Source organism: Equus asinus, chromosome 2, assembly GCF_041296235.1.
Source record: "Equus asinus isolate D_3611 breed Donkey chromosome 2, EquAss-T2T_v2, whole genome shotgun sequence".
NCBI classification, from domain to species: domain Eukaryota; kingdom Metazoa; phylum Chordata; class Mammalia; order Perissodactyla; family Equidae; genus Equus; species Equus asinus.
This window is the reverse complement of record NC_091791.1, coordinates 151,585,374-151,711,441: the sequence shown is the minus strand read 5'-3', so window position 1 is coordinate 151,711,441 and position 126,068 is coordinate 151,585,374. Positions and strand designations below refer to the sequence as shown.

Sequence of the window (126,068 nt, the reverse complement as noted above, 5' to 3'; positions counted from 1 at the left end):
GAGTTAACGATAGGTTACAATCTTGTGAAATTTCAGTTGTATATTACTGTCTGTCAGTCGTGTTGTAGGTGCAACCCTTCACCCTTTGTGTCCACCCCGCATCCCTTTCCCCTGGTAGCCACTAATCTGTTCTCTTTGTCCACATGTTTAAATTCCTCATGTGAGTGGAGTCATACAGAGATTGTCCTTCTCTATCTGGCTTATTCACTTAACATAATTCCCTGAAGGTCCATCCATGTTGTTGCAAGTGAGGTCCTAGAGTTTTAACGATCCAATTTTAAACTGGAAGAAAATACCAAACTCTAAGTGTACCCCTTTATTTTACAGATAAGGAAATGTATCTAGAAAAGTGTCTTCCCAAGATCACAGAGCTAGGATTAGAATCTAGGTCTCTTAATTACAATTACTCAATGACTTTAGGAGGAATAATAGTCTTAATTTCTGGAATTACTGTGTGCAGAAGTGAAATAAAACATTTGAATGATACCAGAAAAAAGGAGGGGTTAGTTTTGAAAAGTAGAAAATAGCAAGAAAGAACCAGATTATGGTGAGCTAAATGAGGCATTTATACTTGATGTAACAGGCTAATAATAACTTGAACCAGTATAACTACAAAATAGCACTCTGGTCCCACCCCAATCTCCGTGATGAGACTTTTTTCTCAAGCTTTATTGAGTCAAATTGATGTATAACATTGTGTAAGTTTAAGGTGTATGATGTGATATGATGTATATATTATGAAATGTTTAGCACAATAAGGTTAGTTAACACATCCTTCATCTCACATTCATTACCATTTTTGTTATAATGAAAACATTTAAGATCTCATAACTTTCAAGTATAGGATACAGTATTGTTAATTATAATCACCATGCTGTACGTTAGATCCTTGGAACATTAGATCCTCATACAACTGGAAGTCTGTACCCTTTGAGTAACATCTCTTCATTCTCCCCCAGCCCCAGCCCCTGGCTGTGATGAAACTTTTGATTACTATTTTCCCTAAGTTCCAAAGGAGTTTAATGCCCAGACAGGTTTGAGAATCACTGCAGTAGGCCTTTAGAAAGAAATGACTGGATTTCAGGTGAACAGTTGACTTGGGAGAATGGTTAATGAAAGGAGCATAAAGTTCAGAGGCAAAAGACTGGAATTGAAGTCCTTGTTAACTCATTCACTTACTAGACAAAGCAGTTCTCTGGGCCTCAGTTTGTTCATCTGTAAAATGAACCAAAGCTTTACCTTCCAGAATTATAAAGATGAAACATGTCAAAGCATGTTATAAACTATATACAGTACAAATAACTACAGGATGGAAATGTTCAAGCAGCTAATAGTTCTCTTGAGGGTATGTTGAGAGAGAGGGTTTGGGGAGAAGTCTGAAGCTAGAGGGCAGGAATTGACAGTAGAATCAGGGTATTGTAATATCACAGATGTCAGGGAGAGTCTTTAAGAAAGATGAGCAGTAAGGTGTATTCAAATGAAGACTGGAAAAGTGATAATGGAGAGATTACCTTTGACTAAGAACATATTTGATGAAAATATGCTGAGTGTTAAGGAAGAAATGGGTGATGAAGAGTGAGTGTTGAATAGCTTGAGATGTCTGGTAAGAAATTGGGGTAGCAGGCTCATATAAAGGATTTGCCAAGTAGAAGTCTTAGTATTGGATGAACCAAATAAGTGGAGCTGTTGGCTGCCATACGATGAGCTTTAATGTTGTTTGATGTATAGCAATATTTGTTGAAGGTAGCTAAAAGTAGCCCTCTTGATGACATTGCCTTACTATGGTGTTAGTATGTCAGGCTCTGCAAATGGCAGAAGAAAGCAAATCTGACACTGCCCTCAAGCTTACAGTCTAGTGGTAGAGACTGACGTTAATTACTCTTGGGGAAAGTGTCACAATGGGGAAGAATGGCTTTGAGCATGCAAATAACACAGTCTACTCTGGAAGTCAGAATTGAGTTGGCTGAAGAATTAAGTTGAGATCTGTAGAATATTTATGGAAAGAATATAAAGCCAGGCTTAGGTGAGGGGGTGGGGGGGGGGGATGGTAAAAATCTAGCAAAGGAGTAAATGATTAAATTTATCTTAAAAAGATCACTTTGGATGCTGCATTGGGCATAGAGTTGGGGCAGCGGAAGACCAGTAAGAGAGTTATATGGAAGTTGACCTAATTCTCCACACATTGTATTCCCTTTCTCCAAGACAACAAACAGCTAATGCATTGAGCACTAGCATCATAATGGACAATCCGAGGTCAAGAGACTGGTAAAGTCCGAGGGAGTATAGCTTGTCCAGTCTACTGACAGGTGTAGAAAGGCACCTCAGGATTTTATGGCACCGTACAAAAGTAAGTATGGAAAAATGTATAGGAGTTGAGTGGAGACATGCCATTTCACATCTCGTAAGATTCTTGGGTAAGCTTTTTTTGGGGAGAGGGAGGTTAAAATGGGAAAAGTCGTTCAATTAGTTGTTTCTATATCAAATCATATAAATTAACTCTTTTTATATATGTAATGAATCAGTGATTTTGGTATTGTAAGTGAGGGTTTTTCTTTTTGTTTTTTTTGGTGTGTGTGGTGAGGGAGATTGGCCCTGAGCTAACGTCTGTTGCCAATCTTCCCCTTTTGTTGCTTGAGGAAGATTGTTGCTGAGCTAAGATCTGTGCCAATCTTCCTCTGTTTTTGTATGTGGGTCTCCCCCACAGCATGGCTTGATGAGCAGTGTTAGGTCTAGGCCCAGGATCCAAACCCCCGGCCACCAAAGCACAGCATGCAAACTTAACCACTATGCCACTGGGCCAAACTGGTGTGGAAAGAGCATTGTAGGCAGAAAGTACAGCAAGTACAAAGTCCAAAAATAGGAAAAGGCTTAGTAGGCCCTGTACAAGAGGGCTGGTAGCAGTGAAGTTAATGAAAGAGAATGGCATAAGGGGGTTGGTGGGAGGAGGCAGGAGTCAGACTATAGGGTCTTGTAGGCCATAGTAAGGAGTTGGATTTTACCCTAAAAATAACAAGAAGCCACTAAAGGGATTTCACCTGAGAGGAAGGGTGTCACGATCTGATTTACATTTTTAAATTAAAAAACTGCCTAGTGTGTAGTGAATGGATTGTGGAGAGGGAAGGGTGGAAGCAGGAAAACAAATTGGGAGGTAATAGTAGAAAAGTCTAGAGAAAACTTGGATTGAGGTGGTAGCAAGAGACATGACGGTAATTAAATGAATTCAAGATTAATATTGGTAGTAATCACAGAACTTGCTGAAGGATTGAATTTAGAGGGTGAGAGAGAGGAAGAAAGCAAGGAGAGCTCCCAGCTTTTTGACTTGAGCACCTATAGATGGCTGTCACCACCAGTCAATCTCCAAAGGCATTATCTTCTAGGTACTTCTCCCTTCCCTTCCTCCTCCATATCCAGTCAGTCACTGTAGTAGTCAGGATTATCCAGAGAAAAAGAACCAACAGGATGTGTATAGAGAGAGAGAGAGAGACTTATTTTAAGGATTTGGTTTGCAGGATTGTGGGATCTGGCAAGTCCAAAAGCTGCAGGGCAGGCCAGCAGGCTGGAGACCCAGGGAAGAGCTGATGCTGCAGAGTCCAAAGGCAGTCTGGAGGTAGAATTCCTTTTTCCTCAGTATGTTTTCTCAAGGCCTTCAACTGATTGGGTGAGACCCATCCACATTAGGGAGGGTAATCTGCTTTACTCAAAGTCTACTATTTAACTGTTAATTGCATACAACAAATACATTTGCAGCAACAACTAGACTAGTATTTGACCAAAAACTGGGTACCATGGCCTAGCCAAGTTGACACACAAAATTAACCAGCACAGTCACTAAATTCTGTAGATTTTGACCCTTAAATATTTCTCAGATTGGTTCATTCCTTTCTGTGGCCATTGCCTTACTTTTAGGCTTGTGTTCTTGTCATTTAATTCATTCATAAAATATTTACTTATGTATTAGATACTGTGCCAAATAGTGGAGATACAACTGTGAATAAAAGATAGATTGTGTGGGGCCAGCCCGGTGGTGCAGCAGTTAAGTTTGCATGTTCTGCTTCAGCGGCCTGGGGTTCGCTGGTATGGATCCTGGGTGTGGACATGGCACCGCTTGGCAAGCCATGCTGTGGCAGGCGTCCCACATATAAAGTAGAGGAAGATGGGCACAGATGTTAGCTCAGAGCCAGTCTTCCTCAGCAAAAAGAGGAGGATTGGCAGCAGATATTAGCTGACGGCTAATCTTCCTCAAAAAAAAAAAAAAAAAAAGATTGTGACTGTGTCCTAAGGACCTTACATTCCAGTCTTTCCCTGCCCTCTGTCTTGCCTCTTTCCAATCCATCATTATAAATGGATGCCTGTATATCATTGCCTCTCACACTTTAATATGCCAAGTTTCATCTGAGGATCTTGTTAAAAGGCAGATTCTGATTCAGTAGGTCTGGGACGTGGCCTGAGATTCTGTATTTCTAACAAGCTCCCAAGGTGTTGCTGCTGATGGAGAACAAACTGAGTAACTGGGCTGTAGTCTCTCTCTCTTTTTTTTTTTTGGTGAGGAAGATTGTCCCTGAGCTAACATATGTTGCCAATCTTCCTCTATTTTGTATGCGGGACTCTGCCACAGCATGGCTTGAGGAGTGGTGTGTGGGTGCGGGCCTGGATCAGAACCCCAAAGTGGGCCGCTGAAGCCGACGGCAGAACTTAACCACTACGCCATCAGCCCACCCCTAGAATATCTCTTGAAAGACCATCTTAATGAAATGTGTATTTGTAGACTCTCTGAAAAGATACACAAGAAATGGGGAACAATGGTTGCTGCTAGAAAGAACAGAATGGCTGATAATCGTCTATACCTTTTTATAACTTGAATGTTGTGCCGAGTACATATTCGTAAGTAAATTAAAATATCTGAAACTGCTCTCTTAAAACCCTGCAGCGCAGCCCAGTGGCCCAAAGGGCAGAGTGCAGCTTAGCCCATCGTAAGCCCTACATTATGGTCAGTTTACCTGCTCCGTTTATCTGGATTGGGCCACTCTCAGGTGAGGGACCATATGCGTTCTTTCCATGGGAAATGCACTAATTTCACTTGGTCTTTCAAACTCCAATTTCTGCAGCGCTTACCTCAAGAAGCTTTTCATGCATCCTCCCGCTCCTCCCGCCGTTAATATTATCTTTTTACATTTAACCTCATAATGTTTCTTTTTGTTGCAGTCATCACACTGTGTCGAAACTTGTTTACACGTCTATCTTTGTTACCTGATTATGCGCTCCTTGAGGACAAGGCTAGAGTTTATGCCTAGAGCAGACTGAGTTTCGAAATTATTCTGCTAAATAATGAATCATGTCCTGGCCTCATGGGGCTCACAGCACAGGAAAATCCTCGAGCACTAGGGTTCTCTTCGATCCCTTCGTGACTAACTCGAGGCAAACGTGCCAGAAGCCGACTCCAAGCACCCTGGCTGGGAAGACTGCCGGGAAGGCGGCCCTCTTCGCTCGCTCCTTCCCGGGCGCCCCGCGCACGCCGGCTTCCCCAGGCATCTCTCCTCCCCCAGCGCGTGACTGCGCCCTCCGGGGGTCGGGGAGGACGGTCCACCGCCCCCACAGACGGGCGTGGCGCTCAAAGCCAGCTTCTGAGCGCGGCGTGGAGAGCCTGGGGGTCTCCTTGGTATCCACAAGCGGCCACGGGCGGCAATCAAAGTGATCAGAGGAAGGGCGCACCCGAGCAGGTGGGGCTGGGGTTGGCAGGCGAGGGGTGGCGAGAACAGGCGAGGCCCAAGCGCTAGGCAAGGGACTGCGCGGCTAACTTCCCCGCACTCACGTTTCCTCCCCGGGGACCCAGGCTGGGGTGGCGATCTCCTGCCCGCTTCATCTCTCCCCGCCCCACCATCCTCCAGAACCGCTCCGCGCCGTGGTGTTGGACGCTCGGGGTCGCCCCCCGCCCTCCCCACGCTCCGCTGGCCGTGTTCCACGCCCCCTTCCCGCCCGCGCGCGCGTCGCCGCCGCCACCCGAGGGGGCGGGGCTTGGGTCCCGGCGTAGTCAGCCACGGTCCCAGCCTGCCCCGCGCCGGCCAACGAGAGCAAATCCAGTGACTCACCTCCGCCGCGCTAACTCCGCTCGCGCTCCCCTCACACACGCTCACGCCCGGCTCGAGATGGCGGCGGCGGCGGCAGCGGCGGGGGACTCGGACTCCTGGGGTGAGGAGAAGTTCCGGGGGCAGGGCCCGGGCCGGCGCTGGCCTCACGGCGAGGCAGGCACTAACGCAGCTCGCTCTCTTCCGTAGACGCGGACACGTTCTCCGTGGAAGACCCGGTGCGGAAGGTGGGGGGCGGCGGCACCGCCGGCGGGGATCGCTGGGAAGGCGAGGACGAGGACGAGGACGTCAAGGTGGGTGCGGGCCGGGGCTCCGGGCTGCGCGGGTGCGGGCTGGCGCCGTCGCGGGCGGGATTCCCCGCCGACGGGCGGACGGGCGGACTCTGGGCCCAGGGGCGCCGCCCGGGCCTGCGGGCCGTGGGTCCAGGCGCCAGCGTAGGGCCCGGCGGTGCCCTCTTCCCCTCCGCTCGCCGGCCATATAGGCAGGGGACGGGCAGCGTGGCCTCGGTCTTTCTTGGCGAGCTCGGCGGCCCGGGCCCTAGCCCTTCTTGGAGGGTCCGCGTCCCGGGCTGCATTCCACCCACCAGCTGGCGACAGGAGGTGACAGCAGCGGCCGGGCCGGTCCACGTGCAAACTTCGCGGTCCGGAGTCGCTCGCCGGGATGAGACGGGGAAGTTGGGGATTGAACCGCATGGCTCGTCCCATATGGAAAGTCTTGCAACCCACCTGCTTTTTCGAGCTGAGGTCTCCCCAGGGCCGGTAACTAATTTATGTCCCCGAAAGCCCAGTTGTAGTATTTGTTCGAGCAGTTAGGTGAGTGAAATGTTATTTAATTTCAACCTGTTTTTCACATAAGACAAATAAAAACAGCAAAGCGACATAACTTTTAGCCTTCCTTCCCCGACCCTGGGGTAAAAGGATAAACTGAGTCCTGAGATAGCCAGGGGTCAGAAACCTGAAAAATGGGGAGTTGACAGGAGTGAGTTATTCATCTAAACACGAACGATGTCCAAGAAAATATGGAAGATTTGGTGGTTGGAGTAGACGAGGGAGGCCAGTGTTTATTTTTTCCTATGCCTTGTAGGTCTGAACCAGATACGCCTTAGTCGTTTGGTTTTGAGAACTCTTGGGGGCTCATCATATGGCTTCAGATGACATCAGGACTACTGCATTCCTCGTGGGTTTTTTTTTCTTCTTTTAAGTAGCTACGAAAGTCTCAAGCCCAGAATGTTAAGACCCTTACTAACAAAATTCTCAAAATCTTTTTATGCTATATTTGTGCAGATAAAGTTTTGTATGGATTGGAAATGGTTTTTTTGTGGTTTTGATTCATTTAGTGAATGTTTTACTCTCCTAACGTCTCCCTTTCAGCATATACTGAGAACCCTACAATTTTTCTGCTTGGGTTGAAAAAATTTCTGCTAGCTAATCACTATGGACTTAATACTGCTTTTGTTTGGATTTTACCCTTTTCTTCTGAGTCTGATGAGGTGGATGTTCAGTTTATCAAACAGCCAGGTTCAAGAATGAAGGGAGCTTTGCACACATTGGGTTTAATAAAAAGAGCAGTACTGTTGTGAAGATACTCAGATGGTTCATTAACGTGTTGTGTAGATGTGGGAATGGATTGTGTTGTCAGCCTCATTGCAAGATATTAGTTATCTTCCCATGTTGTAGCGAACTTTCTGTTTTGAGCCTTTAGTTCACATTGGTCCCTTCACTTTTTCTATGCATACTGGATGCAGCAGTTAAGACATCTGTTATGAAAGTTGGGAATAAGTTAGCAAATGAGAAGAAAAGATTAGAGAAATCAGGAAAGAAGTACCAGAAAATGAAGTTTGAATGGAGTAGTCGGGACTGATTGTGAAGTAGCCTGCCTGAGATTATTGAATCTAAATGGTATCAATCTTGATAAATATAATTCTGACCACTTGGAACTAGTTTTGGAGATTTACAAGTTGTAAGGGACCAGAAAGATCATCTTGTCCAGTCACTCTTTCAGTGCAGAGTCTCTTTCTTTTATACAAATAACTTATTTCTTTTATATAGCCTTTGATGTTGATCTTGGAGAAGAAAGCTGAACTTATCCATTTTATTTCCAAGTTGAAATGTTGGTTTATTTCTGTTGAGTTTCTCCAAGATTCCCAAGGTATGGTATCTATGGAGTAGTTTGATTCCTGGGCTTTGGAATTGGGCTGACCTGGGATTTTATTGTTGCCTTGACATTTCTATATTTGTAGTCATAAATAAGTTTTTTAATCTTTCTTTCTTAGTTTCTCAATCTGTAAATTGTCATTATAGGAGCTACCTAGGGGTTGTTTTGTATTTTAAGTGAGATACTAAGTCAAGCATTCAGCAGAGTTGCCTGGTACTTGGTAGGCACTCAGTAAGTGTTAATTCTCTCTCACTTCAAGATGTAGTCTTAATTTTTCTGGCTAATGGAAAATATGCTTAAGTTGTTTAGATCTAGTATCTGGGGCTTATTTTGTGCCACGTTTCGTGATTTCCTAAGCTCAGAAGGGGTAAGTTCCCTCCACAGTGGCTATTTACTGTGAATTTTGTGTTTTGAATGGAGTGACCATGATTCTCAAGCAAGTTTTTGCTTGCTCAGGGTTACCAATGTAGAGTTGAATTTTGTCAGCTTGGATGGTAGTGGATAATACCAAATTTCTGAATTCTAATGTTTTAGTACTTAATCCTTTTGTAAGGAAAAGCAAACAAGGCTTAGTTTCCGTAAGATTGAATAATCATAGTCCTTAAATATATGTTAATTTTTAAAAAGTCTTCAAACGTAAGATATGTAGAAACAGTAAGTCTTCAGTTTATGTCAGCATCTAGTGTTTAACTTTTAAGAATATACATTTAATGTTATTTGTAATGTCCTGAGAAATGAAAGAGAAAGTGAGGTCTTTGTTACAGTAATTTACTCCCGTAGTTTACTGTCTTTCGGTAGATATTATAGCATTTTGCTGCCCATGACTTTTCAAAGAGCTTTCTGGCAGTGGCAGCAGTTGATTTAGGTGAAACTGTAGAATTGTTAATATTCATGGGAGGGAGCCTGTGCTGCTTCCCAGTTAAAAGGGTGAGAACTAGAGCATGCTTTCCTGTCGCACTGGCTTTCTTTTACCTTTCGTACTATCCTGATGTTTTGCAGAGGCAGTGGGAGGGAATTGTTCGCTTGACTTGTATCACTGGACGACTCCTCCACTGCTGGAATGATGTGTAGGCTGTGTTGACTAAGAAGGCAGTGAGTACCTACCCACTGCCAGCAGGGACAGTACAACTTTCACTCCATTTTACTCGGCTCCCAGCATTTCGGTAGAACAAATTAGAAGCTATATTTATTCAAAGGGTGTAGAGTTGTTTTGAGTTTAAAACTTCTCCTGGCTGTGTTCAAGCATCTCAGGCATTTGCTTCTATAATGTTGTTATAAAATTTGTTAAAAAGATCTTAGATAACTGACTTAGTGGAGAACTGCCTGCCTCATCTTAACCCATTCAGCCGTCTCCTAGGATCCTATCCTGGTTAATAGCTTAAATCTACCAAAGTAAAGACATTTTTCCAGCAGAAACAGCATCTATAAAGAAAGGGATCTATATTTCAGAAAAATGGGAGACTATTGGGAAATAGTCAGAAGGTGGGCATTTTGCCAGAAAATGGGTATCTTGAAGTGTGTGTGTAATTTCTATGAAAAATCCCAAACATACACAGAGGTAGAAAGAAAAGTTTAATAAACCTATAACCAATTTTGTTTCTTCTAGATCTCCACTATTGCTTTCCTCCCTCAACCAGATTATTTTGAAGAAAATCCCAATTATATCATTTCAATACCCTGACACTTTTTAAACTCTGTTTTTAGTTAGGAAGCATGTTTGTTACTGAACAGTGTTTACCTAACATATTTGTCATGCTGGACCATTGAAAATAAGCCATTTATTTAGTGTTTAGTGTCTTGATCTTGATCTTGTTTAGCCAGGAATTTAAAGTAGAATTGATTGATAACAGTTCTGAATATGAGACAAGTAGGCGTTGAGATAGAATTCAACTGAGTGCTGAGCCATACTTGGTTGGGTGTTAAAAACTTAATGAATTGAATTAAATGAAGTAGAATTTATTGAGGAAGGTACCTTGGCTTCCAGAGACTAGCATAGTTCTGAGATGATGGAAGAACGTTTAAAAGAACATCTTTTAAAAACTGAACTTTGCTGGGAAGTCCAGCCTTGCCAGGAGCTCCTTACAGAGTTCTGAGGCTTTCAGAGCAGATCAGTACAGCTTACTTTTATACCAGTAGAAGACTCTTTTCCTATAAGAGGTTATGCTTTATCTAAACCAAACTACTTAAAGAAAAAAGAGGAAGGAGCATGTGTCAGTTAATGGGCTATTGCTATGGGGCAGAAGAACTTTACTGCTCTTTTGAAGCTACTTCTATTTGATGATCTATAAATATATCTTGCTTAAGTTGGAAAGCATTTTCAGCCCTAAATGTGTTCTCTGATTGCACGTGACATTCTGCAGTTGTACGTTATAAAAATGACAGACCAGCCAACTACTGGCTACATTATTAGAAATAAAAAGAAAGCATGGCTTAAAATTTTTCTGTTTTGTTTTCAGTTCTTAGTCATGTTTGATTGGGGAGCATTGTTTAAACTTGAAAGGCATCCATCTCTTTCAGAAAAATGGCTCAAATTATGTTGGATATGTATGTGTACAACAAGAATATAGATGAGCAAGTAGTTTATAAACAGCGTCTGTTCTTAGGAAGTTGGCTGTTTTAGGAGAGCGGTGTGGATGATTCTTTTGGAGATAAGTTGGATATTATAGTTGGAGGATTTATTGGCTATCAAAAATAATTGGGTAAGGAATTTAATTAGATATTGAAAGTCTCTTGAACCAAATAAGCATTTAAGGCTTACTAAATTATAGACCTACTTCCTATTTTAAGTGTTAATTTTATGTGTTTCTCTATGTACTCTTTGTGCGTTTTATCTGAATTTATTGTCAGCGTTTACAAAGCCCTAGTGTTTACAGAAAATTGAGCAGATTTGGACATTCTACCTTACATTTACTTTTTGAGCATCTGCAAATTTGTAACTAAGGAAACAAAAACTCTTTAAGTTCCTGGGGAAAGCTACCTGGTTGTTTGCTTTGGGGATTGCATTTGAAAGTATGACCAGTCTTTTTTTTGCTGACGTCACATGCTCCCTTCTTTAGGGACTTGTCCCTAGTATGGTAGTAACTTCAGGGCAGATTTGTTTCACGTACTGACGTGTAAGGGTTACAGGCAAGGCTTGCCTTTCATGGTCCTTTGATGAACTGAGGAGCAGATATCATGGCTGTTCTAGGACTTGTTGACAGGAACCACTGCTTTTGCTACTAAAATCCATTCTGTGGTGGAATTCTGTGGTAGCCTCATTATGTCTGCATTGATAGGACAGTTTAACCTGACTGTCTGGCATGAGGTTTATGCTTTGATGGGGAAAGCAGGACTGGGATAGGGGTCAGACAGAGAGTTGGTGTGAATGAGATCCTGAGGGAGCAGTGATATGGGAGGGGTGGGGGTGAGGTTTTACTGGGAGAGGGAACTGAGAGACATCAGCACTGAAAACAAATGCTCCTCTGTTGTGTCTTTTTCTCTATGTTGGAGTTATTGAGATGGAGCTGCTTGTTTTCATCCATACTTCTCCCCTTTTGGTCTCCTAGTGCCAAAGACGGCTAGACTAGTTTCTTAAAGTTAGTAGAAAACCATCACAGGCAATTTGAGATGGGTAGCTGATATGATAGCTGGGCATATCTTCTTAGTATGTGCCATAACCCTTCTCTTTGATGAGATTCCCTGTGATTCCAAGGGAGCTCATTCCAGAGCTAATTGAAAGAATGGCTTTTGGTGGGGAGGGACCTGGTTTCCAGATAATTATGTTATACTTCAGGACTCAGGTAAGAAGTCATGTTTACTATGACACTTTAAAGGAATTTTAGTCTGTTCAGAACAGGTTCCTTCGTTATTTTTCCCTGAGATTGTGGGATAGTTATCTCTGGACCTTAGTGTCCTTATCTGTAAAATGGAGATAAATTACGTTACTTAACAGGACTTTTTTTTTTTTTTAAAGATTTTATTTTTTTTCCTTTTTCTCCCCAAAGCCCCCCAGTACATAGTTGTACATTCTTCGTTGTGGGTCCTTCTAGTTGTGCCATGTGGGACACTGCCTCAGCGTGGTTTGATGAGCAGTGCCATGTCCGCGCCCAGGATTCGAACCAACGAAACACTGGGCCGCCTGCAGCGGAGCGCGTGGACTTAACCACTTGGCCGTGGGGCCAGCCCCTTAACAGGACTTTTTTGAGGGTTAACTGTGTTATTACATGGAATGCCCTTTGCACAGTACCTGGTACAAAGTAAGCACTCAGTAAATGCTATCTATTGTTACTATTAACATTACTATTATTAGTAGAGAGTTATAAATATGCACCCCCTGGAAGTAAGCAAATGGTCATTTAAGAGAGGCTATCTGAAGCACCACCTAAGCAGCATATCACTCACAGACTCAGCTTTCCTATGTTCTGTGAAGATTGAAACAACAGAAAACTCCTGCTAGTTAACTTTTATTTTTAGCGCTCTGGTTCCTTTTGTACTATGGTGTTTTGATACAAACACGTAAGCAAACCAGGTAATACAAACATTTGTTCTCTAATTTCTAACTCTGTGTCTTAGATGTCCAAACAATGATTAGCTGGTTTGCTTTCAATCAGTTAACTGTGAACTATGAGTTAAATTGCCAAGGTAAGGTGATTATAAAAATATTTTTACTTTTCTACAAAGTTCTTCCCACTCTGCTTGCATACCCCAGGATAGCCTTAATCAGGACATTTGATTTCTTTGGTGGACTTACAGATGTTTATTAAGAATCAAGGCTTGGTTGGTTTATATACCTGGAGTGATTCAGATTTATGATCTGTCTCCTTATAAAACCAGAAGCTTCGTGTCATAGTTAGGGTACATTAGTCAGCCTCTGCATCTTCCAGTAGCGTCAGAGCCTCCTGCTTTGCATCTGCCATCCTGTGGCTCAGCTTCAAATGCTGTGTCATAGTGTGCCTGGTGGTTGCTGAGACAACGGCCAGGCTACCTATAGATTAAAGCCCTACTTAAATACAGGGCTGTGTCTATCTCTGTTAAGCTTAAACCTTCTAAATTCTGTGGACCCTTTAGAAAATTGCTTAATACTTTGTTTCTTGACTCCTCTTAAATACTGGGCTTAAATATTCTGTAGGTTTAATTCATTAACCAAGGTTATGTTGTATGGAATATCACTTGAAATATCGATTCATTGCCTAGAATGTTGGATGCTTTTCCATATGGGTAAGTCACAAGTATAAAGTTTTCTCAATTTTTTATTTAAAAAAAATTGTGCATTACTTTAAGAAAGGCTATTAGTTTTGGTTTGGTTGTCTTGTGTTTTGTTAATGGAGAAGCTTTCTTAGAGAATTAGACAAGTTGATATAAAAGTTCATGTGGAAAGACAAACGTGCAAGAATGGCCAGGAAAACACTAAAAATCCCTCAAAACCTACATGAGGGAACTAGCCCTAACCTATAGAAAAACATACCATAAAGCCGCTGTAATTAAAGCAGTATGGTACTGGTGCATGAAGAGACAATAGACTAGTGGGATAGGCTAGAAAGCAGAAATAAACCAAATGTCCATGAGAATTTAGTATATGGTAAATTAAGGGCAAAGGTGGACTTTTTAATAAATAGTGCTCTAACAACTGCATAACCATTTGGAAAAAATTAAAATTAGATTCACACTTAACACCATAAAAAGAAAAAACTCCAAATGGATCAGCAATGTAAATGATAAAACAATGAAAGCATACATGTTCTAGAAGAAAATTCATTACTGTAAGAAAAAAGTATCTAACTGACTCAAAAATACACAGGGAATAAAAAAAAAGATTGATAAATGTTACTGCGTAAATGTGGGGTGCATAGCCCTTCATGGGGAAATACAAGAGGCATTTCCATTAAGAGAAGAACAAGGCAATGATGCCTATTATCTCTGCCACTCTTCACATTATACTAGAAGTTTAGCCAGTGGTATAATTAGATAAGAGAAATTAATGGTGGAGATGTAAGAATTGGTAAAGAAGTAAAGTTATCTCATTTGTGGATGATGTGATAGTATACCCGGAAAACCCTAGAGAATCCATGATAAAACTAATTTGAGTGATAAATGAATTCTATAAAGTGTGTTGTTAGTGCTCTCAAGTTGATTCTGACTCCTAGCAACCCTGTGTACAGCAGAGTGGAACACTCTCCTCTCTTTATGCCATCCTCTCATCATCCGGTGCTATATCAGACAGTTCTCTGCTGCTATTCATAGGGTTTTCATGGCTAATTTTTTCGGAAGTGGGTGGCCAGGTCCTTCTTCCTAGACTGTCTTAGTTTGGAAGCTCCACTGAAACCTGTCCACCATGGGTGACCCTGCTGGTATTTGAAATACTGGTGGCATAGCTTTCAGCATCACAGCAACATGCAGCCTCCACAGTATGACAACCGACAGATGGGTGGTGTGGTTCCCTGACTGGAAAATGAATGTGGGCTGCAGGGGTGAGAGCACCGAATCTTAACTACTAGACCACCAGGGCACCATACAAAATTTAACGTACAAAAACAATAGCTTTTCTATACACAAATAATAACTGGTTAAAGGACATAAAAGGAAAAAAACTCAGTTTACAGTAGCAACAGAGAAGATGAAATACTTAGGAATAAACCTAAAGAGAAATGCGCAGACCTCTAAGAGAGAAACTCAGAAGTGGACTTGAACAAATGGGAAGATAGCCCTTTTTCTTGGCTAGGGCAGCTCAACGTTATAAAGACGTCTGTTCTCCCAACATTGATTTATAAATTTAATGCAATACCGAAAAAATATCAGCAGGTTTGTTTCTATGGAGTTAGACAACTTGATAATAAAGTTCTCTTGGAAAATTAAACATGCAAAAATTATTAATGGTGGTCCTTTTCTTTAGGATAACTGGGATGATGATGATGACGAAAAAAAAGAGGAAGCAGAAGTAAAACCAGGTGAGCCACAGGAGTTCCTCCATTTTTGGTTTTGTGTCTTCGTGAGCCTCTGGTGCTTATGTTAAGACAAATGACAGAATGCTCACAAAATTGAAAATTTTGTTACTTGGAAACCAAACATCTTTCCATTCTCACTTTATTCTCTTCTCCCTGCATTTCTTCTCTCCCCTCAAAATGTGATTGGATTAGATATCTGCCGTTTTTCTGTTTGAATGATATTGTTAGGAGAGAGTAGAGGGTGTGGCATCATAGTTGAGTGATCTAAGTCCTGCCTAAAGGACTGTGGGGAAATATCAAGGGAGATGTTTGGGTCTTAGGGGTCAGGTTGGAAAGGACAAAGGAAGACTCCCAGAACCTTCCCATTCTTGTTTGCCAGGAAATCACCATATGAAATTGGAGCTGGGAGAGGTTTGGTTTCGTGAAGTATACAAGTATCATGTCTGCCTCATCCGTAAACTGGAAAATATTCAACATAACTGTGATTAAAACATCTGTTTACTTTCAGAAGTAAAAATTTCAGAAAAGAAAAAAATAGCAGAGAAGATAAAAGAGAAAGAACGACAACAGAAGAAAAGGCAAGAAGAAATTAAAAAGAGGGTAGGTACTGTTCATTTTCTAAAATATAAAATTCTCACATCAGCAGTAGTACAGCGTCTTAACAGGCAGTAAGTATTATTACCTAGCTATTTGAAGGGCTTCGTAAAGACTGTAAATAGACAGTATCAGATAAGTGAGTCTCCAAACTGAATTTGTGGTTTTTGCAAAAACTAAACCTGGAAGCTTTATGTATTAGATTGCCTTTTAAGTTTTCACAAGCATTCAGGAACAGCGATGATTTTGTAGTGACCACGGTCAGTGATTTTTGCGAGTGCCTGCAGTTCTTTCTAGTTGTGATCAGTCTTTATTTGCAGTGTTCATATCGAGTGAAATAAAAATATTGTTTCTCTGCCATCTAAGTGTTTTATATAAGTGTTTTTGTTCTTGATTATTTGGAGCAAGATCAGGAATATTAATTGATTTGTTTTTTGAATAGGAAACACATTTACATGATTCAAAAATCAAAACAATATTAAGAAACACTCCCAACCCTTGACTCATTTATTCTTTTTCTCTCCCTTTATCTCTTAAGTAAATATTGATTTCTTACAGCTCCAAGTTGTCTTTATGTATTTGGATACAATTATATATTCTTACTCCTCTTTTAAGTTTGCACCTTATTTAATGTATCATGGAGATCTTTCCATATCAGATCATAGAGAACTTTCTTGTTTTTTTCTTGACTCTCTTCATTAAGAAAAATTTCAAACAAAAAAGTAGAGAAAATAATGTAGTGAATAATCATACACATCACCTAAATTTAATAGTTGTTAATATTTTGCCATATTTGCTTCATTGATTCTTTTTTTGCTAAAATATAATCAAGTAAATAACAGTGTGCATTTTACCTTTAAATACTTCAGTATGCATCTCTGAAAAAACAAGAATATTTCTCACATGATTATATACCTAATATAATGAATGATAATTTTTTTTTTAACATTCCAGTAGTAACATTTAATGAGTACTCATTCTGTGCCAGGTGCTGTTCTAAGCCTTAGACATGTATTATCTCATTTAACATTCCCAATGATTCAGCAAGGTAGGGGTATTATTATCCCACTTTACAGATGAGGCACAGGGAGGTAAAGTAACTTACCTAAAGTCACATGCTAGAAAGTGACAGAGGCAGGCTTCAAACCCAGGCAGCCTGATTGTACTCTCATGGGTACCAGAAGCTCCTACATTTTGTAGACCTATAGTAAACTTTTTTGTTGATGATGAGAGTGATTGCATTATTTAGGAGTCCTTTGGTTACAGGGGACATAAAGCACATCAAGATGGCTCCAATAATGAATGATAATTTTTAACATCATCTCATATTCAGCTGATAGGTATTTTTCTAATTGTCCCAAAATGTCTCTTACATATCGTTTGTTCAGATGAAGACCTTGCGTTGCACTTGGTTGTTAATATATCCTAAGTCTCCTAGATTGACTGTCTCTCTCTTTCTCTTTAAAATGACATTGACTTATTGAAGAGAGTGGCCAGTTGTCTTATGGAACATCCTACCTTCTAGATTTGTCTGATTGCTTCATTATAGTTGCAATTTCCTGTAACTTGGCAGTTAAGTCTAAAAGTTTGATTGGATTCAGAGTAAGCATTTTTTATTGGAATACTTTAGAAGTAATGCTGTGTGCTTCATACTGCATCACGTCACATCAGGAGTCATATAATGTCTGTCCTATTATTAGTGATGCTAAAATTGATCACTGGGTTGCTGTGGTGACAGCCTGATTATAAAATTCTATGTTACAATGTTAACTCAGGGCCAGTCTTCCTCAGCAAAAAGAAGAGGATTGGAAGCAGATGTTAGCACAGGGCTAATCCTCCTCAAAAAAAAATAAAAATAAAAATAAAATTCTATGTTACAGGATTCTATTATAAAATTACATGTTTCTTCTTGCAAGTAATCCAGTTTTATGTCCAGTTCTCACCCAGTAGTTTTAGTATCATTCATGATCATTGACTAATTATTTCATTAGGGATTGCAAAATGGTGATTTTTCTTACTCTGTGACTTCTCTTCCATTTTTTATTGGCTGGCTTTTTTTTCTCAAACATCCATTCCTCTCCTCTCCTCTCTATTCCCTATGACCTCCATAGGAAACCATTTTCATTGATTTCTGGTTTATTCTTCCTCATTCTTTTTTTTTTTTTTTTTACCTTTTTTTGTAGCTAGGTGATATTCCATTGCCTAGAGGTACCATAATTTATTCCATCAATGTTCTATTGATGGACAGTTAGATTTTTTTTTCCCAGTCCTTTCCTTAATAAACAGCGCTTCTGGGAATAATCATATATGTGTGTCATTTCTAATTGGTGTAACCATATTTGTAGGATAAATTCCCGAATGTGAGATTGCCAGGTCGAAGGGCAAATCACATTTGTAGTCTTGATAAATGTTCCCAAATTGCCTTCCATATGGGGTTGCACCAGTTTGCCAACAATATGAGAGTGCCTTTTTCCCCCAGTCAGGAACATTTTAGATGTTTTTAAATAATTTGTATATCTAAAAATATCTACATATGTATTTCTGTGATCAGAACAAGCAATGGAATCTTTAAGTCGGATAAATTGTATTGATGCGTCTTTCTTAGTCATTAAAGTTAGAATTATACTTATTTTGTTGTATCTTGATATTAGTCTCCAACATAAAGAAAGCTTAGTTTGAGTGTACTCAGTTTATCTTAGGCCAAGTATTGAGTTAAGATATATTCAGTTTTGATGCAGGAAATACTTAATGATGTCCACGTCTGCTAAGACAGTTAAGTAGAGATATGTCCCTTTTTCATTCTAGAAAGTGTTCTGAGATTTCCTAACATGGCATAATGACCTTTCTCATTTCATCTTCTCCATGAGAAGTAAATTGTGATCTATTTCAGCAGTGGACTTCTGAATCAAAATCTTCAAACTACACAGGCATGGATAACCATGAATGGCACGAATTCCCTTCAGTTTTTTCCCACTTTAAAAAAGATAGTAAAAGTAATACGTATTTGTTGTAGAAAATTATCTCACAGTATGTAGAAATGATATATGCTAAACTGTTAACTGTCATCTCAGAGGAGTGGGATTAGGAAATAATGACAGCTCCTATTGTATGTTTTTGTTACAATGATAATGTGTTACTTTTATAGTAATACAATATAAGATAAAAAAATACAGGGAAAATGTTTTTCTGAGCCTTTGAAAAAAACATGTTTTTTAATGTCTACAAGTATTGTCATATGGATGTGCCATACTTTATTTAACCATTCTGTTGTTGAACATTTTAGGTTGTCTCTGAATTTATTTGAAATAATAAATAATGCTCCATTGGACATCCTTGTGGTTAAATATTTGTATGCATCTTTGGTTTCTTAAGATAAATACCTAGAAGTGGAATCATTTGATTAAAGTGTATAAAAATATGTTATGATTTGGTACATATTACCAAGTTTCCCTAGAAAGGTTATTTCACTATATAGTCTTAGCAGCAGTATACGAGAATGCCATTTTCACCTTGTCTCTAATCTCAATTTCTTATTTTTAAAGGGCCATAGAAATAAGCTCAGTTTTCTGGATTCAAATCTCAGCTCTGTCACATTACCAGCCACGTCAGCCTTCTGTTACCATAGGCAGGTTGCTTCAAACCTTTCTGTGCCTCAGGTTTTTTCCTGTAAAGTTAGGATAAGAATATCTAAAGTGTTTAGAAGAATGTGTGAAATACAGTAAGCACTTAGTGTTTATTGTTATTTATAATTGTATGTGCTTATAAAAAAAATCATACAATACGGAAATGTACTGAGTCCAGCATAATCCCAGCCCTTTAAAATTTAATTTCTGTCTCATTTTAGTTAGAAGAACCTGAAGAACCTAAAGTGTTAACACCAGAAGAACAATTAGCAGATAAACTCCGGCTAAAGAAATTACAGGAAGAGTCAGACCTCGAATTAGCAAAAGAAACTTTTGGTAAGTGGGGGTGTGATTGCAGTGCAATATTGAAGTTCGAAGTGAATACTGTGGAAGTCTTACTAGTTATGAAAGTTCAGAAAATGCCTCCTTTTTGAAGAAACATGATACTGGCTCATTTAGCAGTTTTTTAATCTGTTTATATTTGAGATTTCATTACTTAGAGTGAGATACGTGTTCAGATTTTTGAATAATTATGTTTTGAGTATCAAATACAAGATTATTAAGATAAAAAGTCATTGGACCCAAGTAGGATATAATGCTGCTTTAAATGTATTTATCAGCTGGATGAAATGTGAGGTCTGTAGCTTTGGGATTTAACTATTGAACTGACTTGTAGGGCTGTGCTGTTGTCTTAAGTCTGGGTATGACTTAGACAGTAGCATGCTGGTCCTGATGGGGCATTCAGCTTCTGCTGTGCCTTCTTGTGCTAAGAGTCATTTCTTTTTGCAACCGTTCTTGGCCCTCACCAGGCCCTATCTGTAGAGGGCTTCCATTTTTGTGAGCCATGCCTGCACTGTCGTTAGTGCATGAGGTAACAAACATGTTCAGGATCCTGTAAAGAGAAAAGTTCGGAGTGTTTATGTGGCACAGAGGGTAGGGTAAGAAACATGACCAGAGAAATAGTATTTAAGAGCTCTCACTTCATTTAACCAAGTTTGTTGTTGTCATTACCCATTGAGTACTTTTCAGAGTAGAAGACTGTGTTGAAAAAGTTAAATAACTTTGAAATTGAGACTTAGAGCCAAGAATGATCTAGTTATCTTGATTTCCCCCCACCCTTCCTCTTCTTTAAGATGGATCAAGCAGGCTGACTGTAGTGATCATTCTCCTTTCCACGGAAGTGTGACCTTCTCTCTCAGTGGGTCTCTAGCAACCTGAAGAGTTGCTGTGCTGTGTGTTTGGCATGTTTGAGCTGTACTCATCTCATTACAGAGGGCACTCGGCCATTATCCTGTGTCTTCATTGGATAGTAAAAGCTTCTATGTGTTTATTACAGAGAAGGGTTTATGCAGTACCCGTAAATCCTAATATGGGACACCAGTTACAGATTAAAAGGCAAACACGTGCATTCATATAGTCATCGTTTGGTTAATAGGATTTTAATGTTGTGTTTCTTATGCTAAAATACTGAATCAGTGATTTTGTCTCTTAGCCTAGAATCCTTTTCAGCCAGATTAATTGTTCTGTTGGAATTTAACATATGGTTTACCCCTGCTTAGCTTCTGGAGGTAGTTAGCTGGATATTTTCACAGGAACCATTTTGTTTTATTTGCTTTTTTCCTTTTCTCCCCACTTTACCCGTGGGCTGTTCTTGGACAAACACTTTAAGAGCATCCCTTTTATGCTGGAGATTCCTTTGGCAGTCAGCTGAAGCCTCTGGGCCTCTTAATATGTTTTTAAATGCATAAAATAAAAAACACAGGATTTTACTTATAAAGGAAATCTGTTATATTGAAATAAGTATCAAAATATTAAAATACTTCTGTGATACAGTGATTATGTGTTTATTAATGCATTAAGATTTATTGGCAGGTCTAATAAGTAATGTAATTTGAAGATAATGATGACTGTGAATAATATTTCAAGATATCTGCAACAACTGTAAGGTGGTATGAAAATATCTGATCTCTATTGGTAATAGTCAAGGATTGCTGATACCACTGTGATTTGTTGCCTGTAATCAAAATGAAAGGAAATGCTAAATTAGAGGTTAGTAAAAATAAAGCTATTATTTTTATTTCTCGTCCAAATTTGCAGACCCCCTGAATTCTGTCCAAGGATTCCAGTGGACCCAGGTTAAGAATTTCTGCTTTAGAATGAAATAGCAGGGTTATCCAGATAGCTAATTGATTTATAAACTTTTAAAAATCTTTCTGATATTTTCAGTGCTCCCTTTCTCCTACAGGTGTTAATAATACAGTTTATGGAATAGATGCTATGAACCCATCTTCAAGAGATGACTTCACAGAGTTTGGAAAGTTGTTAAAAGATAAAATTACACAATATGAAAAGTCACTATATTATGCCAGTTTTTTGGAAGCCTTAGTTCGAGATGTGTGTATTTCATGTAAGTAATTCTAATCTCGAGCCCCTGTGGGCTGATTTTAGTTAATAGGGGCACATCATACTCAGGAAGATGGAGGTTAACTTTTCTTTGGATGCTATAATTTAGATTTAAGATTTGCTTTTTAGCAGTTACCTTGGGAATGTTGTTCTCAAATAACTAGTTGGAGTAGTTTTGTTTTTGCTTTTTGATGCTGCCTTCTTGATGTTTTTACAGTGGCTTCCCAAAGAAACACCTGGGCTTTGTTAATACAGCAGCTAATAAAACACTGGCTTATTTTTTTATCTAATTATATCTTGAAAGGGGCTACGAAGTTTCTTTTGGGGAAAATGGTCTCTGGGCATACAGGATTTTAGAGCTGAGTGAGACCACAGGGAGTTATCTGTTCATTTTCCAAATGTGGAAGCCTGTGACCAGGTGCAAGTTGCTCAACAGATCTGGCACCCATTCTCTGGGTCCATGGGTGTGGTGCCATGACCTGAGAGGAGTCATACATTTCAGGGGCAGGGTGTGGGACCAACAGCCAGGGGTGGTGTAGCTCTAATGTAGAAGGGACTGGTTTTGCTAGTATTTTCTGTTTTTAAGATTGAGAAAAAGGAATTCTACACAATGAATTCTAAATTGGGTTTTCTTTGAGAAATTATGACTAAGCTGGGGTTCTGAATTTGACCAGTGAGTGATATATACCCATAGTTGGTATTTTATTCTGCATGTACAGTCATATGCCGCATGATGATGTTTTGGTCATATACAGTGCTGCATATACAGCAGTGGTCCCATAAGAGTACCATATAGCCTATGTATGTAGTAGGCTATACCATCTAGGTTTGTGTATGTACACTCCGTGAATGTTCACACAATGGTGAAATCGCCTGATGCATTTCTCAGAATGTCTCTGTCATTAAGTGACATATGATTGTACTATTTTTCCTGTTTTTTTTTTTTTTTTTTTTTTTGAGGAAGATTAGCCCTGAGCTAACATCTGCTGCCAATCCTCCTCTTTTTGCTGAGGAAGACTGGCCCTGAGCTCACATCCATGCTCATCTTCCTCCAGTTTATATGTGGAACGCCCACCACACCATGGCTTGCCAAGCAGTGCCATGTTTGCACCTGGGATCCGAACCGGCGAACCCTGGGCTGCCGAAGCGGAACGTGTGAACTTAACCGCTGTGCCACTGGGCTGGCCCCTATTTTTTCTGTTTTTGAAAGTGCTCTCTAACCAAAACTGAACACTTTTTTGGTAGCTAAAAACTCGTGTCTGTTTCTAGCTTTATATTTTTATAACAATGGACGAATGTATTGTCCACTAAACAGGCTTGTCTCCTGGTAGGACGCTTGAGATTTGAGATATCTACTATTTTCATTTTAGTTCCTCTGCTAGAAAATGGAGACCCCAAGGGGTGGGGAGTTGTCATCTGTAGCTTTCAGAATTGTTCCATGTTCATTCAGCTTCTCCTCACTGAGCGTCAAGGATACGTTATGGAAGGACGTGGGTTGGGTATAACCTCTGTGTGTTGGAGACTGGGTAAGGAAGGATGGTAGGGAGCACTTGTGAGCTTTAATGATACTTCCAGTTTGTCTTTGATCAATGGTGTCGTGTTGATTACAGGTCATTATAAATTTTTGTTGTTGAGTTTCCCATTTTAAATAGTTCTAATTTGTAAGCCTAGTCATAGACTGAATGATTCTTTACCATGTTTTGTTAAACAGGGAGAAATTCCTGGCCTTTTCAAAGTTACTGAAGTTAATGATGGACAAATTAGATTTCTCATAACACTTGTGAAAGAGTGTATATTTTGCTTTTTCATATTCCTCAAAATGCTTAAAAATTAGTGGTATGCCTTTTCTTTTAGTGGAAATTGACGACTTGAAAAAGATTACCAATTCATTGACTGTGCTTTGCAGTGAAAAACAGAAGCAAGAAAAGGTAAGGAGCAAGGTGTATGGGGAGATATGTATCACATTAGGATGGGAGTGTAGGCATAATATTCTCAAGTGTAGTAGGAGCCTGACCTAATAAACTTAAAAGTCAGGCAATTCACCAGTACCATTTAAATTGGAATAGAACAGGAGTGTGAGTGCCATGACCATCCTTTTGTTTACAGACATGTTCACAGTCGTCTTTTTTGAATTAATAGAAATTTCCCTGGGTTAGGTCTGGGATCTCCCTTAAGAGAGGTAAAGTTTTTCTGGGACCAGAGGCTTTGGGTCTCTATGAGGGTTGCTATTACCAGATAAGATGCCCATAATAGATAAAATCTCATGAATTAACTCTCTCTTATCTTTAGCAAAGCAAAGCCAAAAAGAAGAAGAAAGGTGTGGTTCCTGGAGGGGGATTAAAGGCCACCATGAAAGACGATCTGGCAGATTATGGTGGTTATGATGGAGGATATGTACAAGACTATGAAGACTTCATGTGACATTTTATCTTCTCCTGGTGTCTTCTTTCTGTTGCCCACAATCCCTTCAACATGTAGCACAACTTCCTTTCCTTTCAGTTCTGCCAAATGCTACAATCAGAAGTGCAGTATCTTTTGTGCTGGTAATTTAACCCCTTGACAACTTAGGTGCTAATGTGCAAAAGAGGGAACTTGGATCTTGCTGCCAAGGGGTGAAAATTGGGAACCTCAGTTGCTACTAAATCATAGTTTAAAAAAACAAACCTAATAATGTTGTCATTGTTGCTATCTGATTCCATAGCAGCAGTCACTAAATTGGAAACAAAGGTTGCAGCACGACAAAAAATTGTGTAGTATTTACCAGCACCCTTCAGTAATACAGCCTTAACCATACCTCCTTGAACTACTTCATAACTTGTCAAGAAAAGCAGTTTGCAGCAAGGGCATGTGGTATGCACCTAGTATTATAATTGCTTTGTCTTAAAATTGAGCGTGAGGATATTAAAAATACATTGTGAAGAAGACTGCTTATCTCAGAGTGAAGATACAGCGGCTGAAAAGCACTAGTTGGATACTTAAAAATTAAATGACCAAAACCCTCCAACTTTGAAGCTGAAGAACGTAAACCTCTCCAATATTGCATTACAAGTTGTGGAATCTCTTGAATGCATAGACTGTCCAGTTTATATTTATCAGACTCTTCTACTGATGGAGTGCTTCACATGGGGGAGGGAAACTCTTTACCTGTTTTATTTGCCTGATTTAAGTGTCTGAGAAACAAATATCCTTTGTTTTCCTAGGCTGCGATGGAATAACTTTAACAGGGTTTTGGCAGTTCCTTTCCTTTATAAAACATGCTCAGCAAACTGCACCAGTTAACTACAGTTTGGTAAATTGTTATGTTAACAATTATGACATCTGCAATGTTTTATAAAGCAACTAATTTAATAAAATCACTATTGTGAGGACTTAAATTTTGTGTTATCTCCCAAGAGAGATTTTTGGAAAGAATAGAACACAGCTCTTGGGACCAGAGTTCTCTATATACTTAATAAAGCTTAATAAGTGCTTGACGAGTAGTTTTAGCTGTAAACAAAAATGATTTGCCAGGCCCTTAATAGTGTCACCCTAGAGCAACAAAGGTATAGGGCTGCCTTATTATTATTTATTGGGGAAATTATTTGGTTGTTTAGATCCTAAGGCCTAAGTAGCTAGAAGAACTATTTATTTGGGGTAGTTGAGCTTATAACTCAGGTTATAGCTGTAAGCATAGATTAGCTGATCTTTATTATATATTTTCTTTTAAGCAATTTAACCAAATTTGTGGTTGGAGTCTTTTTGAAACTGTCACAGAATCAGAAGTAGGGACAGAACAAAAAACGTTTTTAACTTGTCTTACATAGGAAATAGCCTCCGTCAAGGCTCTGTAGATCACCAAGTGGAAGACGGCACCATCTACTGATCTGAGGAATTAACAGAAAGCAGCGACTACACAGCAATAATCACAGCAAATAAAGATTGTTTTAAGGCAGAGAAGGGCTAAGATTTCCTTAGCAGTAATAATGACATAACACTGAATTTAAATATATTTTATTACAGAGATCAGTTTCTAACAAATGGAAATGTACCATCTGTTCCTTAACTGTGTAAATAATATTAAATTCCTTTGAAACTGGAATCTGCAGGCATAGATATTCTTTAATCAATATTGTATCATCTCCTAAAGTAGAAGCCATCCTGAGGAAGATGGAGCTTTTGATTTTAATACCAACATCTATATAAAATGGTATAGATGAAAATTAGTCTTACATAGGAATTTCCTTGTGAAAATTCTCTTATTCTTTACCCACTATTCACAAAGGACTTGTATGATCGGTCCTGGGGTTTTGCAACTTGGACAACAAAGATCCCCAATGCATCACTCTGCTCTGATCACAAACAGCTGTCGATACCTCATTTCAGTACAGGAAAACAGGCACCCATGAAATCTTGGCAGTAGCCACCCTTGTGTCATCTGAGTCCATCTAACCTGCTAGCATGTCCTTTAAACAGCACCCTATCTGAGGGTCCTTCAGAAGCACATTTACAATATCACAAAATTTGTGTTCATAAGCTAGTTTGTAATACAAGTAGACATCTTCACAATACGTGAGTAACTTCTTCAGGTTTTTCACAACTGTGTCGGTAGGCTGATGTTGTTTATATCTAGACAAAGAAACATCAGAATGTACAGGTTAAGATACTGTATCTTGATTGAGGGCTGTCAGCTCTGACTCTTATCACTATAGAGGAGAGGGTGCTGGAGTATGGGGAATTATCTAAGGCTAATATTAGCGGGTGCTTGATAAACATTGAAATTATTTCATTAAAAATGAGTATTTAATGCTCACTTTTATTAGAATAAGTTCAGTACTCTAAAGGGGACCTCTGATGTTAGAGATTTCGGCACCTGAGGCAGGCTGAGTAGCCATCCTCCCTTTTTATGTACAGAGCACCATAAGAAAAGTGTTTTCATTCATCTCTTTGCATAAATGTGTTAAAAGATCTCTTCCTTCTGGGGATTCTTGAGATCTCTGCCATCTCTAGCAGAGGGGTAGCTATATGCACTGTTAGACTTAGCCATGAAATTCTTACTCATGCCTTATCTCAAAGCAGAGGCATTTTAATACTTACTTTTTTGAAATCTCTTCAAATATATTGGATTTTAATAACCTTTGCTGCTTAAACTCTTCCAAGTAATTAAAGTCTCCTTTAAGAATCACTCGTTGGTATAGAATTTCAGCCCAATCAGGAACAAAGTCATAGGCCTCCGCCACAATAGAAGCCTTAAAAAGGATGGAGGGGAAAAAGGACACCATTAGAGCCTACTTGACGTTAAATTGAAGGCAAATAGTTTTAGAAAACAGCTTAATACTGTATACTCATACAGTGAATGTGATCATTACCAATTATGTTAAAAGGCTGTATGTATCAGGGTTGGTGAAAAGTTTGGTGTTTGACATTTCTGCTCCCTTAAACCCCCAAATACCTTCCTTCAGTCTTTTTAATCTTCCTCACCATGAATTAATAAAACTGCTGAGAGAGAATGTTTTTCCCCCTACTTCAACTGTATAAGGAACGGTGAAAGGGCTGATTCCTTGATTACCACCCCTCATTAAAGGGCTAGAACCAGCCTGCCAGAAGCCCAGACTCCCTATGTTGCCCCAGGTACACCTGCAGGGATGTTCCTCTGAACCTCAGCCAGAGTCTAAGGGGCAAAGGTGTCTGCCTCTCTGCTGGCCTAACAGGGTGGGGGAAGGAGACGTTACTGTCTAACTATCCTCTAAGCTCTGCTCAAACAACATGCTAGCAAGAAATACTACCATGGAAAGGCAGTTTAATCTATCAGGTAGCTAAGTCAGGAGAATTGAACTGTCCTGATTCTGTCACTAGCTCTGAGACCTTAGGCAAGTAAGTCAACTTCTGGGTCCTTGAGAGGGACAGCAGGAGAGGATGCTGTCAGTGCTGGCCAGATTTTTCTTTCCTTGCTCACCTGGTAGAACCGAGGTAGGGTCATGATACAGTCCATCAGCCTGTGGCGGCTCAGGTTGATGAGCATTGTGTTCTGGCCAGTGTTCAGAAAGTGAATCTGCAGTGTTATCAACTTGGTGAGCCGATGACAGTGCAGGGCCTGTCGCACGCAAGAGTCCTGAGGGACAAGGGTGGAGGGAGGCACCGGTAGAGAAAGACTTGTCTTCATCTCTCCTGTTGAACCCTCCAGCAGCTGAATTCTCCCCTTCTACGTACCCCTAGTTGGCCCATGACTCCCTCCCCCTTCACTTGGAAGAGCCCAGAGACAAAATAATTCCTGCTGCAGACACCAAGCCCCAAGGGCAGTCTGGAATAAGACCTTCCATGGTTACCTTGGCATAACTCTCTGCTGCATCCAGCATCAGAGTCAGGGCCTTCAGCAGCAGCTGCTTCAGTTGGTGCCCATCTTTGAGGCTGTCCTCTGCAGGGGAGTAAAGGAAGCTTGTTGAGTGTGTCTCACTCCCAAGGCTGGCTACTCTCACCCTACTCAGTGTTGGTGGGCTGGACTAGAAACATTCCAGCTCATATTCCCAGGGAGGCAGGTATGTCTTACTCAGGTAAAGGCGAGAAATGCACTCACTCTGGAGTAGGAGTCAGTGACCCATTTAGTTCATTTCTTTCTGAAACATCAAGGCATGCTTACATGGCATCTGTTCCTGATGGGTGACACAGGCTACACGAGGGGCAAATGCCTTCCAAGTCTCCTTCCATCTACTGTCTGCCCAGCTGGGGTCCCACTGAGTAGCTGTTAGAACCTGAGGGGGAGCAGTCAATCTCATGGGCTCTTGCCTTTCTTAGTCCTAAGAACCTCCCCTGGCTGGCAGCGCTGTCCCCAGGGGTGCTGCTGTGACCTCTTCTCACCCCAGGGCTGAGACTCGATCAATTTCAGCTGGATGCAGGCAGCTGCCTCATGGTTCTCCCCAATCTCACGGCACATGCTGAAGCACAAGGCAATCATGTTGTGCTTCTCACTGTCCCCAGGGCGGCAGCGTTTGATGTAGTCGAGTAGGGCTGTCTTCAGGGTACCACTCTGCCCAGATAAAAAAGGAAATACCAAGGTCTCAACAGCTACTGCACGGTAGGCAGAATTGGCTAGGTCTCTTGGTTCTGAAAGTTCCTTAAAAACTCCCAAGAAAAAGGAAAAGATAGGCAAAAATAATTCCAAAGGTTATGCTATCCTGAGTATAAGAAAAGAGGCACCTCTCTGCTGGTGGGAGTGTGAACAGTAAAACCTGTCAGAAGGGAGAAGCCTTAAAAATATGCATACATGTTATTCTAACAATTCCACTTCTAGAAATCTATCTGTAAAGAAATAAGCATAGGAAAGTGCTAAGATGGATGTACCAAGGATATTTAATAGCAAACAATTAGAAATCATCTACATGTCCAAAATAAGGGCTAAGAAGATACCATGTAGCCATTAAAACTGACGTTGATTTGAGAAATATTCATGATATGCTATTGTTAAGTGAGAAAAGCAGGCTATTTCATATCTGCACAGCATGATACAAGTTTTGTTAAAAATATGTAAATATGTATGTATATATGTTTGTGGGTACATGTGCAAAGAAAAGGCCTCTATCAAATTGTTAGCAGTGGCTGTCTCCAGATGGTAGATAGGCACAGAGGGCTTTTTCCTGTGTTGTGTTTTCCGAGTGTCTTAACATTGAATATGCATTACTTTTGTAAACAGAAAAAGTTATTAAAAGAGTATTTAAATGTAGAAACAAAAATGCCTCAAAAACAATTTAAAAACCCTCCGGGGGATCAGAAAGGTCATTTACGTCCAGGACTTGCTCCTCTCCTGACAACTGGACTGGTCTGTCCTGAAACTAGCCCAGCATTGAGGAGAGCTTTTCTGCTTTGTCTCTTAATTCTGCTTGGCTGGGCCCACGTTCCCAGAAGCCAAAAGTGTGCCTCATTTTTTAAATCTTCAGGGGTGAAATGGGCTGAAACAATGAATCAGCCAAATGAATGACTTGGAAACAGGCTCTGTGAGTGACATGCCTGATGTCACATTGCATGCTGAGGCAGCCAAGCACTCAGAGCCCAAAGGCCTTGGTACATCAGGCCTTTGCTTCCAAGCCTCCTTCCTGTGCTGTGAGTCATCATAAATAGCTCCACAGCTTTCCAGGCCCAGGCCTTGGCATTCACTTTCTAATAGCTCTTAGTAACACACTTTTTCATGGTCCCCTGAAAACTCTCCACTCTAAAAGCCCCCAGATACAGCCTTCCAAGTGGGTCAGTCCATTTCCGCTCTCAGGAAGGGTGTTTGCCCCTGCCAGAGCAGGCATTCAGAAGCAGAGGCAGGTGACAGAGGCTGAGGTGGAGGTGCACAAACTCATTTTCTTCATTGCTTAGCATCTGTCAGGATAATGGCTATCTGATCTGAACTCTGTAACCTTAAGCTACCGGTTACAGTATATGTCCTAGGGCAGTCCTTAATTCCCTCCCTCCATATCCCAGGGGTCCACCCTAATTGGGATTATTCCTGAGGCAGTCTGAGACTCCTGAATATCAGTAGTACATGTCATCCTGGAGCCCACAGTACACTTACTGGATCTAATTTCTTCCTCATCAGCACTTCAAAGTAGTGCTTTTTATGCAGCAAATCAAATATGTATGTCATCTCATTGTACCTTCCAATGCCAGTGAGGAGACGCACCTAAAAAGAGAGAATGCAGCTTGCATCAGCATCACTTGTTCTCTGAGCCAGACCACTACCCTCATCAGTTTGGTTCCTTTCAGATGCCGACTCCAGGGGAGAGAAGGGCTAATGCAGGTTGCCATGCTTAGCTCCCTCCCTTCCTCCCTGTCTCCCTCCCTGCCTTCCCTGTACCCCCGAGGAAGATTCAGAAAGCTAGTCATTGGGACACCACTGGCTGCTCTCTCCTCTGTTGTCCCTAAACATGACTATCAAGTGCTGACGTGCCATCCTCCTGGGCAGGCACTCTTCTCTTCCCGTCACTCCTTAGTTCAGTGCGCAATGGCTGGCGCAGCCACTTGGGTCAGTTTCAAGCCTAGAGAATTTGGCGAGGCACAGGAGGCTTGAGTGTTCAGCTCACTTCAATTCAGAGATAAGAGGTCTGAACCTTGTTTTGGGGGGGAAATACAGTTGTTTTAGCCCTCTAGAAAAGCTAACTGCCCCGGCAAAGGGGTATAACAGCCCTGAGCATGGTAGGGATCCTCTCAATTTCTGTGCCTTTGCTGATTCTGATAGAAATCATAACCTGGCGCAGAGGTTGAGCCGTCCAGCCAGCTACCAAGCATGCAGTGGGATCCAGATGGGCAAATTCCCTAAAACCACATCAGATCTGAACTGGTCCCCAGCCTCTCTGCTCTCTCAAAGGTCTCCTCAGGGTGAAAGGCGGCAGATGAGGGGATTACTTACCACCAGCCCGTACTCTTCATTGGGGGCCAAGTGGTTGTCTGTGAGCAGCCGGGCGGCCTGCAGGACTCGGATGATGCCCTCCATGTGGCATGTCAGCGTGAAGCAGTGATGGGCCAGGATCAGCAGCTCTGTGGCTGTGCAGGTGGGCACTGGTAAGACCGGATTATGAAGCTTGGCCACCCACTGTCTAGCTCTGTATCTGGCAGGAGGGTGAAGGGCCTGGTACACACGGGGCCTGTCTGGAGAAGGCTTTCCCACCAGTGCTCTTAGATCCCTGACCTCACCAGCTCTAGCTCTGAGATGGCCCCCTGACGATGTCTAAATTCTTCTCTCAGTCATAGTCCAGGGATTAACTCTCTCCTCAAAGACAGTCATGTAGTGACCGTATTTCTAAAATGCCCAACAAATGAGAATAAGGAACCCCTGCTTTCTAAAGATGGATAAACGTTCTGTGGAGTACCTGCCAACATGAATCCAAGGTAACTCTCTATCTCAGTGGAGAGTCTTAGGGCCTAATCAAGTGCCATTTGATGCTCTGCACTTGTACTGTCTTTCCGGATTACTGAAAGATTTGACTTCATACAAATTTAAAACTATTGCACACAATCACTGTATGCACAATTAGAAGACAAATTGGGAAAAATATTTGCAATGTTGAAGACAGAGTTCCCAGCCTTAATCCATGCTGTGCCCTCTGGGCCTGTGTACCTGTGGGGCCCTCCCTAAACGTACTCACTACTGAGCGACCTTGACTACTAACCCTTCAGGCCTTGCTTCAGACATTTCTTCCAAAAACCTTTCTTGACCCCATCAGTCTGGCTCTTACTGTGAATTACACCCCAGCCTGTGAGCTCCAGGGACCAATGCTTCCCTTGTTCCCCACATCCCTGGTTTTTAGAGTACCTAGCACACAGCTGGTACTCAGTAAATATTGTTGAACTGGACTAAGAAGAGAGACAGAAGGCTATTTTTAAAAGAAAACTGTTCAACCTTTTAAAATCTCCCATTTGTTCACTAAACATCAGTAAAATGCCGTTTTTGGGTCTATCAAATTTGCAAAGTGGAATGGGTTCCAGGAAATGATACTCTCACACTCACACTCTGCATAAGTGGGAGTAAAAAGTGAATTTTTTTTTTTCTGGTGTAAAAGTTGGCTATGTATATATAAAAAGCTTTAAAAATGGGCATACTCTTCAATCAGGAATTTATCATAGGGAAATAATCATGGATATGCACATAGATTTGCCTATAAGGATATCTGTTGACAGTTTAAAAACGGCAGAAAATTGGAAGCAATCTAAAGGTCCCAAAATAGGGTATAAAATTTTTAATTACATGTAAGAGAAATACTGTGTAACCATTAAAAATGATATAGAAGAATATTCAATGTCATGGAAAGAGGTTAATGGAAGCATATCCATAAAGTAATTATAAACAGTAAGCACAATATAATGCCATTTTTGAAAAATAAAAACCTGTAGACTTGCATAGAAACAGATCAGAGGGACACGTACCACTGGACACTTGCGCTGAGCTAGACATTGTGGAAGCGAGCAGCTTTGAAACCCCACAGACTGGGCTCACATAGCAGCTCTGCCACTTAACACTTAGAAATTAATCAACTTCTCTAAGCTTCGGTTTTCCTCCTTCTAAAATGGGGACAATAATACCCACTTTGCAGGGTAATGTAAGAGTAAAATAAGATAAATATGCCAAATGTTAAAAGGTTACCTGTGTGATTTTTAAAATTTTAGGCTGCTTTTCCATATATATTTTCTAAATTTTCTTCAGTGAACTTATGGCTTTTTACCAAGAATTTATAAACCATGTAGGAGAGGTGGGATCCAGAGCAGGGGCAAGGATCCAAATTGAGTTTTGGAAAGACTAACTCCAGAAGACTTCCTGAATCTCTGCTTGGGCCCAAAACATATAAGAAAATGGCCAAGAACTTACTGCAAGACAACTCCCCATGGGGAACGGAGGAAATCTTATCCAACAACTTCATGCCTACCAATGTGCGGTCTGGACACAAAGTGGTCAGTTGAAGAAAAGTCTGGCTTTCCTCTGCTGGGGTGAACATCTGCTTCTGTCCTGTACAGACAGAAGTGGAGAAAGGTGCTGGTGTGACCTCAAGAGAACTGTGAGAAGGATAAGAGCCAGGAGGCCCACTCTGCCGGGCCCGGGCACCAGGAGGTAATGCTACAGGAGCTCCCAGCGCAGCTCTCCTCTTGCCGAGCTCTAATACCTTGGCCTAGTGGTCATCTTACAGGACAGCAGTTCATGAGCTCAGAGAAAGGCACAGCTACTCTAAATAACAATCACAAAACAATAAGCAAACAAAAATCAACAACAACAAAATAAATGCAATGTGTTCTCCTCTTACAAGTGCAACCTGGCAACTTAAAAGGGCAGCATGCCGGATGCGTATGAGCATAACATTCAAATCCTTAATGCTGGGAACGTGCGAATGTGGTCTGAAAGGCTGGCGAGGCTGGAGGGCAGGGTACCTGCTCTTTCTGATGGGGTCAGCAGCTCTCTGGTCACCTCCTCGGCCACAAGTTCAGCCACCGTGTCTGGCTCGAGGCCCTGGGTGCTGATGAAGGCTTGGGCTCGCTTGCACCGGTCAGGCTGCTGAGAGGCCAAGATTGTCCGGAGCATGGCCTCACCATCCTGGGCAGCCACATCTGTGTAGGAACAACCCAACTCCTGAGAGGAGGGCAAAGCAGTCAAAGCTATCGTTAGGAGCCAGGAAAAAGCTAGCAAAAGACAGCCCTTTCTGAAATCTGATGTGGACAGACTCCATCATTTTCTGAGCTTAAAGATCCCTCACCCTGAGCAGGAACTTTAGAAGAAGGAAGCACTGTTTTCTAGCCCTTTCTATCGCTTTGCCAATGGGCTGAATCCAAGCAAGAGAAAGGCTTGTCTTCAGAACGCGTCAGGTGACTTATCTCTTGTTGAACACTGGGCTTTTCAAATGTTATGAAACATAAGAAAGTTGAATAAAAGGCAAGAGCCTCTTCTTTATCATTCCCACGGCAGCAGCAAAACCCTCAACTTCCAAAGAAGCCTCTGCGCCTTACCCAAGGCAAAGGGCTTTCCTGCTTGGCTCTGTTTCTCTCATGCTCACCCACTTCACCTAGAGTCTACTGCTTTTTGCCTTCAATCAGCACAAAGCTACAAACAATTCCTGGCTGTTCTGACTCCTGTCTTTATAATCATCATATTCCATTTTGTCTTATTTTAAAACTTATTTTGGGCTCTCCACCCCCCCATAGAAAGCTCCAAACAATCCTGAAGCAAAACCTAAGATTTAGGGCCAGAAGGGACCCTTGTGGTCAAATCATTTATAGATCAAGAACCAGGAGCCCAGAGAAGGGAAATCTCTTGCCCTAACTTCTGGCTGGCAGAGCTGCAGCCAAGACTCAAATGGCCCTGGCCCCTGGCATGGCGTCCTCCCCACTGCTCTCCAGGAATGGATTTATAGGCCAACATCCTGACAAGAGCTCTACTCCCAGGTCATGATTATCATCTGAAGGGCTGACTTGGCAATATCCAAAATCTACCTCCAACTTCCTGCTTCCCTTCCTCTCAGAGGGAGCTTCCCGTGGAGGGCCCGCCCTTGGGCACATACCTTGGCAAGTTCATACAGACAGAGGATCTGCCGGCAGTAGTTTTTCCCATGGAGGCATTTGCCAGTCAGAGTTTCCAGATTAGTCACCACTTCATCACTTGAGGGCAGCATCACAAACGACTGACTATCCAAACTTGAAGCTGGGAGCAAAGACAGGTCTGAGGGGGGCTTTAAGTTGACAAGGTAAGGCCTGTCCCCAGCCCCCTATGACTCTACCTCTCTGCTCACAGCTTCCGGCATTGCACCCCCCTGACTCCCTTTGGGTCTGGGTCCACTTCTGACTGGGCTCACACCCACTTAAACTTCCTTCACTGCCTGCTTCCAGGAAATCCTAGCCCAGGATACCTGAAAGGCCTCATAGGCTAGAAAAGACTCAAAACCACCTAATGAACGCTAGAATCATCACCAAAGATGCCTGCTAGACTCCCCTCCACACATACCCCTCTCAGTTTCCCCTCATATCAAACAAGTCATCAGGTCTGGACTGATGCATCTCCAAAACATTTCTCCAATCACTGCCTTAGTTCCAGCCTTCACCACCCTGCATCGAAGAGGTGATTACCGTCTCCCGCTGCCAGCCTCTCATCTTCCCCAAGTCAATCTTTCACATAATCAGGTGTTATTCTGGGGAATTTGGTGGGGATGGTGTTGAATGGGCAAATGACTTTCACTTTCCTTTATGTACTTCTGTATTGTGTGATTTGTTACACTAAGCATGTAATACTTTTACATTTAAGATATTATGCATTAAAAAATATATTTTAAAGACAAAAAAGTAAAAAGCAATTCAGACCAGTTATTACCCTGCTTAAGATCCTCTGGGGTTCTAGTTCTAGGTCAGGTGGAGTCAGCTCACTTGACCCTGTCTCTTCTACTGAACTCAATATAAAACCCGGACACAGTGCATGCAGCACTCTGTGAGGACGCAAAAGTAAACAGTAGCAGGGGGGCTGAAGATGACCAGAATTACCATTTTTCCCCCCTAGTAACCTCCAGCCTGAATGGAATGCTTCCTGAAACCCAGAACCAGGGACTAAGGTTCACAGAGAGAGAGTGCTCCAGGTGAAGCCTTCCAGGACAGACTCAAGGAGGAAAGGAAACTCCTAATGCCCCTCCCTCTCTCATCCCAGCTCCTCCGCACCCCCTCGGCTGTGCTGGCAGACTGGCAAGAGCCAACACTCAGAGGGGAACATTCTTTTCAGATCAGAGGTGCTCTGGTCCCAAGAAGGTAAAGTGAACCTGTTCCTTTTTGCATTATCCTCCTATCAGTTGGCCCTGGATGCCAGCATAGTCAGGGAAATGTGTGACAGAACGGGGTGACTAAACCTCCACCTTTTGGCCACAAGACTGAAAAGCGAAACCTCAGGGAACCAGAAAGTATTTGAGAGAGAGATTCAGGAAAGCAAGACAAAGTTGTTTACAAACACTAGGGCTCACCCCTGGCTTTGCATGTATGGATCTGATCCTAACCAGCACATCAAAGACTCTGAGAACTGAATTAACAGAGAGGCCACTACCCAGGTTGCAGACCGACCACAGGATGGCACACACAGGATAGATCTGCAGAGTACCACAAAGGATTTGAAAACTGACCTGATGTTAGAGCCAGAACCCCCAGAAAGTGGGCTGGAACTTGGAGCCTGAATCTAACCAGGTCAACCGCCTGCTAAAAACAATACTGACGTTCTTCACAGGATTTAAACAAGACCCAGAGTCTCATAACATATTTTTCAAAATGTTTAGGATGCAACCCAAAATTATTCAGCATACAAAAAATGCAGGAAAATCTGAACTCATATGAGAAAAGACAACAGATGACATCCAGCACTAAAATGACACAAATGTTGGAATTATCTGATAGACTTTAAAGCTATTATACAAATGTTCCAAGAAACAATTATGGATGTTCTTAAGATAAACAGAAAAACAGAAATTCTCAGCAAATAGAAGGTATAAAGAAGAAAAAAATGAAAATTTTAGAACTGAAAAATAACTGAAATTTTGAAATCACAGAAATGAAAAAAACTCTCTAGCAGAATGGAAATGCCAGAGAAAAGAGTCAGTGAAATTGAAGATAGATTAACAGAAATTGTCCAATCTGAACAACAAAGAGAAAATATTGGGGAAAAAAATGAACAAAGTCTCAGGGACTTGTGAGACAATAACAATCTTCTAAAATTCATGTCATTGGAGTCCCAGAAGGAGAAGACTAAGTGTATGGTGCTGAAAAAATAATGTCTGACAACTACCTAAATTTGGTGAAACACATAAACTGACATCCAGTTCAAGAAGCTTAGTGAACACCAAATACGGAAAACCCAAAGAAATACATGCCCAGTCACATTATAATCAAACTACTGAAGAATGAAGACAGAAAAAAACCTTGAAAGCAACCAGAGAAAAATGCATTATCCATAGAATAATGATTCAAATGACTGCAGATTATTCATCAGATACCATGGAGGTCAAAGGGAAGTGGTACAACATTTTTAAGTGGGGAAAGAAAATATAGGCGTACCACGTTCACAGCACTTTGCTTTGTGGCAACTCTAAGTTGAGTGAGTCTACTGGGTGACATTTTTCCAACAGCATTTGCTCACTTCATGTCTCTGTGTCACATTTTGGTAACCCTCACAATATTTCAAAGTTTTTCATTATTATTATATTTGTGATCAGTGATCTTTGAGGTCACTATTGTGATTGTTTTGGGGTGCCACAGACTATGCTATGTAAGGTGGTGAACTTAACTGAAAAATGTTGTGTGTATTCTGACTGCTCTACAGACCAGCAGTTCCCCCATCTGTCTCCCTCTCCTCAGGCCTCCCTATTCCCTGAGACACAACAAGACTGAAATTAAGCCAGTTAATAATTCTACAATGACCTCTAAGTGTTCAAGTGAAAGAAAGAGTCGCACATTTCTCACTTTACAAAGCTAGAGGGCCAGCCCCATGGCGGAGTGGTTAAGTTTGCGTGCTCTGCTTTGGCGGCCTGGGGTTCACCAGTTTGGATCCTGGGTGCGGACCTACACCCTGCTCATCAAGGCCATGCTGTGGCAGCATCCCACGTAGAAGAACTAGAATGACCTACAACTAGGACATACAACTGTGTGCTGGGGCCTTGGGGAGAGGGGAAAAAAAAAAAGAGGAAGATTGGCAACAGGTGTTAGCTTAGGGCCTATCTTCTTCACTAAAAAAAAAAGCATAAAAAATAGAGATTACTTTGGGGGTAAAAAAGCTAGAAAGCATGTCAAATGCTGAGACAGGCCAAAAGCTAAGCCTCTTGCACCAAACAATTAGCCAAGTTATGAATGCAAAGGAAAAGTTCTTGAAGGAAATTAAAAGTGCTACTCCAGTGAACACACAAATGATAAGAAAGTGAAGTAGTCTTATTGCTGATATGGAGAAAGTTAATTTAGTGGTCTGGATGGAAGATCAAACCAGCCACAACACTCTCTTAAGCAAAAATCTAGTCCAGAGCAAGGCCCTAACTCTCTTCAATTCTCTGAAGGCTGAGAGAGGTGAGTAAGCTGAAGAAGAAAAGTCTGAAGCTCGCAGAGGTTGGTTCATGAGGTTTAAGGAAAGAAGCCATCTCCATAACATAAAAGAGCAAGGTGAAGCAGCAAGTGCTGATAGAAGCTGCAGCAAGTTGTCCAGAAGATCTAGCTGAGATCATTAATGAGGGCGGCTACACTAAATAACAAATTTTCAATGAAGACAAAACAGCCTTATATTGGAATAAGATGCCATATAGGACTTTTATAGCCAGAGAGAAGTCAGTGCCTGGCTTCAAAGCTCCAAAGGACAGGCTGACTTGTTAGGGGCTAATGCAGCTGGTGAATTTAAGTTGAAGCCAATGCTCATTTACTGTTCTGAAAATCCTAGAGCCCTTAAGAATTATGCTAAATCTACTCTACCTGTGCTCTATAAATGGAGCAACAAAGCCTGGGTGAGAGCATATCTGTTGACAACATAGTTTACTAAATATTTTAAGCCTACTGCTGAGATCTACTGCTCAGAAAAAAAGATTCCTTTCAAAATATTACTGCTCATGGACAATGCACCTGGTCACCCAAGAGCTCTGATAGCGATGCACAACTGGACTAATCTCGTTTTCATGCCTGCTAACATGTCATCCATTCTGTAGCTCATGGATCAAGGATTAATTTCAGGGGCTGGCCCCATGGCCGACTAGTTAAGTTTGCGTGCTCCGCTTCGGCAGCCTGGGCTTTGCTGGTTTGGATCCTGGGCACAGACCTAGTACCACTCATCAAGCTATGCTGAGGCGGCTTCCCACATAGCACAACCAGAAGGACCTACAACTAGAATATACAACTATGTACTGGGGGCTTTGGGGAGGGAAAAAAAGAGGAAGATTGGCAACAGATGTTAGCTCACAGCCAATCTTCAAAAAAAAAGAAATACTTTCGACTTTCAAGTCTTATTTAAGAAATACACGTCAGGGGCTGGCCCCGTGGCTGAGTGGTTAAGTTTGCACGCTCTGCTTCGGTGGCCCAGGGTTTCACCGGTTTGGATCCTGGGCACAGACATGGCACCACTTGTCAGGCCATGCTGAGGTGGCATCCCACATGCCACAAATAGAAGGACCCACAACCAAAAATACACAACTATGTACCAAGGGGGTTTGGGGAGAAAAAGGAAAAATAAAATCTTAAAAAAAATCCAGAATGATTATGCATGCTTTAAAACAAAAAAAGAAATACACTTCATAAGGCTGTAGCTGCCATAGATAGTGATTCCTCTGATGGATCTGAGCAAAGTAAACTGAAAACCTTCTGGAAAGAATCTGCCATTCTAGATGCCATTAAGAACACTCGTGATTCACGAGAAGAGGTCAAAAATATCAACATTAACAGGAGTTTGGAAGAAGTTGATTCCAACCATCATGGATGACTTCGAGAGAGTCAAGACTTCAGTGGAGGAAGTAACTGCAGATGTGGTGGAAATAGCAAGAGAACTAGAATTAGAAGTGGAGTCTGAAGATGTGACTGAATTGCTGCAATCTCATGATAAAACTTTAACAGACAAGGAGTTGCTTCTTGTGGATGAGAAAACAAAGTGGTTTCTTGAGCTGCAAACTACTCCTAGTGAAGATACTGTGAAGAGTGTTGACAAGAAAGGATTCAGAATATTACATAAACTTAGTTGATAAAGCAGCAGGAGGGTTTGAAAGGACTGACTCCAATTCTGAAACAAGTTCTACTGTGGGTAAAAGGCTAACAGACAGCACTGCATGCTACTGAGAAATCATTCATGAAAGGAGGAGGCAACTGATGCAGTGAATCCATTGTTATCTTATTTTAAGAAATTGCTGAAAGCATCACCTAAAAGTCAGCAGCCATTAATATCGAGGCAAGACCCCACACCAGCAAAAACATTATAATTCGGTGAAGGCTCAGATGATGGTTAGCATTTTTTAGCAATAAAGTATTTTTTAATTGAGATATGTACATTGTTTTTTAGACATAATGCTATTGCACACTTAACAGACTACAGTATAGTGTAAACATAACTTTTATATGCATTGAGAAACCAAAAAATTCGTGTAACTGGCTTTATTGCAGCCATCTGGAACTGAACCTGCAATATCGCTGAGGTATGCTTGTATCAAATTTTCTATATCCAGGAAAAATCATCCTTCAAAAATGAAGGTGAAATAGACACATTCCCACATGAAGAAAAACTAAGAGACTCTGTTGCTAGCAGATAACTCCAGAAGAATTACTAAAGTCCGTCCTTTAGTCAGAAGGCAAAATAACTAGAAGGAAACTTGGAACATCAGGAACGAAGAGAAACAAAAATTGTAAATATCTGAGTAAATACAACAAATTATTCTGCAGTTTTTAAAAATATATTTTTCGGTTGAAAGCAAAAATTATAACCTTGTTTGAGGTGGTAAAATATTGAGTCTAAGTAGACTGTGAAAGTTAAGAACATACAATGTAATCTAAAGCAACCAATTAAAACACTATGCAAAGCTATATAGTCAAAGTCACAACAAATTAAAATAGAAGACTAAAAAATGTTCACATAACCTAAGAGGCAGGAAAAAAAGTTTCCTCAAAAACCATAAGCTAGCAAAATTCAGCCAAGATGAAAAAGATAACCTGATTAGTCATAAAACTATGAAAGAAATTAAATTCATTGTTAAAAATATTCCAGAACAGAAATCTCCAGGTTCAGAGAGTTTCACTGGTAAATTTTACTGAATATTTAAAGAAGAAATAACACCAATTCCACACAACATTTTCCAGAAGACGGAAGAAGGAGTACTTTCCAACCCATGAAACCAGCATTACCCTGATACAAAAACCAGAGAAAGACGATACAAAAAAGAAAAAATACAGAACAATTCCTCGTGAACATAAATCTAAAAATTCTCAAAATAGTAAATCGATTCCAGTGATATATCAAAAAGAATAATGCACCATGACCAAGTGGCGTTTATCCTGGGAATGCAAAACTGATTCGACATTTAAAAAAATCAATTAATGTAATCCACTATGTTAATAGTCTAAACAAGAGAAAAAACGCATGATCATATCAATGGACAGAGAAAAACATGACAAAATTCAACATCAATTCACCATAAAACTTTCAACAAACTAGGAATAGAAGGGAACTTCCTCAATGTGACAAAGTGTATCTTCAAATAAACCTACAGCAAATACCATACTTAACGACAAAAGACTGAATTCTTTTTCCCTAAGATGAGTAAAAAGGCAAGGATGTCCATTTTCACCACTCCTATCCAACATTGCACTGGAAGTCCCAGCCAGTACAATAAAGCAAGAAAAAGAAATAAAAGGCATACAGATTAGAAAGGAAGAAATAAACTGTCTCTGTTCACAGACATGATGTCTCTGTAGAAAAGTCCCAAGGAATCTATAAGAAAACTTCTAGGATAAGTGAGTTCAGCAAGGTCACAGGATACAAGATTAACACAAAAATCAACCATATTTCTATTTACTATCAATGTACAACTGGACACATGATTATTCGTATAGAATAAATTTCAATGAACCAGTTATAAGTCAGATGGATTCCCTCTAACTTTGATAATAGCTAATTAAAAGACATAGGAATTTCTACCTCAGTGACTATTAATTACCTAGTTTATGGATTACCTGGAAAAGAGGTGCTATCCCTTTAACTTAGTGTAACTAGTATGCCAAAAGGGACCTTTTTCTTCCTGGAGAGACTGCCAACAGCACCGCTAAGGACCCAGGGCATTCTGCTCTCCTTCACTTACTGCTTTGGGCTTTCCTTAGAGGAATGCCAGGTTCTTCTTCTCCCTCAGGCAGCGCAGCACTTTGTAGGAGAGCATGGATCTCTGGATGCAGGTCATCCACACTAGCTTCCCCTGAAGCCAGTGCTCTACAGTGCAATACCAAGACAACATCTTGGTTGTAGAAATGAAAATACCGGCACACTCTACTTGCTTCATGCACACAGCCATCATCCAAGAGGCGCCCAATCAAAAAGTGTAGTGACGCCTGCTCCTTCCAATCCAGTCTGTTCTCACAAGTCTCTTTGGATGGAAGGCCATTAAGTTCTAAGTATTTTGATGTGTTCAGAGCAGCCAACTTGGAGAATGAAAACTCACTGGCTAAGCTATCAAAAGAAAGTTCCCCACTAGTTGAGATCTGTTGAGAAAATCTGGGCTCTGTTTCCCCCTGGCTTCCTCTGAGGGTGTGCTGGGTGATGCGGCACAGCCAGATCTGCTTCTCCAGCTCCTCCAGCTGGTTGACAGGCACCGGGTCCTCCTGAGCAAGCCAGTGCCCTGCCAGAGTGAGCAGCAGATGGCGCTCCTCAACGCTGCTCTGCCCCTCCTCAGTCGGGTACGCACATGCCACAAGGGCCTGGGCTGAGAAAAAGGAAGAAGCTGCTTTGCTTGAAATGGAATTTTTCTTAAAATTCTCATGGCATTTTTTCCAGAAGTCAATTTTTGCTTGTTTCAGAGACCACTGGTCAATGTGTTTTAAGGTCTGCATTTCCTGTGTTATCTGTGAAATTTAACAAAGCGAATTTTAGCCTTTCCTGGATAAAGAAGTACCATAAACGCTAAGGCTAAGTATACCATACTTGTCAAAACGAAATCAAGTCAGAGAATATGGGGTTGGCTACAGATGATCCTGGGTATTTTAACTGGAAAGTTAAGGAATGAAAAACAATTCTAAATTTATCTAATTGAATGGGGTTCAAGAAGCTACCTTATATTTAATTCTATTCAAACGAAAATAACTGTAGCATATCCTGTAAGCTAACCTTACATTTAAAGCATACATTCTTCAATAATGGGCATCTTAGGCTTCTCCATTTCTGAAAGTAATGTGTGTGTCAAAAGTAAAAAAGCCTCATCTCCTATAAATTACATATCTCATTTGATTCTCTGTTTAATGCTGCTTCAAAAAGCTAAGATTTTAAATAACTTAAAAGACTAATGATACCTCTTCAATAACCAAGTTGTCCACAGGTAACTCAGCTAATTCTGCTACTCTCCTGGCCAAAGCAAACTGTCCATCTGTCTCCAGTTTTTCCAAGATAGATCTACATTCATGCTGAAAAGTCTCAAGGCTGTAGCTGGTAATAATTACATGATTAATGGCTATGGACGTATCTTTCAAAATCTGGCTGAGGACACACAGCTTCTTCACATCTGGACCTGTGCCAAAGAGAAGAGGATATAAACATTTAATCAATGAAATGCCACTATGGCATCTCAAGAGTAACTAAATATCAGAGGAAACTATGTCTGTTTAACATAATAATGTGGCTAAAGGAAAAACAGAAACCTATTTTTCTATTCTGGTTAACTAGCAGAGGAAGCCTTAAGGCAGCTCCCACATACTAAGAACTATCAGAGATTAGCCCACGGACTCAGTCTACACATCTGGCTCTACATACAGGGCAGAGGCTGGTGGCCTACTATGTAGTAGGAACTCTGTCAACCTTGGGAAGATTTGGCCATTCATTCAGGTTAGTTCCACTTCTTTCTGGATTTTTCTCCTACCTTGATTGTTCTCTCGTTCATTCAATGTAGGCATCATATGGATCAAGACACAGAACTTGCAGGACAGTTAAAACTGCAGCCAGCCAAAAGCCAAAGCTCTAGCATGGCACATCGTATTCAGAATGGAGCATCAATTGCTCCTCTGGACATCTATCTACTTAACCCAGGTAGACCCAGCTGAGCTCTTCCTGATGTCCTCGCGAAATTCTTATTATTGGTAATATTAGGCATACTCTGCCAATAACTTACATGGCTGGGTCTGCTCTCACTCCCAGTCTGTGTAGAGCCTATGTGTGCCCTACCATAAAGGAGAGGGGCATGAGAAACATTTTTCAGAGCCTCCTCCCAATGCCACCTGCTGGGCTGTGTTCTGGTTTACGCATTTCCAGGGACAGTGAGACACCCTACACAATAACCACTAGGACGAGCATGCTGGGTTTCTTTGCTGGCTTCATATAAAATACAGGGTTTTTTTGTTTTTCTTGGAAAGACTGGCACCTGGGCTAACATCTGTTGCCAATCTTCGTTTTTTCATTCTTCTTCTCCCAAAAGCCCCCCAGTACACAGTTGTATATTCTAATTGTAGGTCCTTCTGGTTGTGGTATGTGGGATGCCACCTCAACATGGCTTGATGAGTGGTGCCATGGCTGCGCCCAGGATTCGAACCAGCGAAACCCTGGGCCGCTGAAGCAGAGTGTGTGAACTTAACCACTCGGCCACAGGGCCGGCCTCTAAAATACAGTTTTTTAAAAAAAATACTTCTTTTCTCTAAGCACATACATGTTACACACACACACACACACACAAATATTCTATAAAAATAGAGACAATTTAATTATATGAATAAAATCATTATGGTAATGGTTAACAATGTAGACAATTCTTGTAATTTTTGAAAAATAGAGTAACTCTAGCAAGAAAACGGGAAATTCATTTCTGAAAAAAATTAAAATTACTATAGATCAATGAAAACATCTATATGTTAAAAGGACCTGCTGTTTGGTTTACATAGTAACTGACAAGTACTATCTTAAATACCCTACATTTTGGAAACACCTCTCTTTCCTTCCACTCACCAGCCCCACAGCCTACAACGCTGGCACTGAGCCCAGCAGTCTGTCCATATTCTGTGCAAATCTGAGCTCTCCAGCTGAACATCTGTAAGTTTAAATGTGATAAAATAACCCTAGTAGTGAAAATGTCAGAATCTAGTGTAAAAGAATAACATTATCATTCAACAAACATTTGAAATTATCAAACAAGTAGAAAAGAGGGTAAAGCAATATTGGTTTCATTCAATCAGCAACAAGCTTAGCAACTGCCAATGTCTGGATGAATCTGCAAAAAATAAGCACAACTCGTCTCTGAAAACTTCAAAACAAATTAGGCATTCCTGAAACTAGTTTGTGACCCTGAGCAACGATGGCATGTTAAGGTTACCTGTCAGAGAATGATAGTGACAGGGTAATGCAGAGGCTAGCTGGGGGGAAATGTGGCTATGTGACAACTGCTTAGCATGAGCAGATAACTGGATTGTTTATATGTTACATCTTGTTGTGCTATGTTTTGAATGCTTTAACCATGACTGAAGTCTCCTGGAACCTCTTCTTCACACTCCCTTAAGGACTATAAATGTAACGTCATATATTAGAGGCATTTCAATTTCCTGAATGCCCTTTTAAAATATTTTCAAGATTAAGAAAGCTAATTTCTTAACAGTAACTTAATTGTAAGGATTGTCTTACCATCAGGGAAGAGATGCTCTACTCCAACAAACAGCTGTAAAAGCTTCCCCAGCTCATACTGGGTCCTACACTGCTGCAACATAAGCTTCAAAAGAAAGCACACCTGCTCCTTCAGCCATGGGGCAGGGATGACAGTGTGGACCTTTGTGGCTGCTGTTTCAAGCTATGAAAAACAAAAGAGGGTCAGGGAAGGTGGTTTCACAGGAACAGCAAATCAAAACCTCCAAATTTGGGAATGTCTGAGAAAGCCACAGTACCATCAAAAGTCATCTTCTATCACAAAGGGGGACGCTTATTCAGGTCCTTTCCACACGGAATCAGTGGCGTGGCTCAGAGAACTGGCAGAAACAAGCCCTCCTCTGTGGCTTTGTAGTTTGTCTCTTTGTGGGATGTCCTGGTGTAGAGAGCTGCGTGTGTGAAAGTCAAAGATGGGAAAAAGACCTAAAGACTGAACACTAACGATGGAGTGATCTGATGCAAATGCCCCTAGTTAGTGACTGTCAAACTAATAGCCCTGTGAGTGGCTATGAAATTAACCAGACATGTTTTACTTAGGAGCTTCTTTCAAGAGGGATCTAGGTCGGCCCTTGTGTCCAGAGGATCTGAAATCACATATGAAGCCCTCTTAGAAAGACTTGCTTAACATTACTCAACTGGTTCTAATAGTTTGCTTGTAGTTTATACTATCGTTAGAGTAGGATCTCAATTAAGAAGCCTGGATTTATGTCATTTTAATCAAATGCTAAAAATATTAATAGGAAAATGACTCCAAGTAGCAGGCCTCATTAGCTTGAATTAGAACATTGGCTCCTAGCCTTTATTTACTTGTTTACCTACCTCTGTGGCTCTAAGAAGAGGGACTACAGCAGGCAGATGATAGAACTGATTGAAGGAAAAAATATATGGAAGTAAAGGGCTGAGTCAAGGATAGAGCAGCTGCACTGCCTGTCTATAGGGGGCTGGGGCAGAGGTGGTCAGGTAAGAAGAAGACACCTGGGAGGACCTGAATATGAAACGCAGAGCTATAAACTCCTAGAAGGTAACGTAGGAGAAAACTCAGATGACCTTGGGTATGGTAGCGCCTTTTTAGATAGAACAACAAAGACACAATCCAGGATAGAGATAATTACTAGGCTGGACTTCATTAAAATCAAAAACTTCTGCCAACAAAAGACAATGTCAAGAGAATGGGAAGACAAGCCACAGGCTGGGAGAAAATACTTGCAAGAGACACATCTGATAAATGACTGTTATCCAAAATATAGAAAGAACTCTTTAAACAATAAGAAAACAAACAACCCTTTTAAAAAATAGGCCAAAGACCTTAACAGACACCTCACCAAAGAAGATATATGGATGGCAAATAAGCATATGAAAAGAAGCTCTACATCATATGTCATCAGAAAAACGCAAATTAAAACAACAACAACATATCACAGCATACCTATTAGAATGGGCAAATGGGAACACTGACAACACCAAAGGCTGGCAAAGATATGGAGCCACAGGAACTCTCATACATTGCTGGCGGGAGTGCAAAATGGTACGGCCATTTTGGAAGACAGTTTGGCAGCTTCTTATAAAACTAAACATACTCTTACCATACAATCCAGCAATCCTGCTCCTTGGCATTTACCCAAAGGAGTTGAAAATTTATGTCACAAAACACAAAAACTGGCACACACAAAAACCAGCACATGGATGCTTAGACCAGCTTTATTCAAAATTGCCAAAACTTGGAAGGAACCAAGATGTCCTTCAGTGACATGGATAAACAGACTTGGGATATATCCAGAAAATGTAATATTATTCAGCCTTAAAAAGAAATGAGGTATCAACCCAGGGGACTTGGAGGAAACTTAAATGCATATTACTAAGTGAAAGAAATCTGAAAAGTCTACAATTCTGTATGATTCCAATTTACCACATTCTGGAAAAGTCAAAACTATGGAAGCAGCAAAAACGATCAGTGGTTGCTAGGGGTTGGGGGCAGGGAGGGATGAACAGGCAGGCAGAGGATTTTCAGGGCAGTGAAAATACTCTGTATATTATAATGATGGACATATGTCATTATACATTTGGCCAAATGTACACCCAAAGAACATATAACACCAAGAGTGAAGGCTAAGGTAAACTATGGACTTTGGATGATTACGATGTGTCAATGCATGTTCATCCTTGGTAACATATGGACCATTTTGATGAGTGATACTGATAATGGGGGAGGCTATGCATGTGTGGGGGTAGGAGGTATACGGGAAATCTCTGTACCTTCCTCTCAATTTTATTGTAAACTGAAGTTGCTCTGAAAAATAAATTCCTTAAAAAAAGGGGAGAGGGGCAGGGGGAGATGGCAGAGTAGGAAGCACCAGGAATCTGTCTTCCCACCTAGACAACAAGTGCACTGGCAGAATCTCTCTGTAACTATTTTGGAACTCTGGAGTCTGTTGAAGGCTTGCAACTTCCAGAGGAAGACTTGGAAGGTAAACTGCAGTAATTCTGGCCAATTTCAGGCCTTAGTGCAGTAGCAGCTACCCAACCCACAACCCTAGTCACAGTGGTAGGCAGCCGTGCACACGTTCCTGAAGCAGCTTGTACACACCTTACAGGAGTCAGAGGTGGTTGGGGGACAATGGATGACACACAATGCACCTGTCTTCCAAATATCAGAGATCTGCTCTGATCGCTGACAGCTGCTTTTGAGCAATGAGGCAGGCAGCCATTGTTGTTTCACCTCTCCCATTGTTGCACTCCCCTCCCCCTCCAGCTTAAGTACTTTCAGGGGATTTAAAGGGCCAGCACCCTTTTTCTTCCCCCCTTCATTCTTTGCTTTTTCCTCTTTTGAGAGCCAGACATTAAAGACTCACTGGGAGTCCCAAAAGAGAGAAAGAAAGGAGTAGAGAAAAATATTTGAAGTAATAATGGCTGAAAACTTCCCAAATCTGATGAAAAACATGCATATGAACATCAAAGAAGCTCAAAGAACTTCAATTAAGATGAACTCAAAGAGACTCACACTGAGACATATTACAATCAAACTTTCAAAAGACAAAGAGAATCTTGAAGGCAGGAAGAGAGAAGTGACTGATCACGTACAAGGGATCCTTAATAAGATTATCAGCAGATTTCTCATCAGAAACTTTAGAGGTCAGAAGACAGTGGGCCAATATATTTAAAGTGCTCAAAGAAAAAACCTGTCAACCAAGAACCCTATCTCTGGCAAAACTGTCCTTCAAAAGTGAAGCAGAAATGAAGACATTCCCAGGTAAACAAAAGCTGAGTCAAGAGTCCTGCAAGGTAAGATGAAAGGATGCTAGACAGTACCACAAAGAGGTATGCAGAAATAAAGAGCTCAATAAAGGTAAATACACAAACAATTATAAAAGCCAGTCTTACTGTAGCATAGTTTTTTTGTTTTCTATATGATTTAAGAGACTAATACATTTAAAGAAAAAAAGAAAAATTATCAGTGTAAAATGTAGTGTTACTGTAAGTTTGGTTTGTAACTCCAAATCTTGTCTTTTTCATAATTTAAGAGACTCATGCATTGAAAAGAATTACTAGTTTATGTTTTGGGGCACACAATGTATAAAGTTGTAATTTTATGACATCAATAACCAAAAGTGGTGGGGACAGAACTGTAAAGGAGTGGTTTTTGTATGTTACTGAAGTTAAGTTGGTATAAATTCAAATTACAGTTTTATAACTTTTGGATGTGAAGTGTAATCCCCATGGTAACTACAAAAAAATAGCTATAGAATAGACAGAAAATGAAATGAGAAAGGAATTTAAACATTCCACTACAAAAAATCAACTAAATACAAAAGAAGAGAGTAATGCAGGAAATGAATTTTAAAATTTTGTGCATCAAAAGACAGTATCAACAGAGTAAAAAGGCCACCCACAGAATGGGAGAAAAATATTTGCAAATAATATATCTAATATGGGATTAATATACAGAATATACAGAGAATACCTAGAACTCAACAACAACAAAAAATCAACCTGATTCAAAAATGGGCAAAGGACTTGAAGAGACATCGAAAGAGGATATACAAACAGCCAATAAGCACATGAAAAGACGCTCAGCGTCACTAATCATTAGGGAAATGCAAATCAAAACTACAGTGAGATACTACCTCAAAACCATTAGGATGACTACTATCAAAAAACCCCAAAAAACAAGTTTTGGTGAGAATGTGGAAAAATTAGAACTCTTGTGCACCATTGTTGGGAATGTAAAATGGTACAGCTATTCTGGAAAAACAGTATGGAGATTCCTCAAAATATTAAAAATAGAATTACCATATCATCTAACAATTCCACTTCTGGGCAGATACCCAAAAAGAATTGAAAGCAGGGTCTTGAAGAGATATTTGTACACCATGTTCATAGCAGCATTATTTATAACAGCTAAAATGTGGAAGCAACCAAAGTGTCCATCAACAGATGAATGGATGAACAAAATGTGGTGTATACATACAATGGGATATTATTCAGCATTAAAAAGGAAGGAAATTTTGACACATTCTACAACACGGATGAACTCTGAGGACATTATGCCAAGAGAAATAAGCCAGTCACAAAAAGACAAATACTGTACTGTTCCACTTACATAAGATACTCAGAGTAGTCGAATTCATAAAGACAGAAAGCTGAACGGTGATCGTCAGAGGCTGGGGGCAGGGGAGAAGGGGGAGTTATCCTTTAATGAGCACAGAGTTTCAGTTTTACAAGATGGAAAGAGTTACGGCGATGGATGGTGGTAATGGTCGCACAACAACTTAATACCACTGGACTGTACACTTAAAGGTTAAGACGGTAAATGTTGGGTGTATTTCACCACAATAAAAATAACATCTATACAAAAAAGGAAGAAGATACCCGGTAATGCCCCAGCCACAGAGAATAAATGTCCCTATTTTCTGTGATTTAGGAGCCTCAGGCATATGGGAATAACTGATTCAACATTTTCAAATAATTTAACTTTTAAATCTTCATTGCAGTTAACACCAACGTGATTGAGAACAAAAGTCCATGATGAGGTTCCACTGTGATATATTTGTCAGGTAGAATCAGTATACAGTTTTGTCTCATTTATCACAGAGCTCTTTTGGGGTAGAGAAGACAAAAGTGCTGAAACCCCAAGCAAGACAAAGGCATATTTCTTTTCCTTTCGTGTAACTTCCTCTTTTTTCCCATAAGGTTAATTAGCCCCACATATAATAGGCCTGAAACAAGCATCTGAATAGGTAAAGCCTGAAATTGACCACAAGGCTCAGCATCATGTGGACAGGGACCACGAGGAGTGAGGATGAAAAAAGCCATTATCTTCTGTCACAGTGAATAAAGCAGAATTAAACACCCTTCACACTCAACAGCTGCTGGAGCTGTCCTGAATTGGCAAGTGTGGCCCATGTACTACCACACTCCTCTCTAGCATCCAAAGCAGATACCATTAATCTCTTTCCCACTGAGCTTGGCTACAGCATCAAGAGACTGATCAGAGTTACCACATTAGATGAAATCTCTCTGTCATTCCTGGCAACTAAGGTGCTGTAAGCAGGGCCCCCACAACTCCTGCCCTGACCCCCCATCTCTGCAACAGTACAGACAACTGACTTACGCTACATGACAGCTGTTCACCTGCTGCCACATCCTGGCTACTAGCAGACAATTTCAGATCAGCAAGAGAGAGCACTAAAATTCTAACTTACAGTTTCAAGATTCTTCTGGAACTCCAATAATTTTGCTTTGGCTTCCTTATAATTCTTGAAGAACATACACAGTTCATACATTTCCATCATCAATAGCAACGGGGAATCCTTTGAGGAAGAGTGAATGAAATTACAAAATCCTCAACTTAATACTATTTTCTCAATGAATAATGCCAATATAAGAGGTTAAATACACAAATACTATTAATAACAGCTTCATAGAATTAAATCATACATTTTAAAAAGCAAGGGAGCTAAATTCCTATTTCTTTTTCCTTTTGGAAAAAAAGATACTCAGGCCAGGTACATCTACTCAACAGTCCATTTTCTGTCTATTCTATACTTGGTCCCCCGCACGTGAGTAGGAAATATTCCACTAGGTGGTGCTAGAACACCTCTACATACACTCCTAGATAATGGGTTCCACTGACCCGCCAACCTACTGCTGTCTGCACTCCATACATTTCCATCACTTCAGTGGCAGCTTTTCCGGCAGAAGACAGGAGTTCGGGAATTAGAAAGTATGGATTTGAACCATAAGTACACCACTTATTAAAGTACTTTGAGAACCCTGGGCATGTTAGTTAAGTTAGTTCTGTGAGCCTTGGTTTATTACTCTGTAAAATGAGGATAATACAACTTCATAATATTCTCATACAATATTATCTTTGCATATGATTATTGTGAGAACCAACTAAAATAATGTATATAAAGCACTTTGCTAAATAAATGGCAGTTTTATTACCATTATTTTTTGTTGGCTAAGAAAAACATCCAGGAATAGGAATAACTGAAAAAGCCAATGGGGGATATTCTGAAGTAACCCTTTTAAACTCAGGAAAGAAATGAAGTGACTATTACTACCTTAAAGAAAAGTTGGAAACCTCTGATGAGAGTTTTGCTCTTCTGTCTCGTTAATAATGTCCTCCAGATGACTGAGAGGTCCTCAAGGTCCCAAGTGTGGCCCTCCGTTGAACCCTGAATTTGTCCCATTGCTTCAGCTGCAACACTGTCCTCCACAGAAGTGATGATCCAAACACAGAGACAAGGAATAGCACTGGAATCCTGCCATTGGATAAGAACTTTTCAAAATAAAATAACACTGAGCCTGGATGACCTGACAGAGGAAGTTTCCCGCAGTGCTACAACTACAGATGGATATTTCCTATTTAGAACAAGTCATCTCACTAAATTAGTTAAAATGGCTTAAAAAGCCTTCAGACATGAAAAAACTCTAATGAACAATCAAGGAAGTAAAATAAACCATCCTGCAGAGTATGGCAGTTCAAAAGGCCAAGAGACTGAGTGGATACATGTGGAAGTCAGGGAAGTACTAAGTATAAGAAAACAGGGCCGCCCTTCACAGAAGTGCTGATCAGAGGGTTGTCTAGGGCATCCCTCGTCCCTGCTCAAGAGACACTGGGGGGTCAGTGGACTGAAGCATTCTTCTCTGTGATGGCCAACCAGGAACTAAGGCCCTGACCACTTAAGTTACTGAACGTCAGGGCACAAGATGGCCTGGAGTCTAAGCTAGAGAACCACAAAGTTCCAGCACCCTTGGAAACACATGGGGGAGCCTCACTGTAATCATCACCCCACTTCCTCTCTGATTATTAGCTTTCCCTGTCTCCTGCCCCCCGCCTTTTTATATTCTCTGGGTTCTTAATTTAGGCTTCTCACGATCCTCACCTGGAGACACGAGGCCAGGACACTGAGGATAGGGGCCTGTTGTTTCACTGCTTCAGCTAGGAGCCAACACCAGGAGTTTGGCTCCTCTGAGCACTGCAGCAGAATTTTAAAGAAATCAGCCGTCTCTTCTTTGTTTCTCTGGAGTTCCTGGGGGGACCTGTTGCAGACTTGATCATTGTCCATTCTGGAGTTGGACACTGAGGGCAAGTTCTCAAAAGCCAGCTGTAAGTGGTCTTGAAGGACAGGGCTGAAATATTGGAGAAGAGATTTCACCTAGAAAACATATTAGATGATTAAAACAGGCAACCAACTTTCAATTTCAAAGGGAGCTGAAAATGTTAGAGAAAAGCATAGGCTAAAGTGTTCTTTCTCACCCTGAACTGTGTCAGAGGTGACCTTATAATTTTACAGTTGTTTCTTGCTTTTGAGTGAATTTCCATTTTCAATCTGGAGTCACAAAAACTTTTCCTTCACCTCTTTAGTACTAATGACTAGTCCTTTGTCTAAAGTCAAGCCGCTGAAATCTTAGTAAAACTAATAGTGTCATATCAAACGAAAGCCTATGTGTACACAACAGGAAGAACACTATTTTTCTTCCAATAAGTATTCCAACTTCCTCTTCTTGAATGACTGGCAACATCTGGTGGCTTACCTCCTCTGGGTGGTAATTATGGAGCTGGCTATGAATAATGAACTGTAACCAGTCATTTGCTTTGGCACACTCTATAAGGTAAGACGTGCTCAGTTTCACATTGTGGAGCCTGCAGAATTGTACCACTAATGCCCATTGGCTGCTGGATTCACTGGATAATCTGTAATTGGGGGTGGGGTTAGTAGAGAAAAAACTTGTTAAAATATAGCTCTAGTTTTAAACTGGAAAATTAGTAAAAATTAAATAAATTTAACTATAGTATATCTCTAAAAAGCCTTTCAACAAATACCAAAAATTAGACTGCTTTGGAAAAAAAAAGGATTCTTTCACCCATAACACACAATGCATTTCTTAGAATACTGGCACAATTCACAATTCATCCCTTTAATCGACCAAGTATCTATCAAAATAGCTATGTACCATCCTTAGGAGAATTGATAAAATAGTCACTCCAGAAATTTTCTCAGTGCTTAATTCTGTTGTATGATTCACTTTAGATTATCAGAGCCCCGACAGGGGCCTGGGATTCCTCACTAAGGGGACGGGACCTGTTCCTGCTGAAAGCAGGAACCTGTCGAGCACAGAGTCAGTGATAGGAGGTACAGAGGAATGGTGGGCTTCCCGGGTCAGGGGTGGCTGGGTCAGCCCCAGTGCGCCAGCACAGAGGAAAGATGGCATGAAAGTGTAAGAAGAGGGGCTTTTGTAGATAGATGGTCACCACAACTTCCATTATCAATGGATATACATCAGCAAGAAAAACTAAAGACATCACTTAGAGTAAAATTTTGTGAGATTCGTCCCACATCTTCTGAAATGATTTCAACATGTAACACGAAAGAGACTTCTCTGACCAGCAGGCCAGTGGAGGAGATAAAGCTCTCTCCATTTCTTGGGAACTCCATGTCTAAAGAGGGGATCATTATCTTTGCCCTCCTATTACTGATGGCAAGATGCAATTAAAACCCATTATCCATTTACTGAGTATCTGCTATATACTGAATGGGTAGAAGGTAAGGTCTAGGTGGATTGGTGAAAACATATGAGGTGTTGGAAGAACGACTAGGCAAACACACAGTGGAACAATAAAACTTGCTCGAAAAGAGGTTGGGACTGCAACTCACAAACCTCTTTGTTTCCTGCTGCTGAATGCTGTTCCATATACCCTCTTCTAAGAGAACAAGCAATTCTCCTGTGGTTGCCTTTTCACCCGCAGCCAGTTTAGATAGTTTTTCAGCTGTTAAGGAATATAAACAAAATATGGTGAGGAGAAAAGGTCAGGAACTGGCATTTTGTTTGAAGAGTGTGGCCTGGGGCCATTTCAGAACCCAATTAGAGGACACAAGAAAGTGAGATAAAGAACAAACACTGCAGGCAAAGGATGAAACAGGAAGATAACTATTTCCTGCCCAGTCACTCACAATTCAATGTCTTAAACCTACTCATTCCTTGTCCTCTAAACAAACCAAACCACATAAAGAAAAGGTGCTGTACCTAGAGACTCCCTGATAAAGCTGTACTGAGCATCTTCATTTCCACACTTGTAGCTCAAAATTATATTGGCCACTTTCATATCAACTCTGAGCTTGAGGCTGTCGAGGCCAAGCAATTCCAAGAAACAAACACAGGCAGCTCCTATTGAAGGTACATGGAAGGAGGAGAGGCCTAAAACATAGGCTTCATTGCCTACTTGCTGGATCCTGAAAAAGAAAGGGATCAAAATCACATCAGCGCGTGAAAATTGTCTCTCACCAGGAAAAGCAAATGGAATCACGTCAGTGGTACATGGAGTGTCGGACAAGTGATTTTTGGCTTCCTCCTCCTTCCCTTTTTGAGCCCGTTGCACACAACCATTTAGTTTCTTAGCAGCTTTTAGTCGTCCTCTGGCTCCATAGCCCTCCATTTTCTTATATTTCACCTTTTCCTAAAACACCTACTTATAGTCCAAATTTTTCTTGCTTCCAACTTCATCCAGGGAACATGGTGTAGAATTTCCAAGACTGTCAACCTGTGATCTTATCAATTATGAGTATGTATACAACTTACCAAGAAAATTAATTCCACCTAAAGTTTGACATCATAAAGCACATACATTCTAAAGGACTCACATATGTACTTTCATATGCAAAGAGAAAGTTCAAGGAAAGACGACAAGAAATTAACCATGTTTATTTATTATGGAGAATGAGGACAGCAGACTGAGGGACTTTTACCATTCATTTTTCACCCTTCTGAATGACTTGAATATTTTACCATAAAAATGTATTATTCTCTTAATTATAAAACAGACCAATCAAGTAAATCTATATTTAACTTCTCATTATATCAAATACTCCTCCAAATTTTGTGCTTTTTATAAAAGTGAATTATAAAAGACAAAGACCTTAAATACAGAATTCACATCTCATTATATTATTCTCTCTTTAGAGTAACTCAACGTTTGGCAAGCTAGATCATTTTTTTTTTAAAGATTTTATTTTTTTCCTTTTTAGCCCCAAAGCCCCCTAGTACATAGTTGTATATTCTTCATTGTGGGTCCTTCTAGTTGTGGCATGTGGGATGCTGCCTCAGCATGGTTTGATAAGCAATGCCATGTCCGCGCCCAGGATTCGAACCAACGAAACACCAGGCCGCCTGTAGCGGAGCGCGCGAACCCAACCACTCGGCCACGGGGACAGCCTCATAGATCATTTTTTAAAAATATGGTTTAAAAATATATTTATTATCTTTTAAAATATATCTTTTTTTCCTATTAACAAAAGTAACACCTGCTAAATCTCAAAAACTTGGGATACGCAGAAAAGCACAAATGAAAAAAAATCACCATCCAAATATAATCACTGTTAACTGTGGTACATGTTTCCAGTATGTTTTTTTAAATGCATGTGTAAAATTCACAAATATGCATTTTATTAAGAGTACAAATTATGTTTTAAATACTCACAGCTGCTTGGGAGTCTTGCTCTTGGTTAATTCCTGGACCAGAAAAGTACCAAATGCAAATGATGGCCGTCCATGATGTAAATAATAAGCAAAATTCAGACGTTCCACGATAGCATACTTATTAACCAGGTCTGGGCTAGAGAAATGGGGGAGGTGACTCGATGCATCTGGGGGGGAGTGAAGCAATATTAATTCTCTACGCCTCACCATGATTAACTTCAGATTTGCACGTGGAAAACTTCACGATGGTAAAAGAAAACTTGTTGCTATAATCATTTTGTACCATGTGTACCACTTTGAACCACCAAATTTAATAGTTTTATTTTAATGTGGCGAAGCCCTCATTTTACACAAAAACGTGTACTTGATAGGCTGCATAAAAATTTATAAATTACACTTTCCCCCATTGAACTTGTAATTTTAGATGCTTTAATTCCGTATGTGATGATCCTTTAACTTCACAACAGCAATAACCCTTTAACTACAAAATCTCAGCTAACGATCTGCAAAAGGAGCTTTTTAATCCATTCATGCGGCTTGTTACACAATGAAATCCCTACTTAACATATTTAAGAGTCCTCTATTCACCAAGGCCAACTCACTGTACTTTTCTCCAATAAATACTCTGGGAAAAACATTTTTTCTCTATATTAATATCCTCCTATCCTCTTCTTTTGTTATCACTAGCTGTGTTTCCTGATGTTATATTCATAGAGCACCTTATTATCTACACAATGGTACCATATTTATAAGACCAGCAGCGTAGTTCCAAGTTCCTCTGTGCCCATGAAAACAGCAGAAAAAATATTTTTTCTCTTTTCAGAGAAATTTAAACTCAGAAGATATTTGGATGTGAGAAGTTAGTACTAAATAAGCACTCTTGTCAACTCCTAATCTTTAATTGCCTTTTAACTACTTACTACCTACAAAAAAATAAAAAGATAAAATAATGTTTTTAACTGTTATGGAACCAATTCTGAAAAACAGTGCATATGCTCTTATTTGCAAAGTTCAAAGCTTATTTCTGAAATAAAGTTTTATCCTCCACAGAATTCCAAGGATTTCTTTATATTGTGATTTGGCTTCTTTAAAAAATAACGAAGATCCTTAAAGATGTCTGTCATCTTTACAAAATTATTACTTAAAATTACACCCCAGTTTGAGATTAAAAAATTTTCACATCCCATATCTGTATTCTTTGTAAGATCAAAGTGACTTTGGTAACTTATAATTCCATACCTCATCCATTAAATATTTGCTGAGTACATGTAAAGTATATAGCACTTCCAGGTGCCAAATGAGCAAACTTGAGTTTATCACTCAAACAAGACCCTGATTTTTTAGCAGTTGAGGCCTAGAGTGGAGGTTTTAAGAGAAAATGCTACCCAAAGGGAAGTTTTCCTCTGGTCTGCCACAGAAGCCAAGTCATCATGCAGTTGCCTTACATCCCCTTTCAGTGGTAAAACCACATGAAAAAAGAAGTGACCTAATTAAATACAACTCTCCAACTTTATAAATCTGTAATATGTTTTCACAATAACTGTTTCATTTGCTTTGTGCTATATTGCATAAAATATGTTTTAACCTTCTAAAAACCAGGCAGAAAACATGCCTTTAACTTCCTCTCTGTTTCCCCAGTACCTATCAAAGTGCTCCACCTCCAAAAGGGTCAGGACTCGTTAAGTGAGGAGGTGGGGGTATCAGAACAGCACAAGGAATTCTGTCTCCTCTCTAGTAACTTCACTGAGATTAGAAAGTGTGTTTTCATTTGAAAATGCAATAAGCACCACTTTATTCAACACTTAATAAATATTTATTGAACATCTCTTACAAGCCTGGCACTGCAATGGGCTCTGGATACCAGGCAAATTCAGTATTTTGAAATTTAAACTTATAAAACTGAGACATTAGAAAATTCATTTTTATGTATGTCAATAAATATTTATGGGATATCTATTATGTGCGAAGGATTAATTTGAAGCCTTCTTTAGAGTAATATAGCAGAGGCACCACAGGTAACATGATATTAAAGGCTAACTCTAAATGCGAAAGTTAAAAAAAATAAAAAAGCACAGTTTAAGAACGGCACAAAAAAAAAATCAGAGAAATTCCTATGGTCTGGAAGAGAGGACGGCAGTGTGTGCATCTGGGCCGACCACGTGCCGGGAACTGTGAGAGCTTTCTAAAGGCCTCGTCTCCTTTCATTCTCCTGTAACATGTGAGGTGGGCAGTGTTATTAAACCTACTTTCTGGGTAACTGAAGAGGTTAAATCACTTGTCCAAGATCACGCAGCTACTACCTGGTAAAACCAGGACTTGTCTAATGCCAACACCTATGCTCTTCACCTTATAAACGCCAGACTGTTAACAAAGGGATTTCTGGCACGGGAGAAATTTCAGCAGATATGTACACGTCACATTTCCCAGCAAGCACAACACTAGTGACCTAATCCAATGATTTAAACTCACAATATGTTTTCAATTCAGTCTCCTACAAAATGTTGTCCACTGGAATGTGCCTTTATTTTTAAAAAGAGAAAGCAGTGAAAAAACCCAGATTGGTTCTACATGAACTAACTCCTACTGTCAACACTGCTGAAATATTTCTAACGCAAGAGATACCTGCAATGACTTACCTCCTATAGCTAGTGTGTTGGCAGACTGCCAGCCAAACAATCTGCTGGGATCAAAGGGCAATAACGACTGGGAAAGGGGAAAAGCAAAATCAGAGTTAAAAGTTAATTGATTCTAAAATAAGTAAATAAAATGATATAAAAGGACTTCACAGGCAGTCTGCTTCCCTCCTCCGCAATTAAAAACCTTATCTTTCTGGGCATAAATTCTTTGAACACAGCTAAAACAAAAAAGAATGTATGAGACACTTTTCTATTTTAATAAAAACAGAACTGGAGGCTGGCCCTATGGCCTAGTGGTTAAGCTCCACCTGCTTGGCTTCCGTGGCCTGGGGCGGACCTACAGCACTCATTAGCAGCCACGTTGTGATGGTGACCCACCTACAAAATAGAGGAAGATTAGGAAGGGATGTTAGCTCAGGGCTAATCTTCCTCAGGCAAAAAAGAGGAAAATTGGTGATAGACATTAGTTCAGGGCGAATCTTCCTCAGCAAAAAAAAAAAAAAAGAAGAAGAAGAAGAACCGGCTGTGTTTCTTTTAAAGACTCCTCTTATTTCAATCTACACCTTCAAAGTGTACTCTCTTTTGGTAGAAGCAGCATCAATTATAATGTAAAATGGGCTTTAGAAATGCTTTTGGAATCAAAAGGTAAGAGCACTAACTGGCTAGAAAATATAAACATGACAAGGTGAATAAGGCAGGTCAGGAAATGAAAGAGTTAAAGGAATGTGCCAAACAAATCACCAACAACAACAAATAAAAGCGGACTAGGGTCAAGTCAGTCAGAAAGGGTTTGAGAGCAGGCAGCACTAGCTGCTTGGCCAAAAGTTTAGCAAAGCCTGTAAACAGATGGTACAAGTGATAAATGAGAAAAGAGAGCTATTAAATCCAGATTTGGATGGCTACAGAAGGTGCAGCTTCAATTTAAAATTAAAGGAGAGTTTGTGGTCTACTAAGCAAGAAATACTTTTCTTAAAATTACAGGACTAAAAAATTGTATCAGTCAACTTGAAAACAGAACAAACAACAACTTGAAACCACTTATGTTTTAGGCTGATTGAATCCACTGTAGGTAGTGAAACTATGTTTTTATACAATCCACTTACATATAGTTTAAAGCAGTGCAACTCAAAGTGCTGGTCTGCAATGAGATAAGAAGCTTTTGGTAAACACACATCCAGCTTACTGCTTCCGTCTTCAAGAAAGTCTTGCTATATTTACAAAAAAAAAAAAAAAAAGCCTGCTGAACTAAACAGTGTGCTCAGTGACAGATTTATGTTCTGGTGCAAGATCCTAATCCCATCGCACACCAGCAACAAGCAGCGTGTGGCCTGGCACCCATCTGGGGACCATTTTTTTGAGTAGTGCCAGTCTATACCCTAAAAATTCTTCACATTAGAGTAAGAGAGATTTGGTACCTTTATAGGATTATAGAGCTTATTTTGAATTGAAGACACTATGGGAATATGTGTATGCAGAAAAAAATAGCTAAAGTCTTGAAATGAGAAATGAGCAAAAGAGGGTGCCCTTAACTGAGCATCCCTGAAAAGGTTTTAGGGAATCTGTGAATTCCTTTGAAATATAAGCAAAATCATATGCATATGTGTGATTTTTCTGGGTATAGAGGTCTTTGTCCAGAAAAACATTAAGAAGCACTGATTTAAATAAACAAACAGCCGTATTCATTAAGAAGAGATAGTTAGAAGCTATCAGTGGTAGAACAGAAGGGTTTTGATGAGAGCAGCAGACAAGTATGCTGGTCACTATCTGTCTGCTCTCAGATCCACTTCCACCTTTTCCGAGGCTCCAGGCTCTGTCCTGTATAGCAGAGAACTCTATTTCCCAAGCTCACTTGCCCTCTGGCTACCAGATAGGCTTAGCCATGGGAGACAACACGGGAGATTAAAGGTGGGAAGATGTTAGAAACCAAGAGATTTTTCCCCTTCTTTGTTTTCTGGGGTATCTCTTCCAAGGTTCCAGCCCCACTCTCTATGTTCCCAGCACCCACTAGGCAGCCTGGTTGTGCATTTAGCTCTCAGAGATGGCTCTAGCTTCTGGGTTCTGATAACACCATTTTCTTTCCTTTTTTTTTTTTTTTTGGTGAGCAAGATTGGCCCTGAGCCTAACATCTGTTTCCAATCCTCCTCTTTTTTGCTTGAGGAAGACTGGCCCTGAGCTAACATCTATGCCAATCTTCCTCTATTTTTTGTATGTAGGACACCACCCGAGCATGGCTTGACGAGTGGTGTGTAGGTCCATGCCTGGGATCCAAACCCTGGGCCACTGAAGTGGCACGAACTCAACCACTACACCATTGGGCCGGTCCCGATAACACCATATTATTGCACTGTTCTTACAGCCTTAGGGGTGTTGATGGCTTCCTTCTTTATCAATTTTTGTTCTCTCACCATCACATGTTTGGTTTCTCCATTCTGCTATCACTCTGTGTAAATAATTCCCTATGGTAAATGTCCTCCATTTTAAAGACTTAGAATGGTTTCTGTTTTCCTGGCTGAAATCCTGACTGATACTCCTAAATACTGGCCACCAAAATACTGTACCTGAAGAAGGTGGTAGAGTGTAATGTCGGGTGGCAGGACACTAGGGGCAGTGTACTGTGGGAAGAGAGCAGTTTTAAGCTTGGGGTAAGGAGTTAATGCCATCTTCAGTAGCTGGGGGTCTACTTTCTTCAAACAGTTCTCATTTTCTTCATTCTGAACAACCTAAATAAAAAGACAGATAACACAGTGTAATGTTTTTCTCTTCTCCAAATTCAAGGCCTTTTTTCACAAGAACCCTGCGAAACAAGATTAGCTTGAGAGAGTATATGGTAGTGGAAATAGCATTAGAGAAGGACTCAGAAGCCAATAATTCCAGTTCTGGTTCTACAACAAACTAGCTGTGTTTACCTTAGGATAGATTTTAAGATCAGGCCTCAGTTTTCTCATCCACAAAATCAGGAAGTTTAGCTAGATCAGTGGTTTTCAGACTATGTGGAAAAGTTGTTTGAAAAAAAGGTTCTGGTACTACAATATTTAAAATATTAAAATAGTAACTATTTGATTAGATATTAAATAAATATTTTAAAGGAAGAAAATTACTAGACTAGATGACTCCTAGGTCCTTCCCCCTCAGCTATAAAATTATTCTATGACTAATTTCTGACAGGTGATTAAAAACAGAGGAATAAATAGCCATATCAGTTAAGATATATTGCAACAATCTAAAACAGGTGGTATTAAATTAAGTTAGCATCAGTAAGAAACTTTTGAAGATTAGATGTTTAACGGCATTCTTAAGTTCTAACCAGGCACGTTATACTTGCAAAAAAGCAGACACAGCCAAATTTCTACTGGTTCCCTCAAAAAAAGCTTATGAGTAGCTAAAAATTATGAATTCCTTTTTATCCCTCTAAGAGGACAAATAGTAAGTCTAGTTTCCAAGTCACATATCTAAAGTATATTTACTCCCAGGAGCAATCAGATCCTGATTCTATCCTGAAAACAAACGTGGAGTATTACAAAACAAAGGGAAAAAAACCTCCATACAATATATTAGTTCCCTTTCAATTTAAGAGGATATAAAATTTAAAAATTCACCCTTGTTTTATGCTCTTTAATCTAATGAAAATCTTGCAAATTATATTGTAATATCAACTGAGATCCAGAAAATACATAGATATTTCTGCTAATTTTAAAATCAGTCCTATCTCCCCATAATAGGTAAAAGTGCTGTCCGTACCTGGCTGACACCCCCAGGAGCATACATTGTGGTAGCAAGGGCCAGGAGGGTATGTCCTTCCAATAGCATACTGCTCACACTGGCCTGGTTGCTGGGAATCAGAATCTGAGCATTTGCAAGGCTAGCCTGGAAGATTAATTTGGGATCTAGAAAATAAAAGAGTATATTTTTCTCCTCAAGAGAGAGAAATACTAAATTAAGAATTATATAATTCTGAGAAAGAACGTTAATTTTTAACTCTATCCAGAGTAAGAAGGACTTTCATTTTTTTTCTTTTCTCCCCAAAGCCCCAGTATATAGTTGTGTATCCTAGTTGTAAATCCTTATAGCTCTTCTATGTGGGACACCACCACAGCATGGCTTGATGAGTGGTGTGTAGGTCTGCGTCTGGGATATGAACCTGCGAACACCGGGCTGCTAAGTGAAGCACGCGAGCTTAACCACTCAGCCACAGGGCCAGCCCCGGGACTTTCTAAGTTTAAAAGCAATGGGAAAATATCTCAAAGGGAAAAAGTGAAAGATTTGTCTACATAAAAATAAAAACTTCTATTCAAACAAAGAAAATTGAAAGGTAGTAACGAACTAGGGGGAAAAATTAACAACAGATGACAACATAAGGATTAACATCTTCAACAAAGAGTGCATACAAATCAATGCCCAAAATACTGACTCTAATAGATAAATAGACAAAAGAAATAACCATTTCACAAAGGAGGACATATAAATGTCTGACTCATAAAAAATATTAATTCACTAGCAATAAATAAATGTAAATTAAAATAATAATAAGATACTATATATCACCTATCAAATCAGCAATGATTTAAAAAAATAATCATCCTCAAGCATAGAGCTGGTCAGGGTATACAGAAGCTGGGACTAATGGATAAAATGGTACGATCCGCCCTCGAAAGCAATCTGGCTTATAGCAAGAACCTTCAAAATGCATACAACCTTTAACCCAGTAATTTTATATCCAGGAACCTATCCGTACTAAGGAAATAATCTGAAAGAATGACAAAAATTTCATGTTCAAATATATTCAAGACTATTATTTATAATAGAAAAAAAGTGAAAACAGCCTCAATGTCAAAACTGAGAGAACAGTAAATTACAGTACATTCATACAATGAAATATTATGTAGACACAAACTAGTCCTTGTCTCTAAGAACACAGGAAAATTCTTATAATTACTATATGAAAAAAATAGTATACAAACACATAGATGGTTGTAGCCCTGGCACTTAGAGACTGTCACAAAGTAGGAGATCAATAAATTTTGTTGGATGAAATACTATATAAACTAGGTAAAAAAAAAAAAAATAGTATAGAGAAAATAACCAGAACAAAATACATTACAATATATCAAGAGTTACCTATGATAGTTATCTTCCTACCTACCTAGGCTATCCACCTATGGAGGTGTTACCTTCTTGATTAGTTGTCTGTGGCTTCCAATTGCTTTTACAATGAACTTATATTACTTTATAATCAGCAACAAAAAAACAAACAAAACAAAACAAAACACCCAACCCATATTATGAAAAATTCTTCATTTGGAAAGAAACTGGGCATTACATAAAAGTGAAAGACTGGCTGTTGACCTTCCTTGCCTGTGTAGTAGCTTGGCCTGTCCCCTTTTCCAAAACTCTGGAATAACACCAGCTCGGTCCTCAGGGGTCACAGGGCTTTTCTATCTGATTATAACCAGAGCAAAGCTCTCTGTCAGTGGCTCTGCTACAGAAGACATGACTATCCTACACATACTGTGGATTTCTTTTCACTCCATCTGGAGCCCCTTACTAAAAGATTCGGGGCGAGCACCTGGAAGACATACCACTTCTTCCTGGGAAAAGAGTGTTAATCCACCAGAGAGAAGAAATTCAGCTTGTGACAAACTGGTTTGATGAGACAAATCCAAAGAGAAGAGAGCACAAGGCTGAGGGGGAATGGAAACATAACACACGCTGTCTGCTCCAAGTTTGGCTTTTCTTGGCTTGCAAGAGACTAACGTTTTTGGTCTTCTGCTTCTTAAATAAAGCTTGAGCCTAGATTACGCTCAGATATTTGTCCACAGCAAAATGATCTATTTAAAGAGTTTACAAGGTGAATGCTATTCAACAGACAATTATTTACCGAAAGAAAATTTATGTATTTAATACAGTATACCCATACCTGTTAAATTACTGGAAACTTGTCGACACTGAACTAAAAATTCAAACCACGGGTGAGCTTCATGTAATTCTTTTCTTTCCAAAAAAGGACAATTAGGAGGACTAAGTCTATATATAGTAAATTAAAAAAAAACCAAAACTCTGATTAACATACAGGGTAAGACAGTTACAACCACATTTGCTCAAGCAATAGCTAGCATAAAAAAAAGAACCTTGGAATTAAAAGGTAAATATAACATAATATACTCTCGTTGTTGTGTGTTACATATTCCTTATGACCAGGAAATAGAGAAAATTTTAGGGAAAGAGACAATATTCTTTAAAATGTGTTTACTACCATGTTTAAATTTTACAAACTCTGTAATAACAGATACCTTGCACTTTAAGATACTTTGTATTTTATCAGTTTTTACAATAAAAACTCTTTAGTGTTTTCAAACATAAGAGGTTTTTAAAAATCTTTACACAACTACAGAGAAGGTAGGACTGAGGAGTTAAGGCTCAGAATAGGTCCTCTGAAAATGTGGCTTTTAAATCTTTTCTTGCCAGCAGCTCTGGCGAAGATATTTCTGTGTCTAAGTAAGCCTCAGTGATATGAACCAGAAATACACCCTCTGCTTGAATTCCTAGTCTCTACTACACAAAATAAAATAAAGATGTTCTCATTAGTACATGAATATGGGCTCTAGAATCAAACAACAGTAGAATTAAATCCAACTCTGCCATTTCCCAGCTGTGTGCCTTAAGTAAGGCACTCGGTGTCTCTTGAAGCTTCAGCTTCCTCATCTGTGAAATGGAGAAGGGAGTAACCACCTCATAGGGTTTTTGTGAAGATTAAATGAGAGGATGCATGTAAAGCACTCAGCCTAGTGCCAAGAACATTCTAAGCACTCATACATGAGAGACTACTACTGCTATTGTTGTTACTACTGACCCAATAGCAATTAACACTAGCCACAGATATGATTCTGCAGGTTGATCTTAGGTAGGTATATATTGATAGCAGTCTATCTATCTATCTATCTATCTATCTATCTATCTATCTATCTATCATCTATCTATCTATCTATCTATCTATCTAAATACAAGTTTTAGAGCATATCTAACAACACTTGCAGTAGCCATGAATTCAAAGTTGTTCAGCACTTGCCTGATAATGAAAGTATCAAAGAACTCCAAGTGAACCTTTAGAATCTTCCTCTCTTTTAAACTTTTAAAGCATTTCTTTCATTTTATTCTAATCTCCAATTATTTAAAAAGGTTAAGAGAGATGTTACAGAATTAACATCACCAAAAAATACATGATAAGCATTCAGTTGAATGAAGCATTGAATTAAAAGATTGTGCCAAGTATTGGAGTGGGGGAACTACTTCAAAAAGAAAAGGGTTTTTTTTCATTTTTTCATATTCATTTTTCATTTTTTAATATTTCTCATGTCAACGCTTAATATATTCCTAAAAGTCGAGTTCATAAGTAGTATGGAAAGAGGAAACCTGAAGACCTGCTCAAGGACAAATCAATTCTCAGTACTCACTTGTAACAGTCTAGATAGACATAAAGAAGATACTGCAGACTGCGTTCCAAACAATAGAGAATGAAGTGAGAATGGAAGTCCCAACCTTCTTTGGACCTGTAGTTTTGAACAGGGAGGGTATCTTGCATCACACCCCCAATACGGTTCAGTCTTAAGAGGAAGAGTTCAAAGTCTTCTAGTTCAGATCTAAGAAAAATCCCATTCCTATCAGGCAGGATTAAGAGATGGCAAGTTAAAAAGTTGCTAGATTAAGAGCAGACCAAATCACTTCCATTGTTTAAGTCTCAACTACTTAAAAATAAGTATTGACAAATTAAGACTGCTGATTCTTACTCTATAAATATGTTCTGAGACACAAATTTTGCTAGCTTCCAATAAAAGTTTCTGCACCACTGTAGTACTTAAAGGTAGTCATGACAGTCTCAAGTTATCTTAAATTTTTCAGAAACCTTAAGTAAGCTATCTCCATTTTTTTGTTTTTGATTGGAACTAGACAACCCAGTGTGGCAACAGTGGTTAGCTCTTGAAGCTAGATGCTCTAAGCACTGAGAAATTCACCAAAACAGCCAAACAAAATCATTAAGAAAGTAAAGCAGAATAATTTAAATAGACCAACTACTAACAATAGAAATTTGCATTTAAATATTACTTTTTACAAATTTACTCAAATACATCATACATACCATACAAAGGAGTATAAAAAATATATTATGCGGAGTTTAAGGAAACACCATGTAACCATCACCCAGATTATACAAGATTACACCTGGAAGCCCTTGGTGTATTCCCCTCCCATTGCAGGTCCTTCGCTACCCACAGAGGTAACTACTATCCTGACTTTTACTATTACCATTCCTTTACTTTTATTCATAGTTTTACCACCCATATATGTAACCTCAAATAATATATGGTTTGGTTTTGCCTATTTTAAACTTTATGCATAAATGGAACATTCTGGATTTATTGTTTTGTCCTGTTTCTTCTACCCAACATTGTGCAATTTATCCATGTTGGTACCTGTGGCTACTGTTTATTAATTTTCATTGTTATATAGTATTCCATTATATGATTATCCTATATTTTATTTTTCCACCCTACCTTTGCAGTTGTTCCTAGATTTTTTTTTGGTAAGGTAATTTTACCAAAATGTAAAATAAATTTACATTTCCATGACTACAAATGAGGAAGAGCATCTTTTCATATGTTTATAGGCTTCTCCTTTTGTGAGATGCCTGTGTGTGCTGGTATCTTTCCCCTCCAGATCGAAGCTCTACTCTTCTCCGACTCTGTCCCTGGAGGCTCACCTGTACAGGGTTGGGGCAGAAGACTCCAGTGCCCTCAGGCTTCTGTTTTGGTCTGTCCAATGGGAGATCCCCATCAGGAGATCAGAGCCAGGAAAAAGGGAGTATGGGGATACCCTGGCTCTCTCTGTCCTGGGTGACTGCAGGTTGGCTGACATTCTCCACTAAGGGACATAACTCCTGCCAGATGGCTCTCTCACTCTCAGCAACTGTTCTCTTACTTTGCCTCTTCAGGCATTTTAGAAAGCATACTCTGGGGTTATGAGGATATTCTTCTTTATCTTCTAAAAGCTTTACAGTTTTACATTTGACATTTAGGTTTTAAAATCCGCCCAGAGTTGATTTTATGCATGATATAAGGCAGAGGGTCCAAATTTAATTTTCCCCAATATAGCTATCCTGTTATCTCAGCCCCATTTCTCAAAAAGACTGCTCTTTCCCCATTGTTCTGCAGTGCCACCTTTGTCATATATAAAGTGAGCATATGTATAAGTCTGTTTCTATGCTCACTATTTTGTTCTATTGGTCTTTGTCTATTCCTGCACCAATACTCCCACTGTCTTAATTGCTATAGCTTTCAAATAAGTTTTGATATCTAGTAGGGCAAGTTCTTCTTTTTCAGGGCTATTCTTGACCCTCTGCATTTCCATATAAATATTTATAATCAGCTTGTCAAAATACACAAGAAAAGCTGCTGGAATTTTTATTGAGATTGCAATATATCTAAAGATAAATTTGGGAAGAATTGATAGCAGGCTTGTCTTGTTCCAAATCTAAAGAGAATGCTTGTGATTAAGTATAACATTAGCTAGAAGATTTTTTTTAGACACCCCTTTAAAGTTAAGGGACTTTTCATCTATTCTTAGTTTGCTAATAGTTTTTATTATAAATAGATGTTGAACTTTATCAGATGTTGAATTTTATCAAATGCTTTTCTATGTCTATAAGGCTGGTATAATTTTTTCCCTTTACTCTGTCAATGTAGATCTCATTAATGTCATAATCATGTTAAATCATACATATATTAGCTTTTTAAATAATCAAACATTAATCAAAATATTTGATAAGCATACAAGTTATACAAAATTTTATTTTTAGCAAAAAAGAAGAAGAGAATTCAGTGCAATGGGAAAAACAGTGACTAGAAAGTCAGGGGTAAAAGGATTGGAGTCGGTAAGTAATCGATCGGGTCGGGCAAAGCTCTTAACTTCTCTGAATCTCACTCTCTACATCTTTAAGTTGAGTCGGACAATACAGCTATACTGCCCCAATAAGTATAAATATAAAATAAAATAATACATAGGAAATAAGTTTAAGAAACTTAAAAATTAACATACAAGTTATTAATTCTCCTTATATTATTTTGATAGCTTAGAAAGATTAATGATTAGGTTGAGCCGTATGAAATTGCCAATATTCACCCATATTTGACCCACAGAAATGGCAAATTCATGGTCTGATCTAACAGAATTATTTTTAGAAATGAATTAAAAGTTTAAAATCTTCACTTATCACTTCAAGAGCCACTTCCCCTCACTAATTTCTTAACTGAGCAGTCCTCTTTAGTTCAAGACCATACACAGCATATGGGTGCAGAGATAGTACTGGGAAGAGTGGGAGACACTACAGGATACTAAGGTATCCTCATTTCAGCTCTTGCCACTTGGTCCTTGCAGCCCCACTGACAGCTTACCATTTCTACACCAAAGCACACATAACGTTTCGGGAGGAACCTACATCTAGAATTTGAGAGCCTATTCACTACCATACGATGTTGAGTGCATATGATTTTAAAACCTCAATATAAGATAATGTCCTTTCAGTTTTAAAATACTATGAAACAACATTGCATTGGATTTACTGCATTTTAAAGGAAAAATCACACCATTATTTTTTATTGCTCTTCCTTTAATTCATCCCCACAGTTACAATACCTGGCCAACTTATCTAAAATTTCATTCCTCATGTAGTTGCTGCAGCAAGTGTTGTGGTCAATAACATCAACAGTCAGAGGGGGCCACTTGTGCTGCTGAAGTGAAGAATCACTACTCTGGGTCTGAAATTCTCCAATCCACGTGACAATGTTTAACCAATCATGGCGAGCTGTGAGGTACCTCCAGAGGGCTTCAGGAGAACATGATTTGTATTCTATATTAAGAACAAATACATTTTAACAGCAATGAATTATGATTATTGACACAAAACTTAACACTAATTAGCTGAGTGAATAAGATAAATATTTATATACTATATGAATTATTCAGGGCCTCCACTTCTTTTACTATTTTCCTCTTTTGTGTTGTCGTTCATTTTACAATCAACGCTTCATCTGGAGGATGAGATTCTCATTACTGCAGTGATTAAACAAAACTTGGGAATTAGCTGGGTGTTTCATTTATCTTTCAGCTCTTTTTCTCTTTTCCTTAATATAAATAAAACCTTTGGTTGTAATAGTAAACATGAATTTGACACCCTGTTAATTACCACTGTCTACCGTTGTTAGGTACTCCCCAGAGCCCTGATGTGATACAGGCCCTCAGTTAACCAAGAGGAAACTCAAAGACTATTTGGATAAACAAAGAATGTCACTTTGAGGCTGGGATGAGAACTCTCAGTCTTGAAATCTCAATTCATTGAACCATGACTTCTCTCTTTCACTATCATATTATAAATCACTTACAAAAACCTTGAGATAAGAAAGGGGTCTTAATTCAACGACCTGCATTTTAAAGCGACTAACTATTTTTCCCCCAAAAGGAATGCTAAAATGGAGACACTCCAAAATATTCAAATACCAATACTTAATTTAATCCTCACTCAATATGCTGAGATTTCAGGCTCTCACACTTGCCTTCTGGACTTATCCTGGGGAGAAGGATGGATTCTTGTGTTATTCGATTCCACCACTGGGCCCAATTTAACACAATTCTATGATCCTGTCTGTTAAATTTATCTTTATGATCATGTTTCAGGAATGAGTCCAAAACAGATTTGTGCTTGAAAAAATCTTCTTCCTTTATCCAATATCTGAAACAGTGACATAAATTTTTTTTTTCTAATTTTGGAGGAAAAAAGCATCATTTCTTTTTATCAGCTCAAGAACTTCTATTCTTTTGGAAAACATACAATTCAATATTCTTAATTTTGTATTTCTTATCTTAAAAATATATATCTGATCATGCAAATATTGAAATGACAGAAAAGGGACGAGTCCCTTCTGGATGACGTAAGTTTTATTTTATAGGGAATGTAAGCTCAGTTCCATATAAGAACTCCATGCTCACTAACAGTTATAGACTAAACACTGTCCACAATGTTCTTCCCATATTATCAAAAGGGGGCTAATGAGACTACCTGGGAAAGGACTGGATCTGCACATTTTCTTGGAAATGTCCTGAATAAAACTTCTCAACTCGATGCACAAAGTCTATAGTTGTTTTTTCTTTTTCAGAAAAATAATTTTTTTCTTTTAAAATTTCAACCTTGAATAAAAAGTAATTAAATTAAAGCAGTGACCTCACAAAAATCAAGTACATCTGCAAAACAAATGTCATGAGATTAAATGCCATTTAAATATCGTATTTTGAATTTTTGAGGTAATATATATAGTCACACAAATTTTCCTTCATTATAAATGCAAAACGAGCCATTTAAAAAGACAAAAGAGTTGTCGTACTTTTACTTACTGGATATTAGGTGAATAATAAAATAATTTACCTTCAAGTTTCACCAAGGTTTATCAGAAAATATAAACTACAGTCTCAGCTTTACCTACCAAAAAGTCCCGTATATTTTTATCAGTCGTATAGAAGCATATCTTGAGCAGCTGGTCTTTTACATCAAAGCCCTATAATAACACACAAAATTTTTTTAAACTTACATTTTGTGATGGACCTATTCTGAACATAAATATATGTTGGATACAGAGGCATTCTCTTATAGACATACATCCTATTAGAATCCCACACCTTTTTTGTTCTTGTGAACATTCATTTTCTACATTTATCACACATATTTACTGCCTATCCCTAAAATCCTTAAACATTTTGCCAAAACAAAAGGCAGCACACAGAACAATTTAAGATAATGCCAGGCTACCATAGGACCAAAACTATACGAATGTGCTATGATGATTCACTTGAAAACAAAAGCTGATGCAAATAACAACCCTTGCATACTTTCACTCCTCTGCACTTCCCGAAAGTCACCATGGGCAAGACCCCAATCTTGCAGATTAGGGCCAGCTCTCAGCTTAGTCCAGAAGCCCTGCCTCTAGGATATCCCCTTCTCAAACGAAATAAAACCACAGAGCATGAAGCAAAAGTATAATCCATTAGAAAGTTCAAATGGAGATGTAAGTGCTTGCAGGAAAAATACAGAATTTCCCCCAACAAATAATGAGCTCCCGTGCATGCTGTGACATGTGTGAAGACTTCTGTGCAAAACACTGTCTCCTTCTAACCAAAGTGCCAAATCTAACAGACAGCAAATAATGGAAACTCTAATCAAGAATCTATTCAAGAAAGTACTCAGTGCCAAAGAACATTTCTCATGTTGTCATTATTTCCTAATAAAAGCTACACAAATTTCTTAGTTTGTGACACAACTATGAATACAAATAAATTTTTATATCGACCAGAAATTACATTAAATACATAGAGATCTTCTGGTACCTTAGGGACTTTAAGATCAGACAAATGGATTATGCCACTCACCATATTCTTCAAAAGTTCGGAGGCTTCCTTTATATTATTCTTTTTCAAACTGTCAAAGACCAAATCTAGGCCTATTCTAATCAGCTCCTCAAGTCTTTGAGCAGAATGACTGTTAATCCTAAAGAAAGTTTGTGCCTCTGGTATTTTGTTGTTTAAAACGGCATTGGTGATAACTTCCTAGGAAAAGTAAGAAAAACATTTGCTTTTTAAGCTCCTTTTTATTTCCTTTTATGATTATCAACACGGAACTTATACATTTATTGAGCACCTCCTAAGGGACTTTCACTGAAAATTTACTACTAGATTTGGGGCTTTTCACAGGGGATACGAAGTATGCAACACAGACCCCACTCTCCAGGAGCTTTTAGACGAGTAGAAGACACAGAAATAAAGAACTCATTATAGCACTCTATGATAAGGGTGATGAGAGAGGTAAGCCAGGATGCTAGAGAGGAGGGTCCAGAAGAGAAGCATCTAAGTAAGATGGATGACAAAAAGAAAAGGTTTCCTAGTGGAGATAACTGATGAGGCAAAAAGTTTTAAAGACAAATAAGTATTACATACATATATTGAGAAAAGAGGACAAGTGTTCCAACAAGACAGAACATTATGTGCAGAGGCATAATGGCAAGAAATGGCATCAAGTCTTCAGGGAACTCCAAATTACTCAGTGTAACTGAAGATAATCTGGAGAGAGTAGCAGATGAGACTTGAAAGAAAAACAGAGGTTCCATCATGAAGGGCATTGTGTGTGTGAGATAGATTTTACCCTGATACTTAGGCGGATCCACTGAAGGGTCTTAAATGCAAGAGGTGACATAATCAGATATCTATTCTAGGGAGAATATTCAGGAAGCAATGTGGAGAAGGGACTGAAAGGGATTCAAGTTCAAGATAGTGAGGCATTAGAAATTTACTGCAATAATCCAAGTAAGAAGAAATAAAGACCTAAACTCGAGCGAGAACAGAAAGGAGGCATTCTTAACCTGGGGCTTTAGAGGGATCTGTAAACCCCATTAATTCACGTGCAAAATTGTGTGTATGTGCACACGCACACATTCACAAGCATGTTTTTGGAGAGAGAATCCACAGCTTTCATCAAAGTGGACTGTAACTTCCTAAAAAATCAAAAATCAGTGATTTTGAGCAAAAAGAGCAGAGGCCATGAATAGAGCCTTGGAGCACATTAAAGGGGGGAAACAGGAAGTGAAACCTGCGAAGGAGACTGGAAAAGGGAAGCCAAAAAAAGTAGAAGGAAAATCAAGAGACTTTTGGTTAGAGAATGAATAAGAAATACAAAAAAATGCAGTCATATCAGGTACTTCCCTAACCCTCTACCCCAAGAACAGCAGTACTATGAGCCTGGCAGCATCTCCACCATATTACTTTCATTCTCTATTGATTCTGATCATCTGGGTTAAGCTATTCTGGCCTTTGTCTTTCAGATGCCAATACTCTCCACATGGGTGGAGGGATTCTTCCAGTCCCTAGTCATAAAGAGGGTGGCACAGTTTGGTTGTATTAACTTCTACTATAACAAGAAAGGCAAGCAGATGAGCACAGAAAATGTAACTGGCAAAATATCTTAACTGGAATCTGAGATAGGACTCAAATCGAACATAGTTCCAAGCAATAATGTCATAAAATAAAAGTCTCCTAAGATTGAATCACCAGCAGCAATTCAATTTATTCAAAGGTCAGGCAGAATGCATAAGTACAAAGTGCCAGGCCCTAGCCATTGAGGGGGTATTGCCAAGGGAGTGCCACTTCATACAGTTTGAGGTTGGATGCTTGTCACTGGATCCAAGTGGGCAGATCTGGCATTAAGAGGGAGCCTATCTGTGTTCTGAATTAAATAAGCAAAGCTTGCAGACATAAATTTGAAGTCATGCTGAGAGGTCCCCAAACCTACAAAACCTAAAATCCTTGCCAAAGATTCTGAATCACAAGCGTATAGATTCTAAATTCTGTTTTTCCTATTGTTTTGTCAGCTCTCCCGAATTTAGCAAAGAAAAGAAGTGAAAATTACTCATATTTACCTCAACGCTGAGTTTCTCCCACATATGGCTCTCCTTTACTTTGGGGACATTTTCATTTGCATCATATTCATCTATGGCATCTGTTAGCTTCCAAGGAAACTTTATCATGAAGGTTCGAAGTTCATTAATGTAGCTGGTCAAAATGTTCACTCCCTTCTGTAGATGTTCATCTAGCTCTATGGAAAACACCAACGTGCCAATTTCATATATATACACACACATATATAAAAATATATGTGTGTGTATGTAGAGAAAGAATGAGTTGTTACAATCATAAAGAATTCTAGAAAATGCCAAAATTCAAATTCAGCATTTTCAAAATCTCAAACAAAAAATCTTAGCTTTTTCCTATTTACAAATAGCTCTGTGTTTTAATACAACTCTTTTCACAATGATTAGTCCTTTCTGCCAACTTTCCCAGTATTAGAACCCATTTCACCCACTCAATTGCACACTGACTTTACCTAACTTTAGCAAATGACACGCCAATAGCTTATGCTCTCTCATTAAATAGGACCACTTATATCTCTGTCCTGACACAGGAATGGGACAAATGCATCCCTCTTTGCTGTTATTCTTACCTTCATTGTGAATAAAAAGCTCCTTTATTTGTTTGTTAAGGAAAGACAGTGTAAGATTAAGCAACTGTTCTGAGAAGTGTTTGCTCTGGGTTTCAGAATCACTTTCTCTAATTGCTGAGCAAAGTAAATCCAATGCTGGTGTCAGCTCTTCCACATCTGAGAAAGAATCAAAGAAATTAACATAAAGAACACCAGGATACTCCCAATAAAATGAACATATCAAAAAATACCATGTTGCAATATTCTTAAACATAAAACAAGGACCAATATCTTATTTTCAAAAAGTTCACAAACTTTTATGAAGTCTTATTACTTGCAAACTTGAGTGATTCTACTTACTAGCAGTCATTACTTACTGGTATTTCTAGTAACTACCACTTTGCTGATCACCTACTATATCTTAAGTATTGTACTTGGTGTGTTACAAGTGCTGTCTAATTTATTCCTTTCAACAACCTGAGAGGTAGGTGGTATAGCACCCTTTCCATAGAGGAGAAAACTGAGGTTCAGAGGATAAACAACTTGTCTGAGTTAATTTGGAAAGTAAGTGGCAGAGCCAAAATTTGAACTTAAGCCTGTATAATTCCAAAACCATTCTCTTAAACATGCAGGTAAAGGAAAGAGTGTGGGCCTGTGAATCCTCCATTTGCCAGCTGCAGGCCCTAATGAAGTGACTCCTGTTTATCTCACTATTGGCCCCAACTCCAGGACTGCATCTGTGACTGAGGATGACGGAAAACATGGGTTGTCCCCTGAAAGCGTAGGTAAAGGTATTCGTATGCTTCTTATTTCCAGACCCATCCCCTCCCTTTAGGGCAAAGCAGTAGAGTGAGGAGAGATCACTGACCACCAAACAGCAGAAGTGAACATTGACCATACAATCATTGATGGAGCCCCACTCAACACCACAAACCAGGCCTTTTCCTATAAATTCAAGCAGATTAAAAAAAATTGAAGGACTGACATCAGTAGCACAGTGGAATGAGCTCTTCCCTTAGACTCTCCCCTAAGATACAACGAAAGGGACACACATAAATCAACAGAGGACATTCACACAACACAACACATGTCAAAGAGATCCACGCAACCATACGTCTGAAGGTGGAGGCGCTGGACCCCCTGGGAGGCAGTGCAAAGAGGTAAGGGGATCTCTTCTCCCTCCCACAATGGGAGCCATCTAGGTCACGGGACCATGTGCAGCTCTGAAAGGAGAGGAGTGAAAGGGCAGCCCTCCACAGGAATGCCTTCTCTCGGAGTTGCCTCCCAGCCCATGGGAAAGCTTCACACTGAAGAGGCTAAGCAATTGCAAAGGCATCTTCACCAAGTCGAGCAGTCCAGGAGGGCAGACAGCGATTGTGGAGCTAGAGTACCCCTGGGATCGTGCACATGAAACAAAGAACCCCTCCCCCTGCCTGGTGCACCAGCTCAGCTGGTCAGCCAGAGCAAGGGACCCCCACCAGAGCATCTGTGCATACATATGTAAAGCAGTAGTAGTCAGCAGGCAAACACAGACGGACCCTGTCAGCATAGCTTCCAAAGGACAGGCACAGCTGCCAGGGATCGTGGCAGGCTGACAATACACAACTCCTGCCCGATCCCAGAGGCAGCAGGTGGAATCTGCAACCAGATACTCCCCCTATGCAAAGACACAAATCCACCCTATCAAATAGTATGAAGAGGTATATTAACATTCCAGACCAGAAGGAAAATGACAAGCACCCAGAAATCAACCCTGAAGGCACAGAAATTTACAATCTAAATGACAGAAAATTCAAAATAGCTATCATAAAAAAACTCAATGAGCTACAAGAAAATAAAGATACACTGTTCAACGAAATCAGGAACAAGGGGCTGGCCTTGTGGCTGAGTGGTTAAGTTCATGTGCTCCGCTGCAGGTGGCCCAGTGTTTCATTGCTTCGAATCCTGGGTGCAGACATGGCACTGCTCATCAAACCACACTGAGGCAGTGTCCTACATGCCACAACTAGAAGGACCCACACAAAGAATATACAACTATGTACTGGGGGGGCTTTGGGGAGAAAAAGGAAACAAAAAAGAAATCAGGAACAAAATTAACGAACAGAGTGAATTCTTCACAAAAGAGATTGAAACGATAAAGAAAAACCAATCAGAAATGTTGGAGATGAAAAACACAATGGATGAGATGAAGAAAAATCTGGAGTCCTTAAATAACAGAGCTGATATTATGGAGGACAGAATTAGCAATTTAGACAACAGAAATACAGAAATGCCTCGGATGGAGGAGGAGAGAGAACTAAGACTAAAAAGAAATGAAGAAATTCTCCAAGAAATATCCAACTCAATTAGGAAATGCAACATAAGGATTATAGGTATTCCAGAGGGAGAAGAGTGGGAGAAAGGAGCAGAGAGTTTGTTCAAAGAAATAATAGTTGAAAACTTCCCAAACCTGGGGAAGAAGCTGGAATTATAAGTAAATGAAGTCAATGGAAATCCTAGTTACATCAATGTAAAAAGACCTTTTCTCCAAGGCATATATTAGTAAAATTGGCAAAAATCAATGACAAAGAAAAAATATTAAGGGCAGCAAGGCAGAAGAAAATAACCTACAAAGGAACCCCTATCAGGCTTTCAGCAGATTTCTGAGCAGAATCCTAACAGACTAGGAGAGAAGGGAATGATATATTCAAAATTCTGAAAGACAAAAACTTTCAGCCAACAGTACTGTATCCAGAAAAAATATCTTTCAGATATGATGGAGAAATAAAAACTTTCCCAAATAAACAAAAGCTGAGGCAGTTCATTGCCACAAGACCCTCCCCTATGAGAAATGCTGGAGAAGGCCCTCATACCTGAAAAAAAAAAAGGGTTTACATAGCCTTGAGCAAGGAGATAAACAGGCAAACAAAATCAGGAAATTGCAGCTGTCTATCAGAACAAGTTAGCTAACAATTATAACATCAAAAACAACTATAATCACTTCATTTTAACCACAAACTCACAACACAAAACAGAATAAGTTGTGACAACAATAAGTTAGATGGGGAAGAGGATAGGACTGGAACTTGCTTAGACTAAGGAAATAAGAGGCTATCAGAAAATGGACTATCTCATTTACGAGATCTTTTATACAAATCTGATGGTAACCATTAAACAAAAAATTAGAACAGAGACACAAATGATAAATAAAGAGAAAACTGAGAAAACCATCATAGAGAAACACCAAACTGAACTGGAAGTTGGAAATACACAGGTGAGAAACAAGGAAAATACAGAACAACCAGAAAAAAAGTGATAAAATGGCAGTATTAAGCTCTCATATATCAATAATCACTCTAAATGTAAATGGATAGAATTCACCAATCAAAAGACACAGAGTGGCGGGATGGATTAAAAAACAAGACCCAACAATATGCTGCCTCCAGGAAACACATCTTAGCTTTAAAGAGAAACACAGGCTCTGAGTGAAGGGATGGAAGACAATACTCCAAGCTAATGACACACAAAAGAAAGCAGGTGTTGGGGCTAGCCCTGTGGCATAGCAGTTAAGTTTGATGCACTCCACTTCAGCGGCTCAAGTTCACAGGTTCAGATCCTGGATGTGGACCTAAACCACTCGTCAGCCATGCTGTGGCGGCAACCCACATATAAAGTAGAGGAAGACTGGCACAGATGTTAGCTCAGGGCTAATCTTCCACAGGCAAAAAACAACAACAACAACAACAACAACAGACAAAAAGCAGGTGTTGCTATACTTATATCAGACAAAGCAGACTTCAAGATAAAAAAGGCAATGAGACTTAAAGAGAGGCAGTATATAATGATAAAAGGGACACTCCACCAAGAGGACACAACACTTATAAATATATATATGCACCCAAAACAGGAGCACCAAAGTACATAAAGCAACTAATAACAGACCTAAAAAGAGATAGTAACAGCAACACAGTAATAGTAGTGGACCTTAACACCCCTCTTACATCAAGGGATAAATCATCCAGAGAGAAAGCTAACAAGGAAACAATGGAATTAAGTGAAAAACTAGACCAGATGGACTTAATAGTTACATACATCCAAAAACAGCAGAATACATATTCTTCTCAAGTACTCATGGAACATTCTCAAAGACAGACCATATGTTGGGAAACAAGGCAAGTCTCAACAAATTTAAGAAGACTGAAATCATATCAAGCATCTGTTCTGACCATAATGCTATGAAACTAGAAATCAACTACAAGAAAAAAGCTGGGAAAGTCACAAATATGTGGAGACTAAACAACATGCTACTGAACAACCAATGGATCACTGAAGAAATTAAAGGAGAAATAAAAAAATACCTGGAGAGAAATGAAAATGAAAATATACCATACCAACTCATATGGGATGCAGCAAAAGCAGTCCTAAACGGGAAATTCACAGCAATACAGGCCCACCTTAACAAACAAGAAAAATCTCAAATAAGCAATCTTATACTACACCTACCAGAACTAGAAAAAGAACAACAAAAAAAGCCCAGAGTCAGCAGAAGGATAAAATCAGTCAGCTCTGATAAAAATCAGAGTAGAAATAAATGAAAGAGAAACCAAGAAAACACTAAGAAAAAAAGAGACAAGGCTCAAAATAATAAAATTAGAAATGAAAGAGGAGAAATTACAATGGATACCACAGTAATTCAAAGGATTATAAGAGAATACTATGAAAAACTATATGCCCACAAATTGGACAATCTACAAGAAATGGATAAATTCTCAGACTCATACAACCTCCCAAAACTGAATCAAGAAGAAATAAAGAATCTGAATAGACCAATCACAAGTAAAGAGACTGAAACAGTAATCAAAAACCTTCCCAAAAATAAAAGTCCAGAACCAGATGGCTTCTCTGGAGAATTCTACCAAACATTCAAAGAAGATTTAATACCCATCCTTCTCAAACTATTCCCCCAAATTGAGGAAGATGTAACAGTTCCTAACACATTCTATAAGGCCAGCATCACCCTGATCCCAAAGCCAAACAAGGACAACACAAAGAAGAAAAATTACAGGCCAATATTGCTGATGAAAATAGAGGTAAAATTCCTCAACGAAATATTGGCAAATTGAATACAGCAATACATTAAAAGGATCATACGCCATGATCAAGTGGGATTTATACCAGGGACACAGGGATGGTTCAATATCTGCAAATCAATCAGTGTGATACACCACATTAACAAAATGAGGAATAAAAACCACGTGATCATCTCAATAGACGCAGAGGAAGTATTTGACAAGATCCAACATCCATTTATGTTAAAAATTCTCAATAAAATGGGTATAGAAGGAAAGTATCTCAACATAATAAAGGCCACATATGACAAACCAACAGCCAACGTCATACTCAACAGGGAAAAACTGAAAGCCATCCCTCCGAGAACAAGATAAGGGTGCCCACTCTCAGCACTCTTATTCAACATAGTACTGGAGGTTTTGGTCAGAGCAATTAGACAAGAAAAAGAAATAACAGGTATCCAAATTGGCACTGAACTCTAATGTTTGCAGACAACATGATTTTATATACAGAAAATCCTAAAGAATCCATCAGAAAACTACAGTAAAGGTGCAGGGTACAAAATCAACTTACAAAAATCAGTGCATTTCTATACTCTAATGATGAACTAACAGAGAAAACCCAAGAATACAATCCCACTTACAACTGCAACAAAAAGAATAAAATATTTAGGAATAAATTTAACCAAGGAGGTAAAAGACCTATACAATGAAAACTATAAGACATTATTGAAAGAAATAGATGATGACATAAAGAAATGGAAAGATATTCCATACACATGGATTGGAAGAATAAACATAGTTAAAACATCCATACTACCTAAAGCAATCTACACAATCAATGCAATCCCCAATCAGAATCCCAATGACATTCTTCACAGAAATAGAAAAAAGAATCCTAGAATTCATATGGGGAAACAAAAGATCCCAAACAGCTACAGTAATCCTGAGAAAAAACAACAAAGCTGGAGGCATCACAATTCCTGACTTCAAAATATACTACAAAGCTATAGTGATCAAAACAGCACAGTACTGGTACAAAAATAGACAAACAGATCAATGGAACAGAATTGAAAGCCCAGAAATAAAACCACACATCTATGGACAGCTAATTTTTGGCAAAGGAGCTAAGAACACACAATGGAGAAAGGAAAGTCTCTTCAATAAATTGTGCTGGGAAAAGTGAACAGCCACATGCAAGAATCTTTCGCCATACACAAAAATTAACTCAAAATGGATTAAGTAACTCAAAATGGATTAAACACCTGAAGGTAAGACGTGAAACCATAAAACTCCTAGAAGAATATTTAGGCAGTCCTTTGACATTGGTCTTAGAAGGATCTTTTTGAATACCATGTCTACTCAGGCAAGACAAACAAAAGAAAAAATAAACAAGTGGGACTTCATCAGACTAAACAGCTTCTGTAAGGCAATGGAAACTATGAACAAAACAAAAAGACAACTCACCAATTGGGAGGAAATATTTGCAAATCATATATCTGACAAGGAGTTAATCTCCAAAATATATAAAGAACTCATATAACTCAACAACAAAAACACAACCCAAACAAAAAATGGGCAGAGGATATGAACAGACATTTCTCCAAAGAAGATATACAGATGGGCCAAGAGACACATGAAAAGACATCCAAACCACTAATCACTGGGGAAATGGAAATCAAAACTACAATGAGATAACACCTTACACCTGTTGGAATGGCTATAGTTGGAGAGGATGTGGAGAAAAGGAAGCCCTCATATGCTGCTGGTGGGAATGTAAACTGGTGCACCCACTATGGAAAACAGTGCGGAGATTTCTCAAAAACTTAAAAATAGAAATAACCAAATGGCCCAGCTATACCTCTACTGGGTATTTATCCAAAGAACTTGAAATCAAGAATTCAAAGGGACTTACACACTTCTATGTTCATTGCAGCATTATTTACAACAGCCAAGACATGGAAGCAACCCAAGTGCCCATCTACAGATGACTGGATAAAGAAGATGTATACACACACACACACACACACACACACAATGGAATACTACTCAGCCATAAAAAAAGACAAAATCATCCTCTTTGCAACAACATGGATGGACCTTGAAGGTATTATGTTAAGTGAAATAAGCCAGACAGAGAAAGACAAACACCACATGATTTCACTCATATGTGGAACGTAAACACAGGGACAAAGAGAACAGATAAGTGGTTACCAGAGGGGAAGGGGGCTGGTAGTTGGGCATAAAGGGTAAAGGGGCACATATATATGGTGACTTATAAGTAATAATGTACAACCAAAATTTCACAATGTTATAACTATTATGACCTCAATAAAAAAATGGAGCATAAAAAGAGTTAGCAATTCAATAGAGAGGAGAGCAAACTGTGCATTCAACACCAAAGAGAACGTTTTTAAAAAGCAAATTTCTAATCCACATTCATGATACGTAATCCCTTAATCTCAAATTCCTGCGCCAGAAGCACAATAAGCCAATCACAGAGACATCAGCACTTGGAGATGGAGAAAGGTTTATTTGAATTGGCCAAAATGAGAAGGCAGGAGAACAGGTTCTCTTGAACCTATTGGGCACATGAACTTGAGATTAAGAGGTTTGGTATCAATTTTGGTGAGCCACCCAAGAGTCTCGTGCCCATGGCTGGATGGCCTCAGTGAGAGTTTCAGTGGTCGGTGGTCCCCAGCAGCTGCCCAGGCATCTTTGCCCTGCGGACTTCCCCTGCCACTCTCCGCTTCCCACTGGCGTCAGCTGCCATCAGTGCAATGCTCACCTGGAGTGGGGAAGTGCACTAGACCTCAGTCTACTTTCAGTTTTGCATTTGCCAGGTGAGTCACCATGACACACACGGTCATGAATCCTCTGTCTCTCCACTTGTATTTTGTGTGATTGAAAAAGGAGGACCCTCATTTGGGAGAGATCTAGGGGATTCTTGGACTTCATCATCTGTTTTCGTCCTGCAGGAGATGGATTTTGTCTTTGTGTGGGTACGTTCATCTTGTGTGTGAGTCAACTACAGGGAACGCTAATTTGATCCCTGAATGAAGCTCCCTCGGATGCATACTCCAAAACTGGATTGCTTTAGTTATGAGCATATGAAATGTAAAAAGATGATTTTCCTTTGTAATGTTGCCTGGCCACAACACTCCTTAGGTTCTGGAGAAAAGTGGCCTGTTAATGGATCTGTAAGTCATGTTACCATCTTGCAACTGGAGTCATTCTGTAACAGAGAAGGGAAATGGGAGGAAATCCCACATGTGCAGGCTTTTATGTCATTGCACCAAAATGAGCTGACACAAAGGAGGTGTAATTTGATGGTTCAAAGGGCTGAGAAGCCCCAACCAGTTCTGCTGGACTCCAAGGGCATGATGGAGGGTAATGAAATTTTGATCACTGCTTTAAATCCTCCCACAGCATCCCCAGCTCCCCTGCCAGCTCCTGTGCCACCTCCTTTTCAGCTGGCACCCCCTCCACCAGTTTCCACTCAACAACTGGTGAACCCCTCGCCCATGACAACCTCCAACCCACCCCCCATATGGGGAGCAGGGCACAGGAGCCAAACAATCCCCAGTAGTTGAGGGAAGCCAGGATATGGTCTGTCTTTCCTATCCCTGGTAGGGTATGCAATTTGGCCAGGGAGCAAGGGCTCCACTAGCACAGCAGTTTCCACTCTGTCAGTTCTCAATCAGGGGATGAAAGCTGATGGCCAACTGGCAGGCATGATATGGGTGCAGTCCTCTTTTTCTACTTTGGTTTTTTTTAACTGGAAGAATAATAATTCATCCTATAGGGAGGACCCCAATTGTATGACTGAGTTATTTTCCTCCATCTTTCAACATACCATCCCACTTGGGCTGACATCCAAGCCTCAATGAGTATTTTACTCATGGCCAAGGAACATGGTATGGTTACTGAAAAGGCACTGGAGGAAGCCCACTGGCTCTATCTCCAGGATAGGAACAATTGGCCTGATTCTACCAGGGCCATCCCCATAGTTGAACCAAACTGGCATACAAATGAGGGGGGAATGCCTCACCTAGGACACTACAGGGATTGTATTCTGGAAGGATTAAGAAAAGAAGAATGCCCACCCCTGGGGAAAGATCAGTGCGCATTCTGCAAGAAAGAAGGACACTGGAAGAAGGATTATCCCAAGTTGCAGAAGATGGCAAAAGAAGGTAAGACTCCCTCAACCCAGATGGTGGAAATAGAGTGGGGAGATAGAGATGGAGAATGAAGAGGTCCAGGGGCTCTGCTTAAACTGGAGCAACCTATCATTATATCCCCACAGAAGCTCCAAATTCAAATGACAGTGGGGAACAAGTTAAGTAACTTTCTCATGGATACGGGGGCTACCTACTCTGTTGTTAACACACGTTTATCCCCCAACTCAAAGGAAACTGTAGTTGTTACCAGGGTGTCAGGAGAGGCAATGACCTGCCCCCTCCCTCTTTTTTTTTTTTCCTACAACCCTTGGACTGTCACCTTGGAAACACAAACCTGAGACACAGCTTCCTATACATGCCTGAATGCCCTGTTTCTCTTCTGGGTCGAGATTTGCTTGCCAGGCTAAAGGCTCAAGTCATTTTTCCCCCGGACGCTTAGAAGTAGAGGTGCCACCAGAGCATACCTGTACCTTTCAGATGCTACTGTTGCAGCCCAATGATGGATCTCAATCTGACATGCCTGAGAAGTCCTGGATAGGGACGGGCTGAAGCTTTCCCTTGCAGAACTGGGAGGGCTGCCAAAACCAAGGCTTTGCTAAAGGAGATCATTCCCAGGTGCAGACTCTCACTGTCAATCCAGAGTGACAACAGAACCACATTCATCTCCCAGATAACCCAGAAGGTATCAAGAGCCTTGGGGATCACTTGGAAACTCCATGCCTTATGGCAGCCCCAGCTGACAGGAAAGACTGAAAAGATGTGCCACACTTTAAGGAGGACAGTTGTCAAAATTTGTTGGGAAACTAATTTAACCTGAGCAAGATGCCCTCTGCCCTACTGAGGATCCATGTAGCCCCAGTAAGTAGGCTTCAATTGAGTTCCTTTGAAATGATGTACGGGAGACCATTCTCCGCTTCATCAACAGGGGGAGATTGTGTACAACAGAGGGAAACAGCAATCAGGCAGCATTTGAAATTTTTTAATGAAATTCTGACTTCCGTTCACGAGTTTGCCTCTCATAGGCCCCCATTCCTGTGACTTTTCCACTCTACCACAACAAGGCAGGTGACTAGGTTCTCCTTAAGTCTTGGAAGGAGCATTGACCAGAGGACCAACTAGTCCCCAAGTGAACTGGTCCTTATGAAGTCCTCCTAAGCGCCCATTCATCAGTCAAACTGGCTGGAATCAAGCAGTGGATACATTGACACACGAGTGAAGCTCACTGCCCCACAACCAGAGCACTCAGAAGCTGAAAAGGGAAAAACTGGTCTTGTGAGCCACTGAAAGACCTTATGCTGCTGTTCTGGGGTAAGACAGCCAACACCAATCAGTCAGATAGTAAAATGAATTGGGTTCTTCACTAGTGCGAACTTCAGGAATTCTAACTAATGAAACTGCTTTTGCTATCGCAGCCCAACAAAGGGCTTTAGATCTTCTGGCTAGAGTGGTTTTGCATAATCATATGGCCCTTGACTACTTGCTGGCAAACAAGACAGGGTATGTGTGGTTGTTAATTCTCTGCACTGCGGTTACATCAACACCTTGGGAGAAGTAGAAAAACACTTAGATAAAATCCCAGAATAAGCCCCCTGGTTACAAGTCCAGGCTGATAGGCCAGAGATAAGTGATTGGAGTTTCAATGATTGGCTTATTGCACACCAGGCACATGAATTTGAGATTAAGAGGTTCGGTATCATTCTCAGTGAGAACTAACACTACATCGATGGAAAAGCAGGTTGTCATTTTCTCCACAAAACTAGAGTACAAATTGGCAAAACCTTTCTGAAGGAGAATTTATCAAAGCATTTGAGAATATAAATTGTGTATCTCTTTGATGTGGAAATTCCACATCTAAAAGTTTATCTCAAGTAAATAATTGTACATATGTGAAATTATACACACACATACACACACACAGCATTTATAGCACACTGCCGGTAACAGCAAAATGGGAATCAGTCTACATGTCTAATAGAAGTTTTGTTGATAATAAATAAATTACGCTACAGTCCATATAATGAAAGTCTATGCCATCATAAATAATAAGTATATCTATTATTAACAGGAAAGATGTCTATATTATCAAGTGAAAAAAAATTATAAAACTGTATGTACAGGGAAAAAACTTTATTACCCTACCCCTTTGAGGAGAGGATTTGTATGGCTACCTGGTCCAAAAATAAAAGCTAGGTTTCCTGTTTATTAAAAAGGAAAGCCAAAATCTTGAAAAGTGTTGGTAATGTAGCAAAAAAGCAGAAGAGTCAGGCTGAAAATTCTTATACCAAGTCTCAATCCATAACTCAGCCAGCCACATTGTCACTACAAGTCTCAAGGGTGGGCAATTTTGAATGAAAATCATTCTCTTTTATTCTCTTTTGAATAAAAATCTCTTAAATTTGAAAGATCATCTCCTCCTTGCATATAAAAATACAAAGCACAGTACAGGATATGAACAATAAACACCACACTTAGAATGAGAACATTTATAGGCTCTCACAACTCTCTCAAGTTTCCACAAAATATATAAAATCTCATGACTGACTGAGTTTTGGCAAGTAAATAAGTCATCAGAAAACACAACAATAATTTGAAAGTGATTAAAAAGATAAAAATCATAAATACAACAATACATACATTATAAATACACAAACATTTTTATTCTACTTACTTCTTAAATACAAATGGGATGGAAAGTGGTCAAGCTGATCAGCTACAGAAGATTTTGAGGATGGATTCAAAAGATTTTCCTTGCTCTTCAAAAAGAAATCTACTGTGTCCAGCTGACGATTTTCTATGCCAGCCTGAAATGGGAGAAAATCAAGGAAAAAATTACAATAGGAAAAAAATCAGGATACAGATTTAAAAACAAAAAACTTTAGAACTTAACGTGCGAGACTGAAGGAGACACAAGGCTGTCTTTATCTTGCAGGAGGACCTGGGTGGTAGGGAGTATTCTGACAATGACTAATCATGCAATCTGGGGCAAGTCTCTGCAACCCTTCTGAACACCAGTCTCTGCTTCAGTAGAAAACAGGAGGTTAGCATGGAAAACTTGCAGCTCTACTGCTTTGTAATTCTAGAACTATACAAAGCTAGGAACTTGGGAATCACCCTTACAGTGAAGTTATAGTTCATGTGAATTATAAGGTTAAAGCAATGTGATATAAAGTTAACTGAAAAGCAGGCTAAAAGCACAAGTGACAAGGAAAAAAAAAAAGGTAAATTGACTTCATCAAAATTAAAGACTTTTGTGTTTCAAAGGATACCACTGAGAAGGTGAAATGAAAACCCACAGAATAAGAGAAAATATTTAAAAATCATATATCTCATGAGGGTCTAGTATCCAGAATACATACTTAGAACTCAACAGTAAAGACAAATAACTCAATTTAAAAATGGACAAAGGATTTAAATAGACATTTCTCGGGGCCGGCTCGGTGGCATAGCAGTTAAGTTTGTGTGCTCCACTTTGGTGGCCTGGGTTTCACCAGTTTGGATCCCTGGTGTGGACCTACGCATCGCTCATCGAGCCATGCTGTGGCAGTTGTCCCACATATAAAATAGAGGAAGATTGGCACAGATGTTAGCTCAGGGCCAATCTTCCTCACCAAAAATAAATAAATAAATAAAGAGACATTTCTCCAAAGAGATATACAAATAGCCTATAATAAAAAAGGTGGACAACAGCAAGTCGGTAGGATGTGGAGCTATTGGGACCTTCATACATTGCTGGTGGGAATATAAAACAGTGTAGCTGCTGTAGAAAACAGCTTGGTGGTTCTTCAAAAAGTCAAATGATCCAGTAATTCCATGGCTAGGTATATACCCAAGAGAAATGAAAACATATGGTGACATGAAAACTTGCACATCACTGCTTATAGCAGAATTATTCATAACAGTCAAAAAGTGGAAACAACCAGGGCTGGCCCCGTGGCCGAGTGGTTAAGTTTGTGCACTCTGCTGCAGGCAGCCCAGTGTTTTGTTGGTTCAAATCCTGGGCACGGACATGGCACTGTTCATCAAGCCACACTGATGCAGCGTCCCACATGCCACAACTAGAAGGACCCACAACGAAGAATATACAACTATGTACCGGGGGGCTTTGGGGAGAAAAAGGATAAAATAAAATCTTTAAAAAAAAAAAAAGTGGAAACAACCCAAATATCCATCAACTGACGAGTAGAGAAAACAAAATGTGGTATATCTGTACAATGGAATATTATTCAGCCATAAAAAGGAATGAAGTACTGATACATGCTACAACAAGGATGAGCCTTGAAAACATGCTAAGTGAAAGAAGCCAGTCACAAAAGGCCACATATTTTACAATTCTATTTATATGAAATATCCAGAATAAGCAAATCCAGAGACAGAAAGCAGATTAGTTTTGGGGACTTAAGGGCCGAGAAGAATAGGAAGGGACTACTAATGGGTACAGAGTTTCTTTCTGGAGTGATAAAAACATTCTAGAATTAGACAGTGATGATGGTTGTACAACTCCGAATATAGTAACTAAAATCCACTGAATTGTACACTTTAGATGGGTGAATTTTACGGTACGTGAACTATATCTCAGTAAAGCTATCATTAAAAAAACAAACTGGCACATGACATTAACTTCCAGTTTTTGACCTTTCCGGGGCTGTGTGGTATAGTAGAAAGTGCTCTCACTTTGATGCTAGCTCCTTTCTCCAACCATTTCGAGCCTAAGGTTTTTCACCTACAAAATGAAATGAATAAAAACTACCTAATTCATCTCATGTGGTTATTTTAGGATGAAATCAGATAATGCATACAAAGGAGTGTTTGTGAACTTCATATAAAATGCCATATAAATTCAGGTTATGTTGCTTCTATAGCTGGATTATGAGGCAGTAATAAAAGACCCTTCCTAGTCAAGCTTTCCATAGCTTGCTTCCACTTTATTTAGTCTCATCAGCTTATTGTGGCCTCCATTTCTTGTAATTCTCTTTCTTAAAGTGTTTATTATAATCTTGTATCTTTTAAAGCCAAAAAGGGTAAACTGCTAAGCAGAGTTAGGATAATGAACTGGCCAGAACTAAGCAACTGGATGGGTAAAGACTATAGTTCTTTTTGCTGTTAGGTTAAATGAATTCTCCCAAATCTTCAGTCAAATAAGAGCACATGAGAGAAAACAAGCAAAGCTCTAAAAGCTCTACAGGCATTTAGTTCTGTTACCTCTAGTGCATGTATGGGGATTGAGCACCTCCCCCAACCATTGAGATGGCAGAGAGAGTCCACAGTGCTGGCACTTCCATGAATCATTAGTCTATTTAAAAACTCCTCTTGAGTCAAACCAAACAAAATCAGGGAAAGTCCATTTTCTATAGGAAAAATAAAAGTTGGCTTTAATAAATTATCAGGACTTACGTTTTAAGACAACAGGAATTAATTTCTAATTACTCAATACTTCAGCTCTATAATTGCAAATATAGTTGTTGGACACCAGGTACTATTATGAACTTAATTCATCATGATTTTTCAATGTTTTTAAAGGAGAGTTTTATTTTTAAACACTGACCACAAGGCAAATCCTTGTAAGAAGAATGCATCCTACGAAATAGCACTACATCTTTTCTACTTTGTATTATCTTGCACAATCAATATCTGGAACCTTCAACTATTTACAGAGAAGTCACACTTCTGGTTTACCAAAATAAAACAATAACAGGCTCTTGACATACAGAAATACATGATTATCAAAATTGGGGTACTGAAGAAGAAATACATGGTTAGTTCAATCACGACACTCAATAGCTTTGTAGAGGTTATGGCATAAATGCTGTATGCATGTGTGTCTGAAATATCAAACTCAAATGCCTACAGGGACCAAACAGGTGGCGAGACAAGTGCAAGAAAAGCCTAACTAGAAAGAAAATGACCCATCTAAGAGAACAAATTCAGCTCCAACCCATAAATTACTACATAGGAATGCAGGTCCAGTGTTGCCAGATCTCGTAATTCCAGTAATAGCTGGAAATTCAGATTTTGTGTGAAATCCTTTAATTTTACATGTTTATAATAAATAAAATATTTTTCAAAAGCCTAGCTAGTGCAAGACAAACAAAATAAATCTGCAGTTCATACACAGCCCACAAGCAGCCAGCTTGCAACCTTTGCTTATACAGACTGAGGTCAAGTGAAGACTCGCCAGGTTAAAATCAATCTTTATGACTCTTCAACTTTCTCTTAGTATCTTAGCATTTAGCTGAGCATAAACAACCTTAACTAAAAATCAAACATATGAGACAACGTTACCAAGACTAACACCAAATTTCCTCCATGAAAGATTACCACTTAGGAGAGAGTAGCACTACCACCACCAGGACAGCAGAAGCAAAGGACATTAAGAAAGCACACCTCTCAGCAGTGGATTTCAATCTGATACAAGACATTCTCACCTGTCAAAACAAGGCACAGCTGCTGGTCTCCACTACTGTCTACAGGAATACATTTTTTGCCAAGAGGACAACACTGCATGCCCTGGGTCTCCAGATCCCAAAGGACAATGGTGCAGCCCATCCTCTCCGCTTCCCAAGTAAACAGTGCAGTGAATCCTGTCACAGACACACATTTAAGGATGATGGGTTCCTCTTGTTCATTGATGTGCACTATTTTCCAGGATCTTCCTGGATCATTGGTCTTGGTGTGATCTTTCTGTGGAAAATTATACTGGCGGTCCATTATGTCCTGTGGAATGAAGGCCCAGCCTGGCACACTGGTACCGTGGTTACCAGATTCAGAAGGCTCCACGTGTAAAATATCCTGGAACCATGGAGCACAATGGGAAACCTCCAGCTTGGAGCTCTTTATTGTTTCATTCAATGATGATAGCTGGGCTTTCCAAGACCTAGAAGATAGGGCAAAATTCACACCTGTTACAGCAAAAGGCACTAAGTAAAACACTAAACTAGGAAAAAGACGTACGTTAAAAAAAAAAAAGTGTCTACCTCTGTAAAGACATTTAGTGAAAAGGTACAGAGCAAGCATGATAAAAAAAGGAAATAATAATGGAGTAAATCCAAAAGTGAGGTTTCTGTACCTATCAACTTGGAAGGAAAACTTGGTCAGTTTCATGTTGTAGTCAGAATTAGCAGGATCATCTTCATCTATCTCCTTAGGGCCTTCAATAGGACTGTCTTCTAGAGTTCTTTCGCATAGTAGGTGTCCTGGGTGTTGCCTACATTTTAAAATGGGAGCCATGGTAAAAAAAAAAAAAAAAAGATCAAATACAAATCTGTTGTACTACTGCTCCTATTAAAATTGGGGGTGGAGGTGGGGAGGGGAGGGAAGTGTGTCAGAGAAAGCAACAGTATAAACAATAAGTCTCCCTGAAGGGACTCCTCCTTATCTCCACTGCTTATGGCAGAGTGATAAAGTCAACCTTAAGAATCTGACCCATCTGTAACTATGTGTGGTGATGGATGTTAACTAGATTTATTGTGGCGATCACTTCACAATATATATATTGAATCATTACATTATACATCTTAAACTAATATAATGTTCTAGGTAAATTATATATCAACAACAAATAAAGAATTTGACCCTTAACGGCAGTTAGCCTTATGAAGAGATAAGAGCATTTATCGTCTACTATATTGCAGATGTTATGCTAAAAACTTTATATAATTACCTTATTTAAGCCTTTCAAAGACCCTATGAGGTAAACATACCCCCATTTTATAAATACAGAAACCAAGGCTCAGAGAAACAGTGGAGTTGAATTTGAACCATGTCAACATGATCATAAAGCCCAGGTTTCTAAATCACTCACTATACCACTACCACCAAGTAAGACTTAGGCTGAGACCATGGGAATGCATGAAAACTAGGAAGGCAAAGTATGAACGCAGGTGTAGGTAGGAGAGTATATGCGGAAAGAGGGCTGTCACATCTCAGAAACACAAAGAAGGCTAGGGGGGCTAAAGCATAGCAAATGAGAAGCAAGGTGGTGTGACATGAGGCTGGAGAGTTTGGCAGGAGATAGATGGTGCAGGGCTTTATGGGCTAATAAGGATTTTTAGCTTTACTTTGGGGGGAGGGGAAGGAAGCTAAATAACGGTTTTAAAGCAGAAAAGTGATACGACCAGATGCAGAAGAGAAGCTCGGGGGAGAAAGGGAGGCATTTAAACCTCCTGAGCACTTCGCTAAATTATTAACTATTAACCCTTTGAACAATTTGAAGGTAATATGTTGACATCCATTTGTCAAGGAGATGATGAAAAGAGGTTAAAAAAGGCAGAGTGACAGAAAATATGATGCATGGAGAAGGTAGTTCCACCACCAACAAAAGGTAGATACTCTGTCCCCAGATGTTCATACTTGGCTATACCTCTGATAAGACAAGCATTTCAACATTACTCTGGCTACTCTACAGAGGATGGATTTGACAGGGTAACAACAGCCATGGGGAGACCAATCTCAGGATGGTTTAGCTAGTTCAGGTAAGCGATAATAGTAGCATGGATCAGAGTGATGACAGAGGAGTTAAGAAAAGTGGACAGATTCAAGAAACATTTAGAAGGTTGAATGGCTAGGACCTCGTGATTAACTAGATGTGGATCTAATGCTTAAAAGAGGTTGGAGACATAGAAAAAAGAGGAAATGGAAAAAGGGCCCTGAGAAGGAAGAAATGGGATCCAGAGCACACACAGAGGAACGGGCCTTCGTAGGAGGGGAATCCCTCCACTATAATAGGAGGGAAGACGGAGAAGATGGGTATAGGAAAGTGGGTTTGTAATTTAATGTCAGAAACTGAGGGAGCTCCCATGAGGAGGGTCCTACTTCCTTCACAAAGTAGGAGGCAAAGTCACTCAAAAGGAGTTGGGGATAAAGAGATGAATAGTGGTTTGAGGAAACTGGAAGTTTAAAAACATTGTTGTAAAGAATGGGCTCATGAAAAATCACTGTAAAATTTCCCAGCAATATTCAGAGACCAGCTGAAGGTAATGAATGTGAACTTATAGTGGTATCAATTTTCCATTGTCATTTTCTCACAAGTGCTCAGTCACTTGCGTGCAGGAACAGAAAAGGCAGAGTGGGAAAAAAAAAGATTTTGTCAGACCAAGCATCATCACAGGGCAGGAGCAAGAGTTTAGAGTGCATGCAAGAAAATGACTGACATGATAGATCACATTTATGCTGGAAAGGGAGGGAACTGAACACAAGAGGGGGCTGGAGAATGGAAGGTCAATGAATTGGAAATTCCAATGTGGTCAGATGACGAGTGAAGTGGGAGTACTTGAGTAAGCAAGCATGAAAGTTTGGGAAGTTGTGGTCGGAGACTGAGACACGTAGAAGAGTGACTGGGGGAAGAGCAGTTTCAAATAATGACAAAGCCCAGGGTATGACTCTGGGAGTGGACAACTAAGGTAAATTGGAAGAAAAATTCAATTACAATGAATTGAAGGAACAAACCGTGAGTTTGGGTTCTCAAGGCGCTTCTAAACTCTACAGGAAACATGAAAAAATTAGGGAAATAATACAAGACTACACAATTAAGTGCTAAACTATAGTTCAAAGCAGATGTGCTACAGGAGTTTGAAGAGGAGAAAAATTGTAAAATGAGGTAAAATTACAAATGGAAGGGGTTTTAGCAAGGAAAGGCTTCATGAAAGAGGTAGATTTCAAAGGGTGAACAGGACTTGATAAAATAAAAAGGAGGGACTGACATTCTGAATCAAGGGGAAAAAAGAGCTAGGGCCAGGAGGCAGAAAGGATAAAAACACTTTTAGATTTCAGAGCACAGTCAGAAAATAAAACATGGCAGTCAACTCCAGAAGAATTATACTAATTAAATAAAATTCATGTAAAAAGTTAGTAAATAGAGATCACTCATTTAGTTGGACAGGACAGATCCCTAAATTTACTGCAGGGAACAGAGCAGCAGCTCTTCTTCGGCTGATGTTACAGTAACTGAGTTCAACGAAATTTGTTCAAAGGAACGTGCCTGGTGCCCTCGTCGGAGTTCTCTCGGAACGTTGCCCGAACACCAGAGGAAGAGAACCCTACACTCAAGGGTCGGAGCAGCTGAGTACGCTTTCCTCCCTCCTCACCTGTCAGACTATTTTCCGAAACAGATGATTAGGAGGTAACTCTACACATACAGGATATGTTTTAATCAGTACAAATGGCGTACTGGTAAGCAAGCACACAATCTGAGAATGTGCTAGTCATCCTTGCTCAAAGATTACCAAAAAAAAAAAAAGCATTAAAAGGCCATTTAAACAAATGAAAAAATCACAGTGGTAAGAAGTTCCGGTAGGTGTGTGAAGACGAATTTACTCTTTCTTACAATCCCAACAACAAGCAATAAAATCCATCAAAGTGCATTCCCAATTATCCAAGGATTTGTTTACCTCATTCACATTAAGTTAGGACCAAAAACCCTTATGGTTTTGAACAGCCCTAAATACCGAAAGTCATAATGCGGATTGGCTTACTTCTAGACAAGCAAGTTGCAATGAACAGGCTGCTCTGTGCGTGTGTGCACACTCACATACACACATACTCCTCTCAAATGTTATAAAAATCAGAAGCAACTAGAATATCTAAATCAAAAAGCAACACAAATAAGCACTCAATTTTCAGTAATATATGTAGACAGCCACAAGTGTGGCCTCTACAAGGGAAACACTGAGGAAACTCTCAGCTAGAGAAAGCTAGCTTAAGACATCCTGTCAAAGTGCTTTAAGAGAAAAGTGAGCCCCAAGCCACATAAGAAGCAATTCTAACATAGGGTCAATCTCATTTCTCTTCTACCCCAATGTGGGACAAGAGGAGAGTATATAACATATAATGGCCAAGGGCTTTTAAAATTGAGCTTGATTACTTTTTTTACTTATACAATGTGATGATATAAGCCACATAATAACATATATAAACCAAAATGAAAACTTTGATGTACATCCAGAAATAAAAAGGTAGCCAGTGGTTATTTGCACACATCATGATATACTAACAACCTCACTATGTAGTAGCTAGAACATGATCTAACCGAATAGAGAAAGAAAACTGGTAAAACCAACAAAAAATTAACAAGTACATTTTTAACCTCTTATGACTCTAATTATCCACCCCAAATTAGAGACTGTAGTAATCCACACACCTGAAATACAAATTTAAGTTAAGAGCAATTGCAGAGTTGGAGGAGCTGACAATCACTACAACATCTAGGTCTTGAGACACTTTCAGTGAAGTAAAAGAAGAAATCTTGGCTGGCTCCTGTTGCTGCTCATTACACATATCTTCTTGGTGAAGTGCTAAATCCACATGAGCTACATGTGTACCGTCCACAATGTCAAAAATATCTTTGAGTTGGAGTTAAAGAAAATGGCAGTCTTATGTATGCCTAACCATTTAAAACACAGGATGGGAGAGAGCTATTGAGCTCATTGCTCCAACCTTGCAGGTACAGTAACAGCAGGAAGACTAGACACTGAGGCAGCCCCCATCACAGCAACTCATGGCTATGAAGTTGGTGGTCCAATAAACAGCCTGATAAAGTTCACTCAACAATACTTGCCAAATACACACTATGTGCCAGGCCCTGGGACACTGCTAATATTTTCCACTCATATTCGACAACAATGCTGTCCAAGAGAAATATAATACGAGCCACATTTATCATTGTAAATTTTCTAGTAGGCTTATCAAAAAAGTAAGAAACTAGTGAACCAAATTCTAATAACATTATTTTACTTAACCCAATATATCCAAAATATTACAACATGTAATCAACATAAAAAAATTGAGATATTTCATATCCTTTTTTTCACACAATTGTTCAAAATCTGGTATTTTATAGTTATAGTGCATCTCAATTTGGACACTAAATTTTCACTGGAAATACCTGATCTGTATTTAGACTTCATAAAATTTACATTTGAGAACTTGGAACAAACAAAGTTGTTCCAAATAGACTTATAAGTTCTCCAATAACTGAATCAATTATCAGCTTTTAAATTTAAAGCATTAAATAAAATTAAGAATTCAGTTCTTCAGTCATGCTAGCCAATCTCAAGTGCTCAACAGCCATATATACCTGGTGCCTATCGTGTTAGACAGCACAGTTCTATAAACTGGCAACAACAATGAAGTTACTCCAATATTTTACATTTTTGCAAAAGAAATTTTAACACAGGTTATGATGTATCTAAAATAGAAAAACCATTCCTTTAACTTAGAAATGAAAGTTCCAAAATCATATAAGGGGTGATTTTTCAAGTCTTCAAAATAATTTTGCTGATGATCTGTCAAAAAAACTGTAATATTTTCCAAAAACAAATTAGAAGTAGTTAAGCAAACCATATGATTCACTAATATGAATCATCATTAGAGATAAGAGATGGACTATATTCATACATGAAAATATATGTATCACATAACCCATCATCTAAATCCTTGCTGGAACAAGCATATGGTAGGTATTTAATATTTTGAGTAAATGGATAATGAAGAGCATATACAATTTAAAAAGAATGCAAATTGGATAAGATGATTTTGAACATGGAAAAATATATATGTATATACTGGAAAGCATTTGAATGGAATATAAAGCAATATAGTTGAGTATTTTAAGTTCATTAAGATCTTTTTTCCCTGAAAAGTTTTACTGAAAAATGAATCATTCTACCTATACCCCGGTCCCTAACGCTAAGAGTCTAAAAAGGCTCATCTTTCTAGGTATTCTCTGCCCTTGCATGTCACATCTTTACTGCGAAGGATACAGATCCAGCCTAAACTACTCAAAACAAAGAGAATTCCTCTGCAGAGCTGCGAGTCAATAATCCTGTCCACTGCCTGTGCAGGCAGAGGTAATGTAAAACAGTTGAGTACTCTAATCTCAGCATCTCTTTCAGGAAATACAACGTGCAGGATGATACACTTGTTGATGAACAATAATGATGTGTTATTGTGAAATGACAGAATTCTCAAAGATAATAAGGAAATACCTATGAAAGAAAAGGATATTATTTCAAATACATTGGTCACAACTTCATAAGTGGTAAATTTGATTCTGTAAACATAACACAAACAGGTAAAACAAAAAAGAAACAGCACTTGACTTAGTCCAACAGTAGGTAGTTATTGTTCGTACCCACCTAAGCAAGTGGTCATTGGAAGGTAGGTAAGAAGATGAACAAAGATGGCCTACAATGTCTTTGTTCCTTCTGTTTATGGCCCAAGTCTGATAGCACACCAGAAGGCCTCACAAGGACAATGAGACTTTTTTTTAAAAAAAAAAAAAAAGAAGGAAACTTAAAATCAAGTGTGGCAAGTATGCTACTGCGCTAAAAACAGAAGACTGACTGCTTTGATTTCTGCTCCCTGTAGCCCTCGAGGACACAGTAAATAGCTGTGTACCCAGTCTATATCAGCACTAGCTAACAAAAATGCGTCAACCACAAATGCGAGCCACATACGTAATTTTAAATTTTCTAGCAGCTACATTGGAAAAAAAAAGAAACAGGTGAAAGTAATTTTAATATACATTATTTACCCCATATCTAAAATATCATTTCAACATGCAATTAATATAAAAAACCATTAATGAGATATTTTACTTTTTCAATACTAAATCTTCAAAATCTGGTATGCATTTGACATTTAAATTTCATCTTAATTCACGTTAACCACATTTCAAGTGGTCAACAGCCCTATGTGGCTAGTGGCTACTGTCCTGCACAAGGCAGATGTCCCTCCAGGATTTCACCTCTATAAGAATTTTTCCTGAAATATATAAAATTACCTAGTAATGTCACGGATTTAAACATGCTGAAAGACTACCTGTAAATACTTACTGATATTTAGACCTTCAACGAGCTTTTGCAATCTCTCCTCACTATAGCTATACAAAATGGTTGCATCACATCTTCCATCTTTCAAATTAAATTCATAGATGAGCAGTTCATAATTGTCAGTAAGAGCGAGCAGTCTGGGCTTGTCTGTTGGTGCGCTGCTGTTATGAGAATCCTCCCACACAAAACTGAGGAAAAAGTTTAGATTATTTATTATATTCTATATCCACGATATTTACCCACAGTAGTGAGGGCAGAAGGGCAGAATGAGTAGACAACAGTTCTCTGGTTCACCTAGGAGCATTAATTCTACAGTTAACTTAGGAAAATATAACCCGCTCTAGGACATCCCATCTCTTCCCCTTTCCCGTTCCTCACATCTTCCTCCTCGGCCCCCTTCATGCCAATACAAGAATATAGGAGTGGGTGGTAAAAAGGGGGCATGCAGCAAGAAATGGTGGCTCCTTTTATTCCTTCATCCTTAATCCTGACTGATTTGTTTAAAGGAACTGTCATGATCAAGGATAAGTTTCAAAAACCAAATATTTTATTTGTATTAAATAATGTTATGTATTATGTATTTTATTTATATGAGATGAGGCTCACAATTAACAAAATAGGTTTTGCTAAATTAAATGCTTTCAGTGACGTAAAAAGAAAGCGATTGTTTTTATTTAGACTTTGAAGACTCATACAGTACACTATAGAATAGCTCTGTCCAACAGAACTTTCTATATGATAGAAATGTTCTACCTAACTGCATTGTCCAACACAATAGCCAACAGCCACATGTGGCTACTGAGCACTTGAAATATGTGTGAATAGTGCAACTGAGGAAATGAATTTTAAATTTTAAGTCACGTGTGGCTAACGGCTACCATGCTGGACAACGCAGTTGCAGAATTTTTAAAGCAGTGTAATGTCAACAAACCAACACTGGTTAACAAGGATGGAAAGAGACTAATGATGCTACAGCTTCAAATTAAATAATAAACTTAAATTACATTTTAAAAATAAATGGGCCCCAATTCTGAAAAAAGTGCAATAGAATAAGATGAGGCTACCATGCTGATAAAATTTCATCTTTTCAAAAAAGCTTTTTTTCTACAGAAGTAGTAAGTTTTGGGGCCAGCCCCGTGGCCAAGTAGTTAAGTTCGTGCACTCTGCTTCAGTGGCCCAGGGTTTCACTGGTTCTGATCCTGGGCATGGACCTAGCACCGCTCGTCAAGCCATGCTGAGGTGGTGTCCCACATAGCACAAACAGAAGGACCTGCAACTAGAAAACACAACTATGTACTGGAGGGGCTTTGGGGAGAAGGGAAAAAAAAAAAAGAAGATTGGTGACAGATGTTACCTCAGGTGCCAATCTTTAAAAAAATAAAAAAGTAGTAGTAAGTTTTATAACTAAAAAAATTGAACTTGGTGCTCTTACATCCTTATTACAGAAGAAGACTGACAACGGTTTATATTTCCATCTTTATACCTAGACTGATGATTTTTCATGAATATCCAATTCCTGACTGTTTACACTGAAAATCTGGAAAACAATCTAAATATCGAATACAGAAAAGGTTAAACAAATTAAGATATTTAAAAGGCAGAATACTGTGACACCATTAACATCATTAGCACATGGATTATACTGCCACATGGAAAGGTAGCAAATTTTCAATGAAAATAAAATACAGAATGTACAGTAATTTCAACAACATAAAAAGGACTATATAGATCTTGAGAAAAGTGGGAAGTAAACCCTCAATACTATAAACTCCTTCTTATTTTTACCCTATGAAGTATTCTAATCGAATTAAAATTCAAGTCAAATAAAAAAATAAAAAAGAAGCTCTTGTTGATCTTCCTCTCATTTCATGCAGTAGCTTATGAACGCCCCCATCACTTCTTATCTTCTGTTAGGTTCTCAAGCACCTGAAGAGTTCTGCTTCTTGTCTCTGTTTCATTCCTTTCTCTACAGGTCTGTCTTCATAGATAATACTGCTGAATAAACTTGTTGCTAGGAAGAGGAATCTCTCCTTAGGGGAAGTCAGAGACCAGGAATAAAGAAGCCAAACACAGAACAGGTTAAAGCATTCACTGTGATTTACCAAACGAATCTCTACTGTCAGGCACTGTTACAGCACCTGGAGATTTCCACGTAAGACACCTCTTGCTATTCAGTCTTAACGAGATCGTTTCCAAAATGCTTTCTATTATTAAAAAGAGCCCAATCAAAGACTCAGAGGGCACTCACAAACTTAAGGATGTAAACTCTAAGTCCTGGACCGAGAATTACAGAAGTGGACAGTAATACATGATTGTAATTTTTCTCTATCTTCCCAAATCACGCAAGTCTCACACGTAAGAATTGTGTCTTATTCGATTTTTTTTTTTTTTTACATTCCTGCTAGGTAACAGTGAGAGCGTATAACTTATTTGTTGAGTGAATAAATGAATAAACGAATGGACAAATTAGACTGTACTTGAAGGGGGGAAAAAGGCCCATATGTGAAGAAAATCGCTATTTGTTTTAGGGGTAAGAAGAAGATATTAGGATGACTCAAACTAGAGATGATCCCCACCTGGCACCTTTAACGAATTTAACTGAAAGAAAATGGGCATGGCACACAGCACACTGACAATTAACCAACTATGTGTTGATTAATTAATCAAGTATGTGCTGAATGAATAAAAGAATCAGCGTCTAAGCATGCCGGGTCCGCCGCTGCCAGCAGAGGAATCGGGAAGCAAGGGTGCGGGATGCAACAAAAGCGAGGAAAACGTTCGCTTCTGAGGCATTTCCCGCGGCTGTCATTCCTCTCCCGCCACCTCCACGCCAGGAGGGGGACACTGGGGCCAGCCGAGCGAAGGCTCCGGACTCCCCCGCCACTGCCCAGTCCTCCCGCAGCACTTACTGCCGAAAGGGGCCATCCAGGCGGCAGCCGCCCCCGCCCCGGCCTCCGGGCGCCAAGGAGAGCACTTGAAGGCCGCCCGAGGCCGTCAGGCTCCCCAGAACCTCCTGCTCTCTGTGCAGCTGCGCCCGGGCCCCTAGCCGCCCCGTTGTCTCGGCGGGAACTGGCACCAACAACATAGGCAGAACCCGCTCCATGGCTGCAGCGTTGCAGCTACAGCCGGCAGCGGCACTTCCGGCCGCCTGCTCTGCAGCCATCGTGGCTCGGCGGTTTCTTCCGGTCACCCGCGCCGGAACCCGCCTGCATCCTGGGCATGCGCAGTGTAGCAGACCCGCTCGCAGACCCGTGCCTCCCGGGGAAAGCTGCTGAGCTGCGTCTGCGCAGTTACGTTCCCAGCTGTGGGGGACATACGCAACCGCTCCAGCAAAGCCGCTTCTGCCTTTGCCTCAAGCCGGCTGTCTATTCTGAAACAGCTGAGGGCCTAATTTAGCGGCCTAAGGCAGGCTGTAGCAGCTGTTCTCACACGTGGCATTACCCTTTGCTGCTTTAATCTGGCTGCCTCCTATCTATTGGAACACTGTTTCTGTCTCTCTCCTTGGCTTTTCTTATTGTGCTTTTGTTTGTTTACAGGCCCTGGGGTGGTGCAATGTCCTTGGTAGTGTGGACGGATCCATCATGAAGGAGTTGGCCTAAACGCTGAAGTCAAACAGTATCCATTGTTACAGGCTGGGAAACAGGGTGGGCAAGGGCTGGAGGTGGTAGCGTTCCTGTTTCATTACTCCTTTATTCTCAGGGAAGTGGGATCTAAGATCGTCAGCAAAGAGGGAGAGGAGCAGAGGAGATAGAGAATCGGTGGGGAGTAGGCATTTTGGAAAGGTCTCCTAATAGACAGCAGTACCTTTCCTATCAACACATTCTTTTCCACAATCAGATGGGGTCACATGGCTATTCACGGCCAACTCCTCCATGTGTGCTGTAATTCCCATCCCCTGTTGTTCTAGGATTTTGTGTCTGTAAAGTTGTTTATCTTCTGTATTGGTTTTCTCCCCTCTTGTTGGAGTGCTTTCACACATGCTGTTATGTCATTCTTTAAAAAAAAAAAAAATCGTCCCTTAGGGGCCAGCCTGTGCCTGAGTGGATAAGTTCGGCATTCTGCTTAGGTGGCCCAGGGTTTCGCTGGTTCACATCCCGGGTGAGGACAGGGCACTGCTTGTCAGGCCATGCTGAGGCAGTGTCCCACATGCCACAGCTAGATAGACACACAACTAAAATATACAACTATGTATTGGGGGGATTTGGGGAGGAAAAAGCAGGGGGAAAAAAAGTTTGGCAACAGTTGTTAGCTCAGGTACCAATCTTTAAAAAAAGAAAAAAATCATCCCTTAGCATACATCGACCACTGCCTACTGTCAAATTTCTGCTTCCCTTTTAGAGAATTCCAAGTTGACTCCGGTAGTCAGTCCCTCCCTCCTCATCTCAACCCCTGTCCACCTCGAGGTCCTCAATGATCTTCATATTGCGGCAACCAGCCATGTCGCTCTATCCTCATCCCTCACGCCTTTCTTAAAGTACTTTCTTTTCAACTCTCCTACCACCACTTCCATAGTTTTTCACCTATTTCACTGATAACTCCTCTTCAGTCTCCTACGTTACTTTCCTGTTTAAAATTCTGACTTCCCATCACAGTTAAAAAATTTTTTTTTTAAATCATGGCTTACAGATCTATACCCTGCCTACTCTTCTCCAACCTCATCACTCCACCTCACCCCCATCTGTGTACTACAGCCACTTCCATTTTTTCCTGAAACACACTAAGTTCATTTTCACTTTGGGGCTTTGTGCTCACTCGTGTCTCTACACGGAATACCTGTCACTCGTTTCAGCTTAAATGTAACCTCTGTTGACAGGCCTTCCTGGACCATTCCACTCCAGTCACTCAATTTTGTTTTCACCATGGTATTTCTCACTAGATGTTTTGTGACAGTCCCTGTCCAACCAGAATGTAAGCTTCAAAAGAGCAGGGACTTTGTGTTGCTCAGCAGTGTTACCCTACCACCTAAAACAGGGCCTGATTCATAAAAGGCACTCTACTGTTTGTTGATGAATGCATGACCTTGTTTGTCAAGTTAAACCAAACATTTCATATCCCAAAGATATTTATATCCAACCCTCTTAGCTCAGGTAGGGCTCCTTTCTCCTTATAAAAAATGGCAACCCTGAAACATGATCATTTCCAAAGTCATACTTTTGTTAGACATAAGGCCTTATTCCTTATGTTAAGGACAATCTTGAAGCATTTACACATAAGAAAATAGCTTTCATTATACCTAATTTACAAACAAGTTAACACATTTTTCTATTATCTCTTTAATTATACCTTATTATGCCATGCCTTTTTAGGCATATCATTCAGGTTTTTAAAGAAAGGATAAGAAAATGTTTTTGGGCAGGGTCTTCCAATATATCAAGGCATAATAAATGTCTTCAGACTGTCTGGATCCCTGTAGACATAGCCCATACAGCTAGGATCTGATTAAACTTTTCCCACATGTACATATTCTAGAACAATGATCAGTAGATCCAGGCAAGCCTACAAAGAAAACAGATGTTAGCTGCAAACACAAATCCATTTTGTAAAGTATTTGTGTGATTTGACTAGTATCTGACTCTTTATAGCAGATGGTAAATTCTGAGAACAGAGATGACCTCCATGTTCACGCTTATATTTTGGAATAGTTGTCCCTCCTATTTCTTGAATGAACAATTCAGCTTCTCTAATTCTTCCTTCAAATAGCTTAGCATGATAAATGACCAAAGCACCTGGGAATAAATTAAAAGTTTTGGCTGAAGAAACAGGCCACAGGGTCCTAACTTGGAACGGACTACTTACTCAGTAAATGCCACAGTGTCTAGAAGTTCTAAAAGCATGGTATCCTCCATACTCATAGTTTAAAAGAAGTAGAGAGGTAAGTGACAGAACCTAGACTGGGCTTGAACAAAGGGCTATGACCTCATTTCTGCCATCACTTACTCCATCCTAGCCTCCAACTGCTGTACCAATTGTTTATCCACGTGGTGACAGAACAGGGGAAGAAGGTTGCTGGGAAAGGTTAGGGGTTCTGCCAGAGAGGCTGTAGGCATTTGGGCTATCTCCCAGGCAATCAGAACCACCATGTCTGTCCTGGAGGCAGAGAAGAAGAAATACATTGTAGTCTTTGTATTTCTGCAGGAGACAGACTCAAGGCCAAGGGTCCTTATCCTCTGCTACCACTATCACTGTCTGTGCACATAGCAATTAAGAGATAACATTTGCATGTTTGGTATGCGCCAGGCAAGGCTTAGTGCCTTACGAATCTTCCTCTTATTTAATCTTGAGAACTCTAAGTGGTTAGTACCATCACCCCTTGATCCCTTTTTATAGATGAGGAAACAGACTAAGAAGTGAATTGACATGCCCAAAAGTTACAGTGCTAGTAAGTGATAGAGGCAGAATTCAAACCTAGGTCTATTTGACTCTAAAGCTTGTCCCCTTAATTACTATGTTACACTGCCTCCCATAGGAAACCAATAGTCCAGGGCACTAGAGAGGGAGAGAAAAAAAAAAGAATAGCTACAACTCTGCGGGTTATCCCTTCTCTGTCCAACCTCCTCCTTGATGCTTCCATAGACCACTCAGGAAATACCTCATCTGGCTCAGCCCACACGTCCCAGGGGTACTGAGGCCTTTATGATCTTACCAGGTGGTATAGTCACTGTTGGATTTCTCTAGAGAAGAATCCAGGGATACCAGCTGCTCCCCATGACTTAGCAGGGCATAGAGCAAAGATATTCCAAACTGCAAGTGATCAAGTGTTCAGGGTAAAATGAGTTCACCATAGACATTCAGTGTTTCCCTGGCTCTATCTTCCCAACTGAAAGGGCAAGTTCACAGGTACAAATGGAGCCCAACACCCATGAAACTGTCAGGTTACATTGGCTGGCCAAAGAACTCAGACCTTTCCAAGGAAATCACTTCTCTGAACTTTCCCCAAAGATTCTTTTGGGGAGCTGATTTAAATGCACACTCATGGACTCCACCCTTGGGGTCAGCGTCTGTAGATCAGGAGTAAACCCAGGATTCTGATACAGGTAGTTTGTGGACCCCACTCTAAGAAGCATGGCTTAAGCAGAGATCTTCAGAGTGGGGTTCACAAGATAATCCACTGGGTTATTGGAAGAAGACGCCAGAACTTTCACTTCTGGAGTCTCATCTTTTAAAACTTTCTATCTTGTATTTATTATGTACCTAATATTAGCATAGTGTTACATGTATATGACTTATGAACAAACACATGGGTGATACTGTTCAGAATTGTTTTACTAAAAGGGATACACAATCTAAAGAGTTTGATGACCTCTGCTCTAGAGATCCACAACAGCACATCATCAGAGAGCTTGTTAGAAAAGCTAAGGCATGGGTCCCACCCCAGGTCTACTGAATGAGGCTCTCTAGGGGTGGGACCACGTGTTCAATAAGCTCTCCAGGTGACCCAAGTGCTCTCTAGAAATTGAGAAGCACTACAGAGGATAAGATGGAGAAATGAGAACATTCTCCCACTCATTCTTTGCCAGTGATACCACCTGGAAGACATCCCTGGAAAGAGAAAAGCCTCCCAGGTGTGTTACCTGATTCTGAAGCACCACAGTGACTGGCCGCTCTGAGGAGCCAGGTGCTAGCAGCGTTAGTCCCTGAAGTCCTTGGAGGAGTTCATGGAAGGTCAAGTGACTGATACATCTGTCCAGAGGTTTGAACAACATTTGTAGGGCCTGCAAGAAGGTCAGTAAGCACCTCTCTCAGATTCTGCTACAATTTCACCTCCTCCTACCTCACCTCAACCCCCTTTTCTTGCTGACCTGCCTTTGGCACCTTCCTGGTCAGGTTTTACCAGGCCTATAACCACTCACGTCTCTCCATCCCTAGGCACAGGTCCTTCAATACCTACTTGTTCTAGGATGCCTTCCCTAAGAAAAGTAGATATGGGGCTCAACACTTGTCTCAAACTTCCACAGCACACTCACACCTGTGCAACCATATGCCCATGTGTTTTTCATTCTTTGTACCTGAAGATGATCAGCTGTTCCCATAGTAGTTTTAACTCCCTTACCTGAGGGTGGCAGGGTCAGCGCCCCTCACTGCCCAGCACTTTCTCTGCCATCTCTGGGAGTGCGGAGTGGAAGAGGAGGAAAGATCCCTAACCTGACCACAAACCATCCTCTTCTCTACTCAATGCCACAGTACCTGATCAGCCACATCCCTCCTGACCAGAAGGGGCAGATGGTGGGTGATAGCCAGAAGAAGGCTAACAGCTTGATTCTGGGGCAGGAAGGGGAGCATCCGGGCCACTAGGGCTTTCCCCTTCCTCACAGAGAGCACCTGCAGGAAGCCATCTGCTGCCTCCCTACAGGTGAGATAGGAGAGCATTTTCAGGGCTCTGCATGGAGGAGAGGACTACCTGTTAGAAAAGAGGAACAGAAGCAAAGCCAATGTCTTTGCTGATCCTTCCCTTCCTGGGCTGAGGTGTGACCCTCCCATACTCACTCCAGATTATTCTGCTCCTGGGTCTTTAAGGCCAGGAAGAGCTTCTCCACCTGGTTGCTCTGCTGCTCAGAGTAGCAGGGTTCTGGAGGCCCATCCTTCTGGCCTTCCTCTATCTCTAGTAACTGAAGGAACATCTGGGAATTCGAGGGTGGGAAAAGCGGAAGAGGTAAACTTGAGCAATATCCCATTCTCATGGGTAAGTTAGGAACTCATCCCCAAGGAGCTGATAGCTCACCTTCTCAATGTGGTGCAACACCTGAAGCCTCTGACTGCTTGCAGCTCCTGCCTCCTAGGAGAAAGGGTCCCTGGCCATCAGCCTCACCTACAAAGCAGCAGCTCAGGCCTCTGGAGAGCTAAAAATAGAGCTGGAAAGGCTAGGCACAAAGTCTGATCACACTTCCTCACTCTTAGGTCACAGTCTGAACGTAAGCATGACAGTGCTCCAGACCTTTCTTCAAAACAGGGGAAGAGAAAAAAAGGTTCTGGGAAGATAACACTCCTACCTGCTCTTGAGTTCCATGGGGTACAGCATCAATAGCTCGGCGAGGGCTGAAACACGTTGATACAGCTACCTGGCCCAGGGAACCCTCAATTCGAACCACTGCACAAAAGGAGTTAGGAGAGGCATATTCTCCTCCCCTTTCCACCCTATGTCCTCTTAGATGTCCAGCCCATCCCAGCAAGTCAGCCCTGGTCCTACCTGACTCGTAAGCCTCTGCCTTCTGAATGTAAGGCGTTACCAGCTTGAGGGACTCAACCTTGTTCTTTCTCCCAAGTAGCTCGTCATCTGCCTGCTTCTTCTCTAGTTTCTGATAATACTTCTGCGAGTCCATGGAATAGAAAAATGTATGCTCATCTTCTGAACTTAGAATTAAGGGTCTCAAGTGCAACCTCTTAATACACCCTTTCCTACAGTATTCATTCCAGAAATGATCCTGGCACCTTAGGGCCTTCTAGCAATTGTCCTAAAGCATCTTACACACCCTGGGTCTCACGCCACATACCTTAGAGTCCCCATACTAAGGACTTTAAGAGTTAGACACCATCGCCAGATCTGGTGGAAAGGCAGAGAGCAAAGTGGAAAGCCAGGAAGCAAACCTGTCCCAGCATCTGCAACCTTCCCGCATTCCTTACTCCCAAGTTACGCGCTGCACACCGCATATCCTCCCCCTCCCCATTTTAATTTTGTGATCCTACCTGTGCTTTCCAAAATCAGAGTTATCTGATGGCATGTAGACCATCAGCAGCTTGAAGTACCAAGAACACTATTGCCAATTGGCCTGTAGGCCAGTTTTAGACTTCTCAGGATTTGATCAGCAGCTCTAATATCTTCTTAAAGAAGTCTGTAAAATCCCAAGCTAAAATAAAGCCACTGAGAGTCAAACAAGAATTTGAATAAAGCTCCTTCCTTTAGGAGCAGTGCCAAAAAGGCAAGAGTATAAAACTATTTCACTTTCAATGATCCTGGCACAAAGAGGAGAGTTTTTCAAGTGTAATGGAAAGAAAGAAACTAATGTAAACAGGAAGGAGATCAAGCTGGAACTGTGATGGGGGTTCATGGAGGTTCAGGAGAAAGTGAGACACAGCCTCAACAACCCAAAAACCCATAGACAAAGACTTGCCCCATAAATAAAGGGGAGATAGGAAGCAGGGGGAAATGAGTCAAAATGTCTGCCAGCATTTGTTCAATTCAACAGATTGAATCCCACTATTTATAAGATCCCTGTTTTAGATCTAAAAAAGTGAAAAGTAGATGAATGTTTATAACAAGACATTTCTAAGATCCACATAAGTGTGCGAAGGTGGAAAAGTCCGTATTTCCATGCCGAATAGGGGGAATTCTTGGCAAAGGATGGAGACAAAACCTGAGTGTGTTTGGGGAATTGTAAATAATCCCATTTGGCTGAAGTATAGGAGAATAGAGGGGAATGAGCTTGGAATGTCAACTTTAGAAATATGGCCCCTATCCTGTAGTGATTGCCTCACCCACCTGAATGGACATGGCCTCTAAGAGCTGAAGAGAGGATCCGAGAGGGACCAGGGAGTTCAGGCCCCAAGGTCAGAGGCTAGGAAGAACACCTGGGGCTCACCTGGTAGTAATAATCATCCAGGCGGGGGTTCTCACTCTGCAGCTGAACCATCTGCACTTTTATCACCCAGTCCTTCTCTTTTCGGGTCATGAGGTTAGCATAGGGGTCTGGTTGCTGAGACCAAGGCTTCTTGGCTGGGGGACTTCAAGCCAGGAGGAGCATCCCTTTAGATTCACCCACCCAGCCACAATGAACTTCCCAAGGAGTGGTGAGCTTGGAGTGGTGCTGTCAGGGAAGGATGGGAGCGAGTGCAGAGGTGGGCAACACCGTGAAAGTCTTAATTGTACAGGGTCTTTGGGAATCACAAGGGAATACCCAGCATGCAGACGAGTATCAGCCCTGCTGCTTGTCTAGACTTTACCTTTGCATTCGACTATGCTGCTGCAGCTGCAGGAGCCGTTGGTGCTGAGGGTGAAGCTGGGTCAGATGACTGGGAAGACTTAGAAAGAAATTTGGACTGGGTGAAAGCAAGCTCTCAGCTCCCTACCCCTTCAATTCATTTAGCCTCATCCTAACCTCAGCAGGACATCAAAGGGAATCCTATCTGTTTATGTGCCTCCCCAAAGTCAGCCACATGAAACATCACAATCCTAGCTCAGCAGGGCTCACATTCTCCTCCAAGATAGATTTTTCTGCAGTTTGGCTGCAGGAAATCTTGACACAGTAGAAAATCATTTACCCTGTTTGTCAGGAGTTCTGAGTCCTAATCTCAGTTCTCCATGCCAGCTAACCACAAGTAAGTTCTTTTTAGTCTTCCTGGCCTTCCATTTCCTCATCTGTAAGGGAGAAGGGACTGGACTCTTCCTGAGAATTCTCTTTTTAAGTTTCTATAAGTAAGTTTCTGTGGCAGCTGGTAGAGTGGCCCCTACTCCTCATCAGCCCCTACCCTTCTGAGACTTCTAGAGAAGAGCTCAGCCTGTCGTGGATGCTGGGGTACCCGGCACCCTGATCCAGTACCTGAACTTAGGAGGCCAGGAGGTCGGCAGGCTGCAGAAGAGAGATGGGTCTGGCAAGAGCAGTTGATGTCCAAAATGGCACGCTGGAGAGTTGGCACTGGGAAACTTAGGCCGGAAAAGAACTGGCGACAGGTAGTCCAGGGTCTGGGAGAAGAAGTAAGAGGTTTCGGACCAGGGCATCTCCATCAACAGAATGCTGCTCTTGTTGCCAAGTGCTTTTCCTACCTCTATATTCTCACCTGTCTTTTTCCTTAAGAACCTCACCCAACATTTTGCCATCTTGGGGGCCCTCAAGCCAGCTGTGAGGGCACCAGACTGTGGATCCTGCTCGTTTCTAACAGGTTTGTCACCTCCTAGGGCGCGCCTCTTCAGTCCCCGACACTGTGGGGCATGTGCTTTTCCTACTGTCTGGAAAGTCAACACCTCTCCCTCTCCTCTTTGTAAGTCTTGTCTCAGGCTCTTGTGTCAGCTACTGGGGTGACACTTATGTGTCTCTTTTCTGATTCATCCGAGGTCCTCCCCAGAGCTGCAATTTGCTTCTCATTCTCCCTGCAGATTTCCTGCAATTCTTCTACCCCAGACCATGTTCCCATTATGCAGTTAATTGAAGGGCAGGTGCTCTTTCTAGCCCTAAGCTCAATGCTGCTCATCTGCTGAAATATTTTGTAAGGTGGAAGTAGGGTCCTAGGTTCTTTTTTTCATCTGAATGGCCAGCTGTCCCAGAACCACCTCTGTCATTTACCAAGCTTACCTACATTATGGACATCTCCCACCTCCCATACCCACACTTCACTTTGGGTGCTTCATCTCCAGAGCAAGGTCAAGAGCACTGAACATAATGGAAATAAGGGACACTTAGCACGCTCCTTCTCAGCACCCAGTTACTTTCTCATAGGATGGAGACTAGAGAGACTCACCTGCCACAGAAAGTGCAAGGAGGTAGGTGACATCCCCAGCACATCAGGGATCTTGATTCCAGGGGAACTAAGACCACCTCTCTGGAATAGGAGGAAGGAAAGCCCAGGCTTGAATGAGCCCCTGTGGTGTTTTCTACGTTCATGTGTGTCCATGAGGTGTGGCAGCAAGGCCAACAATTTCCACCACCCAGGAGAACGGCAGCCTGGCCTTCCCTCATAATCAAAGGCAACTGGGCCAGGACCCCTCTCCTTCCTCTGAAAGGATGCAAGACTGGTATCTCAGGAGTAGGTTGAAGGAGGGTCTAAGTCACTTCTTTCTACATGTGATTCCTTGTCTTTCTCCACTGGTTTCGGGAATCCAAGGGAATAAATACCAGTTATGGACCATTGAGACACAGGGGCCCAGGGTTGAAGATGACTCACCTTCAGCACCAGGAGCAGGACCAGCACCTATGGACAATGCACAGCCCTGCTAGGACCTGATTTTTAAGGTGAAGCCAGCAGCACAAACTAAGTCGGAGATAGGAGGAAAGGAGGAAGGAAAGAGAGAGTCCCTACTGGGGTTCAAGCCTGAAATAGAAAGTGTTAACCCAGAACCTATCTTAGAAAGGGGTAGAGAAGAGGAGAGGGATGTTTAGCAACAGTCCATGAGCTGCAGACAGTTCAGGACAACCGTGCCCCCACCCACTCCTGCCATAGTACCTGGGTGTTATGGACAGCACTGAGCACGGCTGGATCCCCAAGATCTTTCTCATCCTCCTCCTCCTCCTCTTCTTCCGGGTCTGGGGCTAAATCTGGATCTGGATCCAGATCATCCTCCCCCTCCTCATTTTCTTCCTCTTCCTCCAGTTGGGAGGCAGACACCAGCTCCTTCTCTGGAGCCAAGGAAACACAGGACTTGGCTGGGCCTTGTTTTAAGTGGGGGCCTGAGGAGGAAGTAGACAGGGGTGCAGGTGTGAGGAGTCTCATCTCGAGAGGCTACTTCTCAAGAGCGCTTCTGTTCATAAGCCATCTCCGCACCACCTTCAAACAACGCCTCTTGTTCTAAGGGTTCAACTCAGCCTCACTACCCCAGGGGGCCCCTAACTGTCCCCCATGGAGCAAATGGAACCGGCAGGTAGCAAACACCTTCACTTTCCACACGTCCTCTTCAATTGCCTCATTAGATACCACCAGTCTTCACCTGCTCTCCCCCACCTGACAGCCCTTTCTGTGCCTCTTTAATCAACCGAGTTCCAGCTGCCCGGACTCACTGCAATTTAACCCTTTCTGTGCCAGATACTTTACATGTACGGTATATATTCATTTGACTCTCGCAACAACTATATAAGGCTGTTATTGATAGTTTCACTGTGAAGGTGAGGAAAGCATGGCTCGCAAAAGTGATCTCAGTCACCCAGCGTGATGTAGCAAGTAAGGAGAAGAGTTTGGAATCACTCTCAGCGATTCTGGACACCCAAGCCCACGTCCACGCGCCTAACCAGACCAGCAAGTCTCTGCACCCCTGGGCCTTTTTATCCAGATAGCACGGACAAGTTGGTGATACCTTCAAGGCATTTCATCTTTGCAGGCTGGCCAACTCCCTCCATGGCCGTTTCCTCTGGCGAGAGAGCTGTGTCAGCCTCTAGAAGGTAAACCTGGGACAGAGAAGAGACCAAGAGGCACCCTCCTGCTCAGTAAAGATAGCACGGCACCCTAAAACCTCCGTGGTCTCCTCCCAGCAAGGTTGTCAGAGGAGTATTGGCCCAGGGTCTCGAGCAGGACTGCTCTAAACCCCCACCCTCTCTGACCTCACCAGCCCAGCTCTAGGGAGTTGTCCTGCAAAGGGACAGAAATGAGGGACAGGTCTAGTTGAAGGAGAAGCACTCCCGTGCAGACATCACCAGGCTCCGTCTGCGCACGGTGAAGTGGCCTCACAGCTGCCTTGTTGCTGACACGCACCGCCTGACAGTTGCCGTCGTTCTTGCTTAGTTTAGCTGTGGCAGCCTGGGCCAGGGCTGGCTTACTGCCCCTGACTTTAAGAGTCCTAGCCCCTCCCCGGCTCTCCTGTTAAAGGGCCAACCACTGCCTCTTGGGAGAAATATGAGAACATAATATTACAATAAAGAAAGCTCTTGAAAGAGCAAGGAAAATAAACTGCATTTTTAACCATCCAAGGTTGTAAGTGCAGCTTATTGGAATCAATATTTGGGAGCAGATGTTTAAAAAGAGGATCCCTGTTTTCCACAGCCATCATAGGAACTTTGTGAGGTTATGTTCCCCTCAATCCCTAGGTTTTGCTCCATCAAAACTAGATAGGAAAGCCCTGGGTGGATCTGAGATTACCTAGCAACCAAGTTCTCAGTGCTTCAGGGCAGCATCTGGTAACGCTTGCCCTTCACTGGGTCCCGTAAGCTTAAGTCTGCTGCCCGGCTTAAACCGACTAGGGACCCCTCTGAATTTAGAAGGTAGATCTTCAAGGTGAAACACTTTTGCATAAGTTACACAGACAATCTTTTACCTTCTTGGCTGCTGTAATGGAAAACTGGTCCAGAAGCTCAGGAGTAAAAAGAAAACATAACAACAATAAAAACAAGCGTGTTAGTACCACTGGTTGGCAAACCCTAAGACTCACCTGAGCCTCATCTAGCCCCTGAGTGATCCTGGGTCATGTGCCCACATCCTGTGTTCAGCTGAACTTCACACGACTTTGTAGAACTTCTCAATAAAAATAAAAACGAAGCTAATTTCTCTACATCAAAAATGCAAGTTAGGGCCCTGTCTTCCTGGTTTTAGGACCATGATTCTTGGCGCCTCTAAAGAAAAACATTTGTTTCAAAAATTTGGCTATTGGTCAGAACTATATGGTTGGGGGAAAAAAATTAAGTAGCTTGAAAGTTACCAAAAAACTTTTCAGATGTCTAAATTGGGTTCAGGCCTTTTTGGTCATGTTATTCAGCTGTTTTTCTCAAGAACTTCCTAATAACTCACGTTGGTATTATTAACAAACGGGCCCAATGGTGAATTTCAGTGTTCTGGAAGTAATTTATTAGGTCGCTGTAGAGACCAGGTCTTAAGGAGAGCTGCTTGCTCCCTGCGGATTTTCATTCTGAAAGCGGTCCCTGTACCAACTAGCATCAGAGCAGGTGGACTGGAGCTCATTCTTTTAAGATCATAGCCCTGCCTTGGCTGTTCAAAGTTTCACTTGGGACCTAGTGACTTTTGGGAAAGTCCCCTTTCCTTGCCCGAAGTCTTGTATATCTATGAACCCCTTAGATTTTCTAGCTTTCTGCCATAGTTTAACTGTGCTAAGTTTAACTAAGCCAAGCCTGTGCTAGGGTTGGGGTACAGCGGTGAACAAGGCAGATGCCGCCCACGGCCTCTTAGAGCTTCCCAGAAAATAAGAAGTACAGACAGGTAAACGAGACTGTTGGATCAGATAAAAGATCCATTAGACATGTTTACATTTACTGAATGCAACGTGTAAGGACTGTAGGGGGAGATTTTAAATCCATTGTTTCGCTTTCTGTAATGGCTGTATATCTATGCCAGTTTTCAGTTTCTTCTTGAGTTGGTGTTGCAAAATTATATAATCTTCTAGGAGTGTGTCCACTTAAGTTTTCAAATTTACTGGCATAAAGTTGTTCACGGTATAAGAGTATCTTTTAAATCCATAATATGTTTGTACTTTGTCTCCCTTTTTATTCCTAACGTTATTTGTGTATTAGCCTCTCTTTTTTTCTTCTTTCCAAAGTTTTTCTATTTTTATTAGTCTTTTCAAAAACACCATACATAAGTCAGAATTTCTGCAGGAAATAGTACACTCAAATTGGATATTCTGAGTAGAATTTTAATAAAGGGATATTTGTAAAGGTGTAGAAAGAGTACAGTGCAGCTGTAAGGACGAGCACGGTACCCTGAGACTGGGAATAGTTGGTTGTTACCACTTGAGGGCAAAGGCAGGAAGATGGAATGGTTACCAGCAGCTGGAGACAGAGAAGGCTTCCTAACCGGCAGATAATTTCAACATCCGTGCACATGGCCTCCAGTGTGGCTGCACTCTCCTAAACTATATCCATTCTTTCTGAGATCTGCTCTCTGCTCCCTCCTCTTGCCTCTTGAGGCGTAGGTGTGGTAAAGTCTCCCCACTCTTGCTGCCCTCAGGGTACTTCACTGTCCTTTATGAATTTCCTTTAACCCTGCTCACACCTTGGTTACTATGTCCTTCCCCAAACTCTCCTCAGTTACCCTGCTTGAATGTGCTATTTGTTTCCTGTCAGGACTCTGCCTTACACCATCTGCAGCCTGCTGAGCCATTCTTTTCTTTGTCCTTGTTCAGCTTCCTCTCCCATCCCTCAGTCATCAGCGATTCTAAAACATAACCCTTGCCCTTAAGTCCCTACACAATTCCTCTCTCTTTACTCTCAGCAGACAACTTCACCTCTTATGTTATTGAGAAAATAGAGGCCTCTGGGCTGGTCTACTTAAATTTATACTTGGAGGAAATTTATATGCACCACAGGCTGCCCACCTCATTCTTCCAGGGGGGGTGGCCCTCCTCTTCAAGTCCAGCCTCTCTGCCTGGATCCTATGCCCTCCGACCACTTCAGTCAGGCTTCTCACCCCTGTCTTCAGCCTCTCTATTTTTTCTTCTTTCTTCTTCTTATAGCATAGCATAGAAATATTGGGACGTGTTCATTCTTAGAAGCAAAATCCCTTTCTTGTTTTTGTTTCTTATTTTAACTGCCCCGTATCTCTCTCCTACCCGATGAACTGAACTTCTCCATTTCCTCAACTCACATCATTCCTTCAACCATTGCTCTCTGGCTTTTGACTCCATCACACTGAGAGCACCAGGGGACAGATGGACATAATCCCACAAGCCCCTCAACCTTTGCTATGTACAATTGACAATTTTTCAACCTTATGTTAGTACTCTGCAAACACACCATCACGACAAATTCCCTACCCTCACTTTTAGCCTGATGCCACCCCTAAACACTTCTTGGATTATAAAAAAAATCTGGAGCTAGCACTACTCATTCACTCCTCAGCAACTATTCTCAATTACCAGCGATTTCTTAACTGGAAGTGCAAAAGGCATGTTTCAGTCCTTATCATAGACGAAGTCCCTACAGCATTTGACACTCTTGATCATGCCCTCCTTACATCTCTTGTTCTCCCACAGCTTTGTGATGCTTCAGTCTCCTGATCCTTGTTGTACCTCTCTGGTCATCTTTCTTTGGCCTCTTTCCTGCTCTTCTCATCCTCTTCACATCCTTCAAATGTCCTCTTCTTCATGCCTCTTCTCTTTCCCCTTTACATAGAATATTCTTAATCTGAGGGTCCCCTAAAATTGTGTATATGTTTGTATGATTTTTAACATGTCCTTTTTTTTCCTGGAGAGACAGTTTAATAAATAAATAAAAGCATAGGATATATTGGAGTATATGAGGAAGCCATTTGGTTTAAAACTAATTCGACCTGACCTTGTCTTTTTTCCAAAAGGGACTGATGTTGCCTATTGAGCATGATGGTACATCTGCTTTAAACATTTACAATGTCCCAAACACAAGAATGATGCCCTTAAAGACAGAGATGTAGCTTCCCCCGATATTAGCATTTCTTTAAGGATAAGCATCTCTTCCTAGAAACTAAGGATTAATTAATAACCTGCTGTGCTGACCTTGTAACCACTGACCTGCTGTGCTAGCAAAGCAATCTTGTGACTGTTGTAAAAGGGATACTCCCATTGTATGTGATGTATGCTCTTTATTCCAAGATGAAATATAACTCCTCTTTGGTGTGCTTCCTTCCTTGGGGATGGAAACCCCCCCAGGCTAGAGTCCTTGGTCTTGGCTCATGATAAGCTCTCCCCAAATTTTGATTTATAGATTGATTATAGATTATTTGCATCGGCACAGTCCAGAACTTTCATCACATTCTCAAATGGATCAAGAATCTCCCCAAAAGCTTAAGTCCTCTGCAACTTGGTATCCCTGGGCAATCTCATCCACTCGTGTTTTCCTCCCTCCTACAGGCCGATGATTTCCAACTCCTTTTGCCAGATCTGACACTTCCCAACATAAAGCACCTCAGTGGTTTTCATCTTCTGTCCTTTACGTATGGCATAAGGCCCTCTAAGATCCAACCTTGACTGCCTCTCCAGCTTCCTGTCTTCAAGCTCCCTGCCTTCTGGTTTGGGTTTCAGAAATAGTGAACTGCTTTTAGCTGTGTGGGGAGAGAGGGATTCTGAGGGAGCCCTCTCTCTAATTACTCTGCACCAGGAAGTTTCTCCTGGCCCTAAGGACCTCTTACCCTTGGTCTGGGAGTTAGATCCCACTGTTGATTAAAGAGCCTTCCTGGCCCAATTCTTTCTGTATTTCTTTTCAGTGACACTAAACATGTATATCTTTGCAGGTAAGGTATACTGTTGCTGTTGTGTCCCACAGGCAACATAAATTTGCAAAGGAAGAGTTATTTTAATTGGAAGGTGATTTCAGATGCTTTAATAAAGTATCTTATTCTGATATTCTAAATATTCAAATGGGGAAAAAAATTCAGCTCAGGCTTTACCTCCTCCAGGAAGGTTTCTCAGCACCCTCCTCCCTTCCAGGCTAGATGAGGTACACTCATTGGCCCTTACATCTTTTTCTCGTTGTACCTACCACACTGAGTTGTAATTCTGTTTCTGTATTTGTCACCCCTACTTGAGAACAGAGATGTGTCGTCCTCATCTTTGTGCCTCCAGCACTTAACACAGTATCTGCAACAGAGAGGGTTCTCAATGAGTGTTAATTGAGCTGAACTGAAATGAAAAATGATGGTCCTTCCCCTCACAGACTTCTTCGGATGGGGTTTCTTGCCTGACACCTGGGTGTATCCTAACTCAAGCCCACTGTCCACATTGCTCCCAATCAATGTCATTCTTAGAAAACAAACCTCATGACGCCTAAGCCAGAATCATAAAAGACACATAGATTAGACTAAAAAAGTAAAACTTCTATACTGAAGACATATTTATGACAAAATAAATTCTTATGGAGCAAAGATTTAAATGTTTAAAAAAAATTAAATCTCAAAAATAATCAAAGAAAATAAGTCAATTTTTTAAAATGTGAGTAAGTAGAGAAGGCCCTTCTAACCATGACCCCAAGTCAATAAGCCGTGAAGGATGACTGATAAATTTGCCTACATAAACATGCAAGGCATCAAATGGCAAAGACTATTGTAGGGGCCAGCCCGGTGGCATAGTGGTTAAGTTCATGCGTTCCGCTTCAGAGGCCCGGGGTCTGCCAGTTCGGCTCATCAAGCCATGCTGTGGCAGCATCCCACATAGAAGAACTAGAAGGACTTACAACTAGGATATACAACTATGTGCTGGGGCTTTGGGGAGAAAAAAAAGAGGAAGATTGGCAACAGCTGTTAGCTCAGGGCCAATCTTCCTCACCAAAAAGCATACCTTAAAAAAAAAATCGTAAACAAAGTCAAAAGAACTTTATTTTGATTTGGTAATCTTAAATCTACCTTTAAAAACTATTTAAAAGAACTTTTAGGTGAAGATTCTTTTTATTGTTTCTGAAGATTTTGAGGACTCAGTAAAGGAACTATTTATGTTAAGGCCACATCCTTTTAGTAATATTTCCTTCACAACTGCTGGTAATCAATATTATCCAATCAGCAATCAAGTCAAAATTAATATAACACTGTTGATGGATAATACAAAGATAAGATTGCTATTTTCTCTCATGTTTACTTTTAAAATCCTATACTTTAGTTAAGTGCTGAATGCCCGTTACATAGAATATCTGCATCCTTATGAAGACAGAAATCTTTGACCACATTCTTCAAAAAGAAAATTTGTTCTGATTTAAATAAGTAAAGCATGACTTTGTATTTTTAATTAATTATCAAAACGTGAGTGTCTTAATCCATTTGGGCTGCTGTAACAAAATACCAGAGACTGAGTAGCTTATAAACAACAGAAATTTATTTTTCACAGTTCTGGAGGCTAGAAGTCCAAGATGAAGGTGCCAGCAGATTCCATGTCTGGGGACAGCCCACTTTCTGGTTCTCAGATGGTGGGGTGGCTTCTCACTGGTCCTCACAGTGTAGAAGGGAGGGGGCAAGGGAGCACTCAGGGATCTCTTTGATAATTGCACTAATCCCATTCAAGAGGGTTCCGCCCTCATGACCTAATCACCTCTCAAAGGCCCCTCTCCTCCTTATACAATCACCCTCGGGGACAGGATTGCAACATATGAATTTTAGGAGAATGCAAATATTCAGTCTATAGCCATGACCTTTGGAGAATATAGGCTAAATATATAAAACTACTATTTCTTTTTTACCAATATTTTACATTGAAATGTAATATTTGGTTATAAAAATCTCAAAAATGTTATTGTTTGTCAAAACCATGCTTCTATTTTCATTATAGGAGAGGTGCATGTATAGATAGAGAAAAGTTGAGACTTTGTCTTCCAAATCCTTAATCAGGTAATTCAACTTTTGGTGACTAATCTGTAATTGCCACATTTACAAAGAAACTGTTGGGTAAACAGATTGTTTGGTGTTGCATTTAGGCTCAGTGTTCATTTACATAAATTACATATGACATTTGGAAAATTTTTTCAAACTTAGGAAAATGCAGTTCTTAATAGGGCTTCATTGAAGTATACCTAAACTCTGCAAAATATTTCTGTTATACACATAAGTACAATTGCATAAATAAGATTACTTAGACAAAAGTAAAGACTTGCCTTTCACATTCAAATTATATTTGCTTCACACAGAAACCTGCCTGAAAACAATTTAGAAGAGACTATTAATGCTCTTGACTATGGCAGTTTATTGCATTTTTCAGCCCTTTTTAAAATATTAAATAGTTGGAGTTTTAAGTCCTACTTGTCTTCAAATAGATGTTTAGCATAAAACTTGAATGGCTGACACCACCACCATGACCACTAAATTGTTTGTGGACCAGAATCGATTTTATCAAAGTTGCTTCCCTTATGTATTTCGATCATGAGCTTCAAATGCTCTAAGCAGAATTTAGGTTTGACTACATTTACTTAACCCTGATATGATGCTGATGATGGTTCCAGGATGTCTTCTGCTTTCGTATCCAACACATCTGTGCCTGTAATATATTTCCTCCTATTCTTGCTCCTGTTCCTGCATATTATCCAGAATTAATTCAAAGAAAGTCACCTTTCAGAAATGGTGCTGAATATACAATCACCAACGTCAGTCTCTACTGTGTGTACTCCACCTAATTTCCTTGTTCAAAAGCTGAGGTTTTACTTCCTGGAGAGGCAAGAAGAAAATCAATATCCTTTCTTGCTTTATCTGAAACTTGGTAGTCGATCTCCAGCGAGGCCATCAGGGATTTAGTCTTGTGCATGTTGCCATCAAGGAAGGCTGAGGCTGGCCCAGGAGCCGGCTGGCTCTTGTCAACCATCCTGTTAGACTGGAAGAAGCTGATCCATCCAAGTTGGCTGAGAATCTCTAGAGGGTGGTGGCAAGTGTCCTCAGGGCTGGGAGCATAGTCCAAGAAAGGGAGGGCTCTGGGACAGTCACTTTCTGAACCCTTCTCGGCCTCTGCCCCTTCAGGACCCCCTTCCTCCTAATGTTTTATTTTGAAAATTTTTCAATCCTGCAAAACAGTTGAGAGAAAGATAAAATTAACCTCTATGTATCCTTCACCCTCTGGTAACCACCAATCCAATCTCTGTCTCTATGTGATTGTTTTTGTTTTTATCTTCTACATATGAGTGAGATCATACAGTACTTGACTTTCTCCCTCTGACTTACTTCACTTAGCATAATGCCCTCAAGGTCCATCCAGGTTGTCACAACCTAACTTCCTTTTAAAAATACAAAGTAAAACAAGGAGATACAATTTTTCAATGATAATGACCAGCTTGGGGAAGAGTGTGGGAAGATGAGCATCCCCTCTTAGTCTGTGGTGGAGTGTAACCTGGTACAGTCTCTGGAGGGCAGTTTCACAGTGTGTAGGATGAGTTATATAGGAAAAAACTGGAAATGTCCCCAGTACAGGATGGGGTAAAAAAGTATGGTATATTTATATAATGAAATACTATGAAAGCATGAAAAAATGATATATCTCTCTATTATTACAGAAATATATTCATATTAATATATTTATTATTTATAAATAACATCTAATAAATAATAATTAATATATAATATATTGTGTTAATATATTATAATTTAATATAAATAATATCAGTGTTTAATTAAACATTAAAAACTAAATTTATTTTATAATTGAATTAATATAAATATATTAAAGTATATAACAATACAAAATTAACTCTACATAGATATTAACATATATATTATAATGACACATATAATATATAGTCATATATATTAACATATATAATACATATAATTATAGAAATATATTGTCAAAAATATTATTGATTATTGATATCAATATACTGATATATCTATCAGTTCATTAGCAGTGGTTATCTTTGGGTGGTAGGATAACAGGTGATTTCTATTTTCATCTTTATTCTTACCTATATTGTCTGAACTTTTCATAATGGATATGAATTTTATAATTAGAAAAAAACTATGTGGAAAAGCTTTTTAAAATAAACAAAAATGCCCAAAAGACAAACAACAAGGGAAAAAACCCAGTTCTGTTGGCACCTGCATCATGGTCTAAGGGCCAAAGTCCACACTCATTTCCGTGGCACCAAAGCCCTTTGCAGGACCTTTAACCCTTCTAGGTGGAGTTAGTTGCTTTCCCGGAATCATAATCTATTCATATATCTATAAACCAGAGTCTATGAACTCCTTGAGGAAAGAATTTTCCCCAGTGCCAGCCCAGTGCCCAGCACCTAGCAAGGTGCTCAGTAAAGGTTTGTTGAATGACTGAATGATTGTGGTAAACCCTGAGACCAGATGGATAGGTTGGGGCCAGCCTAAGAAGAAGGAAGCTAAAACTCTAAGGCACCTTTGTCCTGGGGACTAGAGGGCTCCTCTTGTTACTCTCATTCCCTGTGTGACACTGGCAACAGCAGGTAGAGCAGGAGTGGTTTGGCCCACTTGGTGTGTGGTGTCTGTGAAACAGTCCAGAAATGGCAGTGCCAGCTGGGGCTGACCCAGCTCAGTGGGGGCAGTGATAGGAAGGGAGGACCAAGGCTCCTGACCAAGCCAGGTTTCAGGAAAACTCCTTCCCCCTCAGCTGTTCAGCTGATGATAGCCCTGCCTCAAACATGAGTCTACCCAAAATACTCTGTGTGGCCAGAGTCTGGTTAACCAACAGGTAACTCTCCTTTGAAAAAGCAAATATTTATACTGAACAAGGCTCCTGGCAATGAAGGCCCAAAAGTGCATGTTTCTGGAAAAGGGGGATGAATTGGTTTATTTCTTGCTGCCTCAACAAATTCCCACAAACTCATTGGCTTAAAACAACACAATTTATCATCTTGCAGTTCTGCAGTCAGAAGTCTAAAACAAGTCTCATGGGGTTAAAATGAAGGCAGGGCTGCTTTCCTTTCTGGAGACTAAAGGAAAATCCGTGTCCTTACCTTTTCCAGCTTCTGGAGTCAGCCACATTCCCTATGGCCTCTTCTTGCATCTTTAAAGCCAGCATGTTGCATCTCTCTGACCGTTCTTCTGTGGCCACATCTCCCTTGGACCACAGTCAGGAAAAGTCCTCCTCTTTTAACAACCCATGTGGTTATACTGGGCCTACCCAAATAATCCTTGACAATCCCCTCATCTCAAGGTCCTTAACCTTAACCACACCTGTAAGGACCTTCATGCCACGTATGGTAATACACTCCCAGGATCCAGGAATTGGGACATGAAGATCTTTGTGGGGGGTGGGCATTATTCTTCCTACTACAGGGCATGATATGGAGAAAAGTCTAAAATTCTTCATAATAAGGAGCTAGTTCTGTATACAATGACATGGAAAATATCCACGATATATTTTTAAATGAAAATAAGCAAGTTCAGTAAATATGTATGAAATGATCCCAATTTTGTGGAACCTCCCCTTCCGCTCACTAAACTCTGAGTGTATGCTCACTGAGCCACCTCCCACCTGTCATGGCCTGGCTTCGGGGGTAGATGGTGGAGCCCACGTCACTCACTCACACCCTCAGGGCACTGGGTAGACAGAGGGGGCAGTCCCACCTCAGGTTTTGCTGTCAGTGGTCATTAGATAAACAGATTTTTGGCTAACAATAAATACAAATAGTATTTTAGCAAACTCATTTGTGGCAAGTTGATCTACAGTAATAATAACAATGATGATAAAAAAAATGTATCACTAACTTACCAACCTTCTATTTACTGGCTACCTCTTTTGTAACTTGACTGCTCCTCCTGTATGTGTATGGGTGGCTCTTATGTATACATCCCTCACGTTTCTGGGCTGTTTATTTTTTTTTTAAATGTCTGACTCTTAACTAAACAATTCTTTGAAGTCCTCTTTTAGGAGAAGAGTTTAGAAAGGTTCAAGACATCAGAGCAGAGAGCATAGGCTCTGATACCTGTCCAAATAGCAGAGGGATAGCCAGACAGGACCACACACACTAAATGGCCAGAGGCAAGTAAGCAAGCTGGAAAGTGGGAAGCGGGGCTTACAGCAAGAGTCTTGTAGTTATAACTTTAAACTTCTTCACCTTCCAAACTACATACAAAATATATCCGTGGATAGTAGGCAGCAAACCTTAACCATGGTTTCAGAGGGGAGGAGACACAGGGGGAACTTTCACTTTCACTCAGTAGACCTCTAATTGTTTGCATTTTTACAAGGGGAATACAAACACGTGTTGGGCTTGTAAAATAAAAACTACTTTAAACACTGAGGTTACTTCTGGGAAGAGAAGTTAGGATTTTATAGTTTTGTACTGCTTGACGTTTTTTACACCACGTTCGTATGATTTTCCCAATAAAAACATTGGCAACTGATACACACAAGCCTGGGAGGCAGCTTCCCCACCAACCAGATAATTCAACTCTCTCAACTGTACTCTTCTCATGTACTCTCTCTCACATAGCGATAATAACACCTACCTTATATGCATCTTGTGAGCATTTTTTTTCCTCCCATGTATAGTGTCTGACTTAGTAACTATTAATAAAAAAAACAACTCCCTCTCTCTGTTCCATTTCCTTTGGGCCTGCTGCCTTTTAGGTAATGGCTCTCAAATTTGACAAGTCAATCAGCTTGAGCACTGTAGGTAGTTGCTAATACATGAATTATTAAGCTGATTTTAATTCCAGACTGGACTCTCCTGGTGGGCAGGGCCTGGCATCTTCTTCCTCTTCATTGTTCCAGTACTTACATTTGCCACAAAGCCTGAACTCAACCATTTGCTGAATTTAATGAAATTTAACACAAAAGACTGAGGATTTCCAGCCCCTAAGCAGGCCAAACCAGGATGTACTTTTGAGCAGGCAACAATCTTCAAACTCCTTAAATTAAACCATTTAACAATGGTCATCTCTGGGTTGTAGGATTACGGGTGGTTTTAGTTTTCTTCTTTATAGTTATTGGTATGTTCCAATTTTCTATCATATGCATATATTACTTTTATGAGCAGAAAAAAAATAAAAGTCAATTGAAAAAATAATACTACATATCGTGGTGCTGGTTCCTGCTTATCTACTCCCCTCACCTTCTCATATGCTTCTAATCCTTGCCCTGATCGCCAAGCCATCCAATGAACCCCTTCCCATGAAAGTGCCCGAAGTGATTTTTAGTGAAAATTATGAGGCCTTTAGAATCAGATGGTCCAGTATTTGAATCCGAGCTCAGTGTGAATGTGAGCAAGTTTCTTACTTCTCTGAGTCTGTATTCTTATCTGTAAATGAAAGTAAAACCTACCTTCTAGATCATTGTGTAGTTTGAGTCAGGAGTTTCCCAAACTTTAACATGTATATGAAACATCCAGAATGTTGTTAAATGCAGGCTCTGATTTAGTATGTCTGGAATGGGCCCAAGAGTCTACATTTCTAAGAGCTCCTAGGTGTTGCTGATGTTAGTGATGAAAGGCCCACACTTTGAATTGCAAGAGATTAATGACAACACTTGAAAGAGCCCTGGCACAAATGTCCTACCTAAGCTTGTTCCTCTCCTCTCAAGTGGGCCTGGCTTTCTGGCTGTTTGGATGAGATCATCTCAGAAAACTGCTGGCTGAGATGCATCAGGTGTAACTCAATTCATTTGAGCTGTAACCTCTTTCTATTTTTCTCCCCACTTTAATATCTTTTTTTTTCTTTGCTGAGGAAGATTTGCCCTGAGCTAACATCATGCCAATCTTTCTCTATTTTTTAGTATGTGGGCTGCCAGCACAGCATAGCCACTAACAGAGCAGTGTAGGTCTGCGCCTAGGAACTGAACCCAGGCTGCCAAAGTGGGAGCACTGAACTTAACCACTACGCCACTGGGGCTGGCCCAATATCCTTCTTTCTCTTTCTGTTCAAGTACTTCATTCTTCTTTTGCCTAAAAACAATACAGGTATCCGTGCTTTTAGGGTTTCTTTTTTTTTAAAACAGCTTTATTGAGGTATAATTAATACACAATAAATTATACTTAAAGTGTACAATTTAATAAGTTCTAATATATGTATACAGCTGTGAAACCATCATCAAAGTCAAGATAAAGAACATATCCATCACCTCCGAAGTTTCCTCCTGCTCCTGATGCTCCCCCCGCCCCCTGGAAATCACTCATCTGCTTCCTGTTACACAGGTTAGTTTTATCTTTTCTAGAGTTTTATATAAACAGAATCATACAGTATATATTATTCTTTGTTTGGCTTCTTTCATTCAGCATAATTATTTCACCCATCTTGTGTGTACAAATAGTTTATTCCTTGCTTATTGCTGATAGTATTCCATTGTATGGATATCCACTATGACTTATCCATTCCACATTCTGGAAAATATTTACTATTTTGAATAAATGTTCATTTAAAAAATTGTTTAGGAGAGTCATATAGGCAAAAAAAAAAAAATCCATCTGTTAATCCCACTACTGGGAGATGACACTATTAAATTGCCATGTTTGTAGACTTCCAGAAGTTTGCCCTACTAGGCAAACAGTCCTCTCGCTTTTAGAAAAACAGATTTATATCTGATTTTCACCCTCACTATTCAAAACATGTCATAAATGGAAATCCAACAACAATATAGGAGTTCCCCAAACATAGGAAACTGAAAGATATACTTTTCTGTCTTCACTGTTTTTTAGTGCTTTTAAAATTGGTTTTCTAAGTGAATAGGTCAGAATCTGTCTTTAATGAGTTTTAAGTATAGTATTTCTCTGTGATGTGGTAAACAAGGAAGTCA

The 126,068-nt window shown here is 40.3% G+C and overlaps 3 protein-coding genes across 8 annotated transcripts; 1 reads left to right on the top strand and 2 right to left on the bottom strand.

Moving 5' to 3' along the window:
- The first annotated feature begins 5,592 nt into the window (after positions 1-5,592).
- EIF3J (eukaryotic translation initiation factor 3 subunit J) lies at positions 5,593-25,151 on the top strand. Its single transcript, XM_014847083.3, has 9 exons — positions 5,593-5,717; positions 5,886-6,186; positions 6,273-6,376; positions 15,106-15,160; positions 15,666-15,757; positions 19,596-19,710; positions 21,620-21,781; positions 23,632-23,705; positions 24,067-25,151. Exons 2-9 carry the CDS (start codon positions 6,144-6,146, stop codon positions 24,196-24,198), a joined length of 777 nt encoding a protein of 258 aa, XP_014702569.1. The 5' UTR covers positions 5,593-5,717; positions 5,886-6,143; the 3' UTR covers positions 24,199-25,151.
- A 600-nt stretch (positions 25,152-25,751) lies between these two features.
- On the bottom strand, positions 25,752-101,527 carry SPG11 (SPG11 vesicle trafficking associated, spatacsin). Of its 6 annotated transcripts, none has more exons than XR_011501646.1 (40): positions 101,203-101,527; positions 98,297-98,481; positions 97,223-97,447; positions 95,602-95,803; positions 91,534-91,671; positions 90,893-91,341; positions 89,670-89,815; positions 87,139-87,271; positions 75,263-75,418; positions 74,682-74,857; positions 72,643-72,819; positions 71,703-71,774; positions 71,282-71,409; positions 70,779-70,954; positions 69,862-70,075; positions 66,627-66,830; positions 65,093-65,199; positions 62,917-63,062; positions 61,737-61,898; positions 59,179-59,245; positions 56,544-56,709; positions 55,094-55,299; positions 54,728-54,836; positions 53,603-53,762; positions 52,951-53,223; positions 52,126-52,326; positions 51,262-51,369; positions 45,545-45,707; positions 43,237-43,451; positions 42,039-42,792; positions 34,770-34,909; positions 33,646-33,844; positions 33,092-33,229; positions 31,139-31,272; positions 30,305-30,412; positions 28,391-28,777; positions 28,080-28,168; positions 27,710-27,865; positions 26,851-27,002; positions 25,752-26,382 (listed from the first exon to the last, which is right to left on the bottom strand). XR_011501646.1 is itself a non-coding variant. In XM_044764990.2 (40 exons), exons 1-40 carry the CDS (start codon positions 101,454-101,456, stop codon positions 26,202-26,204), a joined length of 7,410 nt encoding a protein of 2,469 aa, XP_044620925.2. In that variant the 5' UTR covers positions 101,457-101,527; the 3' UTR covers positions 25,752-26,201. The 6 variants fall into 6 exon arrangements, 2 of the variants coding, with proteins under 2 accessions (XP_044620925.2, XP_014702562.2); XR_006523363.2 differs by having other exon boundaries at positions 28,609-28,777; positions 33,150-33,229; XR_011501647.1 differs by having other exon boundaries at positions 28,609-28,777; positions 33,646-33,822.
- A 999-nt stretch (positions 101,528-102,526) lies between these two features.
- On the bottom strand, positions 102,527-112,717 carry PATL2 (PAT1 homolog 2). The gene is made up of 15 exons (XM_070502369.1): positions 112,287-112,717; positions 111,443-111,666; positions 110,741-110,821; positions 109,825-109,967; positions 109,229-109,297; positions 108,868-109,009; positions 107,478-107,598; positions 107,281-107,378; positions 107,013-107,066; positions 106,778-106,911; positions 106,478-106,637; positions 105,865-106,005; positions 104,937-105,034; positions 104,231-104,380; positions 102,527-103,789 (listed from the first exon to the last, which is right to left on the bottom strand). Exons 1-15 carry the CDS (start codon positions 112,327-112,329, stop codon positions 103,771-103,773), a joined length of 1,677 nt encoding a protein of 558 aa, XP_070358470.1. The 5' UTR covers positions 112,330-112,717; the 3' UTR covers positions 102,527-103,770.
- Between the last annotated feature and the right edge of the window lie 13,351 nt (positions 112,718-126,068).

Coding starts and splice junctions, on each gene's coding strand:
- EIF3J (XM_014847083.3), top strand. CDS start 6,144: ATGGCGGCGGCGGCGGCAGCGGCGGGGGACTCGGACTCCTGGG. Junction 6,187..6,272: donor GGGGGACTCGGACTCCTGGG/GTGAGGAGAAGT, acceptor TCTCTTCCGTAG/ACGCGGACACGTTCTCCGTG. Junction 23,706..24,066: donor AAAAACAGAAGCAAGAAAAG/GTAAGGAGCAAG, acceptor TCTTATCTTTAG/CAAAGCAAAGCCAAAAAGAA.
- SPG11 (XM_044764990.2), bottom strand. CDS start 101,456: ATGGCTGCAGAGCAGGCGGCCGGAAGTGCCGCTGCCGGCTGTAGCTGC. Junction 66,831..69,861: donor ATTTTAGATAAGTTGGCCAG/GTATTGTAACTG, acceptor CCTGCCTGATAG/GAATGGGATTTTTCTTAGAT. Junction 59,246..61,736: donor CACTCTACCACCTTCTTCAG/GTACAGTATTTT, acceptor CCCCTTTCCCAG/TCGTTATTGCCCTTTGATCC.
- PATL2 (XM_070502369.1), bottom strand. CDS start 112,329: ATGGAGGGAGTTGGCCAGCCTGCAAAGATGAAATGCCTTGAAG. Junction 110,822..111,442: donor GTGCTGTCCATAACACCCAG/GTACTATGGCAG, acceptor CTCCTATTCCAG/AGAGGTGGTCTTAGTTCCCC. Junction 109,968..110,740: donor CCTTGCACTTTCTGTGGCAG/GTGAGTCTCTCT, acceptor TTCTTCTCCCAG/ACCCTGGACTACCTGTCGCC.